This window comes from Phalacrocorax carbo, chromosome 14 (assembly GCF_963921805.1).
Source record: "Phalacrocorax carbo chromosome 14, bPhaCar2.1, whole genome shotgun sequence".
Lineage (NCBI taxonomy): Eukaryota > Metazoa > Chordata > Aves > Suliformes > Phalacrocoracidae > Phalacrocorax > Phalacrocorax carbo.
Genome location: NC_087526.1, coordinates 9528856 through 9648050, shown reverse-complemented (window position 1 = coordinate 9648050; position 119195 = coordinate 9528856). Strand labels below are relative to the sequence as shown.

The 119195-nt window shown below is 51.0% G+C and overlaps 6 protein-coding genes and 1 long non-coding RNA gene across 17 annotated transcripts; 4 read left to right on the top strand and 3 right to left on the bottom strand.

The window, feature by feature from the left end:
• Positions 1-1144: 1144 nt before the first annotated feature.
• On the bottom strand, positions 1145-16402 carry TTI1 (TELO2 interacting protein 1). The gene is made up of 7 exons (XM_009503043.2): positions 13855-16402; positions 13178-13363; positions 12234-12382; positions 11247-11387; positions 9609-9813; positions 8790-8877; positions 1145-2719 (listed from the first exon to the last, which is right to left on the bottom strand). Exons 1-7 carry the CDS (start codon positions 16148-16150, stop codon positions 2485-2487), a joined length of 3300 nt encoding a protein of 1099 aa, XP_009501338.2. The 5' UTR covers positions 16151-16402; the 3' UTR covers positions 1145-2484.
• A 168-nt stretch (positions 16403-16570) lies between these two features.
• On the top strand, positions 16571-44804 carry RPRD1B (regulation of nuclear pre-mRNA domain containing 1B). The gene is made up of 7 exons (XM_064465599.1): positions 16571-16881; positions 18428-18557; positions 19688-19821; positions 26868-26980; positions 28836-28962; positions 30033-30208; positions 42287-44804. Exons 1-7 carry the CDS (start codon positions 16731-16733, stop codon positions 42434-42436), a joined length of 981 nt encoding a protein of 326 aa, XP_064321669.1. The 5' UTR covers positions 16571-16730; the 3' UTR covers positions 42437-44804.
• Positions 44805-51306: 6502 nt separating this feature from the next.
• TGM2 (transglutaminase 2) lies at positions 51307-66745 on the bottom strand. The gene is made up of 13 exons (XM_064465598.1): positions 66542-66745; positions 64024-64203; positions 61358-61600; positions 60037-60155; positions 59063-59191; positions 58215-58395; positions 57069-57204; positions 56837-56940; positions 56463-56702; positions 56007-56279; positions 53199-53359; positions 52792-52928; positions 51307-52485 (listed from the first exon to the last, which is right to left on the bottom strand). The coding sequence occupies exons 1-13, from the start codon at positions 66549-66551 to the stop codon at positions 52329-52331; spliced, it is 2070 nt and encodes a 689-aa protein (XP_064321668.1). The 5' UTR covers positions 66552-66745; the 3' UTR covers positions 51307-52328.
• LOC135315728 (uncharacterized) lies at positions 60748-92244 on the top strand. 5 transcript variants are annotated; one of them, XR_010375221.1, is made up of 4 exons: positions 60748-61043; positions 78534-81890; positions 82958-90441; positions 90871-92244. It is a non-coding gene; the product is annotated as an uncharacterized LOC135315728 (long non-coding RNA). The 5 variants fall into 5 exon arrangements; XR_010375224.1 differs by adding an exon at positions 82148-82196 and having other exon boundaries at positions 60753-61043; positions 78534-81894; positions 82958-92244; XR_010375222.1 differs by having other exon boundaries at positions 60755-61043; positions 82958-83555; positions 85638-92244.
• On the bottom strand, positions 77385-91416 carry KIAA1755 (KIAA1755 ortholog). 3 transcript variants are annotated; one of them, XM_064465596.1, is made up of 14 exons: positions 91333-91416; positions 87593-87790; positions 85768-87067; positions 85497-85658; positions 84711-84834; positions 84215-84308; positions 83000-83086; positions 82231-82347; positions 81770-81868; positions 81374-81522; positions 80285-80423; positions 79876-79998; positions 78954-79145; positions 77385-78871 (listed from the first exon to the last, which is right to left on the bottom strand). In XM_064465596.1, exons 1-14 carry the CDS (start codon positions 91333-91335, stop codon positions 77903-77905), a joined length of 3756 nt encoding a protein of 1251 aa, XP_064321666.1. In that variant the 5' UTR covers positions 91336-91416; the 3' UTR covers positions 77385-77902. The 3 variants fall into 3 exon arrangements, with proteins under 3 accessions (XP_064321666.1, XP_064321667.1, XP_064321665.1); XM_064465597.1 differs by lacking the exon at positions 91333-91416 and adding an exon at positions 87870-87952; XM_064465595.1 differs by lacking the exon at positions 91333-91416 and having other exon boundaries at positions 87593-87939.
• Positions 92245-96327: 4083 nt separating the features above from the next.
• Positions 96328-107302, top strand: LOC104044136 (bactericidal permeability-increasing protein-like). Of its 2 annotated transcripts, none has more exons than XM_064465594.1 (15): positions 96328-96396; positions 98455-98569; positions 99159-99287; positions 100043-100198; positions 100780-100843; positions 102866-102929; positions 103404-103504; positions 103669-103845; positions 104105-104164; positions 104295-104462; positions 104871-104938; positions 105168-105210; positions 105583-105646; positions 106190-106266; positions 106973-107302. In XM_064465594.1, exons 1-15 carry the CDS (start codon positions 96384-96386, stop codon positions 107024-107026), a joined length of 1353 nt encoding a protein of 450 aa, XP_064321664.1. In that variant the 5' UTR covers positions 96328-96383; the 3' UTR covers positions 107027-107302. The 2 variants fall into 2 exon arrangements, with proteins under 2 accessions (XP_064321664.1, XP_064321662.1); XM_064465592.1 differs by lacking the exon at positions 96328-96396 and adding an exon at positions 97385-97537.
• A 322-nt stretch (positions 107303-107624) lies between these two features.
• Positions 107625-115440, top strand: CDK5RAP1 (CDK5 regulatory subunit associated protein 1). Of its 4 annotated transcripts, none has more exons than XM_064465589.1 (13): positions 107625-107958; positions 108658-108761; positions 109230-109264; positions 110002-110102; positions 110288-110498; positions 111860-111980; positions 112276-112506; positions 112765-112862; positions 112980-113020; positions 113146-113276; positions 113870-114019; positions 114458-114598; positions 114746-115440. In XM_064465589.1, exons 1-13 carry the CDS (start codon positions 107733-107735, stop codon positions 114824-114826), a joined length of 1671 nt encoding a protein of 556 aa, XP_064321659.1. In that variant the 5' UTR covers positions 107625-107732; the 3' UTR covers positions 114827-115440. The 4 variants fall into 4 exon arrangements, with proteins under 4 accessions (XP_064321659.1, XP_064321658.1, XP_064321661.1 ...); XM_064465588.1 differs by having other exon boundaries at positions 107626-107958; positions 112980-113035; XM_064465591.1 differs by lacking the exon at positions 107625-107958 and adding an exon at positions 108165-108189 and having other exon boundaries at positions 112980-113035.
• Positions 115441-119195: the final 3755 nt, after the last annotated feature.

Genomic DNA, 119195 nt, shown 5'->3' with positions numbered 1-119195 from the left:
GGTGTGCCTCGATGTGGGCACAGGCAGGCTGGTGTCCTCAAAAACACCACTGCTGCAGTCCACAGGGTCACTGTGGCTGGGCAGGATGGGCTGGCTGCTGAAACCCAGGTGGGTTTAGAGGGCTGGCGCCAGGAAGGCAGCTGGGAGGTGTTTTGCTGCGGTGGATACTGCAGATGCCGTGTGGTTTTATGCTTTTCCTTTCAGAAACGTGTATACCTTTATTCTGAAAAAAGCTAGAATAAAGGTTGTTTTTTCTTTTAAGCTTGCCTTGTCTCGGCAGAGGTGAATCCAGCAAGGCTGGGCTACTTCTGCTTCCCAGAGATGACCAATTCAAATGGAGCAGGCACATGCAGATAAATCACTTGTCTGTCTGCAGCCCATGACCAGCCAGTGACATCTGGTAACAGGAGGGGTGCTTCTCGCCAGGTTGGTCTGGGGCCCAGTTCCGAGCTGCAGGAAGATGGCGCAGGTTTCCCATGGCAATGTTTTGCTGGTACCTCCCTGGCAAGAGGCACAGCCCATGAGGAGCCTGTGACAGCCCTGTGCTGCTGGCTGCGGAGAGGGCACGGAGAGGCAGTGTGTGGAGAGACTTCAACAGGTGGTTCGGGCAGGAGCACCAAACACCATCACGGTGCTGCTGATTTGTCACGTGCAAGCTTCAGCCAATGCTGAAGGTAAGGCAGAAACAGGTTGGATGCAGCATGTGCACCTGATGGATGAGTTTTATCAAGCGCTGTAACAATCCAGAAAATTCTGCACCAACCCCAAGGGTGCTTTGGAGACCAAAGGTAATATTTCACCTTTCTGCCTCTCCTGTCTTCCCCGTCAGATCAACTCTGAAGCGTTCCTTTGTACAAAATCCAATCTGATGTTAAGCACTGAATATATATTAAAAAAACAAACAAACCACATTTAACAGGGTAAAAGCTGAACTGCAGCCCTGTCCTACCTGGTAAAAAGCCACTGACTTGTGTTTTTCATGGAGAAGCAACCAGGAGTAAAGTCTGAGCAAAACCAGGGAGACAAGGGGAGGTAATCTCAGCGGGGGAGGGGTGGTGCATCAGCAGCAGTCCCTTTGGTCCCAACAGTTGAGACACATTTTGGACACTCACCCGGGATCCCTAGCAATGATGCACAAAGCCTGTTCCATGTAACAATTAGTTTATTGCTTTGGTTTTTGAATTTCTGAGCTTGCTTCCAAATTTACGGTCAAGATCTGTCCCTTCTCTTCACTAGCATAAAACTTTCACACGCGTCTGTCGGAAGGCAGCCAGCTGCCAGAAGTTGCTCTGGGTGAAGCTGACAAATCCAGACCAGCTGACAGCTTGGTCTGGGAGCAGTGATGCCAAACAGCACCCACAGTCTCTGGGGATGGAGCCTGAGGACTCGGGAGCTAGAGTACACCACAGCAGCTTCCAGGTGACTGGTGAGCCCGTGCCGTATTCTGGAGGGGTGGCCCTTTGGAAGGGGCAGCAAGCAGATCCCAAAGACTCGCCCGTCCTCTCTGCTCACTGCTTTGCACTATGCCTGCTGAAGCAAACCGTGGCACTGCTGTGGTACCACCATGCTCACACCTACTGTCACCGCCTGCATCATCTGACCATGTACGCACTCGCTGGGGAGGCCATGCTGGGGCACGGGTAGATGCTTCATGTAGTTCTCCTTGGAGTGGGTATTAAAACCTCTGAGAGGTCTGAGAAATGGCCTGCAAGAATGGCAGGCAATCAGGGAACTAGGAGGAGTTTTAAATCACTTGCCAGTTGTAAATCATGGCTGGCCATCTTTCTAAAGAATCTCCCGCACTCAGGGATGAGAACTGGGGAGCACAACGCATTCAGCCAATCTCAGCAGCCAGTCTTAGCAAACTGCAAACTCTAAGGAACAGCCTGGATGTTTCTAAGAGGACATGTTCTTGCCACTAATACTGGTGAGGAATTTATTGGAAATGCATTTTAACTTTTTCTGATATTAACTGGTTTTAAAAAGGTTTTTAATGCACCCCAAACAGGATTCTCTCCCTGGGAATGGTTAAGGCCAGAAAAAACCTTTGTTTTGAGTTGGCAGTCATTGTCCAGCTGAGAACAGGAGGGAGTATCACAGTTGTGAGGAGGTCAGAGGGGTGTGGGGGGCTGCTGAAGGGAACCACCCAAGGATGGAGTGTTTGGAAGTCATTTCTGGAAAATTACTCTCTCTCCTTCCTGAAGAACTCAATAGATATGCTATGACCCTTGGATTTCTCTCCAGCACCACGTGCAGAGAAGTACAAGTCAGGAGGTAGCAGGGCAGTGTACCTACCTCAGCCTCAAACGCTGTTTAAAAAAACCCGAAACTGCTCGCTGTGGGCAGGGTCTCTTGGCCAGTGTCCCAGGCTGGGCAATCCTTCCTTTGCCCCCAGAACGATTTGGAACCCAAGTGATGGGATTTTCCCAGGTGAGCTCTATCCTGGTGCTTACTCTTTCTCCTCCCAGCTGCTGCGTAGGTCTGTCAAGGAGGAGATGCCTCCTGGGTACCAGCCTGTGGTGTCGCGCCCTCCAGCTGCTGCAGCCTCTCCAGCAGAAGCAGCACGTTGCCGGTGAACTCGTTCCGCTGCTTCCCCATCCCACTTAGCTTCACAGGCCGCAGGCTAATGTGGGGGGGCTCGTACTGGTGAGGGCAGCAGACCTCATTCAGGAGGAGCCAGGTGTTGTCAGGGTCCATGTGCATTAAGTGGAGGAAAACACTTTGGAAAACAGTGGGAAGAAAGGAAAGAAGAGTAAGGAGAAGGCCTTTTGATTGGCACCCAACAGAGCTGTTAGCAGAGACCTACAGAAAGCTTTGATGCTCTCTGCAACCTCTGACAGCTGAACAGGCTTGGAAGCTCATTAGAGACAGCCATTAAAATGGTTCCTGTGCCCAAGAGAAGACAGTTCAGTGGTTTCACATCTACTGGCAAGTGGGAGAAAAATAGTTATTACGCCATGCAGTAAGTTATCAACATCAGACAAGCAGCTGGTGAATAACTGACCCAGGCTTTGGTCTCAACATCATGGGCTGCTGCTGGTAAACGCCGTTCTAAATCAGCCTGTCCCAAGCACGGAGAGGTGACCCCAGAGTACTGCGGTAATTGTAATGTAAGTACAGCTGCTTACATCTGGTTGTTTTGCACAATTGCTCCTGCAGAGCTCTTGAAAGAAGTTGTGTATGTTGTTCACCACGTTCCCTGGTTTTTGGGGATTGAGGGGTGGGTGTCAGTCCATCTGGACTTCTCTCCCTTTTCAGAGGTGGTAAAAACAAGGGTATTTCTGGACGGCTGAGCCACAAGCAGAGCTGAAAGCCGTACTCGGGGCTTTTTGTTTATCTGAGATCTCACCTCATCCCAAGTCCTTTTTGGCTACCTCCAAATTGTCTTCCTTCTGCACAGCACCTTTCACGTAGCAGGATTTTCTTTTTTTAAAAAACATAAACCTTCATTAACAATAGAATAGAGGAAGAGAGGAGTGACAGCTTCACCTAATGCTTTACTGCTGTGTTGATGGTTTTCACTTTGAATTTCAATACCCCAGGTAAGGGGGTGGGGATTTGACTTTTGAGTATGCGCTTCACACTTTTGACTCCAGCTGTGAGCTGCTGTAACAAAGATGCTGAGGACAGTCTTGCTGGAGAGCAGGAAGCTCCTAGGAGCAAAAGAGCAAATGGCTGATTTGCATGACCTACACTTACTCATTTCTTCCTGCCAGTTCTTATTGTCGGAAACCTATGGGCTTGGCTAGGTCTGTGTCAGGGTTTAATGCACAGAAGGTGTGTTGGGCTTAACTGGTATTAAGTTCTCTGGCTGTGCCGTGTACAAAATTGAACTAGAATTTGCAGGCTGCCCTGACAGCACTGCAAGGCCTCCTCCTGCATGGTGCTGAGTACCCTGTGCTCCCACAGAAACTATAAGCACCAAGGGTATGCAGCACTCACCCAATTTATGGGTCAACTTTTCAAGACCCCAGTAAATGCCTAGCCACACATCTTCAGGTTTCTAGTTCCTACTGAAGTCTTGGGGCCATGAGGAGAACAACAGCTGGGTGAGGTAACATGAAGAGAAATCAGAGGGTAGGTCTGTCTCTGTTCCCCCAAGAAGCACAGGACAGAACTTCCCTCTCTAAAATCAAAGATCACCTGCTACAAAAGCTGCACAAAATCCAGACCTGATGCTGTCAAAACTTCTCCCTGAAGAACCAAAGTGAGCTTGCTTCCTATGTACAGCAGGCAGAAATCCCTTTTAGAAGCTCCCCTCTGAAAGGGAGTGCAGCACCACGGGTAATCTGAAAAAGCACAGAAATGAGATGGGGGCACTAGAAAGCTCCCTCATCTCTTCAAAATAATCTTGAGGCTATAGGACTTGTTACTCCATGTGCAGCCAAAGTTGTTGCTTTTGCCTGCCTGCCATCAACCACTTGCCTGTCTCTCAGTGCAGGTCTCTCAACAGCAATGTGGGAAGACGTTGCCACTGCAAGCTGTTGGTAGTGTCCCCTCCTGAAGGTGCTTGCAGTGCCTATCTGTCTGCTCCAGAGGAACCCTGTGTGAACGTGCTCCAAAGTGATAGCTGGGCTTGGCAACAACGGCATCAGCGATGTGCCTTCTTTCTGGGGGATGGCCAGACGCAGGTGAGCTCTCCACTCCCCTGGCTTTGTTACTGCAGCTGTGATGACTGGAAAAGGGAGGACTGGCCCGACCCAAGTGCCAGCCTGACTGAATAAAATGCAGGCAGGCTCGCTGGGGCAGGGTCTAGAGCTTGCACCTGCTGACATCCCTGCACCAGCTCTCCAAGCCCTGCTGGCTGCCAGCGCTCTCCTGGAGCTCGCTTGGCTGTGACAGTGTAAGCATGCAGCAAACAGCAGGTCCCAGTGGCTTCCCCTAGCTTATGATGGGCTGCTGCTGGTGGGCAGCTGCATAGAAATCATCCTTGCTCCTTATGGCTGGGGCGGATAGGATCGGGCAAGAGAGATGAATCACTATGAAGCTAACATGGGAACAGGGAATACTATTGAGATGGCTTCTGCTTCTCCAGCATGTGCACAACTTTACCTCTTATGTTCACAGCAAAGATACCCTGCTCACCAACCTCTCCCCAATCAGCTACTCTGGAGAGAGCAACCCTCAAGAGATTAGCTGGTCCTTGGAGAAATCCACTGCCTCTTGTGCCCACAATGGCCTGAGGAGTGTGATTATCTCCCGATAACCTGGAGTGCTGTGCAGCTTAAAGAACAACTTGACTTTTACATTTTCAAACTAACTCTGGGGGAGTTTCTAAGCAACCTGTTTCCATGGCAAAGAATCCTGGGGTTAATCCAGGTTTGTTTTCTGTTGTTGCTTTTTTTTTACTTAAATATAATATTATTGAATTTTGCCTTGTGCAGGTGGCTGTTTTAGTGTACTTCAGCCCAGCTTGCAAATGACAGCTGTCAATAAGTATCCAATAAACTATAATATCAAACCAAAAGAGGGTTGCTGCATAATCAACTTCGGTATCTAAAAAGGTCCAAAATGGTCATATTTGTTCCAGTTCTGCTAAGTAACTTACTTATTTTATTAGCACAGAACAGAGTTTGGCTATTCTGTTGGCTTGTCTTTTCCCCAGATCTAAGCAAAGCCATGGCACAGTAAACAGGCTGGCAGAAGGACAAGTCTTTCTGTCTAACTAGATACAGTTCACCACAGACTTCAGTAAGAACTGGAGAAATTAGTTCTGTATCCTGGAAAAAAACCCTATTACTATCCAGACTGTTGGCCGAAAGGTCAACTGATAAATTTCACAGGCTGTAAACATTTATTAGGAATTAAGAGTAAACTGAAAAATTGCAGAACTATTTGTGAAGTGTTGACATAAGCCAATGACAATCTTTTAATCACTTTTCCTTCAAAGTGTTCTCCCCCGCCCCCCCCCCCCCCCCAGTAAAAAGCTTGTCAAGGATGATGCAACTTTAATTGATGAGAAGCTCAGATTTACATATTGTGACTTTCCCACCTTCCCCCACCTTGTTCCCAATGCTTGGCCCCACACCACCACCCATTAGCCACTCAAGTGTTCCTGGTCACTTTACCCACAGTTTTACTGGCTTATTATCAATGAAAGCAAAGATATATCTAGTGTTCCCTAGCCTTCTCAAACTCCTCTTCAGTATTTGTTTTTTTCCCAAGCTTTGAATAATATTCCCTTCCTGGAATATGCCCAGCAACCATCTATAAAGCAGCCTATTGTCCCATTTTCTCTTCCTCAGGCATGCTGGAGTTCTTTTGGAGTTCCTTTTTTTTTTTTTTTTTTTCCCCCAGTGCCTATTTTTGCCTGTTGAGTATTGCATGAAGCCGCAGTTACAAAATTCACTTACTCCCACTGGTTCATCTAATAAAACTACAGGGTCCCATAAATGGGATTAAGCAGCCTCCTTGGGGCATGATAACATCCCTGGATGACATCCAAAACTTTTTTTTTTTCCTCCCTGGCTCCAGCACCTTGGCCAAAAATTCGTGCTTCACCCTTCATATACCTACAGAATCCTCAGTTAGTCAGTGCAGGGAGTTATTGGAGCTACAACCAACATTGTAAGGCCTGACCTTGCTCTTGGCAGGTCACAACTCATGAGTTGAGTAAGAATCCAAAAAGCTGAGCAAAGGCCAGTTAGTATAAATCAATATGGCAAGCTGATTCCAAACATCTTTTTACCCTGTATGATTTCTGCAGTGATAAAGCTGAGTTATGTGACGTATGTTGGCACTTATGCTGTGGCTAAGATTAGTTCTGGTGTGTCTGTTTTTAGAAGCATTTAAAATGCAGAATTTTTCATGTAGCAGGCTGATAACACTGCCATCGCCTAGATGGAAAGGGTCTTACATGTGACAGCCTGTGTCAGTTTGCAGGATTACTTTCAGGCACATGGAGAGCACAGAAAAGGACCAGAGTTTAGAGGAATCTGGTGGTCAAGCAGCTGGAGAAAGGAAGCTGAAGCTCGGGTGAGAAATGATCCTTATCCTGGTGCTGGAGCTGATTGTTATGGTGCAAACTAATTTTGAGTTTTCCAAGCTGAAGCCTCATATCATGTGTACTATAGTTAAAAGTGACTGTGATATGTTTAACTCCGATCCATTCAGGCTCCAGAACTAAACTAAAAAAAAACCCCAAACCAAAAAACTACAAGTACTGCCATAGGTGCGATTAATATCAGGCCAGACACGATCCATGCCTCAGTATGTGTACGTGTCTGGCCAACAGCTACACATGAGATAAACCTTGCTTTGTTCAGTGAAATATGTCATGCATGGTGCATGAAAGGCATGGGGGGAGCAGTGTAACATGTGGCATTTATCCCTTAAAATAGAATAAAAATAACATACAGGAGAAATATATTACTTGCCCTGAACTTCGCTGCCCTTTTTCTCCGATAAGCGAGAGCTTGCTTCACAAAATAGCTTCTAATGACCCTATCACATCATAGGGCTAATTCAGTACTTCCCCCCCACCCCTGCTGTGGGGGGAAATTGCACAGCTTTTCAGACTGCTTTGTTAATGATTTAAAAGCTTAAGATTCCAAATATCTAGATAAATCCTGGTGTTCTGCTTTCCATTCCAGCATTGCTTACACAGATGAACGCTTTATTGTATTAAGGGTATGCAAGCCTACAGCGAAGAACGCCTTTGCAGAGCAAATGCTGCTGAAACCTGCTGTGATGCAATAAAAGCTGCTAAGATAAAAATAAACCTACTCTCACCAGCGCAGGAATACAAACAAAGGTACGGCTACAGCTTCTGAGAGATCTCTCTGTCTAAACTGCTGCCCAGCCACACAAAAGCCCTTCACGCCCTGCACCCCCCGGGAGGCCTGTGCTCAGGTGAAAGGGAACTGGCAGCTCTTCCCTTTCAACAGCCTGCTCTCTGAAATCCGCAGTGCCTGCTGAACCTGCTCACCACTGGCTTCCTCCCTCCTTAGGGGAGGGTTGCCCACACAGAAAGAGGTGGGGGGATTTTACCCCTGTCCTTCAGCAGACACAGAGGTGCACGGCTTTCTTATTCACTTTCCATGTTCTGTAACTGGACTCGTTTTGTCTGCTGCAATCTCTGGCCTTGTTTCCAGGTGACAACATAAAACAATAGTGATTTCTTACCCTGACAGCAGGAACATGCTGAGCAGGATTTTGTACACCAAGCAGCAAAGTATGTCTGTCAACCCTTCATAGAGCTGACGTGTGTTCACCTAAAGTGTTTGTGCTCTTCCAACCTCTCCCAACCTTCTCTGAGCAATACTGGTGCCAAGACTGACAGCTTCCCAAACTCGGGTCCACCTGGCAGAGCCTGGGTTGACGTGATCACAGGAGCCCAGGGAAAATGGAAGGATAACAGAAGTAAATCCCCCATCCTGCAGAAGGTATTAAGTGATAGAATATGTGGGAATGTCTGGCACATCCTCTTGCATTGCTGTCTTCCCCTCTGCGCTTTTATGCCACCAATGGGCCAAGAGTCCTAAGTATTCTAGCATAGGAGGCAGTTAGAAAAAAGCAAGTAGCACATCTTCCCCCTCTGTTCCCAAATGCACTCAAGGTAATCTGAAAGTCAACTGTAACTTGTGGGCAAGCTAACTGCTCTAGTTCATTTTGGGTAGTAAATGACACTTCACCAGAGAAAGGGGTTAACTTCCATGAGACACCCTGTTGTACAGAGTCAAACATGCCACAGGGAGGAATAGGAAAGGTGCAGAAGGAAAGGGGTTACTGTGTTCCCTCTGTACCACATTATTTGTACACCTGATACACCTGCATTTAAGAGACATTACCTCTGGGCAGCTTCTTGCAATTTCATGGGTTGCTTGGCACTGAGGTAAATCAGGCAGGCATCTGCCACTTTATTCAGGTCACTCTCGCCTGCAGAAATGGAACAGAAAAGAAGGGTAGGAGGTAACCTACTCAGTGGCTGCTGCCTAAGAGAATCAGCTCTAAATTGGTAGCAAGAGGCTTCTGAGCCTTTGAACTGTCTGACCCAGAGCTCTTCTGACCTTGCCTCTTAAGCGTCTTGCTGCAAAGCTAGGAAAGCAATCAAGGGCATTGAGAGACGAAAAGAGCAACTGAGCTAGCAAACCTTCTCCCACATCAAAGTCAGCTCCAGAAATTTAACCTAGGAAAATGTCAGAGAGTTTCACTCAGTAGAAGAATGTGATGTGCTGCATTTAAAGGGTCACCCAGAGAGATGCCCCAAAATGGAACCAGTCAAGTTAGCCAGAAGTCTTATCTGGGCTCCAGTTAATTCAGAACAAAGCATGGCCCAACAGGCCTAGTGGCAGCAACACAGGCACTCCACTTTATACCGACTTCTCATGTACAAGTGAGATGAGCAGTCAGACTCTGCCCGGTGCTGGGAATCTTCTCTCCCATTTGTCTCCTGGGGAGTAAAGAGCAACCAGCCCCTCCATACGGAGCTCTCAACGAGGGCAGATTAAGGACCTGAGAATGGGATGAAGCTGGAGAAGATATGGAAATCAATCCCATGGGGCAGCAGGAGGATAAGAAGCAAGCGCAGGCCTGGTCAGCTGAGATGAAAGGAGAAGAGATAAGTCTGGCAGAGATCTCATACAACCTATACTTTCCCTGGTACTCACCCATGTCCAACTTCTCACACAGAGAACCCAGTCCCTGCAACACAGCCAGCTGCAACTTGAAGGCAAGCGTGTGGTTGTACACGGGCCCAGCTCTGGCACTTGCTGGGGCCTGGCTGAGGAGGGAATTGGTCAGCTTAGGCAGGACATCTTTGGAGAATCTCTGCCTCAGGAAGTCCCCACACTTTTGAGCCAGGGTGCACAGCACCTAATAGAGAAACATCAGTTACCGGAGGATAAGTACACATACAGGTCTGGGAAGAGCTCAGCAACCCTCACCAGCTCGGGGGATAAGGCAATCAATCTCCCTTGATAATTTTTTTGCAATTGAGAGCAATGTGACCATGCCTGCTGCAGTTTCCCATAATGCGCAGGTGAATGCTCCATGGAGAGGCCGAGTGACCTGCACCCTGCTCTTCAGTTTGGCATGGCTAACCCCCTGGGACTGCCCTTCTCTCATTAGCACAGTAAAGGTAAGAGTAGCTTGTGAAGTCTTATTCAGAATTGCTGGAGGAGCCTCTCACGGAAATGCCATTAAAATATAAATCACCTTTGTTGTGGAAACAGTCCATCTTTACAAGCGTGCATGAAAACAAAAAGACCAGTTGGCTACAGCACAGGGTACCCATTGCTCTTGGTGTCCAGGATAAAAACAAAACCGGCCTAGAGAATGGACTTAAATACATGTAAAAATGAAGGGGGTGATCCATGGAACCAACCCATGTGGCCTGAACACTGCTACCTCTTGGCACTTCACTGAGCTCGTGGTCTTAATGTGCAGGACTGAGTTGTTGGTTATGCTGTGTTTGGCTTACACTGATACTACGCTTCCCATCCTGAGATGTAGGAAGGAAGACACTCACAGGGGATTTCTTAAAACAAAACCCAATCTCAGTGATAATTGTAATGACCCCTTGAACTTCTCAAGAGTTCATTAGTTTTTGTGTTGCGATCTCTCCCTTCTTTTAAGGCAGGCACATGAGGTATGACTACTCTGAAATTCTAGTATATGGCTTCTTGAATTTGGGGAATCAAAACTCTTCTTTTATTCATACTGAAGGATTCTAAAATGCGTCTCATTCTGCACAGCAGAGGAAGCCCTGTGAAACCCTGAGACTGGCAACATCTGGAAACATGCTTTGCTGTCCAACTTGTGAGTCAGGAAGAGAATGCAGTCAGTTGACATGGCCAGGAGCTCTTTAACAGTGTTGTTATGCGGCTAAGCCTTTGCTTAACCTCTCCCTTCCCCTGCCAATGCCTCAATCGCGAAACAGTCCCTTCTCTTCAGTCCAAGGCTTCCGAAGTGGGGTGCTGAGACTGTGGCTTCAGCAAGGGCAAGTTGGACTATACAGTGCCTCTGAGAGCTGCTTAGGCTGTAAAAGAACAGTTTTCCTCCCCGCTGCAATAACCACTAATATTGCCGTTTCCCCCAGGAACAGTGTCAAGGTTTTATCTGTCGACAAGCTGCATTGGGAGTGGTACAAGCCTACCCACTGCAGGGTGGTGACCCTATGTTCTGAACCACATTTAAAAAAATCACTCCTCAAGCTCAGTGCTTCTCTCGCAGGCCACAGCAATGCCTGAGCCGCTTGCCTTCTAAGCACCAGCTTGAAAGCTCTTGGCAGAGATTCGCTGCTGTACCTTGAAGGCTCTGAGCACTGCCAGAGGGTCATCACTAATCAGCCGGGTGACAAGAGCTGGCCAGACACGATGAGCCATGGGAAGCAGATGGTTTCCGTGAGGATGCAGCACAGTTACACAGAGCTCCAGCACATCCAGGACCTGGGCAGGAGGGGTAAGTAACAGACTTTCAGAGTACTACAGTCCCAGCAGCACCAGGCATTCAGGGGGATCCCCAGTGTCACACCAGAGAGCCAGGAGAAAGGAGGGCTTTAACACAAAAGGGTACAGTTTTACCTCAGCTTGAATTGGGATAACAGAGCAGTGCACAGAACACAACCCTGTTCAGAAAGGGACAAGTAGCACAGTGCCACAACCTGTGCTGGGCTACAGAGCCAGGCTGGAACCAGGGTGTGATTTCTGGCCCGATCCTGCAGGCTGAGCTGTGCACTAGGATCCTAGTGCTCCTGTGGCACAGCAGCAGGATCACCTGGCAGGGCTGGGGCCTCTGTGGTAAGAATCTGGGTTATGTCTCACTGCTGCATTTTCTGTCTTGCTTTGCAGTTTAAAAGGAGGGCGCCTTCAAAGGATTTTCATAATTAAAAAAACCCAGGCTTTTAGCCCTGCTTATCATCACCCCAGCAGCTTCAGAAATGTTCATCAGACTGTGCACTACAGTCTGAGGAAGGGGGATGGGAGGCCTAGATGGGAGAAAGATGCTTCTGCCTCCTCCACCAAAGGCTGAGGCACAAGGCTTGACTACCGTGAGCATCAAGGGAAGGTGCCTGATATGAAGCCATCCTTAAGATTCTGTTCAGTCTGGCTGCCATTCCTAAACAAGATTACTCCCAGAGAACCGCCTCCCTTTCTCTTGCCAGACTTGGAGGGTCTGTCCTGAATAAGCATATGGCAGCACTAACCAGCCCAGCGTGAATTGTGCATGTATTGACGAACTACCAGCCCCCTTCACGGGCACCACCTGTCACCTCAAATCTGGCATTTACTAACCTTCAGCCGCACTCGGAGGTTCCCGTCAGACAGCAAGTGGATGCACCTCTCCATCACATCTTTGGCCAGCTGAGCATGGCTTGGCAGTAGAGTTTCTTCTTCTGTGTCAGAGTTGTTTGGCTCTGGCTTAGCAACTGGGGGAACCTCATCTGGAAGGCAAAACCATTACTGAAGCCAAGAAAATTACTTGAAAGTTCTGGGAGATCACAATACCCACCCACAACTACGCTGCAAATTCCCAAATGGGGCCTTCGGCATTTTTTAACGTAATTAGATATAGTTAAATTTACACTTCAGTTGTGTCAGTTAAGTGTCAGATTCAGTTAACGATGTGGGACTAGGGAAGAGTTGCTTTCTTTACTGGACAACGCAGCTGGTCTGACATTTGCAATCTCTCCTCACCATAGACTTATTTCCCATTGATTTTTATTAAAAATGAAAAGCCTGGGTATTTAAAGATGAAGTATTTAAAGGTCAGGATTGCAGCATAGCCCAGTAAAGACTAAAAGTTCCCTATATGAATGTCTGCAGGCCCTGCCAAGGCCAAGTGAGAAGGGAGTGGGGTCATCATTAGCCAGGAGAAAATGGTATAGGGATTCCCAAGGGAGGAAGATGTAGCAGGATCCCAGAAAGAGGAAACTTTGGGTCCTGAACCCAGATGGCTGGTTATGAGGTAAGGAAAAATGTAGTGTGCTTGTGTCTTAGAGCTAGACAAGCCTTGATCTGCAAACATTTCACTGCCATCCGCATGCATAGAACAAAGCAAGAACACCCAGCAGTACCTCACATGAGCTAAGGTTAGCTCAAAGCAGACCTGAGACTACCTGGCATGTGCTAGACTTTCAGCCTGGTCCCAAGTACCCCATCTGGGAAAAGGAAGCCTCAGAGGTCACTGTCTTTCTCCAAGTTGAACACACTCTTCTTCAGTGATGCATGGTACTGACCTGCCTCCTCATCCTCTGTGTCAGGAAGATTGCCCTCTGCAATCTGCTTCTGTCTGACATAGTCAAGGAAGAATCGCTCCACTTCTTGCCCTGTCACCACCTGCTGCCCCTGGGACAAAGTCCTGCTCCGCCAGTCGGCAGTCTGCCTTTGCTGTTTCTCACCGCAGGATGATCCAAACCACTGGACTGTGAAAGAGGAACGGATATGTCACTAAGCAACCACGATTCCCTCCTACAAGTCAGCGAGGTACCAGACACCTTGAGAGATGAACATGATTCTCAAGTCTCACGGGACTGAACTACAGAAATCAGGCACCTGCTGTCACATCACTGTGACCTCCGTGATGGTATGAGAACACTAAACCCCCTGAAATAAAAAACGATATACTCCACATGCTTCTACAGAACACTTACAGGAGTAGCAAATCCATCCTTCCTCAACCACTACAGGCCACCTTCCTGCAAGCCTGCAGGCTAGACCAACAGAAACTGGTTGTGGAGAGAGGAAGCTATTGGCGATATTTGCTTGAGAGCTGGCCCACCAAGCAAAGCAAGGTTGCCATCGTGCTGCAGCACCTCAACTACTTGAAATCTCCCATGGCAAGTTGAAAGGTTAAAGACAAGTACCCTTAGTTACAGTAAGACTGAGTTACACAAAGTAAACATCATTTAGATACCTAAAGCTGCCATTACTGAGTGAAGGACCCTGAGGAAAGTGGAAGCTTGGTTATTGTAAGTCTGATCTAGTGTAGACAAGACATCTTGGATAACATCTTCTACAAGTGGCAGCAAGCTGGCATCTGAATGCCTCAGCATAGTGTCCAGGACCTGGGAAGCATGTGGCTGATGTGCCAGCTGGCGCAAATTCAGGGAAATCCCATTCACCAGATAGTCAGAATTCTCATTAATCAAAGTCTGCACGGAGTCATAACCACAGGCCTCACATATGTCTAGCAGCGTCCCCAGTGCCGTCTCACTGATCAGCAGAGTCTTGTCACCAGCCTTCTCCAACACAGGGTAGAGAGCTGACAGCAGAAGCAACTGGAACTCCTTCCCAAGGACAGCAGCAAAGCAGCCGACACCTTCCAGCTGGATGCAGATCTGCCAGATGTTGCTGTTCATGGTGTGGGTCGTTACATGCGGCTCTGGGGATGGAAGAACGCTGCTGCACGCACCTCCTGGATGGGCAGTAAGTCCTGAATGTTGCACAGAGTGCTCACCACTGATTTCTTCTGTATCAATGCTAGTGATCAAATACCAGTTTGCCTGGTCTGTGTACTCATCAAGAATGGACATTATGGACCCTTTGAGATCATCCATGTTCAGTGAAATCTCCCTTTCCTGAAGGACATCCACCCCCATTCCAGCAGCTCCTGCAATCAGCTCATTGAGGACCATCGCTGCCTGCTTTCGGTACATGCCAGATTCACCGTACAGCCCCATGAAACGATCCACAAGCAAATAGAGGTTTCCGTAGTAGCCAAGAACACGACAAACTTGCTGAAGGAGCTGAAAAACTTTCTCCTCTGTGAAGAAGCGGAAATATTTCTTCTGACATCTGCCTTTCTGCACACCATGCTGCAAGGAGCCTGAAGGTCCGCATGTGCTCTCACAGCCCCAGCGTCTGTCTTCCACTATCTTTACATCTGTCACATCCATCTCCAGAACTTGCATCAGTGCTTTGGACAGACGGTGGAGGTGGGATACAGAGTTGAGGACAATGTTAATTTTGGGGCCCAGCAGCTTCAGATAGCCGAGCAACAAGCTCAAGGTGGAAACCTTGCCCGTGTCATCCTGAGAGTTCATCAGGCGAGGAAGAGCTGTGGCAAGGGAATGGAGGTTCTCAGAGAGGACATCAGCAAGAGCCCTGTTCTGTGCTACGATCCTCTGCTCTGCAATGCCTTGCAGAACCTCGTTACACCTCCTTTGGACTTCGCCATTTTCATCATTCACCAACCCAACCAAGGCCTTTAAAAGATGACTGAACGAGTCCGCCAGCGACTGACTGCAGTTCCTCAGTAAGTGGTGGACTAGCTCCACCAGCTCCAGTCTCACTTTCCAGTGGGGGTGAACTGAAGCAAATTCAACCATTTTATGCAGAAGGAGAGCGAGCTTTTCGGCAGTACTTTTACTCCAGTCAGGTCCTCTATGGACCATTAGTTCTGATATTCTGCTTTGTTTCACTGGCAGCTTTTCTTTATTCTTTGGTATTCTGGCTAGCTGTTCATCAGCCATTACCAAGCCAACAAGCAGATAAAAGAGTCTGATGGCAGAAACGGTGGTTTTGTGACCTTGCTTGATGTCTCCAGTAATAACCCGAGACAGTGTAATGGAAATCCCAGGCAGAAAAGAAGCAAACAAATCCCCACATTGCTGTGCCTCATCTTCATCTAGGTGTCGATGCTCCTGGCAGTCACACTGCAAAACTAGGACCTGCAAGCACTTCAAAGCAGAGATCTTAATTTGCTTTGCTTTTTCTTGCTCTGCTAAGCCCAGAAGCAAAGATACAGCAAATCCTAAGAGAGGTAGGGTGGAAGGTTGATACAAAGACAAGATAACATCCCCATAAGCTGAATGCATCAGGGTGTGGAGTGCCTGGATTACAGCCAGCTTTAACTCCTCTGACACTGCGGCTGGTTTGCTTGAGCCAGAAGGGGGAGAGAGGCACGTACAGAGCTCAGAGAAAAGCTCCTGCAGCAGCTCCTGCTTCTTCACGCACGTTGTTGCGAGGACGGAAGAAATGCACTGCACCACGCTCTGCACCAGGCGCTCCCGCTTCGGCCCCGGCACCTTCAGGGCGAAGCGCAGGGGGAAGAGGACGTACTCCTGCAGCTCCTGCAGGGCCGAGGTGCTGACCGCCGCCAGGTGCGCCTGCAGCCGCGCCACGTTCTCCACCGTCTGCGCTCTGGTCAGCTGCACGCAGGCGGGGCGCAGGGCCCCGAACGCCTCCTGGGGGGTGTCGAAGACGGCCATGCTCGGGCGGCTGCAGCCGAGGGGCCGCGGGGGGCTGTGACAGCGCCGGGCTCGGAGCGGCCGCTGACCTGCACCCCGGGGCGTCCGCACGGGCTCCCACTGGGGCCGGGGCCGGGGCCGCGCCCGCCGTGCTCGGGGCCGGGCCCGGGGCGGCCCCTGAGGGCCGGCGCGCCTACCTGCCTCCCTTAGCTGGGGCGGCCGCGTGCCGGAAGTGACGTTAGGATAACCGGGACTGGCAGCGCGACAAAGAGAACCCACCGGAACGCAGCAGTGCAGCGGCGTAGCAAAAGTCCCGGGCGCGCGCAGTGCGCATGCGTCTGTCGCTGAGCTTTGGCGGGCTCCGGCGATGCGACTGCGCATGCGCTGTGCTTCGCTGCCGTGCGCAGTGTGTGCTGGGCGCAGCCGTTCCGCCGTGTCTCCCTCCGGCGATCCGTACGATGCTGCCCTTCGACCCGCCGCGGCGGGGTGAGAGGTCGGGCGGCCATCTTGTGGCGGCGGCGGTGGCGGCTTGTTGTCGGTGAGGCTGCGCCGCGCCCTCCCCCGGTGGCGGAGCAGGCCCGGCGCGGGCCGCCCCGCCGCCATGTCCTCTTTCTCGGAGTCGGCGCTGGAGAAGAAGCTGTCGGAGCTGAGCAACTCCCAGCAGAGCGTGCAGACGCTCTCGCTGTGGCTCATCCACCACCGCAAGCACGCAGGGCCTATCGTCTCTGTCTGGCACCGGGAGCTCCGCAAAGGTGCGGGGCGGGTGGGGAATCCCGGCGGCATCCAAGCACGGCCGTCGGCTCTGCCCGGCTGCAGCTGCCCCTTCCCCGGCGGGGAGTGGGGGGCCGCCCGCCAGTGGGGCCGGTCTTTCCTTATGGCGGCCTCCGAACTCCTTGGGTCGGCTCGGTGAAAACTTTGTAACGCCTTAGAGGCGGGGAGTTAGAGGTTAACGGGAGCGTCGGGGGCCTGGGCGCCGTCCTCCTGCCGTTGTGATTATTTATCGAAATTTGTAGGGAATGTCGCACACCAGTGCGCGGGGGGTGCGTGTTGTGGTGTCCCAAGCAACAGTGGTGTTTCGGAAGGCAGAGGATAGAAACCTTAGTTAAAATAGTGAAGCATGAGCTGAGAGGCGGGAGGATGCTCAGCCAGGCTGCTCTGCTGGGCCAGGCAGCTTGGCTGTAAAACACATGTGCTGAGCGTTTTCCCCCGGGTGTGCTCGAGTTAAGTGAAGCGCTTTATTGGCTGTTTAGCTTTTATATTTTGCTTTTAAATATTGGTCTTGGATTCACACTGCTTTTCTGTTATAGAAGCACACTAAGGAATTAAGAGATAAACAAAGTAAAAGTGGTTGTAGAGATCTAAAAAAGTATTTGGTAATATCATCCAGAAATATTTTGTTCTTTTTTTTCCCCTTGCAGATTAACTTAAGTTAATTTCTGGTAGCTTCTCAATTTGCTTCATAATGAAGCCAGGGAGACTGCCAGTGTCAGTGTTGATGCCCTGTCCTCAGGGGCAGTGGTGAAACCAGCCAGTGTCACCTTTCCCATCCCGGGCAGCCAGCAGTGTTAGCCCCTTGGAGCTGATGATGCTGATGAAGTCCCAGCTGGAGTCTTTCATGTGATTGTTAGTTGCCATTTATGTTATACAAAGTATGGATTTTTGAAAGATCTGAGTTTGGCCTGATGTGGAAATAAGCGCTTTTGTTTTCAGTCTTGTGCGTGTGTATTTGCAGCCAGGGCACTCTGGAGAACAGCGTCTCCCACTGATTCTAGCCACAGCAAAATAGAAACTATTGGTGTCAAGATAGGAAAAGTTACGTGTACAGAAGAAATTTAATGTTCCTTTGGCACGGCATTGTTCGGAAAAATATTTGAGTCTCCACGATAGGTTTCTCCTGCAATTTCATTGTGTTCTGAACCAAGTGGTTCTGTACCAAGTTTTTTTCCTGAAGTTAATTAATGAAAAATAAATCTGTTATTACATTACCTTGCTGGTAGGTTAGAATAGCTTGTTTTAATCATGTGTTTACAGTTTATTTCTTATGCAGCTTTCCTCAGAGTTGATGTGTCACTGTGCACAAAAAGTGTTAAGCTCATGTTTCTTTTATAAAATAGGTAGAAAAAAGACGAGCAGAGGTAAGGAGATCAAGAACTACTAGACTTGAAGGCCTCTGATTTGCCTTGGAAAATGTGTTGAACTTTGAAAAATGTGTTAACGATTCCAAGTGAAAGAAGTGAGAAATAAAATGCAAACTCTCTCTTTTTTTCTCTTCTTTGTTTTTTTTTCCCCTTTTCCCAGCAAAATCGAGTAGGAAACTTACTTTCCTATATTTAGCAAATGATGTCATCCAGAACAGTAAGAGGAAAGGTCCTGAATTTACTAGGGAATTTGAATCTGTTCTTGTGGATGCTTTTTCTCATGTTGCCAGGTATGTTTAAAGGTTCCTTCCAACCCAAACCATTCTATGATTCTACGTGGCTGTGTTACATATTTCTTCAACTTTGCTTTCTACAGAGATTTGTGTTATTGTTATACAAAGTTGAATTCAATTGGCTTTTGTTGGTTTTTGTTTCTCGGGGATGGTTGTATCCTCTCTCTAGTAGAGATTGGATTCTGATTACTTTGTGGCTGGGAATTGTTTAGTGTTAGTATTTCTCTTTGGGGTGACTTGTTTGTATGTGAATCAGCCCCTTACAGCTTTACACATTTCTTCTCTGCATGCAGGTCCTATGTACTTTAATTATTACCAAAATATCTTGCGGATCTGTTCATGGGTAATGAAATTGAATAGTTGCATGTGTTTATTAAAGCCACATAATGAATGGCTCTTCCCCATTGTCAGAAGACTTTAAAAGAGCTGATATTTTGGGTCTCTGGATTCTTGTCAGCCTTCTGGTTTGAGCGCGGTTTCTTTTTGCATTCCTTGTTTTAACAGTTATCTGATCATTAGTCTCCTTCTTGGGGGAAGAAAGAATTTTATACATAAAAGGGAAGAAGTGATGCAGCTACCATCCTATCAAAAACAGACTATCGTTTAGTTAAGATTTTCTCTAAATAGCATAATAATTCCTATTACCTCAACTAAACAACTTTAATGTTCTGTGTGTTTACTCGTATGCTGTTCTGGATGGCTGTCTAACTTTCAGTGTGCTACATTTAAGTGCCTAATGATCCAGACAACCTGCTTTTTAATTGGGATGTTATTGACTGAAACAACTGTTTAAAAGTTAATACTCGTGAGTTGTAAACATGTCAACTTGGGGGTATTTTATAACTTTTCTTGCAGATTCTGAACGATAGCAAGTCTCTTCCTTCAAAACTTCTCCTGCTTGTACTTTGGGGTGGGAATGTGGGGCACTCTCAGGCAACCTTTGGTCCCAGTAAAGGGAAAATTGGCCACAAATGTGTTTTGCACAGTTTGTCTCAGACAATATGAGAGAGAGTCTCTCCAAATGTGCAGATATTACAGTGGATGCAGCTACTAGTTTGGAAGATGCTCTCTGAAAAACAAGGAATGTTTTTCAGCTGAACCATAATTATTTTCTAATCTTTGAACAGAGAAGCAGATGAGGGCTGCAAAAAGCCCTTGGAACGATTGCTTAACATCTGGCAAGAAAGGAGTGTGTATGGCAGTGAGTTCATACAGCAACTGAAGCTTTCTATGGAAGACTCCAATAGCCCCCAAACTAAAGGTAAACACATGTTGCTTTTATTGTGTGCTTTACTTTGTTTTTTAAAATGGTACATGCTTCACTGAGTACTGTGAGGAGTTGAGCTCTGGGCTCCTGTAGCTGAGTTGTTGCCAGAGCTGGTCATGGAAATTCTTCGGGGTTGTCTTGAGAGAAGTCTGATTTTTGTTGAACTTGCAGTTCCAGTTTGGAAGTGTGTGGCATTGTGACTTGTGGCTAGCAGCAAGTTAAACTTAAGGTAATTCTGCTTCTGCTCATGCAGACAGGATACTCCAGGGCTGCATTTTGCTGTGAAGGTGAATAAGTAGGGTGCAGGGAACTGTTGCATCCAACTTGTGAGTTAAAATTGTCCCGCTCTATCTCTGAGAGTTGTTAGCTGGATTATGATAATGGTTAATTCAGTATTGTTAGTGCTTTCGTTCTCATTTGTTGTTTTTTTTTTTTATGTAGTTACTGTATTTTATTATGACTTTTAATAATTGAAGGCTGGAATATATGCCCAGAAGATTGTCTGGTCTCTTTTTTCTTATACTAGCTGATGTCATTTGGGGAAAACAATAACTTTGCATCATTTAACATTGTTAGAACATCATGGTTATAACCTTATTATTGCATGAGAGGGATGTGAGAAACTGAGTATAAGCTTCTTGAATTTACTGTGCTTTTTATACTGCTTTGGCAGATACTGCCTCTTGTTCTATAACGTCTGAAAATATTTAACTGGTTGTACTGTAATGAAACAGGAGCAGTAGGATGCCTAACCTACGGAAGGTGAGGGTCATTAAAAATCAGGTCAGGGGAGTATTTGTCTGCTTCGCAGCTAAAGGAAGTGTCAGTGTCTTCAAATTAGCTGAAATAGCATTGCTGCTTTGACCAAATTTTTCTCTGTCCCTGCAGAGGTGCAATACTTTGTGAGAGAGTTGGCTTAGTCATTAGTGAAATGCTCTTATGTCATTCTTAGGTGGTGAAAACAAGCAAGATATGTCTACTAGAGTTGTTAATTAATACTAACACATGAGCATTAGGATGAGGCAGGCATGTGAAGACATACATCTATGGCTGTAGTTTTGTGTTTTGAGATGATGCTTCAGGTGAAATTACTGGCGGAGTGCTTTAGCAGCTCACAACAGAGGCCCTCCAACTCACTGAAATTGAAGTACAACATTCAGAAAGTATTGCCATTTTTTTTCCTCCCCAAATGCTGGGAGACCGACTCACCTGACCAAAGAAGTTCTCTTCTGTATCAGGACAGAGGGGGTCTCTGCTCTGAGTGCTGGGAGAGGGGGAGGGTGGAAGGTGTACAGTCTCTACATGAAATAGCTCAAGTCAGGGTTTTTCTGTTGGTTGGGTGCAATGCACAAGACACCTCTCTGTCGTGAAAGGACAGAATTTACGGGCCTGAATTCCTGGAGAACTGATTAACCGAGGGCGTGAAACTGTTAAATCTAAGGTACCTAGATAAGTGTTTCACCAGTGCTTAATTTTTAATCTAAACAAAATGATACTCTGTGTCCAAGAAACACAGCTGTGATTTTCTGGTGAATTGGCAACCAGCTTTTGCTCAGTGTCATCCTCCCTTTGGCTGGTGGCATCAATCAGTCCTGCTACTGTTTCCTTCTCAAGTTAAAAATGTTTATACAAAATGAAACCCTTCCTAAGTGTAACAGACCTTTGTCTGTGGGAAACAGAATGAAGAAATACAAATGTTTTAAGAACTGCTGTGTGTGCATATTCACTTGGCGAGAAACTTAGTTTTTGTCTGGATAATTGGAGATACTAATGTATCTTTTATTTGAGAGTACAGTTCAGGTCTTTTCACGAGTGTGAATATTGCTGCTGCCTTGTCAGTTCATTGTAAAAAAGAAACGGATTTTCAAACTAAAAGGAGAAAGAAATTTTAAAAACTCAGCAGAGTTCTGAGTTTTTCTCCTTTTGACTGGCTTGTTTTCAAATTAACTTCTTAATGCTAAGAGCTAGTTTCACATGAGATTTGTATGGATTTTGAAGATAAATTGATGCTTGTCCAGTTTCTGGTGGACGACTACCTATGTTGCAGAAGGCTTTGTTGTAGTTATCCTATTCTGTTTTCAAACAGTTGAACAGGGAGATGGACAATAATGTATTGTGTTTTACAGACATGAAAACCACAGTACGCTGCTCTTCCAAAACCATTCTGACTTCCTGGTTTTGTGTGTACCCAAGGTAGACACAGCTGGGAAATAAGTAGTGTTAGTATACTTAGATTAGTATGAGGTGGTGCCATCAAATCAAAATTTTGAAGCTCCGTAAGGGTATCTGATGCTGCAATAATGAGTATTCTTTTCTTCAGCCCAATGTATGGCAACAAGTCTATGCAGGTAGCTTGCTGTGGCTTTTTCATGTTGCAGTGTCTTAAATTCCTGGGCTGATAGGTGCTGCTTTCTGAACAGGATGGCTCTGCCTGGGTTGCAGCGCACTAGTTACACCTAGAGTTGTGAAACTTGCCAGAATAAAGCAGAGTCCTTTATCAGTAAGGGAAGACATTTTTAAGGCTTATTACTGCGTGTTTCAATGGTGCAGCTGATTTCTTGTTTCATTACTAGCAAGGTCTTAGGTAAATATATAGCAATTCAGTTGGCAGCATGTGCTAAAGTTCCTGCCATGGAACAGGATTGATTGCACAAATAACGAAGCTTCCCTTTCAGAGGGGTGGAGGGGAAGGAGTACCGGCCCTTTCTAAGCACTATATTTGCTGGTTTTGACTTCCTCAGTGGTGCACCTTTCTACTATATTTTAGTCCTTCAGGTTCCTTAAACGAAATATGCATATACATGGAAATGTGCTTTTGAATATTAATATCTTACATTGTTTTAACTCTAAATGTATTAATTCAGCTTGCATTTGCTTTCTTATTAATCTCATTACAATGTTTCTTTTTACAAGCAGTAGGGAAGAGAAGAACCACCTATTTATCTTAAAGCCTGGAAAAACTAGGTCTGTAGAGGTTTGATGTAATATAACCTGTATAGCCGACATGTTTTCTTTTCATTGTCTTTGTAATAAGCAGTTGAAGGAAGTCCTTGAATGTGCCCTGATATAGGAATGTTATACTGTAACACAAACTGTAACTGCATCCATCTGCTCTGATTGTGTTTATGTTGCAAATTCTGGCACAGGAGGACAGACCCATATTAAAATGTGGAGAAAAACATCAGAGAGGAGAGCAAGCAGGGATGCTTCCAAGAATAACTGAAATAAAGACACCTGGGAACAGGACTAGGTATCATTTTGGAGCAGATCAACTCCAGTTTTCTTGACCTAGGAGAGGCTACCAACAAATATATGTTGTAATGAGAACTTAAACAGTCATGAGTGATCTACCCCTGAAGAAATAAAGGGTTGGAACAGTTGGAGGGTACACTGGACCATTAGGTTTCTCTTATTTTATTCTTCTGTGTCTTCTGGTGTTCTGTGATGGTCTTCTGCTTTCTGTAGGAAAGCTGCCTATTTTTTGTTGTTGTATTCAATGTTTTGTCCTAAATCACTGTCCAAAAGTGTTTTTCGTGTAAGTTTACTTGGATCTTGCACAAGTTGCTAAACCCCTGGTGCTTAGAACCTAAAGCCTACAGAAGTTCAGTTTTATAGTTCTGGGAGGCTTATTTTTTGTTATGCTGATTGAGGATGGTAGCCCTGCTGACACATAAAAAACCCACTTAAATTCAGCTGGTCAACCTTTCAAGTAAACAGTTACCTATAGAACTTCAGAAGTAGAAACCCCTGTTTTACAGGTTCACCTGTTATTCTAGAACTAGAGTAGCTGTTAAATGGGATTTCCTTGTGTGTTTCCCTGTAGACAGAAGTTTCTGCTCGCACAACTTGTCATATAACTCTATGCTTCAGTGTCAGAAAAGGCAGATGATGTAGCTGTGCCGAGACTGATAAATCCTCATGAATTATGGACTATTTGTTTGTTTTTGTTTTTAAATCTGAATGCTTTGCATAGTTCCTTACAGTGAAAGGCATTATCTAAATGGAGAGTTCCTTACCATGTGGTGTTGCAGCTTCTTGAATGAGGAGATGAATGTAACCAAGCCCTCGTGAGGGAAGATGATAATTTTATATTGCCCTGAGATAAAAAAAACCAACCAAACAAACCAAACCACATAAACGCACTGTTTTTAACAGAGCAATGTTTTAAACTCCTAGTTATTATTCTTAATGTGTGTATATAGCTTCCAGAGTTGTTTTCTCTTTACTGTGTATCTAAGCCTGGAATCAAATCAAAGAAGCCTGTTTACCTCTAAAACCAGTCGTCAAGAGATGAGAACAAAAAGGTGAACACCCTAGATGGGAAGATCTGCCATGTTGCCAGCTTAAAGGAAAATCTCATACTTTGTCACTAAGGTCTTTGACATTGTAAGCTTCCTCAAGCCATCGGAGATGGTTTGAAGACTGAAAAGGTGATGGAGAAATACCTTTACAAGTATCTCAGGAGACTGCAACAGCAAGATAACAACAACCTGGAGTTTCGCTGCAAAGCTGTTATGACAGCTGTCATTTTGGAGGAACAAAGTGCTTTGCTCTTTGAAGGCTTTTAGGGCGTAGTTCAATTTCTGAGCTGTGAAGGAGACCCTGATGAAGCAGGAAAGCTGACTTCATCTCTAGTAGTGGCTTTTCTAACTTCTTTATGCCCATGTCAAGAATGGGATCTTGATTTTCCTGGAAGAAGCTGTCTGTGTGCTACAAGGGTATCTTGATTGTTTCAGATGATGTGTGTTACATACCATTGTTGAATTCTGATCAGTTTTAGATGCTCTTAATGCTTGCTTTACTTTTGCTGGATTTGGCAGGCTTTTTCAGAAATGCTGACTGCAGATTTTGAAACCTACCCAGGCAGGGTGTGTTATAATTTATGCCTGGCTTCCTGTTCTCTTTCAGGGGTCCTTTTCCACCATGTGGTCTTAAGTTTGAGAATAAGTGTGAGGGGTTTTTTCCATTTTGATGAAATGGGGATGGTGCTTCTAGGATTCTTCAGTGAGGTCTTCTGCGGCCCCTGTTTACCAAAGCACTGTTTTCAGTGCACAGTCCACGTTTATGCTGTGTTACTCAAGCCCAAAATGCTACTTGAAAGCCGACTGCTTTGTCTGTGCTCCTTTGTCTACTTGACACTTTGTCCCATAGCTGGCTTTAATATGTTCAGGGAGTGGCCTCTCTTCAGGTATGCCAACTAACAACTGGTGCTTAGGACTACAGACGTTCATGCATCTACTTTCTTTGGACTGCTTCCAATCAAACTTACTTGATGTCATTCAGACAGAAAATTCAATGAATTCTCAATTCTCTGTTAGAGTAGCAAGCAAGCGTAATACTGTGTCTTGTGGTAGACCAGTTGGCAAGACGGCAGGAATAGCACTTCAGCAATATGAATCCCAGTTCTCATTTTTGCTTTCACTTCTGTGTGCACTACAGTCATGCATTTTTCTATTGATTATCTTGGGTTTATCCTTTGGTTAATTACTTTATGATAAGTACAAAAGCAATAAATATTGATGGTGCGTTGTATTGGGCTATGTAACTTTAAATGCTCTCCCTGGCTGGTTTGTCATCTGCACATCTGTTGAACTCTGCTGGTCTCTCTTGCAGACTTCAGTGGACAGAAGAAGTTTTTCTTGTTGATTTGGTATCTTGCTTATCAGTCAGATTATCAGGCACTCTCTTATATTATTCCATCATTACACAATACTCTATTACATCACTTGTATACATACAATATGTAGACTGTACCTTTTTCTAGCCTAGATAGCTTTGCTCTAGCATGCATCAAAACCTCCTTTGGTTTAGGATAACTGTTTTCTGTGCTTCTTCGCCTTTCATTGAGCAAATCTGTTCTCTAAGAGGTGCATTTGTGTCTGCCTCACGAGAGTCATTCAGCTTTTTCCCACACAAGCAGGATGTAAGGCATCTCTGACTTCGTCTCCATTTAAATAATGATTTTCAGACATCTGTCCCACCTGACAAGGCAGGCAAAATTCTGCATTCAAGGACAGACCTTTCTGTTTGCTTCCTCATTATAGCTGGGAAGCCTGATTCCATTTTAAACTGAACAATGTTGGATCTTCCTATGAATCGAAATATATACAAAATGTTTTCCTTGAACTCCATGACTATCTCAGCAAGAATTGATTTGATTGAAGAGATGTTCTTAAGCCTCTGTCTGAAGCTTTCTTACAAATTACGCTGGCTCTTATGAATTTTGGTGGCAAGTCTGAAGAATTATCTGTCGTCTTCTGAAGGCTCTGTAACTGGATCAAAGGCTGCATTAAGACTTCTGACTCATAAAATAAACTGTTTCTTCCCTTTTAAGCTAAGGTATGCTAGGCTAAGGTTCATTTAACCAGCACTGTCTTGCTTTATGAAATCCTCGTTTCTGAAGAGTTACACCTGCTTGGAGATGAGTTTGTGCTCTGCCCATTGCTGTTGTTGCTGTCAAATCTTAGAGTTTTAGTTTCAAAGAGCTGTCCTGAAGTCTTTATTTTGATGGGAGAGTGGAAGTCTGGATAACCAGCAGTCATTTAGTTGATTGTGGGACCATGGTGGTATATACTTGGTACAAAAAGATAACTTGAAATTCTTCTTTCCATACGTATCTTAGCATCAGTGCTTCATTTCTATGGGTAGAAATCCTTCCCTGCATACATGGTATTAACCAGAGAATCTGAGCAGAGTTGAAGACCTGCCATTTCTTGACATTTATTGACAAATAGGACATTTACTTGCCATTCCTACTTTCAGTGTAGGAGGCACAAATATGTATACAGTACACACTGCTGATATGAAGACTGTATCTTTGTATTTGCATGTACAGAGATACATATGTGGGCAAAATAAACCTTTTACTGCTGTTCTGCATTTGAGTGTTTGGAATATGACGCCAATGTTAGAGTCCAACTGTGGTCATCCTTCTCTTTAGTAAGCTTAATCATCAGAGCATCTGGTACAGTTTTTTGAAGTAGAGATAGTTAAGGTGGGCAGACCTGGCATCCAAATTAGTTGCTTATATGTGTCTTTAGTTGCAGAGGAGAAGAAGTCTTTAAAGCGGACTTTTCAGCAAATACAAGAGGAGGAGGATGATGATTACCCTGGAAGCTACTCACCCCAAGACCCCAGTGCTGGGCCACTGCTGGTACGTGGGACACGTTTAGAGTGGGAATTGTTCTGAAAGCCACCTCCTGTGTGGTACAGCCACAAGGTGGAGCTGTCAACAAGTAAAATGCTTTTTAATGGAGAATTTCAGTTGGGGGTTGAGAAGTCCATGTGAAATGGAACAGATTCGGTTTTCATATTGAAACACTGTGTCACTTCTGTGTGATTTCAGGTAGTCCAAACCAAGGTCTGAGTAGTACTGCCAATACAGAATCTAAAAGGACTGCTAGAAGAACAGACTGTATTTTAAATTCTTTCCAAGATCAGCGTGTAATCTCTCAAACTCAAAGTTGTAACATGGTTAAAACTTACTTTTTTTTTGTAGGACATCTCTCTCCATGAGCTACTAAAAAGCTCAACCTTTGATAGATTTGTATGGAGTTTGTTAGGACCACTAGTTCTGAGTATTTTGAGGCTGACATGTTAGTGGTATGGAAATAGTAGGAATGAAATAGAGGGTCATTCTGACCATTAAAGGCTACAAAATTAACATATGTTAAACCACTGTTTATTTGAAAAAGATAAAAAAAATACTTTATCCATCTGGTAGAGCGTAACCATTAAAAATAAAAACAACAGTTGTCAAAGCAATAAATGAGATTTTCTTTGTTGTTTTTACCTCCAGATGCCTTGCAGCTTATGATTTCTTTTGATGATAAGCATTGTGTTTGTTACTCTTGGAAATCATTAGCAGTTTGCAAAGAAGTAGTAAATATTAGGTAATAGACTTATTTATTTTTCAGATTAAAAAAATATTTGAAATTTTTCAGTGTTTTTGTTTTCAAACTATTGAAATGTAGTTTAAACATCAGTGATGGTGTTTACAGTGTTAGTGTTCAGTTTCAAAAACCGCCCATTAAAACTTCAGTATTTTTTAAAACAAAGAAATAACACTTTTTTCTTCCTGTTCAGGGAGTCTGGTTTTGGGGATTTTTTGCCCCCTTTTTCTTTTTGCCTTTTTTTGTTTGAGCAGGGAGGAAAAGTAGTGTGTCAGGGGAGGTCTCTTAAGGCTGTCCTCATCCACAACCTGTTTAAGCTAGGTACGTTTTGAGCATATTCATTAAAACTGACACATTTTTCCTCACTGCACTAAAACCAGCTGAGGGATGAAGTCAAGGGGATACAGTGGAGGCCAGTTTATCTGCAGATTGCAGTGTGCTTCCGAAGAGCCAGCTGAGCTATGTGAGGATGGCAATGGCTTTGCAAAATCAGGACAATATAAAGTTTGCTTTAACAGGGATAGCTTTCAATGTCAGCAACCGCTTAGAAAAATCTGAATCCTATAAGGATGGAAACCTGACACAGTTTTATTTGGACTGATACAAGTTTGGTTTTGTGTTGGGGGTTTGTGTTTTGGTGGTGGTTGGTTTTTGTGGTGTTTCTTTTCTCTATGTCAGAATGCACCTTTGGAATAGAGCAAAGGTGGATGTGCACTCCTGCTAGTCAAAGAGAGTGTCTGGGATGCTCAGCTAAAATATATAATCCCAATTTGATGCCACACAAAGGGCTGATGACTGTTTCACAAACTGGTGTGGTCATGCACTTTTCAGCTTGGTCTTAAATGATGACTTCTCTTAATTGGAATGCAAAGATTTCCCCTGCAGAGTCTTGAAAAAAGATGATCCCACAGCAATTATGCATGTTCCTAAACAATAGGATATTGTAGGCTTACTTAATATTCTCTGTGTTAGAAAGCAACAGTTTAAAAACAACTTGAAGAAAATATTTTAGAAATGGTTGCTTTCAAAGGTAGGTGACTTCGGATACAGTGGCCCCATCCACAGGAAATGCCGGGAAAGTTACTTGGTTTTAACGTTAGCTAACTTGTCTTGTAGACTGAGGATTTGATCAAAGCCCTACAAGACCTGGAAAATGCAGCATCAGGAGATGCAACAGTGCGGCAAAAAATTGCCTCCCTGCCTCAGGAAGTTCAAGATGTTTCATTACTGGAGAAAATTACAGGTATGAAACTGGAAGATGAATGAATGTGAGTCCAAAGAATAACTTAAAGGGAAAAAAAATATCTTTGATATCTAAATAATCGCAGTGTATGGTGGAGTGAATTTCTGCTTTTGTACCATTGTTTTGTAGCTCTTGGGTAATTAATAGATAGCAATCTTATGGAGTAAAATTGAAGATGAAATGTGCATATGTTTTTCCTTTTTTTTTGGCTTCAACCAAGTCTTTTGTTCTTGGAGAGTGTCAACAGCATTTTGCAAGAATGTAAAGGAAATAGGGCCAGAGTTGTCGAACGGATGTGTGTTGATTTTGAACACCTTGACTGTTACATATTTTTGAGTTTTATCAGACTGTGCTGAGTACACATGTACTCCTTGATTGCTACGGAAAAGGAAACTTGCTACTCCCATTAGTCTGACACTTTGTTTAAAAGGACTTTTGCAATTGTATTTGAAAAGTAATCTTAATAGAAGCACTTAAAGGTTGACGTGATTCGACTCTTGTTCCTGGAAGTAGTTTTAATTTAGAACTCATGACCTGTCACTTATTCAGTCTTTTGTAGTATCCTCTTACAGTATCCAGCTGTGAAGTCTAGTGTGCAATTCATATGTTTGCTTGTGTTGATACATAAGGAGTTATTCAGAGAAAAGAGGAATTAAAAAGTGCATACCATGTTTAAATGTGAAAACCACCTGATTTGTTTAACTGAACTCTGAAAGTACAGCCTAAAGTTTTAGTTTAATTTACTTGTTTATAGAGGCTAACTTCTCAGATTTAGAGTCTCTCTCTGCCCCCCTCCCCCCTGCCCCCCCCCCCCCCAAATCATTGACGTCTCTGCAAGGATAAAATATAATCAGTCATGTCAGTGTCTTAAAAACACCATTCTTGGGGTTGTTAGTCCTGCCTATTTCCTTTATATCCCCTGTGATAAGAACTCCCGTTTTCCTTTCAAGCCAGAAGTGTATTTATGAATGAGATGTTGTTATACATGTGCCTGATGAATTGTATCCCTTCTGTCAATGATGAAAATTTTAAACTTTGTCCCCTATATTACCCAACACTTTTGCATGCAGACAAAGAGGCAGCCGAACGTCTTTCGAAGACTGTGGACGAAGCATGCCTGTTACTAGCGGAGTACAATGGCCGTTTGGCAGCAGAGCTGGAGGACCGCCGCCAGCTGGCACGCATGCTGATCGAGTACACCCAGAATCAGAAGGATGTATTGACAGAGAAAGAGAAGAAGCTAGAAGTGAGTACTGGTTGCACCGGTGCCGGCAAGCTGGTTGCCTCACCAAACGCTCCCACTTGACTCTTGATCTATGTGTTCTCAAGGGAAATGACTCTAGGTGTTATCTTTCCATACAGAGTAAAACGGGTAAGAATGCGGTGTGAGAAAAAAATCTGTTCTGATGTTCAGTCCAGTGTGTTTTAATACACATGGACATGGAAGGCCCAGAACTCAATATTTATTTTTAAAAATAGGCTCATTTAACAAAATTTCTTCCTGTTTCCAAAAAGTCAAACCTTCCTTTGCCATAATTAGCTGGGTTTTTTTATAGGTTGTTTTTTGTTATTCGTTTTGTTATGGTTGGGTGCCCCTTATCTGCCTTCCCAGCCCCTTCTTGATAAGGGGATGCAGTTTGAACAAGATCTTCTGGTATCCATCCTTTAACAGCCACCCCTACCTACAGCTTCTGTGACAGAGTAAAAATTGGGCTGATACAGAAAGATGATGACTTGCATTTCCTGCCATAGCTCCCTTGAAGAAGGAGGGCAGGATGCTAAAACGGGACCATGCTGACTGGCCCTGAGCACCAGCTGCATGTCCTAGAGCTAGTGCAGGGGCTGCAGCAGCCAGCCGTTTATCTGAAATGTTCTTTCTCAGTGGAAGTTCTTTCAGCACTGCATCTTGGGACTAGTGTGGAAGTTTAATTAATGATTGTGGTTGTATGTCACTCCGCCATCTGTTAAACTGCCCCTTGGTGGCACATTAAGGGCTTCCTCTACACTGTCGGCTGCTGGTTATTATGAACAGCTGTTGCTGGGTAGGACATGAGTTGCTGTAGAGGACAAAAATCTTCTGGAAGGAGACTGCTGTAGCAATTGCAGGCTCTGTTTACTGTCATGACAAACCTAATCCTCTGACAGCTAGGCAACATTGTTCTGAGGTAAATTTCATTTTGAGTGTTTTCTTTGTCATGTGTGTTTATACTGGAGTTTCTCAATGTCTTGTGACTGTGAACATATTGCTTTTCCAGAACAACATTTTTTCCAAATCAGGCAAACAAGTGCTGATGCTGCATTTGGAATTAGAGTGGATAGTTAATAATTCTGTTAGCTTGTTTAGCCTGAATTTCTTCAAGCATAGTGTCTGTCTTATGACTGAATCATTAAAAGACACTTTCAGTGATGGAATTGAAAGATGCCATAAAACCAGATCCTGTTTAGCACCTGATTTGTTCACTGAATACTAGTGGAAGCATTGGGTCAGGTTGTCTTTTCCTTGCTGAAAGAAGGATACCTGTCTAGTGGAAACATGTGTGTGTGTATCAATAAAAATATATAAACACTAGACATATTGCTGTTTACTTTGGGGGTGGGGGGGAAGAAATAAGTAGCAAAATGCTGCACAGCAATGTTTTTAAAAGCCCAGAACAATCCATAAATTTGAGTCAGTTTGAGACCGTGTCATTGTGGATCTCTTAATTTCGACATTAAATTAAAATTCTAATGCACGAGCTGAAATGTTGTGACAATTGTGGTGGTTTTTGTTTTGGAAAATACGATTTTGGTAAGGAAGGTTACTTGAATATTGTAACTCTGGAAGAGGCAGAAATGTAATCCTGGAATTAAGGGGTTCACTGGCTGAGCGACTTTGGTGATAGGAATGATCCTGATGATGGCAACAGGACAGGTTGCTTGCCCACTGTTAGGTGTAAACACGTGCTTTACCATGTTGGAAACTGAATGTTGGTCTTATTAAATATCTGTTTAGGTTAGTATCTTTGTCATTCTGCCAAAACAAGGTGGCCTTAATGCTGTAAAGTCTAAAATGAGTTGCAGGAAATGCCACTTTTTAATACTTATTTAACATGAAGGCACAATTCATATTCATGTCAAATCCCAAATCTTAGCTGAGGGATGTTGCCTGATTAAAGCATTCTGTTGTTGTTGAGTTGTAGAGTGTTAATAAATAGTGGAAGGTGTTGGTTACAGATATGGCAGGCCATATCTGCATATCAGTTTTGTTTGGGTCTGATGTTCTCACAGTAATGTTACTGATAAGCCTGGATTTTTCTTTGAAGTGCTAATAAGCATTTTAACAGAGGATCTGAAATTCTTGTAGCAGTTAAGAATATATTAAAAAACAAAACATTTACTCAAGCAGAGACTGAAATAAAAAAATAACATAAAACAATCTGATTTTATGTATCTTCTCATTGTATACTTTGCTCTCTCAGGGTATCTTTTCCAGAATCTTTGGTACTATTGATGATAAGTTTTTTCGGTTTTTTTTCTCTTGTGAAGTAAGGTTCCCAACTCAGATAAGATGGCATTTTTAGATAGAATATGGATTGTTTGCTTTGCTACCCTAATTTAGCCAAGGCTGCTCGTTGGGGAAAGGGGTTTCTGGTAGTAATATGACCCAGGGTTTTATTTTACCATATGGAAATGTCTAATTTGGAAGTTACTCTGGATATTTTTTGTATTTTGTTTACTCACAAAGTCTTTCACTATAATAGCAAAGCAAGTAGCTAATCTACATCTTTTGAAAAGCAGCTTTTGTGGTCTAAAGAACTACAGTTGTTTACTAATCCTATTAGTACTAGCCCTCATGAGACACAGCAAATTCTCAAAACATACATGAACTCAGTGTGTTTATGTCTAGTGGGCTAATGCTGAAAATACTTCGCAGTGTCAAAACCCTGAACACAGAGCTCTTGTCAGCAGTTGCAGAAAAGCTGTTTAATTAAGGGACAATATGCTGAGAAAGGTGGTCTTGGACAAAGAATTACACGTCAGCATTGATACAAACTGGCAGGGGTAAGGATTGAAGCAACGTAGCGTAAGAAGCACTGGTAATTTGAAGGGAGGGAACTGGAACAGAACCTGAAGATCGTAACATATGGACAAACTCTGCTTTTAGAGTAGCAACTGAAAAATTGGAAGTGCAATACCTAGGATTACTTTATTGGGGAGGGGGAAGCAGGGGAGAAGAATTGTGATAATTTGACTGTAATCTAAAAGTGCTTAGAAGGAGAATGTAGAATTCCTTTAATTCTGGCAATCAGCTGCCGAGCAAAATCAACTGGACCAAAGCTGATGCTGAACAGCCTATAACAAGGCATATATTTTTAAGGGTAAATATTCCTTGGGTTAATTTACTGAAGGGTATGGTGGATTCTGTCATTCAACATCTGAACACTGAATTTCTTTTTAAATGGTGCTTCATCTCAGTCAGAAGTTGTGGGCTTGATGCTGCAGCTGCTGTATGATCTTCCGTGGCCTGGACTGGATCAGAGGTCAGCCTAGACTTTCATAATAGTATGTGTCAGGAAATAAAATCCATTTTCAGACAGGCATAGAAACAAGAACTGGCGTTTCTTTAACAATGAGATAAGGTGTCTTTGTGTCTCACATGGGTGTTTAACCTCTAATGCAATTTCTCCGATTTGTGTTATTTTTGGCCATTGCTGCCCCTGTTACAATTACAGAGTACAATCAGCTGGGGAGGGGGTTTGTCCTTCAGAACTTCAAGGGGAAGGATTGTCTTTTGAAGTCGGTGTACGCTTCCCAAATGTGTGGCAGGCAAGTAGGAAAAAAATCCAGGGAATCAATTTGTGTAAAACTGAAGTGTAGGGGGGAGATATCTGGGATAGCATTTCCATGTTGGTGTACCAGGTGACTGTAAAATGAAGCCAGCTAAATAGGCGGGACTAGAGGAACCAAGTGAAAGTAGTGCTAGAAAATGGCAATTGTGTGGAAGCTTTATGGGTATCTGAAATAACGTCTGACAGTAGAAGATTTGGATTAAGTGGAGGGAGGGTTCTTTAATGGGGAGAAGACACAAAAAAAGAGGACAATATGCATTCAGATTTTTTGTTTTGATTTGCAGTCAGCAATGCTGAGTTCTTCCCCATGCCCTCCAAATATCTTCTGTACCTGCATTTGCAAAAGGTGATATGAGGAACATACTACAGTATAGACAGTATGTATATATAGTACAGTATGTATGTGGGGGTATGTGTATATACATACAAATATGTGTGCACATATATATATTTAAAAATACAAAGAACATACTGTATTTAAGATCCCGTTTTGGAGAAATTTTCTGATTGTTGACTGTACCTGAAAAATTGTGACTTAGAATCCTGCTGAGAGCTGTGCAGGCTTTTAGATGTTGGTGGTTTTTAATATTCATGGCTTCAAGGCACCTTTAATAAGGTGTTAAAGCTGTGGCCATATGAATTTGTAAACCCTCTTTGATAATGCATCTCTGAAGGATGACGTACAATCTCACTTAAGGTTTTCTGGACTGCCCGGCACTACACATTTTCTTGAAATACAATTTAGTTCAGCAGGTTAATATGCAATTTATTGCTGTGTTGCTTCCACTGCTTAGGCTTTTGTTGCATGTCACTGTTGGCTTGCCTTTGGGGATGCTGCTTTCCTCACAGACAAGAATTCTTGGGTTGTGGTATATTCATTTCAGTGGTTTAGGCAGGGAACAAGAGATGAAGTTATAGGTTTTTCAGCTAGGAAACAAAAATGCCAGTATTTCACATGCATGCAAGTAGCAGGAGATAGCTGTGGGAACTAGGCAGCACAGGGAGGTTGCCTGCTCTACACCCTGGGCAGGGCAAGAAGATTCTGACCAGGAGCAGCAAGGCAAAGCCTGTCATGCTCAGGTCTATAAACCTGAACTGCTGATTAACTTGGCAAAAAGTGACTAACTGCACATCAGTATTTCTGGCTGTGAACCAGTTGTGCCTTTGGGTGTGGGACAAGAACGAAGGTTGTTTCATAGTGATACAATAAACTAACATTGCGGTGAATGTGGTTCTGTTGTGCAGTGTATGGCTCGAGGCAACAGCTGTGTTTCTTTGCACAATGCAAAAGTATGATTTCTTCACTTTTAGATACTTGTAATAATTCATAATTATAGCAGTGTTGCAAATGAAATCAATGCTTTTACGCTTTTTACTGAAGCGAGCCAGTATATGACTAGGCTTTTGCTTAGCAATCAAAATCATCAAGACGCTTGGAGAGCTGAATACGTAGCTGTTTGGTGACCTAACTGTTACCTTTTGTTGTGAACATCATTTGCGCCCCCACAGTTTTTATTGTGGAAAGTATATGTCACAAATGAAGCCAGGTTTTGTTGCCAATGTACAGTGGTAGCCTGGGCCAATCCTGAGAGAGCTTTTAAATGTTGTGGAGGCCAGTAGATGAGGAGGCATCTTCAGCAGCTGGAGAAATGCTCTGCAGGGGCCTCTGTTGCTGACTCTTCTATTGAACAACTTAAAGTTGTCCTAAGCAAAGAGGAGAACAAGGAGGCAAGTAGTGGTTTCAGAACGTGTAATTGTGCCAAGAGCAGGAATACTGTCTCTGGTGAAGTCTGATGAACGATGCTGCAAAAGAAAGAAGCCATGTTAAATTTAAAGGAGCAAGACTGTGAACAAATTTAAGGTATGAAAATAAACTGAAATTCTGTAAGGAAATATATCATTCAAGCTCTGATTCCTGGACTGCATCCTTCAGATATGTTGTATAAAAACCTCAGGTTTGCTGGTTTAGTGCTGCCACAAAATAAGGACAACTGGCTTCGCCACTGGCATTTGTTTTCACTTTGCTTTTGAGGGGGGTTCTGCTGCACTGAACTGGTGAAATGGAAGGTGTGTTGCTCTCTGTTATCTGACGACTTGCAGGGGCAAATTGACTGTGTGGCTGTTAAGAACCTCTCAAGGCGTTTGCCATGCTGATCGCACTGCTGCTTTTGAGTTCTGCCAGGTACTGGAGAATATTCTGTCCCCCTGGCACTAAAACACATGCTCCTGCAGTCAGGATGTCAGGACACAGACGATGTGCTGTGCAGCTGTAGGCATTTTTGCACTCTTCTCTGCAGGTTTGTGGCTGCTTTGCCAAGAGTGCAAAGAGTGCAGTGCTGGGCTTGCACTGGTTAGCCCTGCAAAGGAGGAGGAGCAGGGCTGCCTTGCTGCCAGGCTCGTGCAGCTGCCTAACTGCACCAGAGCAGATGCAGGTCCTTTTCCAAGGTGGCTCATGTGTCTTAGTCCAGCAAGTGTCCAGACAAACTATTTCAAAGGAATTTGGGTTCTGGATCAGGCCTTAAATGTGTCTAATCTCTCACTTGTGTTTAGTTGAATTTGCATGGAAATCAGCGAGTTCATGGATAATTCATGTTTTGTTTCCAGTTCTTTTCTCTTTTTATTTTTGTGTGAACGTTTGTCAGCTGCCTTCTTTTGACCAAGACTGCTTTTATTTCTAGGACTGTAGGGTTTCTTCAAAAGGCAAATTCATGTCTGTTTTGCAGACAGACTCTTTAAAAATTGCTTTCTATGAGGTTTGGGTAGTTATAACTGATGTGGAGAAAGCCGTTCCCTTCCCTGCCAGTTGAACTGTTAGTAATTCTGCTTGGCACACTGACCAATGCCTTCCGCCATCATGTGGAGAAGATTGATTTATGCTTATACAGTATGAAATACAGGATAGAATACGGTTTTAAAACTGGGCTTATTCAAACGTGACACTTGAGAGAATGCAGAAGGAGGTGGGTTTAAAGGCAGGAGAAAAGTGCTGATACACTTGGCACACTTTATTGGAGATGGGGAATTTTGAACTGCTTTTGAAAAGGCCAAAAGGAATAGCGTGGCGGGAGGTAGAGTGAATGTATATGTAGCATGCAAACCGGGCATCTTCTGTACGGAGTTGTTTTTGAGCATGAAACTGAAATCAAACGGTAGGCACTTTTTTAAGGTTATCTAACAAATTATCAATGCTTTAAAAAAAAAGTTGCCTTATCCTCTATACTGCAAATGCTGATTAATAATAAACCATGCTTTCTTAGATGATAAACAACAACCTGCAGGGGAGGGGAATACCAAACCCAACAAACAAAAAAACCCCTTACTGGTCTAACTTTGTGCTGTGTCTAAATGTCCTGTCAGGATGTAAGACAAAGGCTTATACATCCTGTTCACATACTCGCTGGGCAGGAACTTGGTTATCCTTGCTTTAGAAAGCTCTTAATTTTTGGTAATTTTCTTCCAACGCCTTCATAGTGGTCATTTCCTATAAATACACTGTCACTGTGACATTCTTATTCTAACATGTTTTAATGACTATGTTTTAAAAGTACTTTACATAGGTTAAGTGGCAAGCAGCAAAAGCTAAGGAATACCTAATCAACCTGCTGTATTAAGTGTTCTATATTTAATGTTTTTAAATAGAGATGTTACAAGACTATATAAACATATTACTGTCAAACCTCTCACTTCACTCTGTACTCTTTTCACATTTTCAGTTGAGCCTCTGGCACATTTTTTTCCCCTGACTTCTGTGGTCTTTTGCTTTCATATATCTGGCTCAAGATACAGCATATCAAAACTGAGACTGACTGGCTGCTCTTCCTGTTCACTTTCTAAATTGTCATTAATGCTTAACTAGATGTTTTTCAGTAGATACAATTGCTGTGATGACTTACAGCATGTTACTGCTTGACCCAGCACAGGAATTGAAGTATCCAGTGCAAATTCTAAGCTAAAATAAAATGAAGTCCGTGCTGTGTAATTCGACAAGGTGAACAAGCCGTGCAGCCATCCTCAGAATGAATTCGCTGTCGTGTCTATTACAGTCAGTTTTTTAATGTTCATGCAAGGCTTCTTTTGAATGAAATGCTGTGGTCAGATTCATTCAGTGTTGTTTAATTCTGATTTTGTGTTTGTTTCAAGGACTAAATATCTAATTCACTTGGCCCCTGTGGATGTAGAATGCCACATACTGAAAGGGAATGTTGATTAGCAAAAGCATTCATGTGGCACAGCGCCAGTTTTTTCTGTATCATTCTGAAACTCCTGCTTACAGCAAAGATCTCATTATTTTGTCTAAAAAAAGTAAATAGCATCCAAATGCTATTAATCTTAATGAAAGCCTACTATGCAGCACAGCAATTAGCTAGACACATGGAGTACAAACTAAGACCTCTGAAAGCTGCAGTTTCTTTTAAATGCACTTCATATTTTTTTTCAGTTTTATAGAATGGAGGGATCTTATGCAAGAAGCTGCAAGATGCAGTTTCAAAGCATGTCATGGGATACATGGAAAAACATGGTTTCCCATTGAACCTGCTTCCCGAGTCCTACGTTGCAGACTATGGCCGCAACTCAGTTTGTGGAAAAAAAGCCTCTGAGCCTGGAAGAGGGTTATATGTCTCTGCTTATGCATATTCCTGAGTGGAGCGGAGGTGTACTCCTGCATACTACAAATGGCAAATACAAATAAATATGCTTTGCACTTCATATGAAGGATAGAGTCTCCCTGGTAGGTGATTTCTGCATGTTGCAGCAGGACTTCAGAAATTTTGCTTCCAGGAGCAGCCACCCAGAAATGATGGGCTGCCTCCAGGTTCTATCACTGATGCCCCATCTTTGATTGCCTTGTTCTTGGCTTGGTGTGCCTGCCAGGTGCTTCAGTGCAGTCAGCACTCCCTGACCCAGCTTTGGCATCCAGTCTCTCAAGCCCTTTATAGCTCTGCCACAAATCAGCACAATGTTTCGGTACCAGAGCAGATGGAAGGCGTTAAGTGTTGTAGAAGACAGTTCTCTAACATCTGTGTTGTGTATCAAATCTCTCCAGCAAGTATTCATCTCTTCTAGGAAGTCTTCGTTCCTGGATTACTCCCTTAGAACATAATTTCCATTCCTGAATGTAGTGATGTTTTTCTGAGCCAGAGTTTTTAATGGTTGTGGGGCTGCTGTCTTTGCTTTGGTTTTTTTTTTTCCTCTCTTCCCCACCCACCAACAGGTAGGATTTAGGCCTCGCTTTTTTAACAAAGACTTGTGTGGACTTGTGGACTAGTTAATGCCTGTATTAACCTACTAGTAAGGTAGAATTACTTAGAATTGGATGGATGTGGTTCTCAAGGTGACTTGATTTTTTTTTTCTTTGTCGTCATATATGTACAGAAGTCTCTGTTCAAACTTAGAAGGTATTTCTGATAGCTCAGTACTCCATGTAGCTCTCAATGTAGAGTATCCCTAAAAATGGGGATATGTTAAGAGCAATATTTTCCTAAACATTTGATGCTGTTAACTAAATCTGTGAACAGGTTGCTGCTGTTAATGTGTAGAGGACTTGCTCCTAAGTCTGTATGTTTGCCAGAAGTGCAGTTTGCATACATGGTTCTTCATTTGTCAGCCTGTTTTTGCAGAGCTGGGCAATTGAGGAAGGCGTTGGAAAGATTCTCACTCCCCTAAACCATTCTATCAGGAAATTAATGTTTTTTTTTATCTAATACAACTGTAATAGTCAAGAAAATCATCTTCGGCTAAAAAACTGTTGTGTCCTAGTCCTGATTGTCTACTAGAAGTAGCATATCCTTGTCTTCCTGTCAGTTTTGCCCTGAAAGTGGCAGGACATTAGTCTTCCCATGGAGAGAGATGTTGCATTGTACCTGTTTTTACAGAATTCTCATGCATGGACCTTGGAAATTCAAGCAGTATTTTGAGGAATTTTTTTGGTTTATGCTTGGAATTGCACCTTCTACCCATTTATCAGACATGGAGGACTTGCCAGCTGCTTTGTCCTTCTTGATTTCTTTCCTATCTTTAGCAAGAATTACTACAGAAAAAAAAAAAAACCTGCTGATATTTACTCTTGGCAGAGTTTGGCGTTTTTGAGAAAGCACTGCCCTTTCTTTCCTGACACTGATGTCCATCACTCCCTGACAGTATCTTGAATTACAGGTTTGGGGTTTTCTTTTGTACCTTTTTTTTTTTTTAAGATGGGACAGCAAAAAGCAGATGCTGAATCTTGCTGCCTTCTTCTACCTGTAAGCATTTGGAATACAATAAATATTTTTGCTGTCTATATCCCATATGTGCAGGAGCTGGTGTTCTGCTATCTCCCTGCCTCACGTTATTTGTGACATGCCAGCCTTGAGCAGAGCACTCCGTTACCATCTCTCTCTTTCCCCAGCGTTGGCTTCCACATTCTCTTGGAGAAGTATGCTAAGTGTCAGAATGAAGTACTTCCATGGCTTTCCTCTTTACCTGCTTTTGTTCTGTATTCATGCTTAACAGTCTGGGGTATTTTCCCATTTTGGTTCTCTGTCTTTGTAACACGACTTTCTTGACTTGTTCCCCTATTTAAGTATTTCCCAAAATGGTGTGACTAGGGATATGGGGCGCATTCTTATTCTGATCTTATCTTCCATTAAAACAAAACAAATCCTTGCAATCCTAAATTAATGGGCACACCTTCTCCTGAGTTGTTTTTTGTTGTTCTCTAGGCTTGAGAACAGTGCGCTTTAGTTTGTGAAGCCGGTAGAGCTTTGTTTGAGCTTGATTATATCAGTGTATATCCTATGTACGGTAACAGAAGTGTTTGGTTATGATGGTATGTTCACTTGCTGAGTCTCATAAAAGGATTTAAGTTTGAAGCAGGCTGTTAAAGGACATTCTTATTCGATACTGGCAGGAAATGTACGGAATATATTTATATAGGTATTCCAGGTGCAGGGGTATTCTGAGTTGTTGCAATCATCTGCTGCTGTCACTATTCTAATTCAAAGTAATGAAACACAGAAAGTGTAGACTCATTGCCTATAGCCCCTGTAGGAACTGCTCTGCTTCGATATTTGGAGAAGGTTGAAAAGAATTTCCACCACTGAAAAGGTTAGAAAGACTGGATTAAAGTTGTAAACTCTTCAGAAAAATGCTGTGATTAAATGTGTGCCTAGTTTTATTTGATCTTCAAAGATAAAATTCTGTTCTCTGGTAAATTCTTCTCTTTGCCAAGTAATTAAGAAATGAAAAGTTAATATTACAACTGACTGTATGGAAGCCTATTCTGTGTACTATTTTTCTTAAGCTTATTGTTTCCTGTGTTCTGGAAATGCCATGAAAAATATGCCACTTATAGTTGGATAAAGACTGGTGCATTCCAACAGAAATGATGTGATGCTGGTTTTTTATTACTTAAATAGCTGTCTTCTGTGACTGTTAAATAAATCTTTAGAATCAGAAGACTGAAAATTTTAGGAACATCAATCTTTAATTGAACTTCTGTGTCAGATGACTCGGGTATGTGTTGGTCTGCTCTTAAATGGCCTCTAAACATAATTTAACAAGATACGGTTCTTTCATTTACAGGGTCCAAACTCTTCCTCTGTGTTCTCATTATGAAATACTAGTCACTGTTATCTGGTGTCTCTTAGACTGTGGAGATTTCTGAAGATGGATAAATGTTTCTTACTGGAGTTTTAATGTTCAATGCAGACCTCATTTATGGATAAACAACTTGCACATTTCCTACTCAGGGATTTTTTCACTTACTGTTTTTCTCCTTTGTAGTAAAATTCTGAAATTTTAGTGTCTGTATTTTGCTTGGTTTCAAATCACTGTGGATGTGTCTTTCTCTGGTTTACATTTAGCAATCATACACATACTTCTCTCTTTGCTAACACGCCAGTCTGACAGTACAGTTGCTGAGGTTGCTATGAGTTGTTACACAACTCATGATGAGACCCTATTTCACAATCAAAACTTGGTTTTGATTGACTTGACAGGGAAAACAGGATTATCTAAATATTTAGAATTGATCAAGCTGGACAAAAAACCAAGCATTTTAGCAGCATAGTAATACTAATACCTCTGGTGTACCTCAGCCTGCTGCTTTTGTCAGTAGAGGTGTGTCTGAAGAACATTCAGTCAGTGTTCCTCCTCCAGCAGTGGGTGGAAGTCAGTAGCCTGAGGAGGAATACAAGAATAGAGCAGCTGTGTAATGACGCTTCTCACTTTACCAGGCCCCAGTGGGTGCAGGTTTGGGGACATTTTACATAGCTTCTGTTAAAGTAACACAGGACAGGATTAGTAATTTTGGGATGCCAAAGCTTGTGGACTTTCTGTTGATACCAGGCTGTGAATCTGGGTGCAGATGACAGGTTCTGCAGTCATTCCAGCAGTTGCTCAGAGAGCAGTCCCATGCCACCTTCTCCCAGAATCCTCACCTGGACAATACTCCTAGCTTAACTAAAAAGACTAATTAACCTGTGCTTAATCTTCATTCTCTTGTCTCTTTCCCTCAGGAATATAAACAGAAGCTTGCTCGGGTAACCCAGGTGCGCAAGGAGCTGAAATCCCACATCCAGAGCCTTCCAGATCTGTCACTGCTGCCCAATGTCACAGGAGGTCTGGCACCTCTGCCGTCTGCTGGTGACCTGTTTTCAACAGACTAGAACAAATGGTGTCCCCTGGTTTCCATTATTACCAGCAGAAGTAAGAAGACTCTGGTGTTGACTGGAAATCCAGTCTTCCAAGATCTACAGTAGGAAGGAACTTGCAGACCCTGCTTTCAACCTCTTGGCTGCTCATGCTCACCCTCTCTCTGTGTACACTGGCTCACATCAAGGGGAGGAAAAAGAGCGAGTTTTTGTGAGCTCTAAAGGGAGTGGGGATAGTCCGTTTAGGCAAACTTTTTCTCATATTTTTCCATACTCTTTAGTTGCTGTTTGCTCTTAGCACTTGTTACCCCCACAAAAGCAATGAGAATCATGTACATACCTACCTGGTAAGTTTTCAAAGAAAGGTTGACCATATAACATTTTTTTCTGTAAAAGTATTATATTATTTCTGAATAAGTCTTGTCTGTTTTAGTTGGGTTTCTAAACCTCATCTCTGAGAGCAGTAGAGTGGCTAGTGGGCTTTGTAGGGATGTGTATATGTGTGCAGCTACTGTACCATGTCAACATAAGAAGGTGGCGTCTACTGAGCAATGGTACAGAGAAACACTTTTCTTGAATCTTCAGTTCCTCATTCTGTGTTGTGGGGCTGACACGGAGATCGTTCCTATTTGGCTTGTACCTAAACTGAAATACACCACAGGCAATAAAAATAAGCAGCTTTTCTTTGTGAATTAGAGATAGCTTCGTAATTTACACTTTGAGCAATGCAGAACTGGATATTACCTAAATGAAAGTGAAGTAAATTTTATTCTAGCTACCTTAGATTTATACCACATTTTCCTCTTTGTTATACAAAATTAGATGGTCATAGAAGCTTTGGTTTAACAAACTGAGAGGTTGGAAGGGTGTATTGCAGCTGATGATGTCCCCGTGACAGGCACTGTCTGACCTACTCTGAGGATGGTTACATTGAAAATAGTATTCTACAAATTCTCTCCATAGCTTTAGTGAAGTTATTTGATGCACAGAAGTTAAATGTGGTATAAATATTTATTTAAATAGAAAATAGGCCCATATATATGCACATATCCTGTATGCACATGTACCATGTCTGTACATGTAGCTATTAGAAGGATGTACTTAATTTTGTGTCACCGATTATTGTGAGTTGATTTTTATAATCAGGAAAAGTTTTTAAAAAGGGCAAAATTAATACTTCTAATTCTATTACGTTGCTAGCTAATGTTTTAGCTGCCATGGATGTAGTTACATTTCAGTTTGTGTGTTAGGTCTAACAAGCTGGACTCTGATCACTGAAAACCATTCCAATTTGGGTAACAATTCTGTTTAAATTTAACACCTCTCACTATAAAACATTTTAAGTTTCTGGAAACACTTGATCTGATAATACAGGTTTTGTAACAGAGGCTGAAATTAGTTTAAGTGATGTGCTGTGTTTGTGCCTCCCTATAGTCTTAAGCTGCTGTTGTGAAAGACATGAGAGGAAACCTACAGAAATGCAAAGCTTGTTCTGCATCCTCATTAATTTATTTTACAGGGTATTCAGAGCCTATTCAGCATTCAGTTAAAACAAATAATACAACATTTTTTGGTCATTAAGTTGTTAAGCTCACGTCCTTTCCTTACTGACACTTCATTTTGTCCTCTTTAGTTTTCTTTTTTTAAAGCTCCTTGCACCCTTACTGCCCAGCCAAGAAATGTGTTTTTAGTTTACAGGAAATTTTCCAGTGGCAGAACTGATCTTTCCACGAATTGGTTTGATTGTACAGCCTTTTATGGTCCAAACATTATTTAGATAAAGCACTGTACATTCTTTCTGCTCTGGCCAAAAATGAAAACCAACCCCCACCTCTCCCCCAAACTCAAAAACCCAAACCAAAAGACTCATTTCTATCCTGTCTCAGCTCACGGAGTTACCCTGAGGCTGTTTTAACCAATAACTATTTTGACCATTGATTGAATGTGTATCTATTATAAGACAAAGCTGTCAAAAAAATATGTAGACAAATGTGTTGACATCTCACGCTGTTGTTTTGGGCAGATCTTATGTGAGATAGTTGTATGTCTCTTTTTTTTTTTTTCAATTGAAAATTTTTGATTTCTTTTTTTCCAAATATATGTGTGTGTTTTATTTTGCTTAATTTAAATGAAGTCTTGTGGTTTTTAATTTTATTTGTTTTACTTTTTGGGCAAAGGGCGTCTGGTGAACTGGGTGACATTCTCTCAAGGTTAAACAGATTTCCCCAAGGTGTGTCTTTTTTTTTTTTTTTAACAAAAGCTTAAATCTGTATATGAATTGATTTAGGAATTAATTTAGACATATAGGCTGCCATTTGTGACAGCAGTATATTCTGAAATGTCTCATAGATATCTATTTTTGAATAAAGAGGGTGTCATTGAATAGTAGTGGTTTTACTTTTTTTTTTTTTCCACAATGAAGGTGTTGCTCTGGCGCACTGTGGGTTTTGTTTTGGTCTTTTTGTCCTCTAAAATCAGAGGCAGTGACTGCTGAATGGTCCTTACATTAGTGTTTGTAGATGTAGAGTATCCTCTGAGTTTGTCAATTACAGTCACACTTTCTGACAGCTTGTAAGCCAAATCAATGTGCAACTTTCTCAGATGATTACTGCAACAAACAAAATTAAAATATGCTCCCCTGCACTAACCTCTGATTCGAGGGGCACAAGATACAGAACGCTAGCTTGTTAATTCATAAATTAATTTAAGTTATATGGAGGACGTAAATAATTACTCTTAAAAAAAATACAAAGAAACAATCAAAAGCCAGACCTGGATGCCAGGGAACTGGCTTCCCTGTACAAGCATCAAGAGCCGCTGTTACAGTGTGATACTGTGTAATCAAAGCCTTTCTGCTTTAGAGGAGATGGGTCTTCAGGTCTTACTGGGTGTTAATTCTCTTGGAGGTTTGGGGGGAGGTTTAGAGGCTCTTTGCTCCTATCAACTACTCTGCAGTGGTCTCTTTGGGCGAACTTAGTAATTGTTTCATATGCCTTGGAGAGTATCTGTAAAGCTGCTTACCTTTTTATTACTACTTTCATAAAGGGCTTGCAGAAGTTTGATACAGAGTGTTCTGTGAGTAGAAGGGAGTCTGATGTAATTCCTTCCAGTGAAAAGCCACCTTTGTGTTGTGTTTGTAGGAACTAGAGTGAGACTTTTCAAAGGCATACAATGTGACTAGGTATTGCATGTCCTTTCTTGCCTTTGAGAATCTAGTTTTTTCTTGGGCTTTTTTGGTTTGGTTGGTGTTTTTTTAAGAACTGAAACAACTGCCTCCAAAAATATTTGACTGTTATGCGGCTTTCTGTGCAGTTAACTGCTTCAGTGCACTGGTGTGCGTTCCCTTTACTCTGCATACTCGCCAGGTATTGCTGCATAATGTTTACATGCCTGTAGACAGCGAGAACTCGATCCTAGTTAGCTAACATAAGTCTGTAAGATCACAGGTTATAATGGTGATGAGAAAGAAAGGCTGGCATAGTTTCAGAGCGGTGGAGGCTTTCTGTGGAGGTGGTGAGCAGCTGTGCTGCCTGGTGCCTGACGTCTCGCCCCAGAGTGAGATTGCTGTGGGCTTAGTCCAGTCATTTACTTGGGCCAAGCATGGATATGTTCCTTGGTCAGTTCTGTACTTTGTGTGTGTTTATCTTCGGGATTAGATGGAAAAAATATAAAATTCATCTCATGCCCTCTGAAAAAAAATGACCTTGTATAACATTTGAATGAAACATCACCATAAATGCCATGACGGTCTGTTAGTGGGGTGAGACTGGGACACACGTTTGCCAGTGATTTCCCTTGCTGTTAGGGAGGTGCCACCAGCATCAGCTTTTTCCTGTGTGAACTTTGCTGTGGTTTGTAAGGTTGGGGCCCACCAGGTTCCCTGGGGCTAGTTGTATTTTTAAGGTTTTTTGATAAACAGGCAAGGAAAATGAGCCAGAAGAACTGGGAAGCTTTGGAAGCCTTGGAAGTTCAGTACTACTGCAATACAAAGATAAGGATGTTGCATTAGCACTAAAAGTATTATTTTTGTACCGTCTTAGTAAATTTTTGTTTCTGGTGCCAAGTAAAATGAAAGTGGAGTTTGAATCAGTGGTTTATAAAGCAGAAGGATAAAAATATTCTAGTTAAAATACGGCAAGTAAAGAGTCTCAGACTGAAAGCTTTGTGATACAGGAAATACCAGGGCTGGTTTCACAGTGCAGGAGGCTGATGGACGATGGGGGGGGTTGGGGGTGGAGGGAGCTGGCTTGGTTGAGGTGAGCCGCACCTGATTTGGAAAGGAAGAATCTGTTTGAGATTTTACATACCTGCGGGTTTGGATTTCACAGCTTTATGCTCGCTGTGAGAGGATCTGGGACGTGCAGGGGAGGGCCTCCGTGCCAGTCAGCACGCTAAGCCTGTGGAGAGGCTTGGTGAGGTGTCCAGATCAGGGCTTCCGTAGAAAGCCCAAGGAGCAAATAAGCTTCTTTAAAGGATTATATTGTGAAAAGCAAGGTCTTGGGGAAAGAGGATTGAAAGGAAATGAGTGTGAATTACAATGTAAATGCCTTCGTGTCTTCCAGAAAGCTGCTGCAGCCTTTCCTTTCTTCCTTCCCGTTTGTCCCCTTGCAGGAATCATGTGAAAAGTCTGCTAGAAGGCAATAGTAGGTAGAAAAATTGTTTCTTTATTTGTATTTTCAGTAGGAGCTTCACATGACACCATTTAGCAAGAAGGTCAATAAAGGCTAATACCCTACCAAGCCTCCACATATGCTGGAGCAGATGAAAATTCATGGTTATGCTGGTCCAGAATGCAGGAGGGCCCAAGACCCTTACAGAGGGAATCAGTGCTGCAAAACGCCCTGCACAGGTTGGCAGTGCGGCAATGTGAAGGGTGGGAGACGAGGGGTGGAGTTGGCCTTCACCCGGGGCAAGAGTGGCAGCACTGGGAATATGCCCCGAACCCTGTGCTTGACATCCCCGTGTTCTTGTTACTAAACTGCCCGGCTTCTGCTCTGTGAATCGATGAAGCAGCTGTTCCAGTGAGATGATGGGACATCTGCCACTCTAATTGCCACAGCAGATGACAATCATCTACTCTGCTGCCATTGTCAAATATGGGTTTTGAGATATTTTTTGTGCTGTCTGGGGAACTGAGGCTAAAGTATGTATTAATATAGGACAAACAGTTGTATTCTCCCTGCACCTGCCTCATGTATTTTCTTGGCACAGAGTTAACTGAAACATTTTTCTTCACCTAAAACTGTGTCTTTTCACAGTTTTTCTGATGCTCTGAGGCAAAGGAGGCTTAGTATTTGTCTTGGGAGATTGAGTAGCTTCAAATAGGTCTTCTGTTTTGCTTTGATCGGCCACACTGCTAGCAGCAGTGGGGAAAACCCAAAATCTCTCAGCTTCCCTTTGGCTGTGTTGGTGTGGCAGTTCTGGGGTTTGCGGAGGAACCTGGCAGCGAAGCGCTGCAGATAGCCCTGCCCAGACGTGGCACCTGCGGTGGCAGCAAGCTGCTGGCGCCATTTCTCTTCCATCCCTGAGCTGGTAGGAAGCCAGCCGGGAAGCGGGCAGGGAGGCTCTGGGACCCACCAGTGCAGGTTCCAGCAGCGCAGCCCCGGGAGGGAGATGTTTATGGTGAACAAGCACTTTCTGCACAGAAATGGTTTCAAATACATGTGTCTGAGTTTTCCTCTGCTCAGGGATGTGGTATTTCAGGCTGCCTGGGTCACTGTGGTCAAGTGTTGTGCTGCTGCTGAAATGAATTGGTATGAGAAATAATAATAAATCATAAGCAGATTTAGGGTCTTGTCTTTTCTTTCTGGGAAGAGACAAGTAGTTGACCAAAAGCATGCCCGTCTGCTGCAGCTGACTCTCCCCACTCTCTTTAATGGTTTGTCTGTGTAAGTCCAGCCCAGGCAGGAGCAGTGCTAGGGGTAGGACAGGGACCTGCACTGTGGAGCAGAGCTGAGCCGGGACCGAAACCACGGGGCTGGGCTGGTGGGCTCTTCCCTCCTGGGAGCTGCAAAACGGGTTCAGGCAGCACAGAAAGGCTGTTTGAGTTGTAGCTCTTCTTGATGGCCGTGCTTTCCGAAGCATCTCTCCATGGTGTCTCCTGCACCTCTTGTGGTCTTGGAAAAGGGGGATGGCTTCCTGTGGGAGCACTTGCCATCTGGGTTTTATTATGTGTTTTTTCTCTCACCGCTTGCCGGTGCCTCAGGTGTCTGGTTGGTTCAGTGTGCGTAAAAATGTGCCCATGTTTGCAGAGAAGGATGGAGGGCTTCAGAGAGGCAGTGGGATTTGAAAATTCCACAGAGTTGTACTTGTGTGCGCTCTGATTTATGGCAGTTTGTTCTATTCTTGATCCATCAACAAAGGCAAGTTAAAGGTCCTCAAGTCTAAAATGAGTTTACGGTCACTTCTTGGCAAGTCAGCATCTCTGGTGAGCTAAGATGTATTAATAACCTCTCCTCTACACGTAAACAGTCTCGTATCGCTTTGGCGCTTGGGCTAATGCTGAATTACAAATTCTCTTGTGCAAAGGATGCTGTAAATATTTAATTTATAATTTATTGCTCGCATGGCAAGAGTGCCAAAGAGTCTCATGGATGTAGCACAGTACAGCGTTCAGTGATTCAGGGATGTGTGCAGGAGAGCTGTCCCCAAGCTATGGCAGCCAATGGTGCTTGTTCTGCCTGGGGAAAGGACTGGTCATGCTCTTCTCTGTCTGTAAAGAACGACTGAGGTGTGTAGGGCAGACACCTGTGGGCTTGACCAGAGGTGCCTTAATTTGTTAGGCTCTGCAAACAGTCTGGAAGGGGGTGGTGGTTGCTGGATAATGGGGGAGAAACCAACCCTAAAGAGAGGCAAACCCCAGAGCCAAACCATAAATGCAGCATTTGGAGTCTCTTACGAGCTCATTTCTCGTCAAAGCAGCCTTGCTCTGCTGAGCCTCAGATGGATGGGAGTGACCTTCAGAAATAGCTGTGCTAATGTTTATTTTATCAGGACCTAGCTTTGAACCAGAGAAGCTGCCGGTTATTTTTAAACTAGGCATTGAGCAGCTTGAAACCTGCCTCAGCAGAGCCGTGTGTAACAAATGCTCTTTAAAGTAAGGCTGTGCATCATTGCTGGCTCTGAGGAATGTTCCTGACAAGGGAAGGCAGTGCTGGGTTCATGCTGTTAACTCCTTCGGGCACTGCTGCTCCTTTGTGGCTGTCTGTGCTTCTGGGACTTGTGTCTCGGGGGTTGATGCTGCCAGAGCTGGGGACTGGCGTGGTCCCCACCGCTCACCCTCCTAGCTGCACGAGGAGGAGAGAATTCCCATCCCTGTCTCTCCTGGAGCTCCTGTCCGGTTCACACACCACAGGGTGGACACTCTCAGTTTCTGTCCCTTGGGAGAGCTGCTGGTGGCAACTCCTCAGCCCTCCCGTGGGCTGGACCCTTCCTCCCCTCTGACATCCCCCCTGCAGCCCCGCAGTGGTCCCAGCCACCCAGCTGTGTTCTCTGGTTGCATACATGAAAAGCAGGATGGAGAGGTGTGGTGGTTAAACCTCCACAAGGTAAGGGGAGAAGGATCGTGTGGCCCTTCTGGAGGGTTGTTTCGAAAGATTTTGTTGGCCAAATAACCTGCTACCATGCACGAAGCCTGAGCCTGGCCGTGCCCACCCCAGCCCCTCACCTGGAGCAGAAGCCAAGGCTGCTGCCTGCCCCTGGGCTGGGATGGTGCGTGGGCAGCTCCTGCCAGTCCTCCCTTGGGGTGAGCAGAGCCAGGGCACTGGGATGTCTGGCCATGGGCCCCCTGCCAGGCTCGGGAGAGGCAAACAGCCACATCTAGGACACTGCACATGGAGATTTTGTCTGATGTTAAATATAAACAGAAAGTGAAGCCGGAGGACGAGTTGTCCTGGGTAGGAAATGTTGCAGCCAGGACACCTCGACAGCCACTGGCAGTGTTGGGGTGATGGAGACCAGCTGTGCACTGAGCAGGGTCCCCTTGTGCTACAGACTGTCCCCCAGTTCGGGCAGGCAGTGCCCAGGTCAGGCAAGTCCCCTCTGCCTGGGGCTGCTGTGGATGTGGGAACCTGTGGCTGCAGCAGGAGACCACCCATTCTGTAATGGCTTTTCTGGTGTTTGTTTAGCAAGGTCAGGGAGGCTCTCACAATGTTTGTGGGAAGAAAGCCTGAGGTTTGTATTCTGGTGTGGGAAGCGCTTATCTTCAGCAGTGTCTTGACCCCTGTTCCAGGCTTGAGACAGATCCTCCTCCTCCCCCCACATCCCTGTGCTCAGCCACCCCTTTTCCCTCGCTCCCAGATTGGGTTTCTTGTGCTTCAGCTTCTGGGTGGTGCTTTCTCCAGCCGCACCGGCAGCTACCCTCAGGCAGCCCCAACAAGCGCCTGGGCATGCAAAACCTGTTCATTTAATTTCTTCTACGGGCTTTCTTTCCTGTTCTTTGTGTACAGTCCCTGGCATTGTGCCATTCCTGTTACGGGAGAAATGCACCAGGAATGCGTGGTATCTGCATTAGCTTCTGGGGCTGCGCTGCCTTGGAGGCTGAGGCAGGTTTACCCGATGCTGTGGGTGCTGTCGAGTCGTGGTGCGGGACCAGGAGAACTGCAGGGGTCACTGCGGGGCCCCGCGCTTGCTCTTTCCAGGTACAGCCCCTGAGCTGCAGAGCACCCTGAGAATGCTGGGCTGTGCTGGCTCTGCAGCTCAGGGTGGAGGGAGGTGGCTGAAGCGGAGCTGACAGCATGGCTTTGGTGCAGCAAACATGGGCCACAGCAATAAACCCACAGCTTCAGTGCTGGCCTGAGGGTGAACATACCCCCCACCCACAGAGGTGCTGGGTGAGGAGCTGCTGGGCGCCTCTGTTCAGTAAGGATACTCAAGAAGAGCCAGGATGGTTTTAAAAGTGAAAAATAAAGTTTTCATTCAGTGCTTGCATAGTTAATTCACATCAAGGTAACATCCCATCCCTCACTGCAGTGTTTGCAGTGATGGGAACAATTATTAAGGTGAATACCCTGCTTTTAGCTGTGCAGTAGGGTTATACTGGTCTCTTCTCCCAGGTCACTAGTGATAGAACAAGAGGAAATGGCTTCCAGCTGCATCGGGGGGGGGTTTAGTTTGGATATTAGTAAGAATTTCTTTACTGAGAGAGTGGTCAGATGTTGGGAGAGGCTGCCCAGAGAGGTGGTAGAGTCACCATCCCTGGAGGTATTTAAAAGATGTGTGGACATGGCACTTCAGGGCATGGCTTAGGAGGCATGGTAGTGTTGGGTTGATGGTTGTACTTGATGATCCTAGAGGTCTTTTCCAACCTTAATGATTCTGTAAGCAGTATGTATTTATATAGCTACAAATAGATTTTTGTTGTATACAGCGTATAAACATCTTTATGCTCACAGTATACAATCTTTACCAAACTGTTTAGAGAATTATAACAGCACGCATGAGCATGGCTGAGGTGCATTCAGTGCTAAAGTAGTTTGTTCTGCTGCTCAGTTTATGAAATCTGCTCTGCGGCCCAAGGCTGTCAGTGCTGCAGGAAGAGGAGGGGAAGGCCCACTGCCCAGCTGTGCTGGGCTCAGGGGGGGCCCTGCTGAGCCCAGGCTGGGGGACAGGCAGTCTGGGGCCGTTTCCACCCTGCAGGGTGAGGGAAAGGTGAAGCGAGTGGCTGCAACAGGAAGCCCCTGAATGCCCCCAGCCTGTCCCTCCTCCTGTCACTTCTGTCCCCACAGCACTGAGTGCTCTTGAGGAGGAATGCAGCACTGCAGCTGCTGCATTGGGGTCACACTGGGCTTCTGCAGTTGTCCTTCCATGTGCTGCTGGGACTGTCTTGGGCTAAAGCAAGTGGTGGGGCTGGTGAGGCCCAAGCGGGTGGGGAGGCAGGGTTGCTGCAGCGGGGGGGCACGGAGGCTGCTCACTTGGGTTGGGGTGCAATGATGACGTTGCGGTAGCCCTTCACTCCCATCAGCTTGTCGCTCTCAAAGTCCACCAGCAGCTTGTGCAGTCCCGCCTGGGATGGCACGAAATCCACCCTGAACTTGGCCTCTGCCTGCGGCTCCACAGGCTCCTCACTGGGGGAGAGCAGGGGGTCAGTGGGGTAGACCCTCTCCCACCTGGTGACCCATTACCCTCCCTGTGCCTGTGGTGCTGCAAGATGGCAGTGGGATCCTGGGAATCAGGGACCCCCAGTAGTATAGTCAAGCCCCCCCTCCCAGTGGGGTGTGGGGCAGAGATGCTCTGAGCCCCTGCAGGGACTGGCGTGGCTCCAGCTCCTGCTGTGCCCATGGGCCCAGGGCTGCCCTCCCTGAGAAGGCTCCAGGCACAATAATCCGCCCCCACCGCATTCCCAACCAGGTAAAGAGAGGAAAAGCTCTTACAGCTCCTTGGTCTGCTGCCCGTTGGTGAGGCCAGTGCCCTCCACCATGAATATGCAGTTGTTCAGGGGGACCGTGAGGGGATTCACCAGGCTGATCTCTGCCACCAGCTTCCGATTCTGCATCGGCTCCCCTAAGATCTGCAAGGAGATGGGGTTGGACCTCCAGCACTGCCCTGCCTGGGGGCTGCAGTGCTCTGCCTGGCCTGAAACTGGCAGGGCTGAGACAGGTCCTTGGCGATGCAGCCCCACTTAGGGATGCAGGACCTGCTCCCCAAGCACCATGATGGGGTTGCCACAGCCCTAGGCCTCAGGTCACTGGGACCAAGCCCTGACGGTGATTGCAGCAACCCCCTGTGAATGGGAAATGTCCCCCCTAAACCTGCCCAGGACAGGGTGCTGGGCCCTTACCCTGATCTTGATCTCTGGATTCTGGATGTAGACATCCCTCATGGCCACAACAATGTCACCAGTCTGGTACTCAGTCAGGAGAGCCACCACCTTGATGAAGTTGTCGTGGGTCAGGTTCTCCCTGTACTCCTTGTACAGGATGCGCAGGGGCACTCTCTTCTCTGGAAGGGGAAGCAGAGTGGAGTCAGGGCTCACCCCCTCCCCAACCCAGTGCCTGTGGTCCTGTGCTGGTACCCAGCTGCTGCTGGGATGGTCTGGGCTCCCCAGGAGACGCTCCAGGCACCTTGCAAGGATGGGAAAGCCTTGAGGGAGCTGGGGTCCCTGCAGCACTGGGGGTAGTTCTGTGGGGAAGGGGCACCATGAGCCCACAAACAAGGCTGTGCCTGGGGGGTGTTAATCCTAATCGCTTCCCAAAGAAAACAGGTTATGTTTAGCTGTCAATCCCCAGATTGCTGGTGTTTCCCAAATGAGCTGTGGACACCTGCAGATAGTCACCCTGTGCCCAGCTGGGTCCTCGGGGTGCTGGTGCTGCTCCTGCCTGTACAGGGAAGCAGGGCTGCAAGCGCCTGGCTCAGGTTGGTGGGGAGGGACCTCGCAGCCTGACCAGGGCTCTGAAACCAAGTGTCAGAGTGATGTTCAGGGCATGGGGAGGGGAAGGAGCCTCATGCCAGGGCAGGACCCCAGGGATGCGCCTGCACTCAGGCCCTGGAGGGGCTGGTGCTGGTGGCAGGAGGTGCTGGCGGCAGGAGTAGCCTGGCTCCCTGGCAACTGCCCTTGCTCAGCTTTGAGTGTTGTTTATCCCAAAGCCCTTTGGAGCTGTCTTGTGCTGAGGAGGGAAGGAGGCTGAAGGCAACCAGCTGCAGGGCTGTCTTGGGGGAGGACCCTGGGGAGGCCATGACTGCTGGAAGTGAAGCCCAGTGTTCCTGGGGCAGGATGTGAAGTGCTGCAGCCTTGGCTGAGGCTGCAGGGAAAGGGATGGGCCCTGCCCTGCTCCAGCTGGGCTCCCTGCACCAGCGCAGAGCACAGGGGCTCCCAAAAGGCTGCAGTGTGGGGTGTCCTGGGGTCTGTATTCCCAGGCAGGAGCTGGGGAAAGAATCTTCAGGAGCTTGTAACTAAAGCTTCAGAAAAAATGATGTTGGATTAACCTGTGGACAGGAATGTTCAAGACCCTGAAGGCCAGCGGGGCTCCTCCAGCCAGCTGGGCAATGCATGGCCCCCGCAGGAGGCTTCAGAGCTGCTCTGCAGGCGCTGGTACCAGCCCATGCCAACATCACGGGGAGGGTGTGCCAGCACGAGCAAAGGCAGCGTCTCGCTTCCCTTCGCAGCAGTAAGAGCGGGCACGTTCGTTATTGTCTTAATGCAGGTCAACAAATAGCAGAGAGCTGAGTGCTGCATGTGCTACAGGCCCCGTTAGGAGAGCAGATCTTGGCAAAGATTAAAAATTAGGCTGTTCCAGCACAGCAGATGTCTTATGTTTCCAAGCCCTGAAGGGTCTGTGGAAAACTGACATAAATCAAAACGCGTGTTTAATTACTAGCAGTAATGCTGATTTGTAACAAAGGCAAACAACAGTTCAGTGGTCCCCACCAGGAGAGCTCTGTGGTGAAACACTGTGAGCTGGTGTGCCTGCCTGAGGAGCTGCCAAGAGCTTCAGCATGCTGTGACCAGCCTGGGACCGTGCTATCGGAGCTGACCCAGGGTCAGGTCCCACTCTCCCTGCCTGTAGAAAAATCCTGCTGGAGAGACCAGCTTAGCCCAGCTCCAGCTTGTGAAGCAGAATTGTTTGGAAGAGCAAGAGAGGGATGCAGACGAGTGCAGCAGAGCACCCTGGGATGACAGCCCTGAGATGCGCACAGCTTGCTCCCTCAGCATGATGGATACAAAGGCAGTAACTTTTGTCCTGCTCTAAATGCCTTTCCAGCCCCCTGCCTGAGCAATGTTCCTTGTCCTTTCATCAAAGATTAAAAATCTGCAGTGGTAGATAAAAGAGGAGGAAGCCCCTGAAGGAGGCATTGCTCACCACGCGATGCCTTGTGACAGAGCTGCAGCTCGCGCGGGCCCCTGCCATCCTGGGCCTTTGCCCACCGAGGCAGTTGCTGGTCAATGGCGGTGACATGGTGTGGGGCTGCTGGATGGATAAATGCCCTGGCACCAGCTCTGGGTGCTGGCTCTCCCTGCCGCTCAGCCCCAGGCTGTGCTTTAAAGCTGCCGTTATTCCATGGGATTAAACAGAAACCTCCCGTTGCTGCCCAAGCCAGCCTGGAGTGTGCTGACCTGATGAACTGGTGGTGGTGGTGCACTGAGAGGGAATACAACGACGCCTGCAGTGGTGGGCTGTGCCAAGCTGGAGGAGCAAGGATGGGGAAGGCTGAAAGCTAAACCTAGCCCTTGGCTCACACTGTGTTTTCAGGGAGGCTTGTGCTGACCTTGAGGTCCTGAGCAGGGCTGTGGGACTTTGTGACAAGCCTGTACCCCTTCCTGGGCCCCGTTCCCCACACCAACCCCCTGATAGGACGTGCCCAGCTCTTATTGTGGCTCAGCTGCTGAGTGTGCAGAGCAGGCAACTGCAACCAGGGTTTCCTCTCTGGAAAGCTGTTGGCACGGAGCCCAGACCTAGCGGCAGCGGCTCCCTCCTGCTGGCTGTAAGGGCTGCCCCAGCCGGCACAGGGGTGCTCTGCTGGGGGGACCCCACCCTGGCACCGTGGCCTCACCACAGACTCTGGAGGTGCAGCTGAAAACAGGAAAATTGCTGACCTGACCCCAGCCCTCACCAAAGCGTCCTTTCCTCGCTGACAGCAGGTCTCTTACCTTCCTGGGCTGTGAGGGTGACGTTGAGCAGGTCCTTCATGCCACACTGGGGCCCGATGGTGCCGTTGTAGCTGGCGGTTCGAGCACACAGCATGAGCCTGCAGACCCGCTCCGTCTCTGTGTTGTTGTTGATGACGGCAAAGACGTCGAAGTCACAGCCATTGTTTGCACCCTCTGACAGCTTGATCTTGAGGTGCAATCCCTCATCCTCCTCCCTGAGAGATTTTGTCTTGTGCTCTGCCTTCACAAACACTTCTCTCTCCTTTTCAGACCCTGTAGTGCATGAAAAAAAATGTAGTTCCCAGGGGGCTACCAGGAGGCCATGGTCCAGGCTGCTTTGCTCTGATCCCTTGAGCCTTCCTGGTACAGTTGCTGAATTAATTAGTTGTTTATCCACTCTGTTTCTCAACAGCCCCCCCCCCACGGGGCATCTCTGCCCATGCTGCTTCTCCATACCCTCTGGGTACTTGTAGGTGTGGGTGATGTCCTCCCTGCTGTCCCTGCCCACGCTCTTGGTGCTTATGTTCTTCCCCACGACCGAGGAGTGGATGGTCTTCTTATGTGACCCATCACGCTGCACTACCCAGTACACCACGTCAGCATTCACCTCCGCAAAGATGAAGGGGATGTCGTACTTCAGCTGCAGATCGCCCTCCTTGATGGCTCTGACAGGGGCTGGCCCGCAGCAGAAAACCCCTGCAGGGAGTGGAGCTGCTGTCACCACCCAAGGTTCAGCCACCACAGGGGCAAGATGTGGTCGTGGCAGGGGGAGACCCTGCTGTGCTGGAGGTGGGGGATGGGACAGAGCACCCGCACTCTGCATGCCGTACCTTCGCTCTTCTCCTGGGGGGTTGGGTCCAGCGCCTGCCACCCATCATAGCCAGGTGCCAGGTCTGGACGAGCCATCCAGGACTCCACCCAGCAGTGGAAGTTCCTGCAAGGGAAGTCAGGACATAGGGCCCTCAGCCTCCCCCAGCACCTGCTGGGCTCCAGGGAAGGGCTAGGGAAGGGGCAAACACTGCCCCAGGGGTGGGCAGGTTGGGGTCCTGCTGTGCTGCTCACCAGATCATGTCCTTGGAGTGCTGGACTTCCTCCCCCATCTCGTTGAGGTAGCGGTCGATGACCAGGTTGCCGTTGGTGTCGTGGGCTGAGTAGTAGTTGGTCACCACTCGGCTGGGGATCCCCAGGCACCGCATGACTGTGGGGAGGCAGGGTGGGATGAGACAGGGTCCTGGCACCAGGGGTCCTGGGTTTGCAAGGCTCCTGTCCCAGGCAGCCCCAGGTTTGCACAGCCCCGGATTTCTATGGCTTCTGCCCTTCCCTTTCCCCCTCAAAGGGGTGCCCAGGGACTGATCCCCAGGACAAGCCAGTTCCTGCAGTTGCCATGGAACTTGGCGTGCCGCGGGTGGGATGGGTGGCACGCGGCACCGACAGTCTGCTGGGTTTTGATATTGCAGTAGGAAAAAGGCACAAAAGCATCTGCGAGTGCTTTTGAGGGAGTGCACGGGCAGCAGTGCGCTGCAACCTCTTATTTAATCACACAGCTGCCTTTTGCTGCAAGCGGAGCTCCCTGGGGAACAGGGAGGTAGTTATAACGCTTCAAAGGAAGACTATAAACTTCTGTAAGTCACAAAAAATCCACTTTAGTTTTTTGCTATTTCTCTGCTCTAAAAGAGATCTTGTATATCTGTGATATATAAATGCACACGCACACTCATACAACCCTGCAAGTGCAGCATTTTTCTGAGGGCATTTGCGAGCGTGCAAACGTGCGTATGCAGTTCTCAACAGAAGCAAGGCTGGAATTTTTCTTCTTTTGCCCCAGCCCAACTGCCCTGGTGGCAGTGAGATTATTTTGATCTTAGTGGATTCATGACTTGACCTTAAAGCCACTTTCCTTCTACTGTGCCATGCATCCAGCCCCTCCCTTTCTGCCTGGCCTGGCCAGTGAGACAGCACTAATTGAAAAGTTCTTTCATTTTTATCCCTTTTCTATCATTTTTTCCCCATCATTTTCTGAAAAATTAGAATAACAGAGAGCTTAATTGCAAAGCAATCATTTCAGGCTGATTGTAATCAGCCTCAGCGGTTCCCTCCTGCTGCAACACAGGGAGTGGGGTGGAGGGCAGGGGGCCAGGGTGGGAGATGGGGGGGAAATGGGTGACCCCGTCATGCAGGGAAGGGGAGATGGGAAAGGTCTGCTCTCACCGGTACATGCCACAGCAGCGAAGACCCAGCACTGGCCGTACTTGACTGGCTGGCACCCAAATTTCTTCCACCTCTTAAGAATATCCACGCTCCCAATCCAGGCCATTGGGCTCATCCCATCTTCATAATGGTTGTCCCACCGCCCCGCCAGCACACCCCGGTCCTCATCGTTACAATTTACCTGCGGCATGACAAGGGGGACTGCGATGGATGGACTGGGCATGGAGGGGTGGGAGCAGGCTGGTGAGGGAGGGAAAGTGCCTTCCCCCAGCTCGCATGTGCTGTCACCCTGATTAGCCGTCCTGGAGCCATGCAAGAGCTTGCCAGGATGCAGGCAGCTGCGGTGCAAGAGCGTGCGTCCACATGCATCCTGGCACACTCTTGCGCCGCAGCTGCCTGCATCCCGGCGTGCTGGGGATGCACAGATGGGAGAACAGGATGAGGTGGAGAGGGCATTATTGGGGTGCACTAACTGGGGATGGATTTTAGAAAAATGTCCTCCTGCCTGAGAGTTTGGGTATGATTATCACCTGCAGTAGTCAGTGAGGAGCAAAGGCTGCTCCTGGGATGGTGTGTCCACACCTCTGCTATTTCTGTCCTCTTAAAAGGATCTTAAATATGTATGTGATACCAGAGCAATAGCAGGAAGGGTTGTAAAGGGGATGTGAAACTCCTCTGGGAAGGAAACAGGCGTAACTGGGATGGAATGGCAAACGCCACCTCTCTGTCACAGCTGTAGTTGAGACCTGTAGCTGGGTCTCAACTGTAGCAGGGGGGACATGGGGTGCCCGGGGATCCTGGGGACACACTGCAGGGTGCACTGGCAGCCGGGGCTCCACAGGACTCACCATCGCGCTCACCACCCTGCCAATGTACACAGGGTTGTTGCGGCGGGAGCAATCCCGGTTCTGGTCCCTCAGGAATCTGGGGTTAGTGTCCAGCATCTTGAGGCAGATAGACAAGATGTCATCCTCAAACTGGCGGAGAGTGGAAAAAAGGTGTTTGAGGTCCCCACGATGCACAGCGGCTCTCCTGTCTCTGTCTTCCCTCCCTCTTCCACCACAATACCCCTGCAAATGGAGCTGCCAGGCACATGGGGGTCATGGGTCTCCCTCCCCTAGCTGGTGCCCGCTGAGTGACACCCCCCATTGGTGCCACCGTGACAAGGGGTTGGTGCTGCGACTGGCAGAGCCCTCACACCACGGCCAGATCCTGCTCTGCAGCTGCCACTACACAGGGGTCAGGCACGGACCTGACCTCTGGGGAAAACCACCTCTTTCCCATCACTGGGTGAGTCACAGCCCTTCCTCAAATCAAGATGCGGATCCTGCGGGGGCCACGGGCACCCCTATTCCCATGGCCCCTCCAGGACAGCCCAGCACTCGGGGAGGACTGCCAGGCTCCCCCAGTGCCAGAGGCCCAGTGTCACCATGAGGGGCTGCAGCTTGGGGCACAGGCGCTGCCTTATCAGCATGGCCAGCACAGTGCTGGGAAGCGTGTTATCAGGGGCTGGCTCCCAGCACAGTGTGGCCGCTGCGATTAGGACTGTGCAGCCCTGGGCCCCCCAGGAGCTGTACAGGAACACTCCCCTTGCTCTGCCATGCTTCAAAGTCAGCACATTCCCCTCTCAGAAATGAGATTTTTCTTTGTTTGTCCCATAGCTGTGTGGTGGGACCGGGTCCTCCCCGAGGTGCTGGCCTCATTTGGTGTGCACATTCGGGGACACACACGTGGCACCAGCTCCTGTGCCCTGCACTGCCGGGCTGCACAGACTGTGCTCAGCCAGGGGTCCCGGTGGTCCCAGGGGCCGTGCTCCACTCACCTGGCCAAAGTTCCAGGCGGTGGAAGTGATGTAGTCACGGGAACCCTGGTAGATGAGTCCCTGCTGGGACAGCACGTACTCATAGCGCTCGTTCTCGTCTTGGAGGAAAACTGTGTCCCCTGTGAGGAGAGTGAGAGATGGGGGCAGGGACGGAGCTCTGCCCTGCGCCCCACAGCCCTGATCAGGGCTCCCCCACCTCCCCAGGGACATGCTGGGCAGTGACTGGGGATGGGTCTGGTGGGAAATGAGGCAACAGGGGCTGGAACTGCTCCCATCTGAAAAAGCTGCTGAAGAATTTCAACCCAGTTTGATTTCAGCTGATGAGAAAATTTCAGCCTTGTGGTTTTCTTTTCCATTCTTCCTTGTCTTTCTTTCCTCCCTTTTGTTTTATGGAGTCGGGTCTTTTCCCAAGAGGGGAAACTCCCTGGTGGGAGAAGCAAGCAGAGGGAACCAGGAACACTAGCTGAGATCACAGCTCAAGCCATTTTGCTTGCACAGCAGTTACTGCTGGAAAAATCACTACTTACTGGAAATGTTTTCAGAGAAAAATTGAATACATACATCCTCAGGACCAATGCTTGGCACGGCTCTGGGCAAACAAAACTTCCTGAAGCCCTTTATCTCAGTGGAGCCATCACCAAGCATTTGGGATTCAGGAAATCGGCTGTTTCAGCCCAGGTCTGGCTGGGTGGAGCTGGGAGTGGGGCAGCACAGGGCTGCTCCTCAGGGCAGAGGAAGGACATGGAGAGGTGAAAATCCCAGCTGTTGTTCACCCAGCATCATTAAACCCTGCAGCACTGATTGGTGTCAGTGATGGTGTTGGCTGCCCAAATTTCACCAGAGCAGTGACACCCCTGGAAGCACAGAGGGCTTGTCCCTGAGCCCACAGTAAGGCGCCCAGTCTGGGAGCGGGTGGGGGCAATTAATTAGAGGCTGTTGCTCTGCCTACTGCCTGGCTGGGAGCTGCTGCTGGGACCTGCCTTGGGCTTCACACCAGTGCTGCAGAGGTGAGTTCCTGGGGGACATTGCGTGGTGGGGAGCCCAGATGGGGTGTTGGGTGTTTGGGGTGCTGACAAAGGGGCTGTGTGTATCCTGGGACTGGGGACGGTCCTTGTGGCCCCAACCTGCTGTGGGGACCGCATGGAGGTGGAAGCAAAATGAGGATTTCTGCTTTGACCTGATCTCAGGTGGGGCTTGGGGCACTTAGGGTCTGCAATGGGGTGAGACACAGAGGGTTACAGTGCTCTGGCAGAGCTGAGGTGGGGTGGCTCATGCTCCCTTCACCTGGGGAACCCTGGTTGCAGAAAGGTGAAAGCCTCACCTGGGTGCCAGGCGTTAAAGAGCAGAATGAAGTCCCCGATGTGGCAGCTGGTGCCCTGGTAGCCGGTGGAGGTCTCCAGTATCAGGCTGTAGCGGCCGATGCAGGCACTGGTAGGGGAGCAGAGTGAGACGGAGAGGGAGCCCCCATCCTGCTGCTGGACCACAGCGCTCCAGCTCGACTCATCCGGGAAGTCAGTCACAGCAAAGTGGGACCTGGTTCCTGATGTCTTGTCAGGACAGGGCCCTGCCAAGAAGGAGCACATCAGCTCTCCTGGTTCTCCAGGGGCCCTGGAAGCTCCATGCTGCAGGGGCTGCACCAAGAAGACCTGCCCCGCAAGTGCCCATGGTGTGCCCATGCCCTCTGTCGTGCAGCGGCTGCCGAGGAATGTTCATTTATTTTTATTGGGTATCAGGGACACGGGGCAGCCCAGCTGTGGGATGTTCAGACATGTCTCTTGCTGTTTGGGAAAGGGCAGGATGGAGGGACTCGCCTCATGGGTGCCCCAGAGCCAGCAGAGTGGAGGGAGTGCCCCCACCCCAGGGCCATGTCTTCTCCCCTCAGCTGCACCCATTCCTGCTTCTGCTCAGAGTAGAGCAGCCAAGTCCCTGTGCTCATGCAGCCTGGTCCCGCCACAGTGCATGGCATGGGGGCCCTGGCAGAGCCCGGCTGCTGATGCCAGGGCCCCCATCACCAGGGTGCTCTCAGTGGGAGCCCTGCTATGCGGGCAGCCTCAGCCGTTGCTGCAAACATCCCATGATTAGCAATTACATCAGTGGCCGAAACACTCGAGCCGAGGACAACATGATCCCTGCTGGCCCTTCCGAGCACGAGGCTGCGTCCAAGCCACCTGTGCCAAGCCAGCTCCAAACACTGCTCCTCCAGGGCGTGGTGACGTCCAGCCCTGGCCAAGTGTGGCTCCACAGCGATGACGGTGCCCGTGCAGGGCTGGCCGGCAGCCAGGGCAGTGGTGGTCCTGCAGTGTGCTCCCCTTGCCAGGACCGCAGCCTTGGGCTGGTCCCCTGCCAGCCTTTGCCTACATTGTGGGCAGGATGCCAGGCAAGTCACCAAAAATACTCATGAAAGTGACACAGTTTATCCTCTCTGTCCTTTCAGGGAGGCTGGGCTGAGCTAACCCTGTCCTTTTGGCAAGGGCCAGCGTGGCACTGCCATGGGGATGGGCAGCCACAGAAGCCTGCCTCTCCTCCTCCTCCTTCTCCCCCTCCTCCCTGCCTGCAAAACCCAAGGCACCCCCCTCCAGGGCCCCAGGCGCCTGGGTAGGGCTCTTCAAGCATGTCTGCTTTAAAGATATGGGCTCTATTTTTGCACAGAGCCGTTTTTCTCTTTCCTGCGGGAGGTGGCATGCAGCCGTGGTGGCTTCACTGCCCTGGGGGACAGGTCTGGCAGCCCCTGCCCTGGCTGCACCTTGCCAGCCCTGGTGAGGGACATGCCAGGGCCACCTCAGGCAGGGCCTTTGCAAGAGCTGAAGCACCTTTGCCTTTTTTCTGCAAACTCAGGCTGTGCTCCAGCCTGACAGCAGCCGCTTCCTGTGCCTTCACCCTAGGGGGCTGTGCTTGGGGGATTCTCCTCACTTGCAAAACCAGCCTAGGGTCACCCAGGATGTAGCAAGACCTAGTAAAAACCCGGCGTGTTTGAGTGGTGGGCAGGCGGACCCCTGCCACAGCTGCTTTGAGACTGAGGAAGCTGCCAGTTTAGGGTGAAGCTGGGGGGTGCTGGGTTCATATTTGTCACCCCATGGCAGGATCAGAGCTTTTGGGGAAAAGAAAGAGTGTTTTACATGACAAGGAAGCGTGGGTGCAGTTTCACATTGAATTCTGGCCTGGCTGACTCTGTGGGATGCTGCAGACCCAAAATAACTCTTGCCCAAGAAAGAGTTTCCTCTCCCTTTGCTCTGAGCTGGCAGGGGCTGAGCATCTGCGTGGTGGCTGTGCCTGGCTCTGGCCACAGGAGCAATGTCTCTGTCCCCACCCCTGCTGCTCCCAGTGGGCTCTTGCCAGGGCTACAGCAACAGCAGGAGAATCCCCTGGCATGGATCCACTGGGACCTGTCAGAGACTGCACCTGGCTCTCATGTACGGGCTCTGGCACTGCTCAGGGGGGTAGGACACACAGTGGGGCCGTGCGCAGGGGAGGCTCAATGGGAATGTTTCCTTTCTCGAGGGTTTGTGCTTCCTGAGCAAACCCTGCTATAGGGATGTCTGAGCAATGGGGGCAAGGGTGGCTGGGTAAAAAGACTATCAGCAAAAGTGCTGTGAAACCCTCTGGCTGAAAGGATTCACTTTTGCTGATGTTTCTTGGAAGGGCAAGACACTCAGGCATGTTCCCTGACCACAGCCAAGGCACTTCCCAGTTTGCTAGCTGCTCGGGAGTGCCCTGAGTCTGGCTTGGCCACGGGGAGGATGTGGTGGCTTTTTATTTCTTTATTGCTTCCCTTCAGCTCTTGTTATGGAGTCGAGTTTCTACCTTTTCTCTCAATCTTGGTATAAAAGCTGTGCACAGCACCAGCCTCTGGCGGGGCGGGGACACCACGTGAGATGCTGCAGGTGCTTCAGTGCAGCATCTGCGTGAGCATGGAGCGAGCCCTCTGGCAGGGGTCAGCTCATGCCACAGCAGGTGCCCGCTCGCGGCGCGGGGCACGGCAGCGCTCACCCGTCTCGACGTTGAAGGCAAGTTTGTCCACCCCTTCCTCGTAGGCTCTGCCCGAGAAGTGCAGGGTGATGGTGAAGGGCTGCCCCCGCCTCACCACCAGCTGCTGGCAGCCCATGTCCGCCGTCCGGTGCTCCCGGCCATTGCGCTCACATTGCAGGTCCCATGTCTCCAGCACCAGATCTGCAAAGACAGCAGTGCATACAGCTCTCCTCTCTGCCACACACTCCCAGCCCCGGGCACAGCCATGCCCTGCACACACAGCCCCTGTATGCCGACTGGAAGGGATTGCTGTTACTCCCCACCCTGAGCCCTGGGGTTTTGGACCTTGCTGCCAGGGTTTGGCAGCCTCCTGCCCCCGAGCTGCCCTGTGGGCCCCAATGTGCCTGGCACAGTTCTGGGCACTGTGGCCGCACTGGGCTCTGAGCAATCCTCCCAGAGGGCTCTGCGAGCTGGGCTTGCATCACACTCTGTGAGCCTGCCGGGGCAGGGGTCCTGCAGCCAGATGTCAGCTGAGCTCACAGCAAAGCACTGCCCTCCCAACCAAGCGTATTTCTTGTGCTATGGTGCTGCTCTCCACAGTATCATCACAGAGGAGGGGCCCTGTGTGCTGCCAGAGCCATGCCACATCCATAAGCCCAGCACTCATCTCTGCTCTCTGAGAGGTGCGGGGCCCATCAGCTGGAATTTGCTGTCTGCGTTCCGCACACCCCAAGTGAGCACTGCTGAGCCCAGAGAATGCCAGTGATGGTTCTGTGCCTCAGCCAGGCTGAGGGCAGCTCTCCAGGCAGCTTTACCGCTCTGTAACTGCTGACAAACTAGAGAGACTGACCATAAATTCTGTAACAAAGAGGGTGTCTGATTCCTCAGCCTCAGGCGCTCTGCTCTGCCTCCCAGCCCAGCGCCGATGCAGGCAGGGCTGTGTGCCGCGGCAGCCAGTGGCTGCATCCACGACGCCCCAGGCGCCACACTGAAGCGATGTGATATCATTCATCATCACTCAAAGCCAGTGACCCTTGAATGCTCTGCTATCAAACAGGTTAGTTGCCAGAATAAGCAAAAGCGTTTAGTACATGACAGCACATAGCAAGCTCGGTGCCAGCAGGGACCAGGGTGTCTTGTGAGGGGCAATGCTCAGCTTGCTGCCCTTGTGCCACAGCTCTCCCTGGCTGTGCCCTTCCCAGTGCTTGCATGCCAGCAGTGGTGGTCACTGAGCCCTCCTTGGGCTGGTGCCAGGTAGAAATGGCTGACTCTGAGCTTGCTGTTCCCAGAGTTAAATGACTCTCCAGGCATGGGGACACCACAGCATGCATCTGCGGGATGCGGTCAGGCTCATCTCTGGTTCCCACTGCACTGTGAGAGCTGCTGTGGACAGCTGGGACTGTTTGTAAATAAGGGCAAAGTCCCTCCAGCTGGTCCATGGGGGCCCTGGATACAGGTCAAACCACAGAAAGGACCTTTCTCTTACCAGCTCCTGCTTTGTAAGCAGGAGCATGGCTCTGTGCTACAGCACATGAACAGTGTGAGTGCAAACCTCGCTGACACTGAGCCAAACTCAGCGCAAATAAGAGTGTGAAGAGATCAGGACTGGAGCTCCTCCTTGTCTCAGTCACCCAGGATTATTATTGCTCTCAGCAGATTTACAAAAAGTGGAGTTTTTCACAGTGCAAGTTTCTCTTCCCAAAGTGATTGGTGCTGCTAGGGCATGCAGATGGCAGTGGAGTCGCAGGCATGGTCATGCAGGAGCAAGGGCTGCCCAGGGTGCAGCAGCTCAGTTTTGTGCTGGGAGTTGCCAGTGCCTGACCCCAGGGACCCACGCTGGCATCGCTGCTGTGGTGCCGGGAGCTCGGTGAGCCCGGACAGCCTGCAGCACTGCTGGGCACTAGGGCAGGGTGGTGCCGCCCCACCCGCAGGGCTGTGCACCCATTGGTATCACACAGTCCTGTTTCCTGGGCCTTTGGAGACAGCTCTGTGGGAGGTGGGGGTTATCTTTGCCCCCTCATGCAAGTCTGGAAAGCCACCCATGTGGAGGGATTTCTGAAAGCCGGGAGCATTGCTTCTAACTGAACCTCCAGAAATCCTCCTTGAGCCAGGGTTGGGACGTAGGCACATGTTCCCAGTCCAGCTGTCAACACACTTCTCTGAGAGCACTGAAAGCCTTAAATAGCACCATACTTCATTCTCCAAATACTGGCATTGCTCCGGCCGGCAGAGCGCATTGTAGCTGCAGAGGGAGGGAAGGGAGCAGGCTCTGCATGAAACCACACTTTTCCTGTCGTCGCTATCCTATATTTTAGTCGTTCCCATTCCCTATTGCCTTTAGCTTAGAGTTCAGTGAGACGGCTCTTGCTCCGGCTCACAGGAAAGCAAGTTAATGGCTGCAGGTGCCGCCGAGCCCCGGCTGCGGGAGCGCTTTGCTCCCGGGCGCCCCCGCGCAGGTGCGGGGAGCGGCGGCGGGTCCCCGCTCCCCGTCGGCCAGAAACCGCGGCACCTGCGGAGCGGGATCGTTCTGCGGTCTTACCTTCGGCCATGGTGTCCTGGTCCCGGGGAAGCTGCCCCTCGCCGCCTGCCGCCCAGCCCCGCCGCTCGTTCCATTTATACCGCGCCCGCCACTGCTCACACCCCCGCGGCCCGGGATGGTGGAGGGGAAGAAAGGGAAAACAAAGTTTCCAGGAAACGGAGTGGTTTCGGTCCCACCTATTTAGAACATCCACACCCCCCACCCCCCCACCCAAAAGGAAAAAAAAACCAGACCCAAGTGGCCGGGGGTTCAGCTCCCGCCCAGGAGCGCCGGGCCGGCCCCTGCCCGCGGGGCTCAGCCCCTCGCCGCCGGCCCCCGCAGCCTCCCCCGGGCAGGGGCTGGAAACGCTGCCGGTTAAGAGGAGGGGAAAAAGAAACAGTGGGGAGGGAGGAGAGGGGTTGTGCAGTTCACACCGAGGTGCCAGAAAATTGTGGAATGTTTTCTCCTTATAAAGTTTTCATCCCCCGTGTCTTATCTCCATACCCGGCCACTTCTGGCAAGGAGGATGGCTGCTCTGGATTGCAGCTGCCAGTCCCCCTTCCCGAAAATGTATCCCTAAAAGACTTAGTGACCAGAGCGAAAATGTGTTGGAAACCTTGCTGTTTGAGGAAATATGTGCTGGAAACCTTGCTGTTTGCTCCGGGGCACGGCACCGCGGGGAGGTGTGCACGGAGCAGGGATCAGCACCTTCCCTGGCAGCCCTTGCCCCACACATCGGCTCTCTCTCTCCTGGCCGGGGGAGTCTGTGGCTCCATGGGACTGCCAGCAGTGCTGCTTGTCGTGTCCTGTCCCTCCCTGTGCACTCCAAGGGTGGCCCAGCGCACTTGGACCGCCTAGCAGAGCCAGAGGGCAGAGATCCCACACCTCCACGGGGTCTTGGGATTTGGGAGTGCTCTCGGTATCTGAGCGCTGAGTCTGGCTTGTGATGAATAAGGTCTTGAGAAGTTTCACCTCTGGAGCAGACTTTGTTTAGTTACTGTTTTTTCTTCATGTGATTTAAGCTGACCAGGGCCAGGACCAAGGACTGGTTTTGTTCCTGGTGGAGCCCCATGCCAGCCTTCTTTGTCTGGCCTTTGACTGGATGCAGGATGCTGCAGCCCCTGTGCCAGAAGCGGCTGCATGCTGGAAAGTCTCCTCAGCCCAAGGGGTCCCTTCCCACTCTCCTGGACTCCTCACCCCATTCCCCTCCTAGAGCCCAGGAGATTTGGTGATTGGTGTGTCACTCCAGGGCTGCTGTGGGTACAAAGGACCTTCTTGTGATGACAATGTCCTGAAAGTAGTTGGGGTCCATCACTTGGTGTACTCAGGGTCACCCCGCATGACCACGCACAGGCTGTGCTCCAGTAAAGCCCTGCTATTGTGGGCTCTCCTCATATCCCGATGTTTCTTGTGCCAGTTGCGCAACTGGATCTGCTCCCCTGGTGCTTGGGGCTTGGGGCGGTCCTGGCAAGGGGCCCCCAGACATGGGTGATACTTTCTGCTCGTGCATACCGCAGCACTGCACAGACGTGCAACCTCTTCCAGCTCCACAAAGGGCTTTTGGGTACAGACAGCGTCACAGTACGGTCTGAGCATGGCAAGAGCAGATATCCAGGAAAAGCCCGGCAAGCTGTGGACTCCTGGTGTGGCTGGGCTCCACGTGGGGGCACACGGCTGGTTTAACAGCAGTTCTGCCCGGTGTTACGCTGGATGGCAGTGGGCAGAGGGGCCCTGGAAAGGCAACGTCCCTGGTGAAGGAGCTGAGCAGCAGTGGCCAGGGGAGCCCCCTCCATCACCATGTTGTAAGGAAGGTTAGAGCAAGTGCAGCCAATTCTCGCTGATGGAAATCTTGGGGCAGCTGGTTTTAATGAAAGCCGCCCATGCACTGCTCCACTGCATGCATGCACAAGCTGGGGGTGTGCAGGTGGTGGTGGGGGAGCCTTCGCCAGGTGCACTGCTGGCATCAGCACTGCCTTTCTCACCCCCGCAGCTGCTAACCCGAAGCAGTACTCACCTCATCACGGGATGTACTGTGCAGGTACTGCCTGTGAGCCCTACCCGTCAGCGCAGCCCTGTCATTACCACAATGGGGTCCTGCTCTCCTTGCTTGGACTTGGGAGGAACCTCTGCTAACGTCACCCTCTTCTACTTCCCAGATGCCTTGGTGCCAGCAGTGTAGACACAGCTGAGTTGAGCCATTTCCACGGATGCAGGGAGAGCTCACTGGGAGTGGGGGTCCCAGAGGGCTGCCCAGCTCTCCAGGCACTGGGGGAGCAGGAATCCTTTTCCCTTGCTAAGCCACTGCAGGACTGGGGCTGAGGGGGGACTGGTGGCGACAGGAGCCCATGGTCCTGCCGGCAGATTGTTTCGCCTGGCCTAAGCTGACCGCGCTCCCAGGGCTGCTTCCTGGGCACAGGAGCCTTCACCATCAGTGGTTGCATGTGCGAGTGTGTTTGGGCTCACGCTGGAGCGTCTCTGCCTGTACAAGCTCTTCCTTCCTTACCCTACATGAACTTTGGATGCACTCAGCAGCGTGAGGTCCTGCGCTACGGATGTGTTTAATTTGCTTCGGGTAATGTGTGACAAGCAGCCCATAATGGCACTGTCTGCCTCAGAGCAATCCAGAACAGACTTTTCTTGCTTGTCACAGAAGCAGGAGCAGTTCCTTGCTGTGCAGGGTGTTGGTGATTTTGGGGTGCACAGGGCCAGGCAAGCCGCAGCACCTGGCACTGGTCAGGCTGCAGGGGCTACCACAATTTCTGTCTGGTTTTCTGGCTAAGCACAGCGCAGGAACGACTGGCAGTGTCTGTCCCTGCTCCAGCACCTCTGTCAGAAGTGGCAGAAGCTGAGTGCCCAATATTCCCCTGGGGCTGTCTGGGGACCCCTGGGCTGTCTGGGCTTGGTCCCAGCATCTCAATGAGAGGAAAATTCCCTTGTTTCTGGCTTTAGTGCCCAATTCGCTCACCACCATGTATTGCAGAGGCACCTGCCTGCCCAAGCACTGGAAAATGCTGCACATGGAAGGCCAGCCACACTGAAGGCGTTATTTTTACTCTCCTTAGTATGACAAGGTTGCATTAAGAGGGTGTTTGCACTGCTGGATGCCCAAAATAACTCCTAATTTGCTCAAGGTGTCCAGCAGAGGACTGTGACTTCCCTCGCACCCACCCCAGCCCTGGAGGTGCTTCAAAGCCTGCTGGTTTCTGGCCTTTCAGGGTCCCACACAGGCAGAGCCTCTGTTTGCTTTCCTGGGTGTGTGCTGGGGAGGCTGGCAGCCCCTGGCTGAGCCCGCACTTCCTGACTCAGTCTCTTGTGCAGGCAGATAAACAAGCCATGAAAAGAGACAGTGTCTTGCTCTGAGTCGCCCTGTGAAGTTATTAACTGACTTTTAACAGATCTGCCTGTTTGCCTGCCTTGCCTCCCACCCCGGGGTGTTCCCCAAAGCATGGTACTTGGCCTTGAGCCACTGCCTCCTGCAGCTCTCTGGAGCTGGGGTGACCCATCTGCTCCCCATCTTGCACGGCGACCCCAGCAGCTGGAGCCCCTTGGCATAGACCATGGCACGGTCCTGTCCCTGCCTCAGGCTCCACACTGGCATGGCAGGTCTGGAAAGTGGGCAGCAGGACTGGGATGCAGGTTCGGGAAAAGGTTAAAGGGGGAGAAAGTGTTTTATGCTCACGATGATAGGGCTGTCAGGGAGAGTTTGTGGCTGACCGTACAGATCCCGGCACGCAGGACGTGGCAGTTATCCCTCACACACTGGAGCTGGAGAGGAGCTCCGATCTGTGGGGGGAGAAGTCCTGTAGCTGTTCCGTACCTGGTAGGGACTGAGCCGAGGGGTGTCAGACAGGGTCTGCAAGGGCACTGCAGCCTGAGGGCAGGAAGGACAGGCCGGCAGGCAGGAGAAGCTGGTACCGGTGACTGCAGTACAGACAGACATCACTGTTCTGGGCAGGGGCAGCAGCTGGCTCCGTGCGGGCATCACTCCAGTTTCAGGGCTTTTGGTCACCATGGGCAGCTCTGGTGCTGGGCCAGTGGTTGAGCAAGATGGGCTTGGTGCTTCACCAGGGCTCCCGCAGTGTCGGGGCTCCAGGAGCCAGCACAAACGGGCTCTTGTTCCCAGATGTGTGCAGCAGGCAGTGCTGGTGGGGAAGGAGGGCAGCTGCCTGCCAGGCCAGGCAGCACATCGCAGCGCAGGGAATGGGCAGCCTTTCCTTTGGGAGGAGAAGCAACTTTTCCAAGGAAAAGCAGATTGTTTTTCCACCTGGCCCTGCAGCCAGGTCTGGGGATCCTGGCGTGCTCTGGTGTTGCAGCCACGGGGCATCCAGCGGACACGGCCCTGCGGGGATGAAGTGTCCTCTGCTCACAAGGGAAGAGGAAGTATGTGCTGGCAGCGTCAGATGCAGTCCTGGGCTCTGGTTCATCACTCTTGGCCCATGCTGAGCTAGATGCTGTTACCAAGAAGTGCGGAACGCCAAACTAGCATCACTTGTGGAGGGGCAAGACAGCCAGCAGATAATCAACTTCTCTGGAAAGCCACAGGGGAAGGTACTCCAATCCACTGCTAAAGGGGGTGTTGAGGAGGAATTAGTTATGTCACCATCTTTGTTCTTAGGCCAAGTCTGTGGTTTTATTTAAAAGAAAGGAGAAGCACAAGCCTCTCACGTGTCTCTTGATTTATTTGGTCTCTGAGCTTGGCAGGGGTGCAGGAGGGCTGCAGCAGGGTTTCCCTGCCACCTGTTTTGCCACCATTTGGGAAGGGGCTTCCCTGGCAGGGTTCCCCAGGTATGGGGCATCCCATTCCCACTGCCCCAGGGTGATGGGACCTGTGGGTGAGCAGCAGCAATGTGTGCAGGGGACATGGATTCTCCAAGCCAGTGGCCCCAGGATGGCTACAAGTGTCATCCCAGCCGCCAGCAGGGTCATGCAGTGCAGGAGGGTGGGCTGTGATGCTGCACGGGACGGACATATACCCGCTGTCAAGGGAGCCATGACCAAGGACATGGCGTTTTGCAACTTGAACTGGGTGAACCCAGTAAGATCTGAATTCCAGTGTAATTTCCCAGCAGTTTGCTGGAAACCCCCCAAGCCTTCCTGCACCCAGGCTGACTGTTCCTCTGAGGCACTTCTCCTCAGTAATCCTCCACCACCCTCATTGCAGGCAGGTTCCCACGGGGTTTGTGGGAGGAAAATAAGAGAGGTCTGCACTCCCCAGCCACCGCTTTGGTGTGTGGTGTGCTTGTGTTGCCCTGTGAGTGCATGTGTCTGGATTTAAATGGCTGAAACTGTGTGATTCTCCCAGGGCTCACATTCAAGCGATGTGCTTCCCCCATCCAGGGGTTGCCTGTGCCTGTCTGTCCCATCAGTGTGTTCCTGGGCACGAGTGTCCACTGGGCCCCTGGGCCTACACCAGCACATGTGTGTTTTCCAGCAGTCCCTCAGGACCAGACACAGCTGGGATTTTGGAAAGCAGCCAGGCTGGCCTTGCCCTGGCCAGCTTACATCAGATTGGTGTTATGTTTGGCCCTCAGAGTTTGAGCCTTTGGCATTACCTTTAACCCTTCCTGTTTTCCTTTGGTATTGATTGTTTCTTTGGGTTTTTTTTTTTCCTTTTCTTTTTTATGGCTACCCAGGAGCACCAGCCACCTTGGCTTGATGACAGGTGAGACCTAAGTTTGCTCTGTCAGAGCAGGAGCTTGGAGATAATGAAGCTACTTTGGGACGTCTTTGCTTGCTGCCATTTCCAAACCCTTGCAAAGCCAAGGGTGGTGCTGCATGGCTTTGTGTTGCTGTTCAGCTTCCTCTTGCATTAAGGGCTCCCTCTGTGTTTACTTGCTGAAACAAGACCTGTGTGTCTCAGTTGCCCCCCAGGAGGACAAATCCAGGCACAACTGCATTTCTGCTGTGGCGTGGGCCAAGTCCCCATCCTGTGCTTCTAAACACCTGGAACTGTTTGTGGCCAAGCCACAATGCGAGGGGCTGCCATAACAGGAATGGGCCCGCGGCAGCTCTGCTGGCATCAGAACTGCTGGGGGTCCCATCAGGAGGGTTTGTGTTGTCCCACTTGTGGTTGTCCCTGCACCTTTGCCTTGCCACCCATCGCCCATGCTTTAGTCATTGCCCGGGATGAGGGCACGGCCACAGCTCTGGCCAGGAGCATTGCAGCCCCGGTGCCTCTTGCCCTGCCCATTTCTTCCTTCCTCTACCCTCCATCTTGCTGTGCTTGATAACTCAGCATCCTTACCGCCCCTGTGGTCTGCAGGGCAGGGCTTGATGGGAACCTGGCAGCAAGGAGGAGGAGGAAGAGTGCAGTTGCTGACCTTGGCCGGAGCTCCCTGCTCAGTGCCAACCTGGGTGCCGGTGGCTCCACTGGAGCAGGGAGCGAGGAGCTACAGGGGGACGGCTGCCCCAGAGAGCTGCCGTGGGGAAGTGGGAGGCAGCCCCTCCTTGGGGCCAGCAACCTTGCCTGACCCACGGCCTATCTCTGTCACCAGGCTGGTTTTGTCATCGTCTGCATCTAACATTTATTACTTTTTTTTCCTTTGGAAAAAAAGTATTTCTCCAGGCCTTGCAGGAGCTCCCCTCCATGGGCTGGGCTCGCTGTGGTGCTGTGCATCCTGGCACTGCTGGTCCCCCACCAGCCTGGCCCCACCGGACACCCCCCGCCAGCCTGTGACAAATGATTTTGCCATTTCATGGGTGGGGAAGAGACATTGATTAACTCCTGCACTTGCCTTTCTGGAAAGGTTATAGCTTAATTGGTCGGACTTGGAGTCATAAATCATGTGCTGAGGATCAGTGGAGATAAGAAAATTTTCGCAGAATGTTGCAAAAACACTTTTTAGTAGGAGGTATCCAGCTGTGCCCACCCAGCTTTGGGGCTGAGGGCAGCTGAGAGCACCAGGCTCCTCTGAGGGAACGATTCACCCTCCAGCAAGGGGCCGGAAATTCTCCCTCCTGTTATCAGTTAATCTCAGGACTTGCAAAATATCCTTTCCTTTTTTTTTTTTTTTTTTCTTTTGGAGAAAGAGAAACAACAGGAAAGCCATTGTTTGCTTTATTTAGAAGAATCTGAATTCCATCTGTTTTGGAAGATGATTCTGTCTCTCCATGGGAATTGCTATTCCCCCAACGTAAAACCCAAAATTTTAGAAGTCCCAACTTTTTCCGAGCCAAGGAAGGTGGTGGGGGAAGGATAGAAAGGCTCTTGCCACAAGAGCAGAGGAGAGCAGACTGGTGGCAGCACCTTCCTGTCCCGGGGACACTGTCTGGTTTGGGCATCCCGCCACCTCCCACAATGCATGGGCTTGAGCAAAGGCAAATGCTGGCCAGCAGTGGCCCAGCTCAGAGGTTCTTCTGGGCCCAGCTATCCCGCCTTCCCCCAGGGACCCATCGGTACTCCTGGACAAGTGCTCAGAGCAGGCAGGGAGCATAGCAGATGTGAAGCATTTATTATTCATGTCAGTAATAATTTCTTCCCTGATTCTCCCCAGCATTTTATTGAGGAATTAGGATGTTAATATGAGGAATCTCAAAGCCACAGTGCAGACATCCCCATTACTGCTGCTGCACTGCTGCTGCTCAAAAGTGGAAAATTAGAAAATATTCTGGCCCTGACTTCACACTGTCAGACCCTTGTCTCAAAGTGCAGCAAAAGAGGGGCTTGGTATGGCCTCAAACATCCATCCTGCTGTGGGATTGGTGCCTCTTGGTCTTGCCTTGACTCTTCTCTTTCCTTTCCAGCCTCTAGGCATTTGCTTTGCCTGACTTTATTTCTTAAACCCCACACGCAGGCTCCTCGCAGCCTTTGGGGCTGCCTGTCCCCTCCTGGCCTGTCCTGGAGTTGAGACCCAGCTGTTGTGGTCAGGGCAAGGTCTGAATCCACAGAACCCAGCAGCCCGTGGGGATGGGGGTGAGGGGGCATCCCCCTGCACAGCCTGGGCCCAGGCGCAAAGGCCTCTTCAGGCAAGGTTAGGGGATGTCGAGATGCAGAAACTGGCTTTGCTCCGTGTGTGATGATGATAAAGAACAGCAGCATGGATTTGAGTACCTTCTCAAAAGGCTCCCAGGAAACTGGCTATTTAAACACAGGTAAAATACATGAAAAATGGTAAGCTCCTCTTTCATGTCAGTGTGGAAGCTAAAATAGGCATTGCTTGCCCCAGTTCAATAAAGACGCAACTTCCAACACAGGGCTGTCAAGCCCAAGGCTCAGACCCTGCCACTTCTACCCTTCCTGGGTTTGGGTCTTTTTAGCCTCTGACCTCATATCATCACTGGAGATGGCGCAGCAGAACAGCAAAGCATAAGACATCTTCTGGGCACTGGAGGTATTATTCCTATAAACAAGCAAAGCACTTCAGAATCAATACAGAGTTTTACTCACAGCCGCTAGAGAGATTTCATCTCCTGAATTATATGATGGGATAAATGAGATCCCAATCCGGCTGCCACCCCGTGTACCAGCAGCTATCTGTTCACAGTCAGGCTGGACGGCTCCCAGAATTAATTAGAAAAATCAATCCTAAAAATGACAAAAGTATTGATTTGCATTTTTTGTCTCTTCACAGCCTGGCAGTGCTGTGACTCTAGGAGCACTACAGAGTGATAAAAAGCAGCCTTAGCTGTGGGTGGGAGATGCTTATCCAGTGACACTGTATGACAGTGAGGGGTTTATGTGCAACGATGGCATCACCCAAATGCTTCCATGCAATACTATTTCAGCAATAATATTCTTATCCCTCTTCCTTGCTCTTGTTCAGTTTCCACAGTGGTTCATTTTTAATACTTGTCTATGTGCTACTTTCCTGGACATGGTAAGAAAGCAGGAGCAGCGGGGAGGGGATCCTCCATATCAGCCAATGCTGGGTGGGCAGATGCAGGCAGCTGCCTGGGTTTTGGGTAGCTCGGCCCCAGCAGGCCCTGGCTGGTCCAGGTCCCTGCCTGGGAGCTGGTGTTCCTGCAGCAGCATTGGGGTGTGCAGTGCTCATCACCAGGGCACAGTCTGCCTTTCCCAAGGGAGATGAGTAATGTGGAAGGCATGTCCAGCCCATCAAAGCACCAGCACAACGCCGGGGTGGGATATGTGTGCTGTGCTGGTTGCAGGAGGCTGAGCTCAGCCACACGTGGCTGCATGCTGATTGATAACAAGGACTTCTGAAGCCATGGGCTTCTGTGAACTGACAGGCAAAAATCGGTATCCAAAGAGGAATCTGGAAGGCATGCTTCAGTGCACTGCAGAGGCAAGTGTGTAATGGGATGATACAACAAATCATCTGTCAGTAGAACAGAAAACTGAGCGAGACAACTGTCAGGACAGGCTTTAAATGCTTTTGGAGGTAGAAGAGATTTGTGGCTCTTCCAATGACCTGGGCACCATCCAGGTGGGCACAGCTTTTGCCAACGGCATGAGTGGTGCTGGGGAGCAGGCACACTCGGCTGGCCAGCACGGGGACAGGGAGCAGGCATGCTTGGCTGGCTGGTGTGGGGACAGCCAGCCCCAGGTGCTTGCAGGGACGCCAGGGCAGGAGGAGGCGCGTCCATCTGCTCCTTCTTTGGATTTGTGCACTACATCATCTCTGCAGCAAGGGGATTTCTGAAGCCCTTTAAACTCGGTGCAGGGCCAGCTGGTTGGGCACGGGTAAATATCATCACATGAAGAAGTAGGAAAAGTAGCCTGGCTGGGGTGACCTTGGTGACGTTCAGGACGTGGCATTAGTTGGTGAATGGAACAAAACTGGCTGGGTTCACCCAGGTAGTATTGCACAGACATCCCCCTGTGATGTCTGTGATAATTACTTTTAAACCAAAAGGAACAGGATAGACTTCGGCTAGCGGGATTTCAGAGAAGCTGTGATAGAACTGCTACTAGGGAAATCAGAGTTTAAGCTGAGAAGATGGAGTTTAAAAGAGCTAAAAGAGCAGACAATTGGTAGGACTGGGAGCAGAAGCGATGGGCAGGAGGTCCCAGGGCAATGCCTGGGGAGCAGGCTGGGATCAGTCTTCATTAACACTGCCATTAATGACCTGGGCAGGAGAAGTGTGGCAGTGTGTGTGGGGGGCAGGACTCCAGTCTCCAGAGAGGAGCTCAGCAAGGATTGGCGTGGGTATTTGGCAAAAACAAGGCTGAGTGGGGGGTACGAGTTATGTGCACAAACACTGGGATGGGCAAGTGCCCTTTGCTGAGGTGCAGCATCACATGGGACCACAAGCCATGATCACACCGTGGCTGGGAGAAAAAGACTGTTTTTCTGGAACGGCCTTTATGTGAGACATTACTTTTTCTATGATGTCTCTTGATTAGCTCATGATGTGGCTGCCTGGGATGGCGGGTGATGCAGTGCCCTGGCCCTGACAGCCTGTACCGCTGCTCCCGGGTGCCCAAACAGGCGGTGCAGCTCAGCAGGATGGGATCCCCAGGGACCCTGTGCTGTTTTGGACAGTGATCTGTGAGGCTTTGGGGCAGCCTATTCCCAGTGAGTAGAGAGGCTGGGCACGATGACACCCATGTACTATGCCCATGTACCAGGGAAGGGGTAGGACAGGAGTGAGGGCTGGAGATGGAGGCATTCAATGCTTACAAAAGGGAGTGGGACTCATTCTGCAAATGCCTGCAGTCTGGCAGCAGGGGCCAGCAGGGCAGGGCACAAAAAGGACAAGCCAGCAGTGGTTTGAGCAGGACTATCCCACCAGAAGCAAGATGCTGGCAGTGAGCAGGAGAGCCAGGCTGCAGCCACAGGCCATGCAGGTGGCACAGGGACTCTGGTGGTGGCACCAGCTGCCCATTGGTGCTGGGTTGGGGCAGCCTAGCACCTGGCTTTTGGCAGGACATGACTTTTTGTTCTGCTCCACGAGGACCACACCGGGCACTTCTCTTCAGGTTTATTAACATTAATAGTGTTAGTCCCATGTGAAAGAAGGCACACAAACAAAATGCCTGTTGCTGTTGCTTAGCCAGGGCTGTGGCAGCAGGGCAGAAGACAGTAAAATCACCTGGAAGAGGGGGGAGCAGAGCAGGGCTGGCAGGCAGAATCACCTCACCATAGGTTTGCGCTCCCATGAGATGCCAAGCATGGGCTGCTGACTGCAGGGAACCCTTACCGCTGCCCTAAGGCAAAACTGGCACTTGTAAGGATAAATGCACTTTATGCAACGATTGCTACACACCTAGTAGATTATTAATGAACCTCGTGAGGCTGGTGATGGGGTTACTGCCATTCCACAGTGGGGTGAGTGCTAAGTATGGGGAACTGAAGGACTCTGAGATGAAGGGTTGGGCAATAGGTCCCAGCATCCCACCTCTGAGCACAGGATGGCCCATCAAGTCAGTGAATGAGGCCTCCGCAACTGGACAGAAACAGCCCCAATGGGAAGGGACTGGTTTTACTTGGTATTTGCTTTAGCTGGACTCTCGGTGTGGTGTTTCTCCAGGTAAACAATCTGGACGAGCTTTTCGGAGGGGCAAGGTGGTCTTGGACTCTGGAGGTCCTGGGGCAATGCCAGGCTCGCTGCTGGGGTTTCTTCAGTGGCATTCTGCGAATCTGAGTCTTCAGAGGAGAAACTGCTCTGGCTGGAAACCTGGAAGTACTGGGTGGCTTCTGCCTGCTTATCTGCAGGTGGACCATGCATGCTGGGGGCTGAGAGAGTTCCATGGGGCACAGTGGTGGGACAGAATGGGTCACCACCTAGAAAATGCACCCGGGCAGGCAGAGTGAAGGGGTGCCTCTCAAGGGGCTGGCTGTGCTCCTGGGCGAGAGGTCGTGCAGCCCCCAGGCAGGCGCTGCTCTTGGGTTTTGGGAGGGAGGTTTCAGCAGAGACATGGCAGTGAAAGGCATGGTCCCCCTCTGGCCTATGCCGGCATTGGGGCTGCAGGGAGCTCGGCTCTGCACCCAGCGTGGGGCCAGAAACACTGCTGGCCCGAGGCTGTTCTGGTTTCTGGGTGCTGGGCTCTGGTGGCTCCACTGACCCCTGGCCCCCCAACACAGCTGCCTCAGGGCTTGTGGTTGCTTTGCAGATTGGACCTTCCTGGCAAGAGGCTGCAGACCCTGAGCAGGGGGAGCAGAAGGCGTCGCCCTGCCCCTCAGCTTGTGCTCCCCAGGCCTCCTGCAGCTCTGCCAGCATCTCCTCCAGGATCTGCCGGGTCTCCTGGTACCTGTGTTGTGCCTCTGTCCAGGCTGCCAGCCCTTGGCTGCTCTGCATCCTGCACACCTGAGCCTTCATCTCCTGAAGCTTCTCCAGGGCAAACTCCACTGACAGCTTCTGGAAGGAGCTCTGCAGGCACTGCAGCGCCTGGCCCTCCCCACGCTTCACCCGGACTGAGCACTGCCTGCAGTCCAGCTTCGGCCCCATGATCTAGAAAAGAAGGCAAGGGTGGCTGTTTTCATGGCTGCCCAGCCAGTACTGGGTCCTGCGGGAGGAGAGCCCACGCACCCACCTTGCTGGAGAACCTGCTGAGCTCCTGCAGCAGCTCCTGCTCAGCCTGCCGCCGCTCCACCTGCCTGTAGAAGCTCATCAGCTTCGTCCGGAAAAGGGCTGCAGCCACCTGGAAGGTGTCTGCCTCAGGGAAAGCCATATCTTGGACCTCAGCTGCCTCCTGACACAGGGCCAAGCCATGCTGGTACTGAGCCTGCAGGGACAGCAGGAATGAACATGCTCCACGCTCGGGAAATGGTGCTGACCTGCTGCACTGGGGTGTGTGTGCAGGGTGAGGCTCTCTGCAGGTCAGCGCTCAGCATTGCTATCAAAGCTGTATTGGAAATGCTTCCGTGCAAGTGAGAAGAAACAAAGAGAATGGGAGTTCTCAAAATCTCTGCTCTGTTCTGTCTTGGCTCAAAATGCACTGTTCTGTCCTGAGTGGAGCCACCTTGCTTTGTCCTCCCTGCAGGGCAGGTAACTAAAAGGCCTCCATATCTAGAGGCATGGGAGGAACAAGTCCATGTCACCACATTTTTGTTGTCCAATGGACATCCAGGCTCTGCAGCCTGGCCCTGCAGGGGGCTGCGAAGGATAGAGTGCAGGATGGGTTGAGCACAGCAGCCCCAGCCCAAAGCGCACCGAGGAGCAGCACAAATGTCCCCTTCACCAGAGCAGGGCTGCCCAAAGACCCCGGCAAAGCTGGGCTTGAAAACTGTGGCTTGACCCAGCCAGCCTGCGGACACCCAGTTTTGCCCAGAAGCCTCATTCCGAAACTGGGGGATTTGGGCTGATTGTAGCAAACTTTGTAACAATGTTTGAACGTTTCTAATGTGGCATTTTCAGTTTCTGCCAAGCGCCAGGCAGGGTCTGGAGCCACCTAACACACCGCTGGCAGCAATACCTAGGGATGCATGTTACAGAAAAGACACCTTCACACATACTGTTGCCTGGACGAGGAACTCGTTAAACTGCTCGGCAGAGCCCTGGAAGCTGTTGGGGCTCCACTCCTCAGTGCCCATCTCCTGCAGCTGCGCTGCTGCCTCCCCGTCCAGCCAGCGCCCCAGCTGCAAAAGAGAGCGGGGCTGAGGGTCAGGCGGGACTGGCCGCTGGCGGCAGCGCTTCCGCAGCACCTCCCCTTCCTTCCATGACCAGGGCATCCCGACCCAGGCGTGGTTATGCACAGTCATCCCATAACGAAAATCAAAGCTGAGGCACTCCTGTTATTCTCCGGGCTTCCGTCATCATCAAAAACTGAGGAAATGTGCCCAAAATGCTCAGCCATGGGAACACCGCAGAGAAAAACTTCAACATGCTGCACCCAGAGCAGCACCCCAGGGATGCTCAACTCACCTTGCTGAACTTGGCCTGGAGTTCCTGGACCTTTCGGAGGAATTCCAGGCGCTCCAGGCAGCTGTTGGACTGGGATACCAGGTCATGAAGCTCTTCCTCCAGCTGGCTGTACAGCCGCTCAGCTGTCTCCATGCTGGTCCTGGTGGTTGGGGAGGAGAGGGGCTGTCAGTGCCGGTGTTGCCGGGCAAGCTGCGAGCTCCTCCTGAAGACGCCAGGTGAAGCACCTCTCTGGCGGGCAGCAGCCTCTCAATAGGGCAGCTCCCTGGAAGTGGGCACTGGCATGTGGCCATTTGGACAGCTAGGAGCCGAGGGAGCAGACAGGCAATGATCCAGCATGTGCAGCTGGCAAGAGCCCAGCAGATGCCCAGGTCAGGAGCCAAACAGGAGGCCTCCTCCCTGCTCACCTTCTGCATCCTCAGAGCCCATTCGGGACACACAGGCACTCCCTGGGGTGCGCTGGGGAGCAGGCTCCAGGCCCTGCATGTTAGGCATGCTGCAGCACAGCACCCTGGCCTTGCAGGTGCCCTGACACCTCCCTGTCCCATGGAGCAAGATGGATGTCAAGGAACACGGGACAGGAAGGTGTTGGCTGTCAATGTGGCCTGGCCCAGCCAAGAGAAGGGAGCAGAAGAAAGCAGTGGGATTAGTGCTGTCTGCACGCATGGACCACTGGACAAGTACAGCATGGCTGGACGAGTGCAGCATCGCTGGACGAGCACAGCTTCACCGAGGCTTGGCCCCATCTAGTGGCTTTGCCTGAGACCAGCCTGGAGGTCTTGCTGCAGGCCTTGCTGAGCAGCCCCAGAGCCTGGTCCCGGGGCAGAAAACATTCCCAGGGACCCATGCACCTTCCCCAGCTGGGATGACGCGAAATCCTGCAAAGGGCTGTCCGAGACACAAGCTCCAGGTTCGGAGGGAGTTTGCAGGGCAGGAGGGAGCACAGTGCCAGCTCCAGGCCATGCTGGAAAGAAGCTCAAGCTCATGGGAACTGGGCTTTCCCTGGGGAGGTGGTTCTGTCAGCCAGCAGAGGAGGCTGGGGGTCCTTGTCATTGGCACCCCTCTTCTGGTAAAGCACCCCCTGCCTCCTACCTGACATCGGCTGAGGCGCTGAGCCGGGCAGCCTCCCTGCGCATCCTGGCCAGCACGGCCCCCGCCTCACGCTGCACGCACACCAGCTGTGGGTCGCTCAGCACCCTCTGCATCAGCTCCTGGTGCCTCCCAATGCACACGGCCGCATCCTGCAGAAGGAGGGTCAGAGGCATGGGGCCTTACCTGGCGGCTCCGGGGCCAGCACGGGACAGGTGCCTGTGACTGCACCCTAAGGGACTAGCAAAGGGGACAGGGGACAGCCCTGCAGCCAGGAGTGCTGGTCCAGGAGAAGTTGTACTGAGTTTTGGGCAACGAGGGTGAAATGTCGCTGTGTGCTGGACTGCAGATGGGCTCTTTGGAAACGTCTACAACCTGCGGTGCTGCAGCCCCCGTTACCTGAGTCCCTGCCAGTGCATCAGCACTCCGCAGCTCCTGGATGCAGCTCTGCAGCAGCTCCGATGCCCGCCTGAGGCTGGCCATGAAGGGATGCAGTTTCTGCGGGTAGGACACACAGCGGGTCAGTGGGGCTGGGGTGGGAGGGCAGAAAGCAGGGTGGGAAGTCAGCCTGCCCACAAGGAGGAAGAGGAGCAGTGCCAGGCCAGAGCAGGGAATACTGCAGGGCACCAGGTTAAAGCCAAGAAGGAAGGGAGCGTGGAGATGGATGGGCAGCTACAGGGAGGAGCAGTCAGAAGCAGGCAGGAAGGGGTCACCCTCCTGTGCTCAAAGCTGTCCTTTTCCTTCCCCTCTCCTGGGCTTTCCTGCCTCTTTTCCAAGCCTGTGAGACACAGAAGCCACAGTGGGGATGCAGAGACACCGCGGGGAGGTGAGGCGATGGCTAATGGTGTGATAACAGACACCTGGAAGAATTGAACCCACTCGCCGTGGCAGTAGGGGAAGGTGCCGTCCAGCTCCTGAGTCAGCTGGGAGCTGTCGACGTAGCGTCCCAGAGCCTTCAGTGATGCCAGGGTCTCCACCTGCGGGGCACAGGTCTTGTGAGCACTGCAGGACTGTGCCAGGGGCCCCCCCCAGAAGCATCCTCAGGGGCAGCCTGGAGCAGGGGGCATAACCCTCTCTTTCCTAAGCAACCTGCCCTGTTAACCTGCACAGCGCAGTGGCCCCGGGAGCGCTGTGTGCTGGCAGGGCTGAGCACACCATGCAGCAGCCCCACTCAGAGCAGCTCCTGGCAGCTCCATGCTGTTCGAATGCATGGGAGATTGCCGGGACAGCAATAATCTGCCATGCAGCCAAGCTAGGTGATCAACCTCATTAATATTTCACATTATATTAATTAAACTGAGCAGCACTAAAAGAACAATAAACCCTTTCAAGTCTAGATTTATTATCCCAGTTGCTGTGTCCAGCCACTGGAGGTAATTGGGAAAGCGCTTGGCTGTCCTTGGGCATCCTTCACCTGCCTGTGCAGCCCCGTGAGCCCAAGAGCCTCACCCTGCGCCCAGGACCTGCCCCAGCAAGGCCCTGCTCTGCCTGGGGTCCCTGAGCAGGGGAACTGGGATCTCCAAGCAAGGGGATGGATGGTCCCCAAGGCAGGAAGCTCCTTTCACCCTGATTCTGCTCTTCCCATAGGAGACAACACAGGTACACGAGGATGGAGAGGGACACGCTCACCTGCACCCCAGGCAGCCTCTCACGGTGAGCAACCAGCTCCTTCTCGGACAGCAGCAGCATGGTGTGGATGCAGCCCGGCGAGACACTCTGCAGGAGGCAGGGAAGAGTCACCACAGCAAACCCCATGGTGCAGCTCCCGGGTTACCCACGGTGATGCTAGGGCTCAGTTGCCTGAGTGAGCTGAGGCCAGTGAGCTCATTACAAAGGAAAAGGCTCCCAAGCTCCCTGGCATGGGAAATGGAAACAGGTTGCTCATGCCATAACCCCATCCCCATCCACCAGCTCCCTGGCAGAAAGCACCCACGGAAAGAACCTTGTGAGCAAACCCCTTCACTTGCACTATCAATGCTTCTCTGCACCAGAAGCATTGGGGCCAGCACAGGATTTATCAGACAGGCTGCAACTTAGCCCTGAGCAGGCAGAGGCACAGGGCACTGCAGCAGGGAGGACCCCATGGCCTCCAGGACAGCACAAGGCACTCCCATGGCACTGCCTTCGCATTGGCATGGAAACCCTGCCAGGATGAATTGACCATCACTGTGGAGCCAATCTCCAGGTGAGCTCAGCTAGTGGGATGCTGAAGGGGTTTGGGGCACACCGCAGTGTTGGGTGATAGCAGGGCCAAGAAAAAGGACAGATCCTGTGGGGCTGGGAAGGGACATTCTGACCCAAACTGCCGGTCCCTCATGGCTGGCATTCGAGGAGCTGGAGAGATGCAAGTACCAAGTGTGAGTTTGGTTTGGGCGGCTGGGGCAAACGGGATCTCTGTGCCCTGCTGGGGGACGGTCTGTGCTGCTGAAGACATGCTCAGAAATTAGAGACTGATCAGCAACTTTGGGAACAAATTGGTAGTTGTTTAAGTGCTGCAAGACCTACAGGGAGTCAGGAGCCAGGACTGGCCACTGGGGAGGAAGCGGCAAGAGACACGTGGGTTTTCTACATCAGCGCATTGCAATGCAGCTGCAGGCAGCTGAGAGCTGCCTCAGTAAATCCACACCGTGATGCTTATGGGTAAAATATATAAGTGAGATAAAAACCATGGCCTCGGGCATGGTGGCATTGGGGGCTGCCAGAAAAGCTGCTGCCATCCAGAAGATTGCACCTCATGACAGCTGCCATGGAGGCTCTGAGGGACCCTTGGAGGGCAGCAGCACTTGCTCCTGGGTAGGGACCCCCTAGCATGTCCGTGGCACAGGAACACAGTGCCCAGCGTACCTGGACAGAGCGTAGGGCCGAGAACAGGACAGGGGCAGGTGGCCGCTTCCTGGCATCCACCACGACAGTGAGCCCACCATCCTTTGCTTCTCGCCTAGTAAGGGGAAATAAAGCAGGAGGCAGATTGTACTGGTTAGAAGCAGCAGGATAAGTGTGGGTCTCCCCCCCCGGCAGGACCCGCTTGAAGTCCCCTCCCATGGCTCCACACCCCTGAGCAGCAGGATGAGGGCAGGCAGGAACTGGCAGCTGCAGGCAATGGCCTCGTCCCCATGGGACGCCCCGGCCACGGGAATTGCTGGACCTTCAATAATGCATCCTCAGGGCTGGCTGCACTGGGCACTGGGGACAGCGAACACAGTGGGGACCACGCAGAATGTCCACAAAGCAGGATGTGCAGGATGCTGGGCATACACCCTGGCTTGGTCGGGGCACTGCCTGGGACCCCCAAGCTGGGAAGCAGCTGGGGGGATCCCTGGCAGGTCCTCCTGGCCCTTACCTGGGGAGGGAGCAGAGGTAGAGGATGAGCCTTGCCAACTCAGTGGCCGAGCACCACGTGGTCCCCCAGGCGCTGCCGCTGGTCGTCACCTGGAGGAGGGCCCTGCCCATCCTGTCCGAGCTCCCTGTGTGGAAAGGTGCAAGTCACCCCTCCAGCAGCCACCCGCCAGCTGCAAACTCCAGCTATTAGCAACACCCCAGGAGGGGCCAGGGCTCCCATTGGCCTCACTGCTGCTCGCCAAGCAGTAATGGCTGCTGAGGGGTGCAGGAGCAGGCTCTGCCCCAGCTCGGCTTGGCGGGCTCAGCCAGGTTAATACTGTGCAGCTGTGGTGGCGCAGCGGCCACCCCAGTGCCACTCCCATGCAGCCTCCCCTGGCCCCTCTGGACTGGCAACACCAGCCCACGAGGGCACTCAGCACGAACTCAGCTGCTGGGGGCATTTTTCTTGAAAAAGATGGGTTTTGTCACTGTTTTTCGGCTCTTGGGAAAAGGAAGAAGCCAAACGTTTAGTGTTTGGCAGCAACAGGCTGAACGGCTTCATTGGTGAGGAATGGTGTGGGAGGGCTCGGTGCAGCTGGGAACTGGGGCAGCTGCTCAGAGCAGACTGCTTGTTTTTATGTTTTAAATTTTTTTTGCCCAGCTGAAAATAAATTTTCTGTGTGGCAGCTTTCTGGTCTCCAGGAAAGCCCTGAAACCTTCCTCCAGAAAACCCTCTCCAGCAGCACAGCATTTTCCCTCTGGAGGCTTCTCCCAGCATCTCCAGAGGGTTTCATGGTGCCAGAGGTACCTGGCAGGCACACGATGCCTGAGTGCAGCAGTCTGGCATGCAGATCCTGCCAGGCCGGTGGCTCCCGGCCGGGGATGCCAGTGCTGGGCACAGAGGGACCGTTCTTGCAGCCAGTGCTTTCCAGGGATCGTTCTTCCACAGGAGCAGCAGCTGCATCTGTACCTGCCCATGGGGACAGAGGAGAGAGGAGCTGGCAATGCACAACAAGGCAGAGAAATGCAAAAGCGCCCGCAGAGCCCAGGCAGGCACCGCAGCCCTGCTCAGATTATACCTTTTCCAGCTGGCTTGGCTCTGCCCATCCTGGGCGAGTAAATGGCAGACATCTTCTTCCAGGCCCCTTCATGCTGGCTGGTGGCTCTTTCGTCCCCAGGGGCTGCCCCGAACCGTGGGCCCTTCAGGAAGGAGAACCTGTGGCCGGAGCCCAGGGGGAGCCGGGGGCTGCCCTGCTGCGGCAATGCCTCTGCCTGCACCCCGGGACTCGTTCTGCGGGGACGGCGGGTGAGGAGCGTGGGGCTGCCAGCCCCCCTCCCATGCTGCGTGGGGGTCTCACAGGGAATAGCAGGGGGTGGCTCGGGGCTGGGGCCATCCGGCTCCTCCAGGATGGCTGCCATCAGCCCAGGGCCAAAGCTCACTGGGTTCTGTAGTGCGGCCAGGTAGGAGTCACGGTGGCGGCACCGTGGGCCGTGTGGCCCTGGCTCCAGGCTCAGCTTCCTCCTGAGGCACGGGGTGCAGGGACCTTCCTCTGAGCTTGGAGGCCCTCCGCAGGGCCAGGCATCTGCCCCCGGTCCCCCATTCACCATGGGGATCGTCGCCTCAGCCCTGGCCCCCATCGGCCCCGCCGGGCAGGCAGGTGGCAGGGACCTGGCCAGGAGGTCCAGCTGCTCCTGGGAGACCTCCAGCAGTTTCACATACTCCCCCTCCAGGTTCTGGCTGACGATCTCGCAGAGGCTGGGCACGGCCAGCATGGTTGGCTTCTTCTGCAGCCCCGCCTGGTCCACCTTGATCAGTCCCGGGTATCTTCCCTGGCTCAATTTCCGAGAGGTGAACTTGCACCCTGGGACCGTGCCCGCAACGTTGCCATAGGGCACCGGAGCGTCTGCCGTGCTGTGGGGTGCAGGCATGCTGGGTGCTGCCAGCTCAGCTGCAGGTTCAGGAGCGGAGCCATACTGGGCCCCTGTGGGTGCACCATCATCTCCAGTCTTGGGCTTATTGATGAACTCTGGTGTGGCGATCTTGCTCCATGGCAGCGGGGTGATGCCGTTCTGGGTGGCCACCAAGCAGGTGTGCAGGGGGGCTCTGGTCTGGTCACCATTTATCTCCTCCAGCCACTCATTGGTAAAGAGCAGTGCGTAGGCAGCCTCGGGGATGGGTGTCTTCTCCACCGTGCACAGGTCGCGGGAGAGGTGCTTGACGGTGATGCGTGCTGAGTGCTCCTCACAGGGCTCCGCTTGCAGGTAGAAGTCCCCGGGGCGCAGCAGGAGGGGGTTGAGTGGTGCAAGGTGAACAACCACTTTCTCGTGAAGACACAAGGGCCAGCCTTCATGGAGAAAGATGCAGTTAAAGTAGGGAGCCTGGGAGGGAGGAAGAACACAGAGCATGAGTGAGGGTCCCCACCAGCTCAGTACCCTCCCAGCTGGCCCTGCATGCTCTCACTGCTCAGCTCTGCACTTCCTATGATGGGGACTGAAGAGCCCGGTGACTCGGCGGGATGCCCCTGAGCCAAGCCACAGCAGGGTCCTGCAAGCACAACCTAAGCCTGTGGCCATTCCCGGGGTGCTGAGTGCTCCCCATGTGCTAACAGAGGGGAAACCCCCACTGGAGTCTCTGCAGGGGCAAGACAGGGTGACCCGTGAGTCTTCCCCCCTTATCTCAGGGACTGCATGTGCCAGGCTCTGTGCTGGATCTATCCCGGGAAGCTGGGTACACCACAGTCCCTTCTGTGGGGAAGACACAGCGACAGGGAAGGGGGCATGCAGAGGGGGACCCTGCAGCCTGGAGCAGGGCTTGGCCACACAAGGTGTCACGCTATAGGGCAAAACCCCCATGGTCAGGAGCGGGGCGCAGAGCACTGCAGCACGGGGGGCATGCGGGCTTACGCAGGCTGCCTGCCGCACATGCTCGAAGAGGCGCTTGGCTGGGATGAGGAACTGGAGCAGGCAGCAGAGTCCATCTCCCCGGTAGCTGGTCTCCAGCAGCCGAAACACTTGGCCCAGGACTGTGGGGGCTGTGGCTTCAAATGGGGGGTAGAGGGCCTGAAGGGCACTCTGCACCGCCGTGTCCAGCGACCCAGTGTCCTGCAGGAGAAAAGCATTGCTGGTGAGGAGAGTGGCCCCAGCACAGGACGCTGCCAACCCCCACAGAGCCTCTGCCCACCATCCTGCACTGCACCGCTGCATTGTGCCTCCGCTGGGTCCCTGGTACGCCCACGCTGGTAATGCTGCCAAGCTTGGGGGGCTCCAAACCTTCCTGGCCTGGAAACTGGGGAAGAACTGGGTGTAGAGCACCCCAAGCACCACGTGGCCTGGGGACAGGAGCACAGCTGGGTCTGGTTCCCAGCACTGGGCTGTGGCTTAAGGAGCCTGAGATGAGCCCCAAGCACAGCCTGCCAGGTCGGAATGCTGGCTATGTGGAGGTGGAGGAGCCGCAGCAGCCAAGGGGTTAAGCCAAGCCAGACACTGACCGTGGGGATGTGCCAGGCTCAGCAGCTTGCTGTAGGAATGTAGCTGATAGGAGGAAGGACAAACATCTGAAGATGGATAGGGTGTTTTTGTTCAGACTCATCACTGAATTTGCTGAAATCAAAATTAGTCCTCAGAGCATTTTCTGGGAAGTGCTCTGCTGGGTTACAGCCCCCTTCCCTGCACTGCTTCCAGACGGGGGCAAGGATGCTGGTTTCATGCCACACTTAAACTGGCAGTTCTGAGCTTGCTCTCCCAGCTTTGTGGGAGATGTTGGCTGTGCAGACCCAGCTGGTGAAGTGGGTACACAGAGGGAAGCCATCAGACAGCTCCCGTTAAATCCCAGCCGTGTTACAGGCAGTGCGGGGGTGACTACAGACATGGCTGCCAAAAGGAGTCCATCAGTGAGTGGGAAAGACAGGCTTCTCCAATTCCTTGGGGAGTATATCTGCAGGAGAGGCTCAAATAAAAAAGAAATCAGACTGGGGCCAGCATCTGGGAAGTGGGTGGGCAAACAGCACCTTTTCTACTGGAAAGGGTGCTGTTGCAGGAGAGAGACAGGTTCCTGTGTGGTGCAGGGTCAGGCCCAGCCTAGCTGGCTGGGGATCAGCTGCTCTGCTGCAGAGTCTCATCTCTGCCCATCACCCAGGGCTAGGCTCCAGATTTAACTGCAGAGGGACCCCAGTACCGCAGGCAGCCGGTGGGAGCTGCCACAAAAATGAGCATCCTCCCAGCAGCAGGGACAGTGGCCAGGTCCTGCACGTTGGGCAGCCACAGCTTGCTGTCGTCCCTGTGCTACTGTGTGGGCACCTGGGAAGTCAGGTGGGATTAGCTGAAGGTGGGCATTAGTTTCAGGCAGCTGAAACTGGCCTGGGAGCCCATACAGAGACAAAGTGGCCTCAGTTAATTCAGCTTAATTAGCTTTAATGCACGTTAGCTAAAGCACTTTGCAGTCACACTTGGTTAATTCTCCTTGACTTTTTCTCTGTATCTCCACACAAAGATGTCCTGCCCTTGGGCCTGGCAGGAGAAGCCATGGGGCCTGGGCAGAGCAGGAGGAGAGCAAGTCCTTTCTTGGTGCCATGATCTGCAATAGGTTATCCTGCCAGGCTTTCTGCACACCAGCTGTTGGATCACTGGTCTTCTCACACTTGGTCTTACTTTGTAAAATTCCTAGGAGGGATGGGAGACTTTGCTCTGGAAAAGCCCTGTTGCAGCGTAAAGCCCAGCTCCTCACTCTGCCTTGCTCCCAGGGGGCCCCAGCACAGCCACCCACTCCCAGGCACCGAGTCTGGCTGGGCACCCACCACCTCCTTGCCCGGCGACCACTGAGCTTGGCTCCTTCCTTGTCCCAGCATGGAGGTGGGGAGCACCATCTGTAACAGCAAAGGGGGATCCGTCCAACTCCTAATGCTGCCATGAGAGACGGGCCAGCACTGCCTGCCCTGCCTGCGCTTGCCTTCACCAGAGCTCGCTGCTCAGAGTCACCTTTGCACAGCCCTGGCACATTCTGAAACTGGCTCTTTTGAAACCGAACTAAACTCTTACTGGCCAAGCTCATGTGGCACTGATAAAAAAGCAAAAGAAAACAGAAAGAGAAGCCAGCTCCCCCGAGATCAGGGCTGCTGGGGTTCAGCTCCAGGAAGGCTGCATCACGGGGTGATAAGCAGCCCCAAACCTAGCCATTACCCGGCTCAGCCGTGCTGCTGGGGAGGGCTCTGAGGGTCAGGCGCACAGACCACAGTCCGACGGGGCCAAGGCACAGGCTTCCAACAGCCCCATCCCACAGCCACCATCTCTGGCAACACTGTCCCTCCAAATCCCAGAGCAGCCTCCCCTGGCTGTGGCACCCACAGCCTGGCTCCCTGGCCTTGCCCAGTCCCGCACTTTGGAGGCTGGGGAGAAACGCCCAGAGTTTGGGTAAACTGGCTTGGATAATCTTGGGGTGTCTGAGTGGGGGAGACAACCCTGCCGCAGAGGGAAAAAGGAAAATCTTCCAAATCACCACCAAAACCCCACAGCAAAGTGACGCGCCAGAGGATGGATCGGCTGAATAAACAAAGCCGCTCCCCTGTCAATGGAATAAAAACGCCCAGGACTTCATCCAGCAGCGGGAACAGTGTGAGCCAACGTCGGGGGAGAAGTACTGACTGATGGAGGCACCAGACGCTGCCTGTGTTGCGCTGGGGAACATTTTGGCCTGGAATGACTAAAAATGTTTTCACTGAGTGTCACAAATCACTTCATCACTGCGAGAGGATTTTGGGGTAAGCATGGTGCAGTGGCTCCGCGTTCATGGGAGAAGCTGAGGCCAGGCCTACCGGGGAGCTGTTAGAAATCCAAAAGCAACCAATTAGCCCACGTCCCTCCGCCAGCTGCGAGGGAGTGCAGAACTGAAACAAAAGGCATTAGGGACCATAAGGAGATTTACATTTGCAAAGCTATTTCCATTTTAATAAGCCAAAGTGCTGTTAAATAGAGATTGATATTTCTCCCCAAATACCCATATTTTTAAAGTGGTGTACACCAACACCACGAGCTGGGCTTTGGTGTTTTGGTGCTGTAAAGTTGTTTTATTTGTACCCAAAGCCACAGGGTGACTCAGCTCCATCTCCTTTCTCCCTCCTGCTCAGGAAGGTGGAAGGTTTGAGTGCCGGGACCAGCCTTGAATAACAATTCCTCTCCCTCTCCTGCAGCTCTGGCTGTCAGCAGCTTTGGCAGGGCATGAAGCAAACGCTAACAAACAGCCCCAGCCCAGCAGAGCGGGATGCCAGCGCTCAGCACAGCATCGCCCAGGAGCCCGGGGCAACGGTGGGTGGCACTGCAGTGAGAAACGAGGTGGCCAGCCTGGGGATGGATCCGCCGAGCATCCCATCCCTGCACGCCTGGCATAGTTCACGCAGCAGCACCCACTTGCTGAACCCCATCCCGCTGCCAAACTTTGCACAGAAGTTTTAGCATCGTGGGCCGTGGCCCCGCATGCACCCACCCGAGCGGCCGACGGCCACCTCCGCCTTCGCCCCCGACCTCCGCCTTCGCCATCAATGCCCACCCCGTGCTCGGGAGGGCCGGGGGCGCGGGGGCCCGCAGGTGCTCGCAGGGGGTCAGCAGCGAGCGGGGAAGGTCAGCAGAAAGGACAGGAAAGTAGAAGGAATTACCATGTTTACTGGGAAGTGGCAGAGGGGCCGGGGGGGCCCCGCGGCACCAACCGTCCCGTCCCTCTTCCTTCCTGGGGGGAGCGCTGCCCCACCGCCCCGGTTCTCCCGCCCGTCCGCGGGCGGCTCGTCCCCGGCTGCCGGCGCCTCCCGGAGCTGCGGGCGGGGGCGGGCAGCCCCGGCCCCCTCGGCCCCGGCCCGGCTCCCTCCGCCCGCAGCGCCTCTTCTGAGGAGAAAAAAGAAAAAAAAAAAAGATGGAAAAAGAAAAGGCAAAGAAAGAGCGAGAGCGAGCGGCGGGGCGGGCCGGGGGAGGGGGATGGCGGGGGGCGGCTCGGGGAGCGCCCGGCTCCGCCGCTGCGAGCGCCGCCGGGCCGGGGGCGGCCGCTGCTCTGTGCCCGCTGCAGGGACCGGAGGGGACCGGGCCGGGCCGGACCGGACCGGGCCGGGGGCAGCGCCCGCCGTGGGGTCCCGAGGCGGCGGCTTCTCCCGTGGAGCTCCCCCCGTCTCCCACGCCGGGTGCCCCCGGGGCAGGGGCGGGGGCGGCGCTGGCTCCGTCCCCCCGGGGGAACTGGGGAGAAGGGGGAGTATGTGTGCCTGTCTGTCTGTGTTGTGTGTGCAAGATCCCCGGATAAAAAAGCCCAGCGGGGGGCGGCAGGAGGGCGGCAGCCCCCGGCGGGTCCTCCCCGGCCCTGCCGCACCGTGCCGGGCTGGGTCGCCTCGCCGCCCCGCTGGAGCAGCTCCCGCTCCCGGCTCGGGGGATGCTTCACAGCAAAGGCAAAGTGTGTAAAAGTGCATGTGCGGGCACCCAGTCCGCATGTGCATGTGGGTGCATACATGCAGGCAGGTAGTATTTGTGGCAGTTTCCCTCTGTTTAAATAAATACAGGCCAGTATTGGTACGAACCAGAAGCACTCAGCACAGCTCCCAGTTCTTCTTTCTGAATTGGCCTAAAAACGCAACAGAAGGAAATTGCCTCTTACAGCTCTTCGGGATGTTTCAACAATTGAAAGTACCTACTTGAAGGCAGAATTGTGTGATTTAAGCAATCAGAAGTCGTACAAAAACAATTGGCATAAAAGCCAAAGCCCCGGATTTGGTACATCCTAACACAAACCACTGCTGCTCAGCGCAGGTCTTCAATCCCCAAGCACAGCATCCAGCACTCTCGGACCCTCTGGTCCCAGCTCAGGCTGAGGTCGTTTCCACTGTCATGTTTGTGGGCACACATTCAGGGATGAGGGCAGGGCTGGGACAAGGGACAGGACCAGGGATGGGTGGGATGGCCACAGCATGGGCTGCAAGCCACTGGGGTAGTCTTGATAATGAACATTTGTCCAGGGATTAGCGAGCAGCCAAAGGACATGCTGTGAAAACAAGCTGAGACAGGAGGAGGTACAGCTGGGTTGCTGGCTTGTTTGGAGGGAGGACTTTGCGCTTGCTTCCCATTTCCTTGTGAGCTAGTGAGAGCCCTTTCGTCGCCAGTACAGATCACGAGTGCTGCAAGGGCTCAGGCACTGGCGGTTGTGCTGAGCGGACAGAGGCCTGGCCGTGGAGAGCAGGGCTGGAGCACTCCACTGCAGCCACCATGTAGCTCCAGACCTGCAGGCACTGCCACAGCAACATGTAGGGCTAACCCTCGGCTCAAACCCTGTTCAAGCCATCTGCCTGGGATCCTTAATGCAAATCAGGGCCCGCTGGGTGAGCTCCTCCCTTCCCCACCAGCAGCCAATTGCTCCTTTAATTGCATTAGTTCACATACTCTGCTTCAGCCTTTTTATAGTTTCCCTGAGCACAAGGGGAGTATGAGCTCATGCTCTGACCTTCTGTAATTGCCTGGTTACCTCTGAAATGAGCCCAAGAACTTACTTTGGTTCATAGACCTTCTGAAAGGCACTGGGGCCGGGCAAGGAGGGAGGTAGTGTGGCTGACCCGGTGCCACACCAGTGGGTAGGATCCCTCTGTGGCACTGGCACTACTGAGTAGCAGGGGAAGGATGTGAAGCTGAGCCCAGTGGGACCCTGGCACCCTGGAGTGCCTGAGGGCGGCAGCTCCCAGCCTGGACCCTGGGGTGCTTTTATCAGCAGTGCTAAACTAGCCCACCCTACAAATGCACCCAGCATGGCTGTATCTAGCCCTACGTCCCTGTAGCACCCCAAAGCAGCTCCCTGTGCCCTCCCACCGCAAGGCTTAGAGGTGGGGAGTGGGGGTGCTGTGGACCAAGCCTGCCCGGCAAAGGGCAGAGTTCCTGGGCGCCTCCCGGGTGCTCCTGCTGGCCCAGGGCCCCTGACCCCATGAGCTCACCCTCTTCTTTTGCTCCCTTCTCCATGTCCTGTTTGTCCCAAGCAGCTGCTGGGACTGGCTGCATGTGGCCTCCTGCCCTGCCCCTCTGCCGGCACAGAGCCACCATTCAGATTCCCCCCAGGCTCTGCTCGAGGTCACCATTCCTGCATTTTTATTTTTACTTTTCTGCAAAATCATCCCCCTTGGCTCTCTGCGGCCCCTTTTGTCTCCCATGAGGCTCCCAGACCTCGCGTCACGAGCTGGCGTGCTGCAAGAGGAGCCTGCCTGTCTGGGGGTGATGGCAGCTCTCAGCGGGTGGAGAAGATGCTCTGGCTGCAGTAGTGGTCCCTGGGGGACCTCTGCGATGTCACCAGGATGTTAGGGTGGAGGAAAAGTGAGGGTGGTGAACCTGGCATTAGGGACGGTCTCTAGGGCTGGGCTCCTTCTGGGACCCTTATTGCTTGTGGCTGTGTCCCTGCATCCAGGGTCTTTGTCTGCCTGGTGCAGCTGCTCACCGTGCCCTGCAGGGCTCCTGCTTTTTTAGCTCTCATGTCCCTGGGTGTTCCTGGCTGCCTGTTTTTAATGCAGTGGTCAGGACTGGCATCAGCAGTGACCCCACGCTGGCAGAGGGACCTCCCAGCCCCAGAAACAGCTGAAGCCAGGTCATGTCGATACTGCAGCTGGGAAAACAACAGCGGAGGAATCCCCATGTATCCCCGGCTGTATTTTTAGATGCTTCTGGATCAAAGGTTGTCAGGGACTTGCAGGTGACCATGGGCAGTGTCAGGCTGGCAGCAATCCTGCACACGTGGGAGCGGGCAGGAGCCACAGCTCTCCCGCATCTTGATGCTGACAGCCAGGTTGCTCTTGCTCTTCTTGCCATATCCCCCGGTTTTTCCCCTGTGTTTCCCCAGCAGAGTGTTTGCCAGCCCACAGCTGCAAGTGAAAGCCTGATGAGCGGCAGCAGCGACACCTCTGGCACCAGCACACCCTGCCCCAGCCCTGGGGAATTCCCAGGGTGGTTGTGGCACCAAGGAAAATGGATGCGGCCGGATTTCCTTGCAGAAGGCAAGTATGTCTGTGTGTTCTTGCTGGCAGCCCAAGGAGTAATAACACCCGCTGCACCGCCCTACATCTGCCAAAGGCCATCCTGGAGACAGCTGGGGTGCAGCCAGCCCTTGCTGGGTGCTCACCTGGGAAGTGGCTTGGTGTGGCAGTGAGCCCAGCAAAACCCAAGCTGGTGGCTGCTGGGGATAGAGCAGAGCCACAGTGACAGCCCACAGTCCCCCTGGGGAGCCCCAGCATGCAATTGCAGGGTGGTTTTGGCTATTGCATCACTCAAGACATGTGGAAAGAGCGGTGGGCAGGATTGGGAACCGCCTGCACGTGCTGAGGAGAGTGCGGAGCCAGAGGAAGCTCTGACCAGGGGAGCGGGGGTTGCCTGGGGACAGCAGGGAGAGGATCCTGACCCACAGCCCTGGGAGGGTGACATCCAGCAGCATGGGAGATGGACTTCGTGTAGCTCCATGCCCTCCCACCTTGTGGCTCCCATTTGACGATGGCCCTTTTCTGCATGTACACCCCAGCAAACCCCAGCCCAGCTCCAGCAGCCCTGAGGGGACCAGTCCTTCCCCAGTAGAGCCACCTGTCAGGCAGAGCCTTTTCCCTTCCGAAAGGTCAGGTCAGGCAGGGCAGGATTTCACGCTCAATTCCCTGCTGTTATCGCTTGCACAAAGCACTACCAGAAACAGCCTGCGGTATCGGGTGTTAGATGTGGTTTCAGCTGTTCCTTGCCAAACATGGGAGTGTTTGGTTAGGGTTTGTGCTGTTTGAAGGGGTTTGTCCGTTCAACTTCAAAATTTCTTCAAACCCAGAAGGAAGACTTTCTGGTTTTGCTTCCTCTCTGTGCTGCTCCCCATAAAATTTGATTTCTCTTCATGGAAGAGGTTCTGGTTCCTCAATGCTCATCCTGAATGTCTTAAATATTGTTTCAAAACAGCCCTGCTGAGATACAGTGTTATGAACTGGAGGGTTTGGGGAGCTTTTCCTCCACCCGGCAAAGCACTGATCATGGGCAGCAGCAAGATCATGGCACTGCAGGGGCTGCAAGTGGGGATTTGGCCTTTTAGCCTCCTCAGCTCTTGGCAGCTTCTCTCTGGGCAAAATGAGCTCTGCCCATGGGCTCCTGGTCCCCAGGGATGGACTGGGGCTGGGACTGACAGGAGGATTGCAGCCTGTGGATGCTGTCTGGGTGCCAGTGGGACATGGCTCTTCCCTGGGCCGTTAATCCCATTCCTGCAGGCACTGTCAGCACCAGACCTGCTGGATTGCTGTGTCCTTGTTTTCTTGCCCTGGATTTGCGAGCTGACAATGACAGTTGTGCTGCTTTCTAAAGCTGTAGCCATGCATGCAAGTCTGGTGGGCATTTGCTGTGCATCTGTCAGACGGCCTGCAAGTGCCCCTGTCTGAAACTCAAGGGAAGAAAAGCAGAGTGGATCCAGGAGCCACAGTCTCTCCAGCCCCGAGGCTCAACGTGCCAGGTTCTGCCAGCACAGACACCCTGGGCTCCGCTCACTCGTCCCTCAGGGCCTCCTGGGGCTGCAGCACCACGGCGCACCGCCACGCTGGCAGCTGTGCTTGAGCAATAGCCGCATTTCACAAGCGCATGGTTCAGGGATGTTGCCTCTGGCAACCAGGACTTCCCTGGATCCAGCATGAGATCTGCTTGCATCAGCTGCCGTGGGTTTCCTGTGCCGGGTCCTGCTGCTTCCCCAATGGGAAATGAAAGTAATTTAACTAATTTCTCTTCCCACACCTCTGTTCCGTGGCCTCCAGGGAGGGTCTGGCCAGACCTGCTCTCCCTGCTGGGGTTCACAGGGGTGCTGCCCCCTCACCCTTGCCCGGCTGCACGCAGCTCCCGCACCCAGCTCCAGCCATCGTGAGCCTGAGAGCTGTGACAGGTCAGGGCCTCAGAAGTTTTGAATCTGTGGCTTGTTCCCGGTGCGCTGGGCATCTCCTCCCAAGCATGGCTGCTCTGTGACAGAGCCCTGTGCCTGGCGGTGCAGGATAGCCTGCTGGTTTAGTCACCCCTGGAGCTCTGCTGCGGCCACCCAGTGCAGGCAGATGCCCCTTCACCAGCCCTGCTGGGGGTGGGGGGACTCCAGGGTCTGCCCACATGGGGTGAGAAACCATAGCTTGCTTTCTTTAACCCTTGCTGTGCCCCAAGGCTGCTCTGTTGGTAACGTTACAGTCGGTGCCTTTGGCAGGTCTGTGTTGTGATAGCGGCAGCTGATGCCCAGGAGTGCAGAGCAGACCAGGAGCCCCATGGGATGGGATGGGGGGCAGCAGGGCTGGCAGACAGCTCAGGGGCACCCCTGGCTGTCCTTAGCCTTTGCTCGGCGAAGGCAGAGCAGGCAGTGAGAACACAACCCCATCAAACACGGCTGGCAGAGCCAAACCGCTGCCCGCAGCAGGTGTGCTTCACTGAGTACCTGCCCCTGCTGCAGGCAGGCACCGCCTGCACCCAATGGAAACTGAGCTGTTGCCTCCTGGTTTTCACTATCCCTTCCCTGCCTGTGAAGAGAGGCACTGGTTGTGTTGCTGGGTGCAGCTGTGCCGTGCCATAGGTGCAGGTGCCACCGGATCAGGGCGGTGGCCAGGCAGGAAGCCCTGGGGCTCCAGGGGACGCCCCGCACAGGCTGTGGCAGTGGCTCTGCACGCCTCCCTTGCCTGTGGTTCCTGTTTTGGCACAGATATAAAGGTGGCGTGGACAGGGAGAGCCCAGCAGCAGTGCAGCGCCACGGGGCAGCCAGGATGGGAGCACAGTGTCTGGTAGCAGCTTGTGGGGCGCTGGCTTTGTGCCTGGCACTCACTGAGGCCACCAACCCCGGCTTCGTGGTGAGGATCACCCAGGCAGGCTTGGACTATGGTGGGTTTGGCTTCTGATTTCCCGCCTTGCAGGTGTGCTGGTGGCCAAGGTCTGGAGCTGGGTGCTTGCTCAGAGTGTGGGGTCCTGGGACAGGATGGGGGGAGCCTTAGCCATGGGTGCCAAATGCAACATTGCCTGGGGCTTCCTGCTGATGCACCATTCTGCACCCACCCCACCCTTGGAGAGGGACCCCGGCAGGGGTCTTGGGAGGGCTGCGTCCAGGCAGTGTTGGGGGAGGCACAGGGCTGGCAGGGCAGGTGCCTGCTTTCGTGGCATGTGTCTGGGCAGCTGAGCCATGAGCCCTGGAGGAGTGAGCTATGGAGGAGAGGAGGTGGGAGCTGCGTCAGGGGAGGGCAGTGATGGAGATGGATGGGCCCCACGCTGGTTTTGTTGAGGCAGGCAGAGCCCTGGCTCCAGCACTGTTATGGATTGAAATACACTGTGTGAGAAACAGCTCATTTACTCAGCAGCTCTGCCAGCCGTGTGGGAGAGGACGTGACTCCCCTTCTCAGATGGATGCAGGGTTGCAGCACCCACTCACACCATGCTGCTCCCTGGTACACGTGCTCCGTCCGGCTTTGCCTGCGAGTGCTGGACGTGGAGGGCGCGGTGCCCAGGACCTCCTGCACACCTTGCACAGTGCCCGGCCCAGAAAGCAAGTACCGGGACCTCTCCCTGCTTTCTGTGCTGCCTGGTCACCACCTTCCACTGGGGCAAGTGGGTGGATGTCAGGCAGTGTTGCCCATGTGCTCAGAGGGCTCTGTGCACCAAGATTAGCTTTAAAGATAGCCTGGGAGGTGGAAAGAAGCCAGGTCATCACCTGGATGTTTCCTTTAACCCTTTTGCTGTGTGCCTGGTGCACACTCCCAGGTCCTGTGGGGTTCATGTGGTGGTGATGGTCTCGCTCTCCCCTGCAGCCCATCAGCAAGGGATTGCAGTCCTGGAGAAGGAGTTGGCCCAGCTGAAGCTGCCAGACATCTCGGGTGACTTCCGTATCCGGCACGTGGGCAATGTGCGCTATGAGATCTCCAGGTGAGCCCTGCCAGTGCCGCAGAGTGACTTGCTGCCCCCCAGCCCACACAAGGGCCAGGAGGAGTGGGGGAGGATAGGGAGCCCCTGGAGCAGCAGGGACCAGCCTGGCTCCTCCACAGCCCCTGAGACATTGGCTCTGTCCTCAGTGCAGGCAGAGATGCTCCTGCTTCACCCTCCTGTCCAAAGGGGAAAAAGGGAACTGGGCTGATGGTACTCTGGGTGTGCGCAGATTTTGCGCAGTTGAAGCCCTGGCATCAGAGGTGGCCTTGACACAGCAGCAGGGCACCCATCCCCCCGCCATGGAGCAGGAGCCCAGCTCCTGCAGAAATCCCAGCTCCTCGCTGCCCTGTTGCACCTCTCCACTCCCTCTGCGTAGGCTTTCGAGCTGCTGTTTGGGTGGCTGCAAGGACCACAGTTCCGAAGGCACCGTTTTGCACTGCATGTCACTGCCAGACATCGCTTTGCTGCAGCAGGATGAGAGCTGGGGATGCTGCAAGGGCAGTGGCCCTGCTCCCCAGCTGTGTGCCCAGGGGTGAGGCACCCCCTCTCAAGTGTCTTTTCTCTTATTTTTTTATTTATTTATTTTTAGATTGGACCTTCGCAGTTTCCACTTGCCCTACTCACGGATTACCCTGGTTCCCAGTTTGGGCCTGCAGGTTGCTATCTCCAATGCCTTCGCTGAGGTGGACGGGAACTGGCGGGTGAAAATACACTTCATGTGCGTGCCCAGCTCCCCCTGTCCCTCCTTGGGCACTTCACTCTGCATCTCCCTCCCTGGCTTTTTCTCCCCTCCCCCTCCCTTGTGTCTCAGGAGCTGCTGCTCTGCTCTCTCCAGATGTGCTGACTTTCCCTAGTCACTATTTCACGCAGCCAGGCTGCAGCCGCTGAATTCCCAATGCATGTCTGGGAGCCTCTCACTCTGGGGGAGCCCTGCCACGTCTCCCTCCATGCCGGGAGCCCTTGGAGCTGGCCAGACAATGTTTATCCTGCTTGCAAGTGGTTGGGGAGACAACGTGAAAGCCATCTCCCTCTTGTGGCACCTAGGGGTGTGAGGGATGCTCCCTACCACTTGCTTGCACTCGGGAGCACCTTCCTGAGCACCCACTGAGATAGACCTGGGCTGGGACTGGGGGTGGGCAGAGGTCGCTGCCACTCGTACAGCCACTGAGATGGATAAAACAGAATGAGAGGCAAGAACAAGGTCGACGATGGAGGAGCTGTGCATCTACTCTCCTGTCTCTCTTGCATCTCCCTCACTTGCTCTCAGCCCTCTCTATTTGAAGGTTACCTCTCCTGGTTTATGTTCCAGTGAAATTTGGTTTCCCTGAGTTCAGAAACTTTCCCGGTCTCCTCTGAATGCTCAGTCCAAGGGAGAGTCTGAGCTAAATAGATCCATCCCAAGCCTGATGTGGGGACCCTTCACCAGGACTCGGCATTGAGAAATGTCCCTTTCTCATGCTCCTCTCCCTGCAGCCGGGACCATGGTTCATTTGACCTGAAAGTGGAGAACATCTATATCAAAATCAGCTTGAAGCTGGGCAGCGATCCCTCTGGTAAACCCACCGTTGACACCTCTGACTGCAACACCCGCATCTCCAATGTCCGGGTACACTTTTCGGGCAAGTTCGGGTATGTAACTTCACCATACAGGCCTAGAAACATTGCGTGTTAGCCTGTCTTTCATGGGGACATGATGCAAGGCCCTGGTGCAAGGAATAAGATGTTGGCATATCTGTAGTCCCTTGGAGGCTGCCCCTTCTGCCTGCAGGCTGCCTGCACTGGCACACTACTAGTCAGCTGTCTCTGGACTCTTGAGTCTCTTGAGTTTCTTGACTGTCTTGAGTCTCTTGACTCTCTCTGCACTTCTCATCTGGATGTGCAACTGAATGAACTTAAATCTGGCCTGAATTTGTCCTGCTCTTCCTTAGATGATCCCTGAGGTCCCTTCCAACCTGTGAATCTGTGATTCTGTGATTCTGTGTGCTGTGGCTGCACACCTAAGGGAGATTTAAGGCACTTACTAGTCTGTGGTGCACGTGGTTTACAAGCAGGTCTGTTTGCAAATGTAAACCCTGAGGTAAAGGTAGACACCAAACTGGTATGGGAATGACATTCCCCAGTGATCCAGAATCTCTAGTGTCTCTCATTCCTGGCAAATACTTCTGCAGCAGCCTCTGAGCTAAAGGACTCTTCTGTGTTCTTCTCTGCAGATGGCTTTACAACCTCTTCCATAGAGCTATTGAATCCAGATTCCGGAAGATCTTGGAGAGAGAGGTATGGGAGTGGAGGAGGGCAAGAGGTCTGGGTTTTTTCTGGTGGTCTTTAGTCCCCGCTTGTAGCTGATTTGCTAGGAGGATCAGAGCACATGTAGGGATTTAACTTGAGCCAGAGCACACAGGCATGTTGCTAATTTGGTGAAAACTGGAGGAATGGGCATGACTAACTGCAGTCTCCATAGCATCATGTGGCTCAGGCTGAATTAGAAACCTACAGCCTTTGCCAAAGCCCAGCGTAATTGGTTCTTAATTAAAAAAGACTTTTCTTTCCATGTGGTCAGTTAATTAGATCTTATGCCTTGGCCAAACTCACTGTAACAGAGGAAACGGAGCTGTCCTTTAAGCGGCCGCGCTCCTGTATGCTCTGTGGAGCACTGGGGGAGAAATTGTCATTTCTGGATTTCAGAAACTTGCTGTCTTGTTTTAACGGGGTTCATCAGGGAGGCCCTGGTACCATCCACCCGGTATAAAAGCCTACATGCAGAAGACCTGCAACATGACACGGAAACAAGCTGTTAGCAATAATTACTACAAGGCTAACTGGCACAAATTACAGCCTCCCTGGATGTGAACCTTGCTCGGGAAGGACGCAGTCAGAGAACAGGCAAAAGCCGCTCCCACGGCAGATCCCACCCTGCGCAGGTGCTATTCCTGATGCCATGTAGCCGCTTTCTCAAGGCCCCTGGGAGTGCTGGCAGCAGATGGGCTGGCAGCAGGAACAAAGCTGGGACTCAAAGGCCTTTTCTGCTGTTTTGCCTCCTGGAAGGAGGGCATCTCTGGGACTCCGAGGGGACCTCTCCTGCCTCTGCTCCTCCTGCAGCATGTCCAAGCCCCCTTTGCCCAATGCACATTTCTCAGTGTCTTTCTCCATGTGTGAGATGGTGCCGGGGCGACAGGCAGGAAAGGGCAGGGGCTGGGAGCGTGCTGCACTGGGACCTCAGGGCACAGCACGGTCCCAACACAGCTCCAGCCCTGGCAGCCCACGTCTGTCTCCTGCTCTTCCTACATGAGCCTGGATAGTCCTCATGCCTCCAGTGCCAGGGCACCTGGTCACTGGGAGATCCCGGTCACTGGGAGATCCCGATCACTGGGATCAAGGCTGTGTTTGTCTGCAGCTCAGACCTCCCAGGCAGCCATGGGCTGTTTTCCAGGACAGACAGACAAATATTGGCTGGGCACAGGGAAGAGCAGCAACCCTCTGTTGATAAAGCCATGCCCAAAGCTCCGTGCCTCCTCTTCCTCCCCAGTGCTGCACAGCCAGTGGCTGCATTGCTGTTAGCATTGTCACTGCTCCTCCGGAGCTCTGCATCTCGCGATCAGCTGCTGCAGGCTGGATGCCCCGTCAGACAGATGATGGCCTGATCCTGCCTGGCAGTTTCTGTGCCATTATAGGGCAAGAAGTGGAAGAGAGCTTGTGCAGATTACTTCAGCCATCTGCAGGACTGTGCTCTGCAGAAAATTTCCTGGGTGAATGTTTAGCCTGCAAGTAAATCCCCCACTAATGCTGAGGCTTCACCCGTGGACGACAGCGGCAGAGGGATTTGTCTTCTGTCCTGGCAGCACAGAGCTGTAGGAACTCAGGATAGCTCTGCTTTGTCGGTGTGATTAGTGCTCCTGCCCCTGAGGGGCTGGGTTAGCTCTTTCAGTTGTGCTGCTTCGGCTAAGCCTTGGCTGCTCAGCCCAGTTCATTCCAGCATGGACTGTAGGAAAAGTCTGAGGGCACATGTGAGATTCCTTCCAAGGGCCTCCATGGAGCTGAACTGTGGGTGGGGAGCTTGCTGCAAGCAGATGTTTACAGGTATAAAACCTGCTTCTATCTTGGACACTGAATTAATGTGCTGCCTGATCAGCAGAGAGAAACATCATTGTGTACGCTTTTATTTAAGCAGACTTCTACAAGAAATAAAACAGTACCAGGCAGCAAAGCAGAGACCACGGCTGAGGCTTGACCGGGGGATGTGAACTGGCTGCTCCCAGCGGAACTGCCCTTGCTCAGCTTTGCTGCCTTTCTTTCCTGCAGGTCTGTAGGAACGTGATCAACTCTGTGCGCGGCGAGCTCCAGCCTTACCTCCAGACGCTGCCAGGTACCAGGCGGGGGCTGCACAGGGTTTTAGGGGTGTTTCTTCCTAGCATTTCCTAACGATGAGGACAGTGCTTTACCTTATACCCACTCCCCATTTCCTTGTATTTCTGCACCCAAGCTGGGAGCTGGGGAACACTGTATCAGCAAAGACTTGCCACTGTGCACGCTGCCTGGCCACGCACTGCAGCCCCCAATGAGCTGTGCCCTGGAGCTGGTGGAAGCACTGGCTGCCTTAGCCAGGGGACCCAGACCATTCCTCCAGTCCAGGAGTTAGTCTGTATGGCTGAGAAACAGAGTCAGGAGGGAAGTGTGACTTTTTTGCTTCTAAGCAGAAGCAAGCACACATGAAGCTGGTCCTGAGCTGTTGTACCGGGAAGCCTGGGCATGGCACTGCCTGGATGTCAGCTAAGGCAATCTGCTCCTGGATTCCCCATGTCATCTTCCACTCTCTCATCGTCTGTCCCGTGTTTTACAGTCACAGCCAGGATAGATGTCATGGCTGGCACGGCTGGCATCGATTACTCCTTGGTGGGACCCCCAACTGTTACCGCCCAGTCCCTGGATGTAGACCTGAAGGTGAGAGGCTGCCCTGGGAAAGCTTGAATTGGCTGATGCCATCAACACATTTGGGTGGGGAACCAGGTTTAGGTATCTCCTGCAAATGCTATTTCCCAGTTCAGGTCAGCGGGTGAGTCCCACCACCCTCTGCTCTCCTGCCTTTACCTTCTCCCTCCTCCCAGGGTGAATTCTTCTCCCTGGCCCACCGTTCCACCGTCCCCTTCCCTCCACTGGTGCTGAACCTCCCTCCAGAGCATGACCGCATGGTTTACTTCGGGGCGTCCAGCTACTTCTTCAACACAGCTGGCTTTGTCTACCATGCAGCTGGGGTGCTGGTCTTCGAAATCACAGACTCCATGGTGAGCAGCACAGGTGGGATGAGGGCTGTCCCCATGCCTCTGGGCAGTGGGTTCAATTTGCAGAGGAGCTCTGGTAGCAGCCTGTGATCTTGGAGGGCTCCCCTAGCTTCCCCAGCAAGCTGTCCAGGGGGCTGAGAGCTGGAGCCTGCAGGATGGGGCTGGGCTGTCCGGCACGGCAGCACGTGGGAGCAGGAGGGCTGATCTCGCCATGGGCTCAGCTGCATTGTATCACCCTGATGTGACTGTTCTTCCCCTGCAGATCCCAAAGGGCTTTGACTTCCACTTGAACACCTCCACCTTCTCAGCCTTTGTTCCCCAGGTGAGTGGTCCAGCCCTGCCTCCCTGGAGATCCTGCCATGCACAGCTGGGGGTTTGCTCTGTGCAAGGTGGTGTCCCCCAGGAATGGGGTCTTGTGCTGCTGTCCCTACACTCCCCCTGCTCCTCTACAGCTAGAGATGATGTACCCAAACATGATGATGAAGCTCAGGCTATCCGCCCCCTCTGCCCCGTTCCTCAACATTGGACCAGGAGGGCTCTCACTCAAGCCTGTCGTGGATATCCAGGCTTATGCCATCCTTCCCAACTCCAGCCTGGCTCCTCTCTTCCTCCTCGGCCTGGTGAGTTTGGGCACAGCCTGGGGTGGTGACTGTGCAGCTCCCGGTGCAGCCACAGCTCTTGCTGATGCAGTGCGGTTGGTGGGTTCTCCCCTCCATCTCAGCAGGGCAAAGAGTTTGAGCTGTGCACCGTCCTCCTGCTGCGTTCAGCAATGCTGAGCCATTGCTGCAAAACTCCTGCGAGGAGAGGTTCCGGACAGTGTCCAGAACCAGCCCGGTACTGGTGCGGTGGGGGTGTCCCCAGCAGAAAATACTCAAACTGACAAATGCCAGGTTTAATGCTTCATGCAAACATGCCTCTGGATGGGCAGCAGTCCCACTGCATTTCAGCTGGTTGGAGCTGTTCCCCTGGGTGTCTGGTTGGGGGTGAGCTGGGACGAGCGCTGCCAGAGCTCTGCACTCTCTCCCCAGACAGGCAATGTGTCTGCTGTCATCAACATGAAATCCAACCACATAGCTGGAAACCTGAATGTGGGCAGGTACTGAGGGGGAGCAGTGCAGGGAGGTGGTGGTGGTGGTGGGTACTTCTGTTCTGGGCTGTCGGGGACTGAGGTGAGGTGGGGAGGTCCCGGGGATGGGGACCCAGTGCAGAGGGGATGAGCCGGGACTGAAGGGAGTGGGAACTGCATGGCCATTGACAGATGGCACCAAGGTGGGACCGCTCCCTCCATTGGGCCAGCCTTCACAGCACCGCTTCCGTCTGCGCAGGATGAAGCTCTCTCTGAAGCATTCGGATGTTGGCCCTTTCCAGGTATGCTATCCATGACCAGAGCCCCCAGCATGGAGGTGAGAGCCTGTTGGGAGCCAAGGAGAGGGCTCATTCTTGCCTGTCCCCCAGTTCGGGACCTGGGGGTGCACCCAGGACCCCATGCTGACTCCATGGATGCCCCCTGCCTCAGCCTATGAGACTGGGAGAGGATGCAGAGCCAGATGACATTGCCCCTCTTGCCCCTACACTTCCCACCTCACCAGCATGGCCAGACAAATCTGCTGGTCTCTGTTGAAGCATGTGCCCATCCCAGCCCCTCGTCTCTTTTTCTTCTCCTAATTATCCTCCAGTGCCTGGATGCCTGCTCTCCTGCAGGCTAAGGTTCTTTTCCTTCCTCCTCTCTCCACTCCCCAGGTGCGAACGCTGCAGTCCATAATGAACATAGTTGCTTCCAATATCCTGCTCCCACGTCTTAATGGTGAGAACCTGCTGGGGGGAGCGGCGGTGCTGGGGCAGTCACTGGCCAGGTTGCTCCATCTGAGTGGGCCCAGCCCAGTAACTAAATCCCTGCTGCCAAGCCTGATCGGTGGATAAAGCCTGCAGTGACTGCAGGAGACGGCAGTAAAAGTGCCTGGTGGAGGCAGGCTGCAGGCAGTGGTGTGCAGGAGCCTCTCTCAGTGCTGTGACGTGCATCCAGCAGTGAACATAATGGAAAAAATGAGCACTACGCACATCCTAATGCTTTCCAGACCTTCTCCCCCGCTTGCTGCTTCTCATGACTCCCCAGCAAATGGGGCCAGAGCAGGGCTAGTGGCTGCCAGGGGCCTGGAGGACAGCACTGCACAACATGCAGCCCCCAGCCCTTCTGCAGAGCTTGGGAGGAGTTTCCTCTGCCTGCCCCAGGAGCAGAGGTGGTGAAGAAAGGGCTGGGGGAAGGAGGTGGCTGCCTGCTTTGCACAGCCTGTGCTCTCTCTTGCTCCCGTTCCCATCCCAATGCAGTCATGCGTGTTGTCTCTTCCAGAAAGGTTAGAAAAGGGCTTCCCTCTGCCGCTGCCGGACAGAATACAGCTGTACAATACCCTTGTGCAGTTTCACCAGGTGAGTGAGGGGGAGCACCCAGCCCTGGCCAAAGCCCATCCTGCCACGGTCAAACCCCTGCCTGCCAGCAGAGCATGCAAAGCCAATTCCCCAGCCCGTGCTGGGTGGCAGTGGGCAAGAGGGTCTGCTGAGCTGGGATTCCAGCAGCGCAGCTGCAGCTAAAGCCCTGCTTTTCCCATCTGCACAGTGGAAGTTGGGCTCTGCACCCTCAGGGCAGCATCACATCATTCTCCAGTTCTTAAACTCACGGGCCTGGATTTCCCACAACACTTTTTATAGCACGTGCAGCTCTGTGGCACCATTGACACAGAGCCCCTGACTTTTCTGGCCAGCAGTGCCTGGTGGGATGCAGCTGCTGCTGGAGCCATCTGCCTCTGGTGGGACAGGCAGTGCCTGCCAGACTCTGTGGAAGGACCCCTGCTGCACCCTAGGGATCAGAAAACGTCCCTGTTGTGAGAGGCCTTGGGGAAGCCCCACAGGGGTGTCACTACAGGGATGCTGAATATTTACTGTGGGGTGTGGCTGTGAAATGCCTTCAGAGCCCTTCCAGCGCTAATATTAGGCACAGGCACTGGCAGAACCACATGTGCCTATCCATCCTCCCTCCCTGAGATGTGGCAGGTGCTTCGGAGCACAGCTGCCTGCAACAGAAATCAGCTGCAGAGGACCTGTCACAGCCCCATGCTTTCTCTTTTTTTTTTACCAGAATTTCCTGCTGCTGGGAGCAGACGTTCACTATCAGCCCCGGGAAGGGAGATAAGGTGACAAGAAGGACCTCAGGCACCAAAAAAACCCCCTTCACCCCTTTCCCCCACTACCAGAGCTGAAGATCACCGGTTCTACCGCAGCCTCCCTTGCCGCCTGCCCCAGCCTGGACCGCGGCCAGGGGCAGAAGCACCCGCGGGGGCTGAACCCCACATCCCCAAGCTGGGTCTCACCCAGTGCTACCGAGAGCTGGGAACCCCCCCCCCCCCCCCCCTTTCTGCTGGGTCGGAGGCAGCTGATGGCAATAAAGGCGGCTGTGGTGGTGCTGTCACTGAGCGTGTGGTACCGTCCCTGGACCCTTCGCACCCAGCCCGGGGTCTGCTCGGGGGCGGCCGCGGGGTGCCAGGAGCCGGCCCTGGGGGAGGGCGGGCGCCCGGGAACGCCCGTTTCGGCTATTTTTATCCCTGCGGTCATAGCAAAGCGCCACGGGCCATCACGTTTCCATCGTTATTTCAGTTTTCCACGGCGGGGCCGTGCCCACTGGGTCACAGACTCCGCCCGGCAGCGGGGCGGGCCTGGCGGAACCGCGGCGGGGCGGAACGCAGAGCCGAGGGGCGGGGGTGCGACCAGGACCATTTTGGCGGCGCACGGCGGAGCCATCATCTCCCCGTTCGCGCCTCTTCCCGCCTCGTCCGTCCCGCAAAGCGTTCCGCCAGCCGTCACCGTGGTAACGCGGCCTGGCCCTGGGGCCTCGCGCGGCCATGCTGCTCTGGAGGCGAGCGCTGCGGGCCGCGGGGCCCCTCCGCCCGGCCGCCGCCCCCTGCCCCGGGGCCGCCCGCCGAGGCCGCTGCGGCCCGGGCGAGCGGCCGGTGGGGCGCGGGGCCGCGCTGCCTGCGGGGCCGGACCTGCGGCACTTCCTGAGAGGGGCCGCCGCGGGGGAGCCGCGGCCTGAGCCGCAGCCGGGCTCTGCCCCAGGGACCGGGAAAGGTCTGTGGTGCCGCCGCCCGCCTCTCCACGGGCGCTGCTGACCCCTGCCTGGCAGCCCGAGTGCCGTGCCGTGGCATAGCGGGGGCCGGGGCTAGGCCGGCCCCGGGGGCTGGTGGGAGCGGAGGGTTGCTGCAGCGTGCGTGGGGAAAGCGAGTCGTTCGGGTGCTTTTGGGGCCCGGAAGGTTGTTTTGATGTTAGAAGAAGTCCCGTTCGTTGGCCCCATGCCCACTGGTGCGTCTGCCTTTGCCAGGAAGATGATTTGGGGAGCAGGTTGCTCTGGCACCTCTCAGCAGTCTATGTGCTGGGCTGTCAGCCATGGCTGTGGTGGAGATTTCAGGCCATGATGCCCCGGGGAGGTGGGTTTGCATTATACTAAATATTATATCTCAGCAATAAAACAGCTTCTGTGGCTCTGCAAGCCATGGTCCAGACCTGTCGTGCTGGAGTGACATGCTCTGAGGCCCTTGGGTTTCCTAGTGCAGAGGGTCTTAGGGAACTCGGGGTTCCTAGACAGCAGTCTGTTTTTATTTTTGGTTTATCCTTTCTGTATGGGATGCAGGTGAAGATAGCTTTTGTGCTGCTTGCCTGAGTCTCTCCAGTGATGGGAATAAAGGTTCCTTCCTACTGAAAAAGTCATAGAAAGAGATTGTAGATGAGAGCGGTGAGGCAGGCATCTGTGTCACGCTGCCTTTGTTGCAGTGTACCTGGAGACATATGGCTGCCAGATGAACGTCAATGACACAGAGATTGCCTGGGCCATCCTGCAGAAGAATGGCTACATGAGGACAAAGGACCTGGACGAGGTAAGACACCTTGGCCTCTCTGCTGTAGTGCAGGTCTGTGAGGGCGTCGCACCACTCCTGTGCTTGTGAGTCCCAGGTTTTGTCTGGAGTGTAATCCTGCAGGATTTTTGCAGTCTAAGTTCTGTGGAGTAAAGGAAGATACTTAACAAGTGTGCTAGAAAGCTGTGTTTTTCGTTTTTTTCTTTTTCTTTAAACTGCGGGGTTTCCTCACAGTTGGAGAGTGATGGGACACAGCAGGATGCTCCTGACTCATCCTTGTCTGAGCTTATTTCTACCAGTTAGTGGAAAACTCTGCTACTCTTCTTTTAGTTTCTTGCACCTTTTTTATTGAAACCCACCATGTGCTTGGGCAGATCTTTTTCACTGAGTTAAGTGAGTTTTATAGTCTGCCTCTTTGGGTTACCTGTGCAGAGCATGAGTACTTTTCATTTTGGCTTTACAAATTCTTTTTTGTTATTTTCAATTTAGGCAGATGTGATTCTCCTTGTCACCTGTTCTGTGAGGTAAGAAAACTTTTGTTGCTGCTGGTTTTGGACATTTTTTAAGGAATTACCATTTGAAAACCAAGACAATAAATGCATTGTGTGCGGAAAAGAGCGTGCAGATGTGAAACTACCCATTTAGTTGAGGGCAGAGCTAGCCAATGCTACAACGTATAACATCAATTGTGCTATGAATTGCTTTTCTATGTAGTGAGAAGCTCCTCTTTGGTAGTGTAAGCTCTGTGTATATGTGTAATGGGCCAATAGAGACCTGCACGGATTTGTGCTTTAGCAATTATTATTTTTTTTTATTCCATCTTCTCTTGAACTTACTGTCTCTCTAGTACAGAGTCTATACTTTAAAAATCTGGGAAATACATTTAGGGGCAATTTGGGATATAAATATGCAGCGACCTTTGTTTATTTTTTCTGAATGCAGAAGATACCAAATGCTTATTGTCATTTGCAAGGTAGCTCACATTGGCTGGCTAAGGCAGACTTTTTCTCCGTAAGAGTTTAGTCCCTGAGTCATTTCTGCAGTGGAGGCGCTCCCAAGCGAGCAAAACGATAGTAGATAAGATAGAGACAAGACATAATCAACGTACCACAAACGGCACTTTCATGTGCCATCAGTTCCGTCAGGTGGATGATTCCCTCTCTTTAGTTGAATTCTCCTCTCAAAGCACTTAGGCTGCCTCATGTTGGGGGACTGTTGAAGTGTAACAATTGGAATAACCACCATTTTCCTGGCTTCCCAGGGAGAAGGCAGAGCAGGCTATCTGGAATCGCCTGCAGCACCTCAAGGCGCTGAAAGCTCGGCGGCAGCAGGCTCGCGTACCTCTCCGTATTGGGATTCTAGGTACCTGGCGGGATGTGCAGCAGTGGGTAGCACCCAGTGTTGTGCCACATCCATTGTGCTGCGTTTCCTCTTCCCCTCTGGCAGCACCAAGCCTTTTCTGCAGGGCAAAAGCAGCTAGTGAAGGGGTGCAGAGGTGTAACAGAGGGTGGGCACTTCCTCACGAGAGCCCTCTCCTTTGGCGGCAGGATGCATGGCTGAGAGGCTTAAGGAGGAGATTCTGCACAGGGAGAAGCTAGTCGATATTGTGGCAGGCCCTGATGCATATCGTGATCTTCCCCGGCTGTTGGCCGTGGCAGAGTCTGGCCAGCAAGCTGCTAATGTCCTGCTATCGCTAGATGAGACTTATGCAGATATTCTGCCTGTCCAGACTAGCGCAGGTGGCACGACAGCATTTGTGTAAGTACCCTTTTTTCCTGTGCATGTTTCTGTGGTTCTGATTTGGAAATACTGCTGTGCAGAACAGACATGTCAGTGACAGCAGCTACCCAAGAGATGCGATGCCTGGTTGCACTCGCTCCTGGCAGCCCAGAGGCATGAGTCTACCAGGCTTTGTGTTTGCTGCTTCTTTGCTGTCTGACTGATCCCTGGAGAGACTGCCTCATGCTCTGGCTGTCTGCAGGCTTCCCTTACTCTCCTTTGAGAATATTGATTGTCTAAGCCTGATGCTGCACCAAGTGATTTCTGTCCCACTGATGTCTTTGCCTTTCTGTAGTCTGTGCCTCTCTCATCTCCTGCCTTCTGCTATGTCCTGCCTTAAGTTCTCCTATTTAATTCTAATAATCCTCCATGCATTGTAACTTCTGTTGGTTTTGTTTCCATTTGTCCAGTTTTGATAATAAGAATCCCAAACATGAAACCATGCTCTGCTCAGTGTTGCCATGGAGTACGGAAGGACATCATCTGTGAGAGGTCATGGAGGACAGGAGGGGTGCCCAAGGCCTGGAGGGTAGCAATGTCACTCCAGCCTTCAGAAAGGGCAGGAAGGAGGACCCTGGAAACTATAGGCCAGTCAGCCTCACCTCCATCCCCGAGAAGGTGATGGAGCAGTTCATTCTGGAGGTCATCTCCAGACATGTAGAGGAAAAGAAGATTATCAGAAGTAGTCAATGTGGATTCACCAAGGGAAGATCATGCTTGACCAACCTGATAGCCTTCTATGATGGTGTGACTGGCTGGGTAGATGAAGGGAGAGCAGTGGATGTTGTTTACCTTGACTTCAGCAAGGCTTTTGACACTGTCTCCCATAATATCCTAATGGACAAGCTAAGGAAGCGTGGGTTAGATGAGAGGACAGAGTAGTGGATTGAGAACTGGCTGAACGACAGAGCTCAGAGGGTTGTGATCAACGGGGCAGAGTCTGTCTGGAGACCTGTAGCTAGCGGTGTTCCCCAGGGGTCTGCGCTGGGTCCAGTCCTGTTCAACATAATCATCAATGACCTGGACGAGATGCAGAAGGATCTTTCATCACTGCCACATTGCAGTGCAAGTCTGCCTCATGAGTTGCTTTCCAAGTTTCTTGGAATTGTGTATGAAAAACTAGGAAGTGTTAGCTAGGGGCAAGCAGAAGTCAGCTCTGGCTGGAACGTTGTGTAAGGGGAAGCTGCAGAGTTGTGTTCAGAGCTAGTGCTGTGTGTGCTGCAGGCCAAGGGAGTTGGATGAAGGCAGCAGGGCTGGGCCAGGTCAAAGCAGGGCAGGATGCAACAGGGATGATTCTTCTGGAGCTATTGTAGTATGACCCATACTTTACCTCTTGGCAGATCTATCATGCGGGGCTGTGACAACATGTGTAGCTATTGCATTGTGCCCTTCACCCGTGGCCGTGAAAGGAGCCGCCCCATTGCATCCATCCTGCAGGAAGTGAGGATGCTCTCGGATCAGGTGAGGCAGAGCCTCCTTCCCACCTGCCCCAAACTGTGGGAGGTAGGATGGTTCTCAGTGGAAGTGTTTTCAGTGATGCCTTTGACCAGTGACACCGCCTTTATCTGTGGAGATGAGGTTACCATAGGGTTCTGCCAGTAACTTTTTGATTCCCCTTGTAATACTCGGAGACAGACAGCAAAGGGAGGGCTTCCCTTGGAGATTCCTCCTTGAAGTAAGAGTGAAACTGTGGCTGTCGTTGCAGCTTAGCCATCCTGACCAGGTTATATTTTTTCCTCTCTGTTTATTTTTGTAGGGAGTGAAAGAAGTGACCCTTTTGGGTCAGAACGTCAACAGCTTTCAAGACATGTCTGAGGTGCAGTTTCAATCAGCCGCTGCCCCAGTCCTCAGTCGTGGCTTTAGCACTGTCTACAAAGCTAAACCAGGAGGCTTGCGCTTTGCCCATCTTCTAGACCAGGTTTCTAGAATTGCTCCAGAAATGAGGATCCGTTTCACCTCTCCACATCCCAAGGATTTTCCTGATGAGGCAAGTGTAAAATAAACACCTCAACCTCTGCTTGCAGGCTGGCAGGCAGCTCTGAACTGCTCGATGTGGGCCATGCTTCCTTCCCAAAGGGAATACAGAATCATAGAACAGGAACAGCAGCTCCTGGGAAGGGGGTTTGTGTTTGTGGTAAAGCTGGCAGGTTTGCAATTAACTGGCTTTTACCTGGGGAATATTCTTCCCCTTGGCATCCTGGTAGAGTTGAGCTGTCTGCCATAGGCTCCTGATTGCTCACCACAGGTCCTGCAGCTCATCCAGGAGCGACACAACATCTGCAAACAGCTTCACCTCCCAGCCCAGAGTGGAAGCACACGAGTCCTGGAGGCCATGCGAAGAGGGTGAGTGATTACCATGGGGAGTCCTGGGCCCCACTGTCTGATTTAGGGTGTTGGTTTCTCCTCACCGATGTTTTTCATGGTTTTCTGATTAGCAAATCCATGTGTTGTTCATTGCAGATACACAAGAGAAGCATATATAGAGCTTGTACACCATGTGCGTGAGTGCATTCCGGGTAGGGGCTCCCTTAAGCTTTGTTTGAGCTCAGCACAGCTGTATCTTCATCCTTTGAGTGAAGTGTTCATCTCTTCCTTGAGGGAAGTGTAAACTGCATCTCTGTTACAGGAGTGAGCTTGAGCAGTGATTTCATTGCCGGCTTCTGTGGAGAGACGGAAGAAGATCACCAGCAGACTGTGTCCTTGCTGCAGGAAGTTGGCTACAATGTAGGATTCCTGTTTGCCTACAGCATGAGACAGGTGAGTGCAGGACCTGACGGAGAAGATCCTTGTCTCTTGGGTATCTCACCTAATTCCCGAGTGCTGCATGTACGTTTTTCTTTGCTGATGAGAAATTGTCCTCTGTTGTGATGACAGAGACTCTGTCAATTGAGTCTGGAGAGAAGTGGTGAATTTCCCAAAGGTATTCCCATGAGAAGAGTGGATAGTTGACACGCCTCCATTAGAATGCTCTCCAAAGTGTAAGATGCTGACAGGGAAGAGGACAGGAGGTTGGGAAACATAAGGGAGCAAAGGAGTACGGATCACCTTTCAGCACATGGAACTACAAGTAGTAGAATCCATTGCCTGTCCTCGTGGACAGACAGGCAACAGACACATCTCGCATAGGAGCTGCAGAACTGCTTCACACAGCCACCAATACTCAGCGCCCTACATCAAACCTTCTAAAGGATGTTGCTGGTGCTGAAAACATTCCTTGAGATTGTAAAAACAAACGGTAATGCGTGGAAAGCTGTTGCCTGAAGAGAAGCCAAGGTGGCTGGGGTCAGACAAACTTCTGATCTCAGATGGACTGGTTACTGAGGAGCCACACTTGCTTTGTCTGCTTACAGAAAACCCGGGCATATCACCGGCTGCAAGATGATGTGCCTGCAGACATAAAAAAGAGGCGGCTGGAGGAGCTCATTACAGTGTTTCGAGAGGAGGCTGCAAGGGCAAATGAGACAATGGTGGGCCAGTCTCAGCTGGTGCTGGTGGAGGGGGTGAGTGTGCCTGGAACAGAGTTGTCCTTCTTCTCTTGTTGGCCAAGAGGCTCTTAGGCTGTACACAGCAATCATCACCTCTGCCTTCCTTTCTGACTTTTCCCCACACAATCCTAGGACCCCCAAGACCGTATCTACACACTTAAGCAAACAGCCTGATTTTTCCAGAGCACTGAGCTGAGCACGGGGGCATGGGGTGGGTTAGAGATATGTCTGTGGCCAAGCACCAAATGAATGCAGGCTTTGAAACATTGGCTTTGGTGTGTGGGTGTCAACACAGCAGCTCCAGCTATAGGACTTTGTTACATGGTGTGCTTAACGGTGTGGAATGTGGATTTTAATACTGGCAATAGTGGTCAATTAATTCCTGAGGCAATAAAGCCCAACAGTGAATCAGAGCTATTGCCATGCAGGTAATGTTCCCTGTCCTCCTTTCAGCCCAGCAAGCGCTCTGTCTCGGAGTTGTATGGGAGGAATGACGGCAACATCAAGGTGATCTTCCCTGATGCTGAGATAGAGGATGCTGCAGGCTGCAAGGCTCTGGTCAGAGCTCAGCCAGGGGACTATGTGTTGGTGAAGGTGACCTGTTTACACTACTTGTTTCCTTGGGCTCTTTTTCTTGCGCACTGCTGTTCTCTAGAGCAGCTGCTGCCAGGAGAGCCTAAAATTAGAATGGATCCTCCTCAGCCTTTCTGTTCTTGAGGACTGTTGTGCTGTTTCTTTCAGGTAACCTCTGCTAACTCTCAGACCTTGAAGGGAGTTCCGCTCTGTCGTACTACCCTCTCCCGCTCTGCAGCTTGTCATTGAGGTATCCCTGCTGCCAGTGGACAAAAGCAGCACATTTTCTCCAGGAAGAAACAAAGAAGCTTGGTCAGGTGGAGATGGGGTAGCAACAGGGAGATATATGTATATTAAAATAATAATTCAAAAAAAATATTCTGTTTTGGCAACAGCCTACCCGCCACAGATCTGTGCAAGCCTGTAGGCAAAAGGGATAGAAGCTGTGTATGGACTTGCCAAAGCCAAGTACTGAGTGATCTTGTATTTTCACTTGCTGTCAGGCTTGGCCCACCCTTGCAGTGCTGCAGGTCTCTCTGACTTTGATCACATCCTCTAATGTAGCCCAGCCTGAGAAATTTGTGTCTGCAGAGCAGGTCAGTCCTACTAGTTCAGTTGAATTTGGGGGCTGCAAAAACTGGTAGTGCCTAGAAAATACAGCTCCAGTAACTGCTGGAGAATGGCAGGAGTACTGCCAAAGTGGATGAAGAACTCAAAGAACAGTTGATTGTGATGAATTATTTCCAAATATTGGTAACTTCCCTATTTGCAAAATGCTTGGGAAGGGGAAGTAAGAACCTGCACTGTACCTGTATGATGGAATATGGCACCAAACTGTGGAATATAAAATGGTGTTTAACGTGCATGAGTGATGCTTAATTTGTTGTATCTGAGCCCGAGGGAATGCAGCCTTGCCCGTGCGCTGGGGATATTTGCATCTAGGCTAGAGAGGAAGGGTTTCCCTATCTCCAGACCTAATATAAAGACTGGCTGCCAGCTGGGTGTTAGCATTAGCCTGTTAAAACTTCAGGTGCAGCTTTGTAATCCAAGCATCTGTGGATGTCCTTCCCTTTGCTCACTACAGGAGAGAAATGGTTGTACCAATTTAAATGTCCAATAACTTCTTTAAATGTGTCTTACAGCTCCTTGTTTTCATCAGTCTGTAGCTAACAGTGGCTGCACTGTGTCATATTCCAGCCTGGTCTGCTAAATTCAAACAAGTGCCCGTAACCTGCACTTGTAGGTAACCTCTCTTATGAGATGTGGGAAAGAATCACCCTTTTTAATACAGAAAATAATCTTATTAAAATAAATCATTGTGAAATGCTCTATGCAGTGACAAATTTTGAAGGCACAGCTGATCAACTCTTAATAGAGCATTCACTACATGAATTTGCAGAATTTTAAATAAACATGAGAGTGTGGTGCTAGAAAGTCTTCTCCTGCTCAGCTCTTTCTGGGATATAATTGCATCGCTTTGAAAACAGCATAGTTCACTGAATATTCGTTAGACCTTAGATTAAGAAACAAATACATTTTGCTTAATATCTCAGAGCTGATTCTTTTCTCACTGAAGTGAATCTGCACAATCAGCACTAGTCTGGGTTCTGAGGTGCTAACAACTACACAGTGCTGTTCTGCTCTCCTGCCCCCAAATGGGAAAGTGTCTTTGGCCCAAATTCACAAACCAGGTCTTAGACCTCTGCTGCCTAGTGAGTGTAAGCCTTTGGCAGTGGGTTTTTAAGGAAGAGGAGCGAGAAGCTGTTTGGTTTGAAATACCAAAGGAAGGAGCATGATCATCCCTTAGAAGTGACAGCACTGAAGCCGACATGTGCTTGATAATTAAGAGAACTGGGTAAGTGGCCCAGTTTCAGCTGCCCTGCAGCATCTCTTCTGCATATTTTTCCCATGCATCTTGAAACCGTGGCCTAAGCCAGCACCCCCTGCAAAGGGCTGATGCCCACCGTTCACTGCTCATTTTGACCTCCCCACAAGCACCTCTTCCAAGTGAGAAATGCAGACCACAGTGTGCCCTCCCCGCTCCATCCAGCTTTGAGGCCAGCTGTGGTCGTTTCACAATCATTATTTTAAGAGCAAGAGACTAATGAGGAGGAGAGCTGGGTTTTACATTTTGATGAGAAGGTGATAATGTTCACTGCACAGACTCCCCAAGGAGCCATAGCGCTTACCGTTCGCATCGCCTCCTTAGTTTTTATAGGCCTCGGGAATGAAAGCTGAGGTTTTAAGGCAGCGAAGCATCCATTAGGAAGTGCTTACAGTGACCTTGGAGGCTGAGTTAGTCATTTGGCACTGCCTGAAAGCAGGAATGTTTTTTTCTCGGGGGCTAAAGGGCAGGATGTGGATTCTGTATTGCTTGTCAGAAGATTTGCTCCCTGAATTTGGCTGTCGAGAAGGCTCTGTATCTCATTTTCGTTCTGCCTCGTGCCCGTTCTTGTATGTTTCTTTTCCCAGCCTGAGCAGGGACGAGAGTCCTGAATATCACGGGATTTTAAATCTCCCACCCTGGTTTATATCTGTGCCTCCTGCAGTTGGAAGCTGAAGTGTTGCAATATTTCGGCACACCTCAGTGATGGAAGGCGTTTGTTTTGCTGGGGTTGCTGCTGAAAGACAGTCCAAACCAAACTACTGGTTAATGTAAACATGCACTGTATCTCTGCTCTGTACAGAAACACAGATCCAGGAATCGGTATCCAGACTTGGTAGGAACATGGATATCTGGGATTTGATACCAGCAAAGTGGCCTGCTAGGTTTTTATTATCCAGAGCATAGCGTTTAAAAGACTGAACTTCAACTAATTTTGTAAGTGTCCTCATAAGATATATTTTGTAATGAAGCTCAGTCCCCACCCCTAGTATCCCAAACTCTCGGAACAAGTTGTGGTGCATTCCTGAGGGGCCCCAGCAGGCAGCACCCCTGCTATAATTTGAAAGCTGGATCCCAGTCTTGCTTTTTTGGAAGAGAGCTGCAGTCAGCCCCTACCAGGGTCTGCTTGCTCTGGGCACAGGAGACATTCCTCAGAGGCAAAACACTACAGGTTGGTTTCTGGGCAGTATTTTGCTTTAGGGATGGATGACTCCGGGCCTCAGGTCAGACCCAAAGCTCTAAATTCCTCCTCACTGTGCAGCACCAGTGCTGTTCTGTGTGTTCAGCCTTCCGGTATCCCCTCTCTTGGGGTGGAAACTGCTAGCAATAACAACACCGGACCAGAAGTCACCAGCCTCAGGAAGCAGCAACAGGAAAGAAAAAATCATGTCAGAGCAATGGAAGTATTTATTCACATGGTTTTGGGGTTATATGCTTGCTCTTTCTGCCCTTCATGTTCCTATGGTTCCAAGTTTATATTCCCAGTATTAGGCAGAGTGGATTTCCCAGGTCAAAGAGACCAACCACCTTTTAACCCTGCCCTGAACCATTCCCACGCAATGCTGCGTTCAGGATAAACCCTGGAAAAGGTAAAGGAAAAAGTCACAGCAGCGATCTATGTCCAGCTCCTTTGCTGAGGCAGATTCTTTAGGTAAAAGTCAGGGGTTTAATGGGATGTTTGTGAAACACACAGAGCATCAGCATAAAACACCTTCAGTAACAAGTCCAAGAGCCACACTTGCTACATGCAAAACTAGACCAGGCTCACCAGGAGCCTGTGGCCAAGGTGGTGAACCCTCGCTTGCCATCTGCAGGGCCGGGTGGTGAGGGCACTGCAGGGGAAGGTGACAGCCATCAGCAAGCAAACCAACCTGCTAGAAAAACACAACAAACTCCACCCGCTCAGAAAAAAAAAGGCAGCCTCCAGCCTTCATGAGCCTCTGGGGACTTTAGTCAGATGCATAAACAAGACATGAAACGGCCCTCGGGATGCTCCTGCTGACTTGCGCTGCACCGGGCATGGGCTGTGGCACTGCCTGGGAGCCTCCTGAGTCGGGGCGCTGCAGTAGCTGTATAGCCCCTGCGTTGGGACCCTGGCCTGTGAGTGCAGCTCCAGCCCTGTTGAGCATTACCAGTATGTAGTGATAAAAACTGGTACTGAGTGCTGCTGAGAGCAGGTCTGTGCTGACCTCCATGCCCAGGCCAGCTGGCTGCAGCAACAGCGAGCTTCGGGCGTAGGACAGTGCTGCTGGGCTCTGCAGCCCCTGCCCTGAAACATCTGCTGTTTGGTTTGTTTTAATCTAGTTTCTGATTAAAGCAGAGTCTCGTTCTGGGTGCAATCTCTGCTGCCAGAGCAAAGCAGCTCCGGGGACCTGTCCTTCACACCTCTCTGACTCCCTGACTCCCCCAAGTCCCTCCTGATTTACAGCAGGATGGGGCCAGGCTTGTAGGTAACAGTTAGATAGGTCTTAGTGTTACACAGCAACTCACAGCACTAGTAAAGGCAGTGCCAGCGCTTCGCCCTGTCACAGCCTCTCCGACGAGTCCCTCCAGCCTGTTCCAGTGCTGCGAAGCATCAGGATTTCCATGGGTTCTGTCTCCCATGCTGGATGGGCTGAGCTGTGCAGGAGGATGTGCTGGGCTATGGTTACATCAGCATCCTCAGGGCTCAGCCAGTCATTTCAGGGGTGAGAAGAGCCCTGCACAGCCTCACCTCTCTGACAGCTCCCTCCT

Coding starts and splice junctions, on each gene's coding strand:
- TTI1 (XM_009503043.2), bottom strand. CDS start 16,150: ATGGCCGTCTTCGACACCCCCCAGGAGGCGTTCGGGGCCCTGCGCCCC. Junction 8,878..9,608: donor GTGTGAGAAGTTGGACATGG/GTGAGTACCAGG, acceptor CCATTTCTGCAG/GCGAGAGTGACCTGAATAAA. Junction 2,720..8,789: donor TTGCAAGAAGCTGCCCAGAG/GTAATGTCTCTT, acceptor TGTTTTCCAAAG/TGTTTTCCTCCACTTAATGC.
- RPRD1B (XM_064465599.1), top strand. CDS start 16,731: ATGTCCTCTTTCTCGGAGTCGGCGCTGGAGAAGAAGCTGTCGGAGCTG. Junction 19,822..26,867: donor CAATAGCCCCCAAACTAAAG/GTAAACACATGT, acceptor ATGTGTCTTTAG/TTGCAGAGGAGAAGAAGTCT. Junction 30,209..42,286: donor AGAAAGAGAAGAAGCTAGAA/GTGAGTACTGGT, acceptor TCTTTCCCTCAG/GAATATAAACAGAAGCTTGC.
- TGM2 (XM_064465598.1), bottom strand. Junction 59,192..60,036: donor CCGCCTGGAACTTTGGCCAG/GTGAGTGGAGCA, acceptor ACTCTCCGCCAG/TTTGAGGATGACATCTTGTC. Junction 58,396..59,062: donor GCAGGGTGGTGAGCGCGATG/GTGAGTCCTGTG, acceptor GTCATGCCGCAG/GTAAATTGTAACGATGAGGA.
- KIAA1755 (XM_064465595.1), bottom strand. CDS start 87,892: ATGCAGCGGTGCAGTGCAGGATGGTGGGCAGAGGCTCTGTGGGGGTTG. Junction 84,835..85,496: donor AGGCATCGTGTGCCTGCCAG/GTACCTCTGGCA, acceptor CTTTCCACACAG/GGAGCTCGGACAGGATGGGC. Junction 81,869..82,230: donor AGTGGGTTCAATTCTTCCAG/GTGTCTGTTATC, acceptor TCCTACCCGCAG/AAACTGCATCCCTTCATGGC.
- LOC104044136 (XM_064465592.1), top strand. CDS start 97,423: ATGGGAGCACAGTGTCTGGTAGCAGCTTGTGGGGCGCTGGCTTTGTGC. Junction 100,199..100,779: donor CACTTTTCGGGCAAGTTCGG/GTATGTAACTTC, acceptor TCTTCTCTGCAG/ATGGCTTTACAACCTCTTCC. Junction 104,463..104,870: donor CTCTCTTCCTCCTCGGCCTG/GTGAGTTTGGGC, acceptor CTCTCTCCCCAG/ACAGGCAATGTGTCTGCTGT.
- CDK5RAP1 (XM_064465588.1), top strand. CDS start 107,733: ATGCTGCTCTGGAGGCGAGCGCTGCGGGCCGCGGGGCCCCTCCGCCCG. Junction 111,981..112,275: donor TGAGGATGCTCTCGGATCAG/GTGAGGCAGAGC, acceptor TTATTTTTGTAG/GGAGTGAAAGAAGTGACCCT. Junction 114,020..114,457: donor AGCTGGTGCTGGTGGAGGGG/GTGAGTGTGCCT, acceptor TCCTCCTTTCAG/CCCAGCAAGCGCTCTGTCTC.